At 35.2% G+C, this 117,291-nt stretch overlaps 3 protein-coding genes across 3 annotated transcripts; 2 read left to right on the forward strand and 1 right to left on the reverse strand.

The window, feature by feature from the left end:
• The first annotated feature begins 1,032 nt into the window (after positions 1 to 1,032).
• On the forward strand, positions 1,033 to 1,488 carry LOC121492452 (60S ribosomal protein L23a-like). Its single transcript, XM_041757717.1, has one exon. It carries the CDS (start codon positions 1,033 to 1,035, stop codon positions 1,486 to 1,488), a length of 456 nt encoding a protein of 151 aa, XP_041613651.1.
• A 5,099-nt stretch (positions 1,489 to 6,587) lies between these two features.
• C6H14orf39 (chromosome 6 C14orf39 homolog) lies at positions 6,588 to 67,548 on the forward strand. The gene is made up of 17 exons (XM_041757797.1): positions 6,588 to 6,636; positions 6,733 to 6,789; positions 10,052 to 10,178; positions 14,879 to 14,968; positions 33,570 to 33,757; positions 33,850 to 33,892; positions 36,206 to 36,326; positions 37,650 to 37,741; positions 39,561 to 39,694; positions 40,398 to 40,474; positions 46,843 to 46,928; positions 47,022 to 47,080; positions 51,966 to 52,040; positions 53,142 to 53,307; positions 55,275 to 55,419; positions 59,749 to 59,806; positions 67,349 to 67,548. Exons 1-17 carry the CDS (start codon positions 6,588 to 6,590, stop codon positions 67,546 to 67,548), a joined length of 1,767 nt encoding a protein of 588 aa, XP_041613731.1.
• Positions 67,549 to 107,517: 39,969 nt separating this feature from the next.
• LOC121493938 (oligosaccharyltransferase complex subunit OSTC-like) lies at positions 107,518 to 107,967 on the reverse strand. Its single transcript, XM_041760296.1, has one exon. The coding sequence runs from the start codon at positions 107,965 to 107,967 to the stop codon at positions 107,518 to 107,520; it is 450 nt and encodes a 149-aa protein (XP_041616230.1).
• Between the last annotated feature and the right edge of the window lie 9,324 nt (positions 107,968 to 117,291).

Consider the following 117,291-nt stretch of genomic DNA (forward strand, 5'->3'; position numbering starts at 1 on the left):
AGTTGTCAAATAACTACTCGTATTTTATTGATGTGGTAATTCAAGGAAGTGATGAAAGTACAAACCTAATGTGGCCAGGAGGGTGATCTAATCTTACCACAAGGGATCAGATGAAGAAACAAAGGAGAGAGGGTTGTTTTAATTAATATTAACATGTAAATTTAATATTAAAATGTAAATTTCATCATGCATATTTGAAAATCTGGGCATGCTTTAAGCTTTTTGTTTTATTTTTTTCATTGACCTGATTGCCATTTATATAAATAAATTTGTGTTAGCAAATTCAAATTGCTTTATTTCCTTCTCTATGATTGTTTTCCCTTATAAGGACTGTTCTTAGAATGGGGTGCCATTTAATACCTTATAATTGCATGTGAATTGAGTTGGGATTATTCTTTGTGGAGGTCAATGTGTTTGTGTATTGGGGGAGGGGCAACAGAGGGTATGGGGCCTGTTCTTATGAAATCTAAAAATATAATGGATGAGAGAGATATTTATATAATAATTACACACATAATGTAGAATTATAACCATGTTAAAGGCTATGAAGGATGAATACATGAACTCTGAGAGTTTATAATGAGCATTACCAAGGCTATGATACTTGAATAGAGATTTGAAGAGTTAGGATTTTATTAAATGAAGGATAGAGCATTCCAGGCTGAGCAGCCAGCAAGTGCAATGTCTGTAAAGGAACATGTTAAAAACTGAAAGAAGGTCTATAAAGCTGGATTCCAGGGGAAGAAAATAAGAGTTGGTATAATATGAAGAAGCAGAGGTAGATAGGGACAGGATCATAAAGGGCCTTACAAGCCATAATAACAATTTGGTCCTCAGAACAATAATAGAAAGTCATTGCCATTGAAGTGTTTTAAGGTGTGTGTGTATTAGAGACAGAGAGACAGAGACAGAGACAAAGAAAAAGAGAAAGAAAAAGAGAAAAAGAAAAAGAAAAAGAGAATAATAAACTTACATTTAAAATCAGTCCACTGAAAGATGAATGAAGAATGGACTAGCCCTTTCACGAAGAAGATGGCGCCGAAGGCGAAGAAGGAAGCCTCTGCCCCTCCCAAAGCTGAAGCCAAAGCCAAGAAAGCGGTGCTGAAAGGCGTGCACAGTCACAAAAAAAAGAAGATCCCCAGGTCACCTACATTCCGACGACCCAAGACCCTGCTTCTCCGAAGGCAGCCCAAATACCCTCGAAAGAGCGCCCCCAGGAGAAACAAGCTTGATCACTATGCCATCATCAAGTTCCCCTTAACTACTGAGTCAGCCATGAAGAAAATAGAAGACAACAACACACTTGTGTTCATTGTGGATGTCAAGGCCAATAAGCACCAGATCAAACAGGCTGTGAAGAAGCTCTTTGACATTGATGTGGCCAAGGTCAACACCTTGATCAGGCCTGATGGAGAGAAGAAAGCATATGTTCGACTGGCTCCTGACTATGATGCTTTGGATGTTGCCAACAAAATTGGAATCATCTAAACTGAGTCCAGCCAGCTATAAATCTAAATATAAATTTTTTCATCATAAAAAAAAAAAGAAGAAGAATGGACTAAAGGGCCAGAGTAGATATACAGCAAAACTAGTTTGGAAGCTATTCTAATAATCAAAGTGAGAGAATGATGGCAACCTGGACTAAAATGGTGGCAATTGAAATGGAGAGAAATGGATGGATTTGAAAGATATGTAAGAGGTAGATTAGATATGGCAGATGATATGAAAGGAAAACTGTCAATGATGATGCCTAGATTTATGGCATGTACAAATGGACACTGGTCATATTTATGGAAAGAGAGATAACAAAAAAGGCCCAGCATTAGTGGAGGGAAAAACATGAGTTATGTTTTGGCTAATTGTGTAGGCAATTAAGATATTTACATCTGCAACTCAGAGGATAGGTATCATAGAAAGTTTCTGTTATTTTTTTTACTTCTCAGCATTTAGATTCACTTATAATTAGAGAATATTTTTTACCTTCAGTCTTAGGGAAACAAGAGATGGAGCGCGTGGCCTAGGCTTCCCCAAATCAAATGTACCCATCCCAAATTTTGAATTGGGAGTGACACAAAGAAGTGTGCCCTGGGAAGAATTTCCTCTGTCAGTGGTGGCAGTTAAAATAAGATCAAGTTTGTAGGGCAGTTTTGGTAGTAGAGGTAACAGAAGCATCTTGTGCTGGTGGTAGTGGAAAAAACTATAGTCCTTAGTGCTTTGTGGTTGTGTTGTCTTGACCTCCAATTCTTTGATATGAATTTGGGCATTGCTCCTTGCTAGGTTGCCTCTGAGTCTGGTTCTGTAGCTATTCTGGGGATTTTGTGATAGGCAATATCATTTAAACAAATTCTGTTTTTGCTTAAATCAGCTACAATCACCTTCTGTTGTTTGTCACTAAGGATGTGGATTGATACTAGAGGTCTGGGCTAGGGATATACATTTGTGAGTCATCTGTATAGTAGTTGTAGAGCAAGCTGCGTGCAGGGATGAATTACTTTAATGTAGCGTACAGAATAAGGAAAGGGCTAGGAATGAGCCCAAGGAATTTATAACATTTCATGATTAAGTAGAAGATGAATCTGAAAGAAGAGATCAATTATTAGAAATAGAAAAAACAGGTAAATACTGTATCTCAGAAGTCAAGATGCTGGGTTTTTTGTTGTTGTTGTTTTGTTTTGTTTTTAAATAATCTCTAAACCTTACATGAAGCTCAAATTTACAATCCTGAGATCAAGTTGGTACAACAGGTAACTACCTGTTGTACCAACTGAGTCAGCCAGGTGCCCAAAGATGTTAGACTTACTCATTCTCATTTTATATTTGAGGAAACTAAGCTTGGGTTAGAAGCTTGCCCAATGCTTTAACTTAAGAAATTATAGAACCAGAAGTTGAATCCATATCTGTATGCCTACAAAAACGGTTTATGAAGTTGATTGGATATATATGAGGGATATATTAAAGAAAAAAATCAACAAGACTTTGTGAATAGTTACAAGAGATGAAGGGAGTAATGATTCATAAAAGATACCAACTTTCCATGTAATTGATTTTGGGGGAGGATAACTGTGCTACTGAGACAGATGTGTTAGAGGGAAAGGAAGAGATGACTTTGAATTTGGATCAGATTGAACCCAGATTGATGGAAAAGCATGTAAATGTAAATATTTATATAACTCTCAGATAATAAGATAGGACCAGAAATACAGATTTGGGAATTTTAAGCATAGAAATAACTAAAGTCATTAGAATGAATAATCCAAAGAAAAGAGTGTAGAGAAGGGCAGAGTTCAAGAAAAGGCTTTGATAAGAGTCCATAGTTGGGTAGTGATGGTAAACAGTAAAGAAGTAGAAAGCAGAATCAGAACTGCAGGTAGGAGAGGTAGAAAACTATGAGAGACTAGTGTCTTGGAAGTCAGGGTTGCAAAGACTTTTAATAGGACCAAAGATGGGGAAGTTTTTTTTAAAAAAGGTGGGGGGATAAGACTGAGAAAAGACCATTAGATTTGGGGTAAAATTATTTTATTGATTATCTGATAAAGCAGCTAAATGTGATGGGGATAGCAGATGAGTTTAAAAAGTCAATGGGGAAAGGAGTGGAAATCAATAGTAAACAGGAGATGTGTTTCTGTTGGATAGATTTAGAAGTGAAAGGAAGAAAAGGAATACAGTACAATTAGAATGGGGAGCAGAGGGATCCCTGGATGGCGCAGCGGTTTGGCACCTGCCTTTGGCCCGGGGCGCGATCCTGGAGACCCGGGATCGAATCCCACGCCGGGCTCCCGGTGCATGGAGCCTGCTTCTCCCTCTGCCTGTGTCTCTGCCTCTCTCTCTCTCTCTGTGACTATCATGAATAAATAAATAAAATCTTTAAAAAAAAAGAATGGGGAGCAGGTTTATTTATTTATTTATTTTTTTGGGGGGGGGGGAGCAGGTTTAAATAAAGAATTTCTTCAGTTTCTGATTTGCATGTCTGGAGCAAAGAGGAAGGTGCTAATAATAGGTAAGAAAGGATTTTTTATGGGAGTACTTTCCCAGAAAATGATTTGTTAGGATAAGTGTTTACCTGAGTCAGTGGTCTGTAAGTTTTCAAATGGTGCTGTATATTTATTGGGGTAATATAGAAGGAAGAATAAAATTTGTTATTTAAAACTCTCCAGTAGGGACACCTGGATGGCTCAGTCTGTTACGCGTCTACCTTTGGCTCAGGTCATGATCCCAGGGTCCTGGGATTGAGCCCCTCACCTGGGAGCCTGCTTCTCCCTCTGCCTACTGCTGCCCCTGCTTGTGCTCTCTGTCAAATAAATAAATAAATAAATAAATAAAATCCTTAAAAAAATAAAATCAAACTCTCTAGTAGTTCCAAAATCAACTTCTTCATTTTCATTGCTTTCCAGAAGGAATTTTTTTGGAATGGAATCCGTAGTAGTGGTTTTGGTAGAATGCAGTTGTATTTTTGTGAGAATAATCAGGATATGCATAATGTGAATTTAAATGCATTTATTTTCGGGTGTCAGCAAGGTGGGGTTTCTAGGTTTCCACAAATTTTTATAAGAAAATCTACTTTTAAGTTGAACTGAATCAACTCTTTTGACCTACCAAATTGTCTTGTCATAGCAATGTAGTACCAAACAAATCTAAATAAGTTTAACTTTCATATTTATGCTCTTATGCCTTCCTAAACAAATGTCATAAACAAGTATATGAATAAAGCTGTTAAATCTCTTACATCATCAAACTTCATTAGTTTTGACGGTTTACTATCATTAATACTAATGAGCAACTTTACATCACATAATAAAGTCAGTTATGCACACATAATCTGAGGTATTTAAGCAAGAAAAACCTCTGAAAATTTCTTTTTCATTTTCATAATCTGTGAGTTTGAGTTGCGAATTGAGGCAATTATTTAGATCATTTAGTATTAAAAATGTCTTTACCAGAAATATACCAATAATTAAAACAATTGGGGGCTAATTTGCTTAAATAACTTTTTTTCTCCACTCTTTTCTACTTTGGATATGCTGACAAATTCTAAGAGCACAAATTATCCAAAGGTAAGCAATTCGGAAAAAATATTAACGTGCATTTTAGTTGAAACTACACAAACGAGTCACTCAATGTTTGTTGAACGAAAATGTGTTTGAATTACCACGCTTGCTTTTATTTTTTTTTATTTTTTTTCCACGCTTGCTTTTAAAGAAGCTTTGAAAATGCTCAATGCAAAATTGAATTCCGATGATTGATTTCGAGTTTTTTTTTTTTTAACTTTCACGCTACAGTAATTACCAATTTTTATTGCCGTTCTCTCAAAACACTTTTTTAAACTGTTCTGTCACGAGAGGAATGAATAGTCTTAAAACAGCGTTTGTCTTCAAGGCCACAGGAGAATCCCTGACGGGTCCCCCGTTCCTCTCGTCAGGGCTCCCGACTCCCCACCCCTCCGGGGGTTCCAGGGAGCTCGGCTCGCGCTTCGCCCGGGGAGGCAGGCCGGTGGCCGCAGCGCAGGTCTCGCGGGGAGTTCGATCTCGCTCCGGAGCGCGATCTGCAATTCCCGCCGCGGGCTTCGCGGGCTCTCCCGGGGCTGCGTGAGGCCGAAGAGGACGGCCGCCCTCCTTTCGGTGTCGGGTTCTGCGTCCAGGACCCCGCGCCGGTACCCTGAGTAGAGCTGTGGGACCCGGAGAAGGGACGGTTTGAACGTTCGGGTCCCCGAGGGGCTGTTGAGGTGGGCGGGGAAGGGAGCTGTGTGCGGCAGTTCGTCCCTGGGCCGGCGAGCCTGAGGGGTCTGAGGGGCTGACGGGCCCCGTCCCCGGAGTTCGCGCAGCGGTCGCGTGGGGGGCTTGCGGGCGCGCGGCCTCCCCCCGACCCCCGGCCTCGGAGCCGCCCCAAGCAGTGGGCGCCTCCGCGCGGCCGGAGGGCGGGGAGGGAACCGGGTGAGGGGAAGCGCCTAGGCCGTGAGGGTGGGGGTCGTGAGCGAACTTCGCGCTTCAAAACGGCTCCTCGAATCTGCGCGTGACGGGTAATACGAGTCCCGCCTCGGGCGTATTTTGTAACGCGGCTTGGCAGTCCTGTGGAAACCTCCACTTTTTAGATTTTTTGGTGGGAAATTCGTTAAGTGTAAATTAGCCCTCTTCCTTGTTTTTTTTTTTTTACCATGGTGTCGGTTAAGGACTTTCCTTAGGGATCTTGCTAAGGCGTAGTAGTACAAACGCTGAGAAAGGACATCCTCAGAGATAATATTTATTTTAAAGGTCATATCCTTTAGAGAAGTCTTGGTGTCTGCACTCCAGAAATTCAACGAAGTGTTGCAATACCACGTCTGAAGGATTATGAGGCCCCTCCCCCCGCTCGCGCCCCCAGATGTTTCAGTCCTGCAGCGAGTTTCAGCAAGTTATTCCCTAAGTGCTTTACTAGGGCTGTGCCCAGTCCTGAGCTGAAGGGGTCTCGCGCCTCCTCGCTGCTTGCTCCCCCCACATTTTTCTGTAATAATGCCTGGTTAAAAAGGTTGTTACCGAACGAATATATGCTATTTTGTGTATGACTTCAGAAAATCCTTAACAATTCTTTTTCTTTTTTAAAATACAGTATTCAAGATGAATGACAGCCTCTTTGTCAGTTTGGACAGACTTTTGCTAGAATTTGGTAGGTATAAAATGAAAAAGAAATAGGTAATTATTTGTATTATCATTTAACATTTTAACAATGAAGTCACAAAATAATTACTTTTTTTTTTTTTAGTTTTCCAGTATGAGCAAGATATAAGTACCAAAGGAGATATGATTCAACGAATTAATAGTAAGTCTTTTTGCATGATAAAGTTATTCTGTTTTTTAAATTTTCTATGGTATATAAGACAATAAACATCTGCCTTGTTTAGGATAACTTATAGTTGGCATTTTAACTTTTGTGCCGGTTCTATATAGTGACTAATACTAAGCTGTTTGCCCTAATTACAGCTTTTCAGTACTAAATTTCTGTATTCATCCTTCAATGATTTTGCATTGAAGAATTTTGCTTTAAGCAGACATAATGACTTAATTAAGCACAGTTGAAAATACGTTATTTTTCTCAAACAGGTTATTTCAAACGAGTGAATTTTTTTATTTCTTTTTAAATTTTTTAAAAGATTTTATTTATTTATTCATGAGAGACACTGAGATACAGGCAGAGAGAGAAGCCTCTGCCTGTAGAAGACACTGGATGCGGGACTTGAAGGCAGATGCTCAATCGCTGAGCTACCTGGGCGTCCCTTGATTTTATTTCTAAATTTATTTTTTTGTAGTTTCAAGTTTTTATTTAAATTCCAGTTAGTCAACATGCAGTGTAATATTAGTTTAAGGTGTAGGATTTAGTGATTCATTACTTACATGCAACACTCTGTTCATCCCCAGCATCCTCCTTAATACAGATCACTGATTTAACCCATTTCCCCCACCTACCTTCCCTCTAGCAAGCCTTGGTTCTCTATTGTTAAGAGTCTGTTTTGTGGTTTGCTTCTCTCTTTTTTTCCTGTGTGTTCATTTGTTTTGTTTCTTAAATTCTACATGTGAATGAAATCATAAAGTATTTGTTTTTCTCTGACTGACTTATTTTACTTAGGATAATACTCTCTAGCTCCATCCGTGTCATTGCAAGTGGCAAGATTTCATTCTTTTAAATGGCTGAGTAATATTCCATTGCATATATACACCACATCTTATTTTTTTTTTTTGGAATTATTTATTTATTTGAGAGACAGCATGAGTGAGAGGGTCAGAGGGAGAGGAAGAGAGAATCTCAAGCAGACTCCACACTGAGCATGGAGCTGTTTGGGGGGCTCAATCACACGACATGGACATCAAGACCTGAGGTGAAACCAAGAGTCAGATGCCCAGCTGACTATATCCAGGTCACCGTATCTTTATCCATTCATCAATGGATGGGCATTTGGGCTCTTTCCATAATTTGGCTATTGTTGATAATGTTGCTATAAACATCAGGGTGCATGTGCCCCTTCGAATTTTTTTTTTTTTTTTAAGAAAGAGAATGTGCAGGGGCGAAGGGGTTGCAGAGTGAGAGAGAGAGATCCTAAGCAAGCTCCACACCCAGCACAGACCCTGACCCAGGACTCCATTTTACAACCATGAGATTATGACCTGAGCCAAAACCAAGAGTTCATTGCTTAACTGACAGCCACCCAGGCACCCCTCGAATCAGTATTTTTGTATCCTTTGGGTAAATAATTAGTAGTGCAATTGCTGGATCACAGAGTAGTTCTATTTTGAACTTTTTGACAAACCTCCTTACTGTTTTCCAGAGTGGCTATACCAGTTTACGTTCCCACAGCATTGTAAGAATGTTCCCCTTTCTCCATATCCTTGCCAACATCTGTTGTTAATTTTAGCAATTCTTACAGGTATGAGATGATCTCTCATTGTGGGTTTTTTTAAAATTTTTGTTTAAAGATTTATTTATTTATTCATAGAGACACACACACACACACACAGAGAGGCAGAGATACAGGCAGAGGGAGAAGCAGGCACCATGCAGAGAGCCTGACCTGGGACTCGATCCAGGGTCTCCAGGATCACACCCTAGGCTGCAGGTGGTGCTAAACCGCTGCGCCACCAGGGCTGCCCTCATTGTGGTTTTGATTTGTATTTCCCTGATGATGAGTGATGTAGAACATCTTTTCATGTGTCTATTAGCTATCTGTATGTCTTCTTTGGAAAAATGTCTGTTCATGTCTTCTGTTTATTTAAATAGATATTTTGTTTTTTGAGTGTTGAGTTTGATAAGTTCTTTATATATTTTTGGGTCATTTAAGTGAATTTAAAAAATCTTTTTAGACATAGTTGGCTATTGTGGACATTGCTGCTATAAACATTGGGGTGCAGCTACCCCTTTGGATCACTATATTTGTATCTTTGTGGTAAGTACCTAGTAGCTATGGAAAGAAGTCAGATGTCCATTGATAGATGAATGCATAAAAAAGATGTGAGATATATGCATATATATGCATAAATATATATGAATATATATGAATATTACTCAGCCACCAAAAAGGATGGAATTTACAATGATATGGATAGAACTGGAGGGTATTATGCTGAGTGAAATAAGGCAGTTGGACAAAGACAATTATATGGTTTCACTCATATGTGGAATTTAGGAAACAAAAGAGATGATCATAGGGGAAGAGAGGGAAAAATAAAATATGAAATTAGAGAGGGAGGAAAACTATAAGAGACTCTTAAGAATAGGAAACAAACTGAGGGTTGCTAGAGGAGAGGTGGCTGGGGAGTTGGATAACTGGATGATGGTCGTTTAGGAGGGTACAAACATGGATGAATAACAACTCTACTTCTGAAACTAATCATACAGTACATGTTAACTAATTGAATTTAAATAAGTGAATAAAAAAATAAATCTTTTAGATGTCATTATTAATTTCTTAATAGTTCTGAAAATGTAGAATTTGATTAACATTCTGCAACAAAAAAGAATGTAGAGTGTTAAGGCTTTATTTTAATCTTTAAGAAATTGCATTTTTGTATTTATTCCCTAGTAACAAAGAAATAAGTGAGTTGAAGGTGCATTTAATAATTAGTTGACATGGAATCAATGAAGACAAATTTTATATTTGTCAAAACCAAGATCAGCTAGTATCATATGAGACTAAATATTTACATGAACTCATACTCTCAGAAGATGCCACTGATCTTAGATGTCACTTAATCTAGCTCTCTTATGTTAAAGATAAGGAACAGGGACATTTCTTTCTTTCTTTCTTAAGTTTTTATTTAAATTCCAGTCAGTTAATTTCTAGTATACTATTAGTTTCAGATGTACTTCTCTTCTGTCCCAAACATAAATCCTTTGCTTCTGGATCTAGGAGCAAGCCTGGTTCTGGTTCTGTGCTTTTTAGTATTGGGTCTTCCCATCTCAGTCCTCATTTCCTCTCCTTTCTCTAATTCTCCTCCTTTTAGGTCAGTTGCTATACCCCTTTTTCCTCTGTATTTGTTAATTTTGAGTTTATGATTTCTACCTTAAGAAAATAAACATTTCTCCTTTCCAGAATGCTTTGAAGATATTAAAGAAAACAAGGCAACTATTTGTAAGATACATGAAACTATAAATACAACAGATGAGGAAATTGGTCATTACTGTAAACATAGTAAGGAGATCAAAGACAACTGTAGTAAGTGAGTATTTGAAAGAAAGTAACTTTCAGTAATTGTTAGTAGATTTTTAAAAAAGATTTTATTTATTTATTCATGAGAGACACACAGAGAGAGGCAGAGACACAGGCAGTGGGAGAAGCAGGCTCCATGCAGGAAGCCCGATGTGGGCCTTGATCCTAGGACTCTGGGATCATGCCCTGAGTCAAAGGCAGACGCTTAACCGCTGAGCCATTCAGGCGTCCCTGTCACTAGATTCTTTATTCAAGGTTTCTGTTATTTATAATTTATATCATTTATAATTGAAGACATTGTTGCTTTAAAGTAGTGTTTTGTACTATCAAATAATCAGGTCTTAAATTGCTTTGCTACATGCTTTGGTAAAAAGGGATCATAAGAAAATCAAAAGAAAAGTAGAAGTGCTGTAAGATCTCTCTAATTAATACAGCTCCAACTCCAGAATTCTACAGAATTTTGAACAATATAGGCTCAGTATATAAAGTTCCTATTAGGTCAGTACAGTTGAAATGATTTCCATCTTTGAGTTTTTAAGATCATTATCTAGGGGAATCTAGACTCAAATAAGTTCCTTTTCATTTTTTAAAAATTTCTTTTAATTTTTTATGATAGTCACACAGAGAGAGGGAGAGAGAGAGAGGCAGAGACATAGAGGGAGAAGCAGGCTCCATGCACCGGGAGCCCGACGTGGGATTTGATCCTGGGTCTCCAGGATCGCACCCTGGGCCAAAGGCAGGTGCTAAACTGCTGTGCCACCCAGGGATCCCCATAAGTTCCTTTTCAAAGTGAAAATATTCAGTATGTTAAGAATTCTTTCAACATGGTTTCAGGTTCTGGAACATAGTAGTTAAATTTATTATAAGACATAAACATTTTGAAACAAAGCATATTAAGAAAATAAAATGTATTAGTTTTCTGTGCTTTATGTAGACCGTTATCTTTGTATTAACTACTATACTTTAGAATCATATTTGTTTTAAAAATATTTATTCAAAATTTTAATGTCTTTTTTGATTTTCCATTTTATAAAGATAATACATACCAGGAATAGAAATTCAAAAACTATATAAATGTGTAGAGTAAAAAGTTATTTTCTGCCTGCAGTTCCCACCTCAATCCTGTCTTCTTCCCTATAGGTAATCATTTTTAATGGCTCTGGCTATCTTTTCAGACATTTTTCAATAAAAATACAATGTCATTATTAAATAAACTTATGTGTACATCTATCTATATATTTCTTTTTACAAAATGGGATCATACTGTACTTACTATTTAAAAAATCAACATGTTCTGTAAATGATACTATACATGTAATGATTATGTATAGATTTCAATCTTTAACAACTCCATAGGATATAGTCTTGGTTTATTTTAAATGTAATCATTCTCCTATTATAGACAGTTAGGTTTCCAGTTTTTCCCTCTTATGAACAACCTGTACAGGTATCCTTCCACATTTATAGACCTGTTGCTGTAGAATGAGTCTAGAAGTGTGGTTGTTAGATCAGAGAGTATGCATATTTAAACATTTGATAGATAATGCCAAACTTCTCTCCACAAAAGGATTATATTAATTCATACTTTGGCCAACAGTGTATGAGTGTTCCTGTTTCCTCATGCCCTTGCCAACACTGGAATTATGTTTATTTTTTAATTTTTTTATTTTTTAAATATTTTATTTATTTATTCATGAGAGACACACACAGAGAGAGAGGCAGAGATACAGGCAGAGGGAGAAGCAGGCTCCATGCAGGGAGCCTGACATGGGACTTGATCCCAGGACTCCAGGATCACACCCTGGGCTGAAGGCAGGTGCCAAACCGCTGAGCCACCTAGGGATCCCCTGGAATTATGTTTAAATTATTTGCCAATCTGATCAACAAAACATATTGTTGAACTTTCTCTTTTATTTTGATTTAAGCTTTATTGTAGGACATTTTACCAGTGGTTTCCTTCAACTAGCTGCAGTGGTCATGGGAAAAGTAGTTTCCTTTTAGAACCTGCTGTGTCCAAGATATAATATACTTCATACGTTTAATCTCTGCTGGGTTCTGAGGACAATTTTTTTTGAAAGATTTTATTTATTTATTCATAGAGACAGAGAGAGGCAGAGACACAGGCAGAGGGAGAAGCAGGCATCATACAGAGAGCCTGACGTGGGACTCAATCCAGGGTCTCCAGGATCACGCCCTGGGCTGCAGGCGGCGCTAAACTGCTGCGCCACTGGGGCTGCCCGGTTCTGAGGACAATTAGTAGGATTTTAATACCATGATATACCTCTAATTCATGATTTCAGCATACTGGTTAAGAGATTTAAATGTGGAATATGAATTCATAAAAGTACTAGAAGAAATATAAGTGACTGTATAATCTCAGAGAGTAGAAGGCCTTTGTAAGTGTAACATCAAAAGTAAAAAGTAGGGAGATCCCTGGGTGGCTCAGTGGTTTAGCGCCTGCCTTTGGCCCAGGGCGCGATCCTGAAGTCCCCGGATTGAGTCCCTGGATCGAGTTCCGCGTTGGGCTCCCTGCATGGAGCCTGCTTCTCCCTCTGCCTGTCTCTGCCCCTCTCTCTCTCTATGTCTATCGTGAATAAATAAAATCTTTTTTAAAAAAAAGTAGAAAATAAAAGGAAACAATGGATAAATATGATTACACACAAATTAAAAAGAGAAATGCCCTCAAATGATACAAAAGGCAAAAGGATAGGGTAGGAAAAGTATCAAGTAAGTGCTAATTTTTAAAAATATAAAGTACTTGTGGAAAATAAGTAAATACCAAAATGAAGAAACATATGTCTAATAAATCTGTGAACAAATGTGGAATCTTACTATTAATCAGACATCCAAATTAAAGCAACAATAAAATGCTATTTTTTTTGCCCTTAAGTTTTGTAGAAATTTAAAGAAACACAATATCCTGTGTTGACCAGGGAATAAGAAAATCACTTCTCTTGTACACTATAGTAATGTACACTGGTATAAACCTTTTAGATGACCCATCAGTGTATTTTTAAAAAGCTTTAAAAATAAGCCTGACTTTTGATTAAAAGTTTCTATTTCTGAGAATTTTTCATAAGGAAATAATTAGGCACAATACTGTACAATAAGGTGTTTATTTCAAACTTTTCTTTTTAAAGATTTTATTTATTTACTCATGAGAGAACAGAGAGAGGCAGAGACATAGGCAGAGGGAGAAGCAGCCTCCCCATGGGGAGCTTGATGCAGGACTTGATCCAAGGACTCTGGATCACGCCCTGAGCCAAAGGCAGATGCTCAATCACTGAGCCACACAGGCATTCCTATTTCAACCTTTTTTTTTTATGATGGGAAAACATTGGAAAGATCTAATGTTCAACATTAGGTGATGGGTTAAATGAATTTTGGTATATGCATATGAATTAACAGTAGGTAGCCAATAAAATTGTAAGTGTATATTTACTGATATGGAAAGATGTTAACTTTCTATTAATATGGAAAGATGTACATTATGAAGTAAGCAAAGCAATAAAACAGCATTCGTAGTATGAGCCCAATTAAGTAATTGTATATATATAGTAGAAATAATCTAGGAATATGTATGTCAAAATGCTTACAGGAAATACCTTTTTAAGGAACATGTATTTCTTATGGAATTTTTAAAATACTCAGAATATGTGTAATGTATAACCTTTGACCTTATCATCTCGAAGATGTTAAATATAGGGATGCCTGAGTGGCACAGTCAGTTAAGCCTCTGACTGTTGGTTTTGTCTCAGCTTGTGATAGGATGGTGATATCCAGCCCTGCATAGGACTCCTCACTCAGCGGAGAGTCTGCTTGAGACTCTCTCCGTTTGCCCCTTTCCCCACTATTCTCTCTCTCTCTCAAAGATATAAATAAGTCTTTAAAAAAAGATAATAAATATATACTTTATAATAAAATTTAGAAATAAACAATGATAGTAGTTATTATTCAGTGTTGAGAATAATGGATAATGGTTATTTTCTTACATATACTTTTCTGTGTTTCCAGAGTGGGTATGTGATTGTTTTGAATCTGAAAAGAATATTAAGACATTAGAAAAAAGAGAAAATAGTTGAACAACACTTAGAATGGAAGCTGACATGGTGTATGCAAATTTTAGATTTTTCCATATTGGTAACATTTTTTAAGTCTTGTAATAAGACAAAAAATATATAAGACAGCTATTCATTTTATTCTTAGCCTCTGCTTTTATAAATTATTTTGGTCTAGTTTCTTTCTTTCTAGTTCAGGAGGGTATAGCAACCTGACTTTCTAAGTTTCGAAAGAAAAAAAAAAAAGCCTCTCTTTAGCCCCTGTTCTTTGAATCCTTAACTCCAAAAGAATTTCTTAGCCAAGATCTTAGAAGTATGATGAGAAGAGAAGCCTGATGGTGGAGTGTTGCACAGTATCTTCTAGAAATGCAGGAGCAATACACAGTCCAGCCATGTAACATTTGCTCCTGCCTTAGTCATGGTTCCACAATGGGTTTTATGTAAAAATTAATGGATAGTTTTCCTTGAGTGTATTTATGATTGCCTGAATGATGGTAGTGGTGGTATGGGGGGTAGGAATATTTTTTTGATATAAGCTTATTTTCTCTAGGAAGAGAAAGATTCATTTATTTTTAAATGGTTAAATTCATTTTTATTATCTCTTACAACTTATCATTCTGAGATTCTAATTACATTATTTTTTTTTCCATAGCTGGAAGCCAACATGTGATGTTTTTCATAAGCATGAAGACTATATGCAGGACCAATTTACTGTTTATCAAGAAACTATTGAAAAAGACAAGTACAATACATATATTAAGTTATTAGTTCTATAATTTAGTACTGATAGGATATGCTTAGTAAAAATGTTGCTTAAAAAATGCAGAAACTTTGTATATTAGGAGAGGTTCTTTTTGTTTTTATTTTTAAGTAAACACAGTGCTTTGGACTCTTTGGGTGCCATTGGAGGCCTACTTATTTGTTATAAAGTTCTACCAAACTCTGAATATGTTTAGATATGTCCTTAGAAAAAAACAATTTATCAGTAGCAATTATTATAGCAGAGTGCTTTGATTAAAGGTTTTTATAATTGAATTGTTAGAGGTAAACATCTGGGGAATAGTTAGCTATAGAATTAGATTATGAAAAATTTGGAGTATTGACTTTTGAAGGGGATTCTATATGAAACTTCTTTTTTTTAGAGAGCTTATGTAGTGGGGTGTTATATTCTAATGTAGAGACCCATTGTATAGGTTTATTTTATTAATGTATAAAATAACCTCATTTTGAGGACTAAATATAATTAGTGAATATAATGAAACAAGGTGAGAGACTTTGAACACATTATATAGCATTATAATTTCACTTAATTTAAAAATTTAAGTGTTTTCATTTTTAATATAATTGGACAAGAGCATGATTATACACACACACACACACACACACACACATATATATATATATATATATATATGAGAGAGAGTGAGAGAGAGAGCACAAACAGGATGAGGGACAGAGGGATAAGCAGACTCCCTGCTGAGCAGGGAGCCCCATGTGGGATCCAGTCCTGGGATCATGACTTGAGCCAAAGGCAGATGCTTAACCAACTGAGCTACACAGGTGCCCTGATTTTTTAATATTTTTAATATTTTTGTTATCTTTTTATACTTTATTTTTATTTTTTACTACTTTTCCTCCCAGCTTTATTGAAATATAACTGACATAATGTTGTTTAAGTTTGAGAGGTACAAACATGATGGTTTGATACATGTATATAATTTAAACTATCTGGTTAGGATAAGGTTAGGAAGGTAGCACATCTGTCACCTTGTACTTATACGTACTATTTTTTTTGTAGTTAGAACATTTAAGATTTACCCTTAGTAATTTTTAAATATATAATACAGTATTGTTATGTTTACCATGTCGTATATTATATCCCCAGAACTTAATTCACCTTATAACTGGAAGTTTGCATCCTTTGAGCAACACCTCCCTATTTCCTCTACTCCTGGCCCCTGGCAGCCACCATTCTACTCTTTGTTTCTATGATTTGGCTTTTTTTTTTTTTTAATTAATTTTTATTGGTGTTCAATTTACCAACATACAGAAAAACACCCAGTGCTCATCCCGTCAAGTGTCCGCCTCAGTGCCCGTCACCCATTCCCCTCCAACACCTGCCCTCCTCCCCTTCCACCACCCCTAGTTCGTTTCCCAGAGGTAGGAGTCTTTATGTTCTGTCTTCCTTCCTGATATTTCCCAACATTTCTTTTCCCTTTCTTTATATTCCCTTTCACTATTATTTATATTCCCCAAATGAATGAGAACATACACTGTTTGTCCTTCTCCGATTGACTTATTTCACTCAGCATAATACCTTCCAGTTCCATCCACGTTGAAGCAAATGGTGGGTATTTGTCGTTTCTAATTGCTGAGTAATATTCCATTGTATACATAAACCACATATGATTTGGCTTTTTAAAAATTTTACATATGAATAGGATCATACCATATTTGTTTTTCTCTTATTTACTCAGCTTAGCACTCTCAAGGTCCATCCATGGTGTTGAAGATGGGAACAGTTCTGTTTTATGACTGGATAATATTCCATTGCATGCATAAGATTCATTTTATTATTATTATTTTTTAAAGGGTTGAAACTCAGTGCCTAATGTGAGGCTTGAACTCATGATTGTGAAATTTAGTCACATGTTCTCCTGACTGACCCAGCCCAGGTGTCCCTATATACACATTAAAAAAAAAAATTACTACTGAAGAATAATTGATGTACAATGTTATACTATTTTCTGGTATACAACTTAACGATTTGACAATATTTTTAAAAGATTTCTTTATTTAGCTTAGAGAGCACTCACAAGCAGGGAGAGGGGCAAAGTGAGAGGGAGAGAGAGAATTTCAAGCAGATTTCCTGCTAAGTGTGGAGGTCGATGTAGGGCTTGGGATCCCATAACCCCAGAGATCATGACCTGAGCCAAAACCAAGAGTTGGACACTCACCTCACTGAGCCACCCAGGTACCTTCTCATTTATTTTATGACTGGAAGTTTAAACCTCTTAATCTCTTTCATGTATTCCACCTCCCCTGCTGCCCCTATCCTGGCAATCACTAGTTTTTTTTCTGTATTTAAGAGTCTGGCTTTTTGTTTTGTTTGTTTTTAGATTTCACATGTAAGTGAAATAATGTATTTTCCTTTCTCTCTGTGACTTATTCCACTCACATTAGTACCCTTTAGGTTCATCTATGTTGTTGCAAATGACAAGACCTTATTCTTTTTGTGGCTGAGTAATATTCCATTTCATATATATATATGATGATATATATATATCATCTATAGTATATGTGTGTATATGTGTGTGTGTGTGTGTGTGTGTGTGTGTGTGTGTATATATATATATATATATATATATATATATATATCTCCTTTATCCATTCATCTATTGATGGACACTTGGGTTGCTTGCATATCATATCTTGGCTATTGTTAAACAATTCAACTGTAAACGTACGGGTGCATATATATTTTTGAATTAGTAGTTTTATTTTTTTGGATGAATACCCAGTAGTAGAATTACTGGATCATAGAGTATTTTGGGATCATTTCGATTTTTAATTTTTTGAGGAATCTCCATACTATTTTCTATAGGGTTGCACCAATGTACATTGCCACCAATAAGTGCACAAGGATTCTTTTTTTTCCACATCCTCACCAATAATTATTATGTCTTGTCTTTTTGTTACTAGTCATTCTGACAGGTGTAAGGTGACATCTCTTTGTGGTTTTGATTTGCATTTCTCTGATGGTTAGTGATGTTGATCATCTTTTCATGAACTTTTTGATCATTTGTATGTCTTTGGAAAAGTGTTCAGATCCTCTGCCCATTTTAAATATGAATTATTAGCCTTTTGCTATTAACTTATATGAGTTTATTATATACTGATCCATGAACACAGAATATCTTTCCATTTATTTGTGTCTTCTTCAATTTCTTCAGTCAATGTCTTACAGTTTTAGTGAACAGATCTTTCATCTCCTGGATTTAATTTACTAAGTATTTTATTATTTTTGATGCTATTAGAAATGGAACTGTTTTATTTTCTTTCAGATAGTTCATTGTTAGTGTATAGTGATTTTTGTATGTTGATTTTGTAGTGTGAAATTTTACTGAATTTGTTGATTAGTTCTAACAGTTTTTGAGTGGAGTTTTTTATGTGTAAGATCATGTCATTTTGCAAACAGAGACCATTTTACTTCTTCCTTTCCTACTTGAATGACTTTATTTCTTTTTCTTGACTAATTGCTGTAGTTAAGATTTCCAGTACTTCACTCCTATTTGATTAGGAGTGGTGGGAGTGGCACACTTGTCTTATTGGTATTTTTGGAGGAAAAGCGTTTAGTTCTTCAGAATTGACTGTGATGTTAGTTATGGAATTGTCATACATGGCCTTTATTATGTTGAGGTATGTTCCTTCTGTACCCAATTTGTTGAGAGTTTTTATCATGAAAGGGTGTTGAGTTTTGCCAGATGCTTTTTTTTTTTTTTTTTGCCAGATGCTTTTTCTGTATCTATTGAGTGGATCATATGAGTTTATCCTTTATTCTATTAATGTGGAATATCATGTTTATTGACTTGTGTATGTTGAACCATTCTTGCAACCAATGGATAAATCCCACTTTGTCATTGTGTATGATCCTTTTAATGTGCTGTTGAGTTTGGTTTGCTAGTATTTTGTTGAGAATTTTTTCATCTATATTCCTCGGGAATATTGGCCTGTATTTTTCTTTTCTTGTGGTGTTCTCATTTGGTTTTGGTATCAATGTAATGCTGGCTTCATAAAATGAATTGGAGGGTGTTGCCTCCTCTTCAACTTTTTGGAAGAGTTTGAGAAGTCTCTTATGATCCTATGTATTTCTGTGGTGTCGGTTATGTAATTCTTTGTATTTCTATGGTGTAATATTTCCTCTTTCATTTATAATTTTGCTTATTTGAGTCCCTCTCTTTTTTTTCTTGGTTAGTCTAGCTAAGGGTTTGCAAATGTGTTAATCTTTTCAAAAACCCAACTCTTTCTATCATTGATTTTTTTTCTGTTTTCTTCCTCTTCCCTATTTCATTTATTTCTGCTCTAATCTGTGTTACTTCTTTCCTTCTGCCATTTTCAGGCTTAGATTGTTCTTCCTTTTCTAATTCCTTGAGGTATAAAGTTAGTTTGTTTATTTGAGGTCTTTCTTTTTTCTTTTCTTTTCTTTTTTTTTTTTTTTAATTTTTTATTTATTTATTTATGATAGTCACACACAGAGAGAGAGGCAGAGACACAGGCAGAGGGAGAAGCAGGCTCCATGCACTGGGAGCCCGACGTGGGATTCGATCCCGGGTCTCCAGGATCGCGCCCTGGGCCAAAGGCAGGCGCCAAACCACTGCGCCACCCAGGGATCCCTCTTTTTTTTTTTTTTAAGATTTTATTCATTAATTCATGAGAGACACACAGAGAGGCAGAAACATAGGCAGAGGGAGAAGCAGGCTTTCTGCAGGGAGCTCGATCCCAGGACCTGGGATCATGCTCTGAGCCAAAGGCAGATGTTCAACCACTGAGCAACCCAGGCATCCCAGGTCTTTCTTTTTTCTTAATGAAAGCATTTATTGCTATAAATTTCCCTTTTAGACCAACTTTTGCTGCATCCCCTAGGTTCTGATGTATTGCATTTTCATTTTCGTTTGTCTCAAGATACTTTTGATTTCTTCTTTGACCCAGCACTGATTGGGAGTGTCTTGATTAATTTCCACATATTTGTGAATTTTTCATTTTCCTTCTTCTGTTGATTTCTAGTCCTATATCATTATGGTCAGAAAAGATACTTGATATTATTTCAGTCTCCTTAAGTTTATTAAGGTGGCTTTGTGACCCAAGATATGATCTCTCCTAGAGAATGTCCCATGTGTGCTTAAGAGGAATATATGTTCTGGTGTTGTTAGATGGAATGTTAGATTGAATGTTTTGTATGTGATTGTTAGGTCTATTTTGTCTATAGTGTTGTTATTCAGGTATACTGTTTCCTTACTCTGTCTGGATGATCTTCTCAGTATTGAAAATGGGGTATTGAAGTCCTTGACCATTATTGTTCTTATCTTCAGTTATGTTAATGTTATGTTATGTTAATATTTGTTTTAAATATTCAAGTGCTTTAGTGTTGGGTTGTGCATATATTTTCAATTATTATATCTTACTGGTGAATGATCTTTTTATCATTTTATAGAGATTTTCTTTGTCTTATGATTGATTTTGACTAATGTCTCTTTTATCTGGCATAAGTATAACCACTTTTTCTCTCCTTTGGTTGTCATTTGCATGAAATATCTTTTTCCATTCCTTCACTTTCAGCCTTTGTGTGTCCTTAAAGCTAAAGTGAATTTCTCATAGATGGCATATTGTTAGATCTTGTTTTTTATTTTATTTTTTAAAAAATTTTATTTATTTTTAATATTTTATTTTATTTACTTCTTTTATTTTTAAAATTTATTTGACACACACACACAGAGAACACAAGCAGGGGGAGCAGCAGGCAGAAGGAGAGGGAGAAGCAGGCTTCCTGCTGAGCAGAGAGCCCAATGTGGAGCTTGATCCCAGGATGCTAGGATCATGACCTGAGCCAAGGCAGAGGCTTAACCAACTCAGTCACCCAGGCACCTTCGATCTTGTTTTTTAAATCCATTAAGCTCTGTACCTTTTGAATTTAGTCTGTTTATGTTTAAAGTAATCATTTTTTAGAAGATGTATTTATTTGAGAGAGAGAGTGTGAGAGTGTGAGACTTTGGGGCAGAGGAGGGGCAAAGGGAGAGGGAGAGAATCTTAAGTAGACTCCATGCTGAGCATGGAGCCTGATGTGGGGCTTGATCCCACATAACCTGAGGTCATAACCTGAGCTGAAATCAAGAGTTGGGCACTCAACCAGCTGAGCCACCTAGGTACCCCTAAAGTAATTATTGATAAATAATTATTATTGCCATTTAGTTAATAGTTTTCTAAGTTTTTAAAATGGCTTCTGTCTTCCTCTCTTGTTATCTTCCTTTGTGTTTTGTTTTCCATAGTGGTATGCTTTAATTCCTTTCTCTTTATCTTTTGTGTATCTACTATAGGTTTGTTCTCTGTGGTTACTATGATGCTAACATAAAACATTTACAAATGTAACACTATTTTAAGCTGATACAACTTACCTTCAATGCATATAAAGACTCTACACTTTCACTTCCCCTCCCCAAATTTTATACTACTTACATCTTTATTTTTTTAAAGAATAGGGGTTATATAGGTGGTTAATTAATTAATTTAAAAGTTCCTTTTATTGTTTAATACATTTTTAAAGGTAATCTCTACTTCCAACATGGGGCTCAAACCCAGGATCCCAAGATCAAGAGTCAGACACTCCACTCACTGAACCAGCCAGGCACCCCACTTTATATCTTTTATACTGTGTATCCATTAACAAATTATTGTAACTATATCTATTTTTTAATATTATTGTTTTTTAGCTTATATACTAGAGATAAAAGTGATTTGCAAGTCATTAATACAGTAGTATAGTATTCTGAATTTGACTATATGTTCACTTTTACCAGTGAATTTTATACTTTTATGTGTTTTCATGTGGCCTTTGTCATTTCAACTTGAAAAATTCCTTTAAAAATTTCCTGTAAGGCAGCTCAAGTGGTAATGAATTCTCTGAGCTTTTGTCTGTCTGGAGAGGTCCTTATTTCTCTTTCTTGGAAAATGATTATTTGAGTTCTTTGGAAGGTAAATAGTAGATCTCTATTCCTTTGGGGTTAGTTACTAAAGCTTTATTACTTTCCTGAGTGGTTTCATATTTTCCTGGTATTTTGTGATCTGTGTAGCTTTGCATTAGTGTCTTTATACTTGAATGAACAAAAACCTCTTTCAGTCTTTACAGATTGGTTTTGGCAGGTAAAGACCTTTTCCTGTTGGTTTCTTAGACTGATGGGATTATCTCTAGACTTGCAGTCATGCTGAGTTAGAGTTGGTTTTGATACAGTCACTTTGTCTACATTGGGATCCATGGTTGGTGTGCTTATTATGAGGGACTCAGGCAGGTATGATCCTTCCTGGTCCCTGGGTGAGTGTAACTGCTTCCAGTAGTTCATTAAGTTGGATAGCACTTGGGACAAAGGTCTGCTTCAGGTTCCACAGTTGATCTCCAGTCAGCAGGACTTATATGGCTCCCACTAAGAACCTGGTAGAGCTCTTGCCTGATCACTGGATGGATCTGCGGGTGGTCAGAACTGGCTCTAGACTGTGGCCAGGAGGGGCTAGAACTGAGCCTTAGAGATGTTTCAGGTTCTACAACGAAGACTGAGGTCGGTAGTCGTGGTTCTGAAGGCGCAGATGGGCATGTCTGCCACCAGTTCCCCGGGTAGGCTGGAGTATTCCCTGACTGTATTTGGGGGACTGGAGCCAAGTATAGGTCCCTTTTAGGATCTCCAGGGGTACATATAGGAGTACCTATTTCTGGGTTCTAAGGCTGGCAGTTCTGCTGGTGGCTTTTAGCTATGAGGGACCTGGAGTATACCCATGTATATGGTTCTTTAGAATATATTAGGGTGCAGATAGGAGTGTCTCCCACTGGGAACTAGTTTCTCAGTACTGCTGGCAAACTGTGGCTCTGAGGGGGTTGGAACCAAGTATAAGGCGCTTTCAGGATCTTCAGTGGCACAGATAGGAGTGTCTCCTGCTGGGTCTCTGTGCCAGCAGGATTCTTTGGTGACTGTGGCTGGATTGGGCTGGAGCCCAGTTACAGGGCCATTTCTGAATCTATGGTCTGAATGAGTTTGGCAGACTAACCTCCAGGGGCTCCCAGATTGCAGCCACAGGGACTGGACCTGGTTCATGGGTCACTTCAGGATCTATAGCTGGACCAGAGTATGTATGCCTATTAACTGACACATGGATAGGCATGACTTCTTCTAGGTCCTTTGGTGAATGGTGCTAGTAACAGACCCAGAACCAAATGGGGCTGTAGCTAAGTTCTCAGGGGGTATTAAACTATTTCCAGGTCTGTAGCCAGGACCACAGTCAGTGAGTTAGCTACCAGGATGTGAGCCTGCTTTCTCAAAATGACTCTCCTTAGTCTTGGACTACACTAGGGCTTCAGTCTTCTATCTGGATCCAAAAGCTCCCCCCCCACTTTTGTCCATGGATGGATGTTAAATTATTATTTTTGATGTGCAGGATGTTTTATTTACATGAGGGATGTTTTATTCTGTCATTTTGCTGACATCACTCCAATTTTTTGTATTTTAATTAAAAACAAACATGCAGGAGGGGGAGGGGCAAGATGGCGGAAGAGTAGGGTCTCCAAATCACCTGTCCCCAACAAATTACCTAGAAAACCTTCAAATCATCCTGAAAATCTACAAATTCGGCCTGAGATTTAAAGAGAGACGAGTTGGAATGCTACAGTGAGAAGAGTTTGCGCTTCTATCAAGGTAGGAAGACGGGGGGAAAAGAAATAAAGAAACAAAAGGCCTCCAAGGGGGAGGGACCCCGCGAGGAGCTGGGCTGAGGCCGGGCGAGTGTCCCCAGGACAGGAGAGCCCCGTCCCGGAGGAGCAGGAGCTGCACCAACCTTCCTGGGCAGAAAGGCCTCCCGGGGAATTGGAGCAGGATCCCCAGAAAGGCGGGGATGCCCTCAGGCTCCCTGGGACAGTAACAGAGGAACTGCACCCCGGGGAGATGCGCCGAGCTCCCTAAGGGCTGCAGCGCACACGGCGGGACCCGGAGCAGCTCGGAGGGGCTCGGGCGGCGGCTCCGCGGAGGGGGCTGCGCGACTCCGGGAGCAGCTCGGCGGCGGCGGCTCGGGCAGAATAAGAAGCTCCGCGCGGAGGGGGCGGAGCGGAGGGGGCTGCGGGGCGGGAGCGCGAATCCAACAGCGCAGGCCCCGGAGCACAGGGCGCCGGGACACAGCCCAGGATCCGGCCTCCCCCCGGGACAGGCAGAGGCCGGGAGGGCCCAGGACAGCAAGGACGCTCCTGCCTGGAACTGAGCAGATCAGCGGCCCTGCCCGGGAGCCCCCAGGCCCTGCAGACGGAGAGCCCCGGAGTTACTGCGGGAGCTGACTCCAGGTTCCCAGATCTGCCGCCCCGCCACTGTGGCTGCCTCACGGGGTAAACACCCCCCACTGAGCCCTGCACCAGGCAGGGGCTGAGCAGCTCCCCCAAGTGCTAACACCTGAAAATCAGCACAGCAGGTCCCTCCCCCAGAAGACCAGCTAGATGGACCAGTTCCAGGGGAAGCCAAGGGACTTAAAGTATACAGAATCAGAAGATACTCCCCCGTGTTTTTTTTGTTTTTGTTTTTGTTTTTGTTTTTGTTTTTGTTTTTGTTTTTGTTTTGTTTTGTGCTTTTTTTCTTTCTTTCTTCTTGATTTCTGATTGCTTCCCCCACACCACCCCCTTTTTTTTCTCCTTTCTTTTTCTTTCTCTTTTTCTTCTCTTTTTCCCCTTTTTTTCTTCTTTCTCTTTTTTCTTTTTCTCTTTTCTTTCCTTCTCTCTCTTTTTCTCCTTTTCTCAATACAACTTATTTTTGGCCACTCTGCACTGAGCAAAATGACTAGAAGGAAAACCTCACCTCAAAAAAAAGAATCAGAAACAGCCCTCTCTCCCACAGAGTTACAAAATCTGGATTACAATTCAATGTCAGAAAGCCAATTCAGAAGCACTATTATACAGCTACTGGTGGCTCTAGAAAAAACCATAAAGGACTCAAGAGACTTCATGACTGCAGAATTTAGATCCAATCAGGCAGAAATTAAAAATCAATTAAATGAGATGCAATCCAAGCTAGAAGTCCTAACTACGAGGCTTAACGAGGTGGAAGAAGGAGTGAGTGACATAGAAGACAAGTTGATGGCAAAGAGGGAAACTGAGGAAAAAAGAGACAGGCAATTAAAAGACCATGAGGATAGATTAAGGGAAATAAATGACAGCCTGAGGAAGAAAAACCTATGTTTAATTGGGGTTCCCGAGGGCGCCGAAAGGGACAGAGGGCCAGAATATGTATTTGAACAAATCCTAGCTGAAAACTTTCCGAATCTGGGAAGGGAAACAGGCATTCAGATCCAGGAAATAGAGAGATTCCCCCCTAAAATCAACAAAAACCGTTCAACACCTCGACATTTAATAGTGAAGCTTGCAAATTCCAAAGATAAGGAGAAGATCCTTAAAGCAGCAAGAGAAAAAAAGTCCCTGACTTTTATGGGGAGGAATATTATGGTAACAGCAGACCTCTCCACAGAGACCTGGCAGGCCAGAAAGGGCTAGCAGGATATATTCAGGGTCCTAAATGTGAAGAACATGCAACCAAGAATACTTTAAGAGAGAGCAAGGCTCTCATTCAAATTGGAAGGAGAGATAAAGAGCTTTCAAGACAGGCAGGAACTGAAAGAATATGTAACCTCCAAACCAGCTCTGCAAGAAATTTTAAGGGGGACTCCTAAAATTCCCCTTTAAGAAGAAGTTCAGTGGAACAATCCAGAAAAACAAGGACTGAATAGATATGATGACACTAAACTCGTACCTGTCAATAGTAACTCTGAACGTGAATGGGCTTAATGACCCCATCAAAAGGCGCAGGGTTTCAGACTGGATAAAAAAGCAGGACCCATCTATTTGCTGTCTACAAGAGACTCATTTTAGACAGAAGGACACCTACAACCTGAAAATAAAAGGTTGGAGAACCATTTACCATTCAAATGGTCCTCAAAAGAAAGCAGGGGTAGCCATCCTTATATCAGATAAATTAAAATTTACCCCGAAGACTATAGTGAGAGATGAAGAGGGACACTATCTCATACTCAAAGGATCTATCCAACAAGAGGACTTAACAATCCTCAATATATATGCCCCGAATGTGGGAGCTGCCAAATATTTAAACCAATAATAACCAAACTGAAGAAATACTTTGATAATAATACACTTATACTTGGTGACTTCAATCTAGCTCTTTCTATACTAGATAGGTCTTCTTTTTTTGTTTTTTAGAGGCAATTTTAGATCATTTTATTTATCTGTCAATTTATCGCCAAGATCTAACATTTATGATTTTGCTACATTTGGATGAGCACATGAGAAAGAATGTAAATTAAATACTATGAAAGTTGCCTTTTAATGAATCATGATCTTAACAGGAATGGATATATAAATTTAGTGGTTTTATTGCATTATTAGAAAATTATATTATGAAAGATACAAAAAAAAAATCAATAGATGTTACTATTTCTGTTTATTTCACCATCAGTATGCCAACTTTTACCATTATGGCTTTAAATTTTCAAACTGCCCAATAGATTTCAAAGAATAGTTTATTACATGCCTAATAAAACACTTAAAATATTTACAGATTCAAAATAGGTGTTTCAAAACATATCCAAAGAAACGAGAGCTTTAAATGATACACTGGACCAGATGGATTTCACAGATATCTACAGAACTTTACATCCAAACTCAACTGAATACACATTCTTCTCAAGTGCACATGGAACTTTCTCCAGAATAGACCACATACTGGGTCACAAATCAGGTCTGAACCGATACCAAAAGATCGGGATAGTCCCCTGTATATTCTCAGACCATAATGCCTTGAAATTAGAACTTAATCACAACAAGAAGTTTGGAAGGACCACAAACACGTGGAGGTTAAGGACCATCCTGCTAAAAGATGAAAAGGTCAACCAGGAAATTAAGGAAGAATGAAAAAGATTCATGGAAACTAATGAGAATGAAGATACAACCATTCAAAATCTTTGGGATGCAGCAAAAGCAGTCCTGAGGGGGAAATACATCGCAATACAAGCATCCATTCAAAAACTGGAAAGAACTCAAATTCAAAAGCTCACCTTACACATAAAGGAACTAGAGAAAAACCAACAAATGGACCCAACGCCCAGCAGAAGAAAAGAGTTAATTAAAATTCGAGCAGAACTAAATGAAATCGAGACCAAAAGAACTGTGGAACAGATCAACAGAACCAGGAGTTGGTTCTTTGAAAGAATTAATAAGATAGATAAACCATTAGCCAACCTTATTAAAAAGAAGAGAGAGAAGACTCAAATTAATAAAATCATGAATGAGAAAGGAGAGATCACTACCAACACCAAGGAAATACAAACGATTTTAAAAACATATTATGAACAGCTGTACGCCAATAAGGAAATCTAGAAGAAATGGACGCATTCCTGGAAAGCCACAAACTACCAAAACTGGAGCAGGAAGAAATAGAAAACCTGAACAGGCCAATAACCAGGGAGGAAATTGAAGCAGTCATCAAAAACCTCCCAAGACACAAGAGTCCAGGGCCAGATGGCTTCCCAGGGGAATTCTATCAAACGTTTAAAAAAGAAATCATACCTATTCTACTAAAGCTGTTTGGAAAGATAGAAAGAGATGGAGTACTTCCAAATTCGTTCTATGAGGCCAGCATCACCTTAATTCCGAAACCAGACAAAGATCCCACCAAAAAGGAGAATTACAGACTAATATCCCTGATGAACATGGATGCAAAAATTCTCAACAAGATACTAGCCAATAGGATCCAACAACACATTAAGAAAATTATTCACCATGACCAAGTAGGATTTATCCCCGGGACACAAGGCTGGTTCAACACTCGTAAAACCATCAATGTGATTCATCATATCAGCAAGAGAAAAACCAAGAACCATATGATCCTCTCATTAGATGCAGAGAAAGCATTTGACAAAATACAGCATCCATTCCTGATCAAAACCCTTCAGAGTGTTGGGATAGAGGGAACTTTCCTCGACATCTTAAAAGCCATTTACGAAAAGCCCACAGCAAATATCATTCTCAATGGGGAAGCCCTGGGAGCCTTTCCCCTAAGATCAGGAACAAGACAGGGATGTCCACTCTCACCACTGCTGTTCAGCATAGTTCTGGAAGTCCTCGCCTCAGCAATCAGACAACAAAAAGACATTAAAGGCATTCAAATTGGCAAAGAAGAAGTCAAACTCTCCCTCTTCGCCGATGACATGATACTCTACATAGAAAACCCAAAAGCCTCCACCCCAAGATTGCTAGAACTCATACAGCAGTTTGGTAGCGTGGCAGGATACAAAATCAATGCCCAGACATCAATGGCATTTCTATACACTAACAATGAGACTGAAGAAAGAGAAATTAAGGAGTCAATCCCATTTACAATTGCACCCAAAAGCATAAGATACCTAGTAATAAACCTAACCAAAGAGGTAAAGGATCTATACCCTAAAAACTATAGAACACTTCTGAAAGAAATTGAGGAAGACACAAAGAGATGGAAAAATATTCCATGCTCATGGATTGGCAGAATTAATATTGTGAAAATGTCAATGTTACCCAGGGCAATTTACACGTTTAATGCAATCCCTATCAAATACCATGACTTTCTTCAGAGAGTTAGAACAAATTATTTTAAGATTTGTGTGGAATCAGAAAAGACCCCGAATAGCCAGGGGAATTTTAAAAAAGAAAACCATAGCTGGGGGCATCACAATGCCAGATTTCAGATTGTACTACAAAGCTGTGGTCATCAAGACAGTGTGGTACTGGCACAAAAACAGACATATAGATCAATGGAACAGAATAGAGAACCCAGAAGTGGACCCTGAAATGTATGGTCATCTAATATTCGATAAAGGAGGAAAGACTATCCATTGGAAGAAAGACAGTCTCTTCAATAAATGGTGTTGGGAAAATTGGACATGCACATGCAGAAGAATGAAACTGGACCACTCTCTTTCACCATACACAAAGATAAACTCAAAATGGATGAGAGATCTAAATGTGAGACAAGAGTTCATCAAAATCATAGAAGAGAACACAGGCAACACCCTTTTTGAACTCGGCCACAGTAACTTCTTGCAAGATACATCCACAAAGGCAAAAAAAAACAAAAGCAAAAATGAACTATTGGGACTTCATCAAGATAAGAAGCTTTTGCACACCAAAGGATACAGTCAACAAAACTAAAAGACAACCTACAGAATGGGAGAAGATATTTGCAAATGACATATCAGATAAAGGGCTAGTTTCCAAAATCTATAAAGAACTTATTAAACTCAACACCAAAGAAACAAACAATCCAATCATGAAATGGGCAAAAGACATGAAGAGAAATCTCACAGAGGAAGACATGGACATGGCCAACATGCACATGAGAAAATGCTCTGCATCACTTGCCATCAGGGAAATACAAATCAAAACCACAATGAGATACCACGTCACACCACTGAGAATGGGGAAAATTAACAAGGCAGGAAACAACAAATGTTGGAGAGCATGCGGAGAAAAGGGAACCCTCTTACACTGTTGGTGGGAATGTGAACTGGTGCAGCCACTCTGGAAAACTGTGTGGAGGTTCCTCAAAGAGTTAAAAATAGACCTGCCCTACGACCCAGCAATTGCACTGTTGGGGATTTACCCCAAAGATTCAGATGCAATGAAGCGTCGGGACACCTGCACCCCAATGTTTCTAGCAGCAATGTCCACAATAGCCAAACCGTGGAAGGAGCCTCAGTTTCCATCGAAAGATGAATGGATAAAGAAGATGTGGTTTATGTATACAATGGAATATTGCTCAGCCATTAGAAACGACAAATACCCACCATTTGCTTCAACGTGGATGGAACTGGAGGGTATTATGCTGAGTGAAATAAGTCAATCGGAGAAGGACAAACAGTGTATGTTCTCATTCATTTGGGGAATATAAATAATAGTGAAAGGGAATATAAAGGAAAGGAAAAGAAATGTTGGGAAATATCAGGAAGGGAGACAGAACATAAAGACTCCTAACTCGGGGAAACGAACTAGGGGTGGTGGAAGGGGAGGAGGGCGGGTGGTGGAGGGGAATGGGTGACGGGCACTGAGGTGGACACTTGACGGGATGAGCACTGGGTGTTTTTCTGTATGTTGGTAAATTGAACACCAATAAAAATTAATTAAAAAAAAAAAAGCCATGGAATGGATGGGTGGCTGGAAACAACAAAAGTCTAATATATAATTTCCCATCTTTCTCTAGAATTTGACTTCACCACAAAATCTGACAACTTTCAATAAAAGCACATATTGAGATTGATCTTTACATGAAAATGATTAACTTGATCCACAAAACATACAGTAAAAACAAGTGATAAAGAATGGAAGCTAATAAAGGAAATTGATTTATTTGAAAAAAAACAAACAAACATGCAAAATCTAGACTATAATGACCTTTATATTTAAAAATGAGTCTTAAGAGAAGGTAGGGACTAAAGTAATAGTAACAAATTTCATATAATTTTGATGTGTCATGAAATATTATGATGACTTTTTCAATAATTTGAAAGTCCCACTCAAGACTTGTGCTCAAATAGGTGACCACCTATCTCTACCTGAGTTGGACTGGAGGAGTGCCTCCAAACTGCTGTAATTTTCTTCTTGTTTTCCCTAATCTTCCATTCAAGACTTTCATGAAGACTAGTATTGTTGGCAACAGATGAGATAGTCACGGTTCTTCTTGAATCATGACTTGGCTCTGCTGGTGTCTGCTAAAGTCCCTGTATGGAGCGTATAAGAAGAGTGGGCATGAATATAGAAACTGGTGACTCAGACTCAGTTTTCTAATAGGTATTTCCTTCTTCCCTGGACCAATTCCCCAAGAAGTGAGGGATTAATTAGCAAATACACATTTAGAGGAATAGGAGTTTGTTTTGGGCTCAACTGCTTTATTTTGAAAAGGTGACAGAGTTATTAAGTTAAAAGTTTTTCATATATTAAGAAATCAAAACGTTCAGAAGATTCAGATCTGCTGACCAGTACAATGTTGTTATCCTTATTTTTTCCCTCAGTATACAAGCATTTATGAAAACTATTCTTGTTTTCTCATCTACTAAGATGAGATCATCATTTTAGTATCTTTAAATAAATTTCCACCATATAATATGTCTTGATTTAGAAAACTTATAGAATTATTAGGAACATAAGGACTATATATATTTTTAGAAAATTTTCAATGAATATTTCTTAAAACTAAGTATTTGACAAAAATTGAGCAAAAAGGATCTAATAATATATTTGCTATAATGAACCTGGATTGAACGTTCTCATTGTTGTAGATTAGGATTGGCAAACTTATTTTTAAAATAAAAGGCCAGATAGTAAATATTTTAGGCTACTTGTTATATAGTCTCTGTTGATACTTAACCCGCTGTTGTAATGCAAGGACAACTTTAGACAATATGTAAATGAATGTGTTCTAATAAAACTTTTATTTGTGGATATTATAGCTTGAATTTCATATAATTTTGATGTGTCATGAAATATTATGATGACTTTTTCAATAATTTTAAAATTCAAAGATTATTTTTAGCTCACGGGCCATACAAAAACAGGTGGCAGGTTAGATTTGGCCCGTAGGTTAGGATTAGCAAAAAAAATGAGATGGAAGAATTAATATCCTTTTGCAAGAATTAACTCTCCCACTCAAGACTTGTGCCCAAATAGGTGACCACCTATCTCTACGTGAGTTGGACTGGAGGAGTGCCTCCAAACTGCTGTAATTTTCTTCATAAAATAATTAATGGAGTGTATAATAATGATTATGAACCCAGAGTTCTAATACATAAAACATGATCTTCTGTTAAAATGCCAGCTTAGAGAATTGAAGACTTAAAAGGCATAGTTATAGAGATAGCTGAACTGAGGAGAGTAGAAACTGAAAACTCCAGGAGGATAGAGATCAGGAAGTCATTGGAAGAACCATGTTCTCATTGTAGTTCTAATTTGTGTTTCCCTGATGATGAGTAATGTTGAGCATCTTTTCATGTATCTGTTGGCTCTCTATATATCTTCTTTGGAAAAATGTCTATTCATGTGTTCTGCCCATTTTTAATTGAATTATTCATTTTTGGATGTTGACTTTTATAAGTTCTTTATATATTATGGGTACTAACCCCTTATCAGATACGTCATTTGCAAATATCCTCTCCCATTCCATAGGTTGCCTTTTAGTTTACTGTTTCCTTTGCTGTGCAAAAGCTTTTTATTTTGATGAAGTTCCAAGTATCAGTAACACAAGAAACAACCATGTGTTGGCAAGGGTGTGGAGAAAGGGAAACTCTCCTGCACTGTTGGTAAAAATGCTAGATTGTGCTGCTACTCTGGAAAACAGTATGGAGGTTCCTCAAAAAGTTAGAAATAGAACTCCTCTATGATCCAGCAATTGCACTACTAAGTATTTGCCCAAAGAATGAAAAAATAGTAATTCAAAGGGACACATGCACGCCAATGTTTATAGTAGTATCATCTACAATAACCAAATTATGGAAACAGCTCAAGTATCCATCAACTGAAGAATGGATAAAGAATATATAGTACCTATATACAATGGAATATTATTCAGACATAAAAAGAATGAAATCTTGCCACTTGCAATGACATGGATGGAGCTAGAGAATATTATGTTAAGCAAAACAAAAACAAAAACAAAAACAAAAAAACCCCAGAAAGACAAATACCATATAATTTCACATATATGTGGAATTTAAGAAACAAATAACAAAGGGGGGAAAAAGAGAGAGGGAGGCAAACTGAGAAACAGACTCTTAACTATAGAAAACAAACTGATGACTACCAGAAGAGAGGTAGGTGGAAGAATGGGTTAAATAGGTGACGGGAATTAAGGAGTCCACTTGTTGTGAGGCTGGGTGATGAATGGAATAATTATATTTTATATCTGAAACTAGTATTACACAGTATGTTAACTAACTGGAATCTAAATAAAAACTTAAAAAATGTAGGTTCTGCAATGTCAATTAAGATGAGAAATAAAAAGATCACTGAGTTAGACAATTAGATCATTGGTGATCTTGGGAAGGGTAGTTTCTTTGGAATGGTGAGAGTAAAAGTTAAATTGAAGAGGATTAAGGAATGAATCACTCAGGTAGTGAAAAGAAACACTAGACAGTTGAAAATGTGATAGAGTTTAGGAAAATTTGAAGGGCAGACAGTATTTTTTTTTAAAGATTTTATTTATTCATGAGAGACACAGAGAAAGAAAGAGAGAGAGAGAGAGGCAGAGACACAGGCAGAGGGAGAAGCAGGTTCCATGCAGGGAGTCTGACATGGGACTCGATTCGAGGTCTCCAGGATCAGGCCCTGGGCTGAAGCAGCGCTAAATCGCTGAGCCACCAGGGCTGCCCAAGGGCAGACAGTATTGAGGGAATAGGGATAAGTTGGTATTTGGCTTGCCTTTTATGCTTAACTTACTAGTCTTTAACAGGTGATACTTAGAAAGTTTTTAGATATATTCTTGTTATATTGACATTATTTCTTTTAATTTTAACAGAAAAATGTACCATGGTTATATATGTCAGTATAAAGATGTTTTGAAGCAATATCAATTAAAATATTCAGAAACACCCCTTTCACATGAATATTATAAGAAGAAAAGAGAACATGAAGAAATTCAAAATAGAGTGTTGGCTTGTACTGAACAACTAAAAATGAATGAAACTATCTTTATGGAATTTCTAGGTATTAACATTTTTGTTATATATTGTTTAAATAATGATATCTTCGTAATGAAAAAATAATGAATCAGACTGAAGTATGATTTTGTTTTTCAGTGCCTGCTCCTTTTCCATCGCTTACTAAATGGACATTACATATGTATCCACAAAGTATTTCTACCTATAATTTTGTTAGATAAATATTATTTCTGTATTTTAATTGTTATTGTATTTCCCTTGTAAGAATCAAATGGATTTGGAGTTTTTAAATTATATATATATATTTTATTGGAGTTCAATTTGCGAGATTTTTGTTTAAAAAAACTTACACGTTACTTTGAAGGTCATTTGAGGTTAGTTTTCATACATGTGCATGTGATCAGAAGCAAGCAATTCTAATGAGCATAAAGTGGTATATGTATCTAAGTGTTGTATCTTAGCAAAAAAAAAAAACAATGAAAAAGTCATCTTGGTCTGACTTACCAAAGAAAGAATTCCAGTTAAATCAGTTGAATTGTTATTTGTTAGGATGGAAGGTGATAAGGTGAGTCACAATTATCTACTCACCTATAGTAATTCATTGGATATTGTGCCAGGCAATGCTCAAAAAGATACAGAACTTTCTTGCAAAGGGCTCACATTTTAGTAGGGGAGACAGACATGTAAACAAATAATTCTAATACAGTGGCATTGTCTTAGATGATTAAGTAATTCTTAATTGGTCTAAGTCTCATCTGTTTGTCCAGGAGATTTTCCCTGATGATGAACTTAGAACTTTAATCCTCTTCCAACCTCTACAATCCTTCATATGCTTTCCTATCAGATTATAACTCCACTGTTTGTACTAAGACTTCTTTATCCCTGCATTCTACCTTGCTTTATCGTAAATTATCCTTTTAACTCCTTAGCTCTTTGTTCTCTTCACGTTTAGATTTTAGTTTACCCTGTTTTTAGTTGTTCATTTGCTGCCTATCTGTGTTGTAATTTCTCAATGGGAAGAGACAGAAATTGGTTGATACATGAAGTATAGCAGGAGGTTAGGAAGTTTGATGTAGGAAGGGATAAAATATAAGATTATGTGAGAAACAAGAAGAGGTGATGGAGGTAGGGAGAATTGAACATTAGGATTTAAATGTCTATGTAAAAAAAGTCTATGTAAAAATTTTATGTATACTTTTTATAATAATATAGCATTAAAATGATATTCATTACATTCTAGCATATATATTATGTATTTTAAGGCAGAGTAGGAAATATTCTGCCTTAAATAGACAGGTTTTCTCTGGAGTTCTTGTTCACTACCACTATTCTATTAATTTTTAATTTCTCCTTAATGGTTTGCAGAGTAACTTAGGAAATTGTAGTAGTTAATAACCATGCAAGATGTCTGTTAACAGGTGAGAAATTCTCTACTTAAAATTGGGTATAAATCCAGTCCATGCAGAAAGACCAGATGGAAGATCTAGCTGTCTTTTAAGCCCTGCAGGCTGCACTGATGAACCTTACAGAGCAAGAAAAGGGAAATTGGGTGGATATTTATTTATTTATTTATTTATTTATTTATTTTTTAAATTGGAGTTCAATTTGCCAACATATAGCATAACACCCAGTGCTCATCCTGCCAAGTGCCCTCCCTCAGTGCCCATCACCTAGTCACCCCAACCCCCCATCCACCTCCCTTTCTACTACCTCTTGTTCGTTTCCCAGAGTTAGGTGTCTCTCATGTTTTGTCACCCTCACTGATATTTTCACTCATTTTCTCTCCTTTCCCTTTATTCCCTTTCACTAATTTTTCACTGGATTTTTATTTTATCTATCTATCTAGCTATTTATTTATATTTTTAAAATATATATTTATTATTTTAGAGAGAGCATATGTGTGTGTGTGGACAGGAGGGGCAAAGGGAGAGAGAAAATTTCAAGCAGACTCCCTGCTGAACATGGAGCCCCACTGTGGGGCTCGGTCCCATGACCCGAAGACGAGGACCTGAACCAAAATCAAGAGTCAGACACCCAACTGACTGAGCCATGCAGGCACCCCAGGTGGATTAAAATAAATGTTGGCTTTGGAATAAAGAAATAATGGAAACACAAGAATTTAAATTTGGATCTGAATTGATTATGTATTATTAATCATGCCAAATGACATGATGAACTTGGGTAAAAAAACAAAAGCAAAAAAACCACATATAATTATTTAAGTGAAAGAAAAAATTCTAACAAATATTTTAGATGAAATGTTTGCTCAATATATAACATAATTTGCTCAATATATAACGTAGGTAAGCAATAAATTATCTTTGTCAGCAAAATGTTTATGTTAGCTTTATCTCTATTTTCAGGTACTGTTATTGTTGCTTATTGCTTACATGGAACATATATATAACGTTACATAATATTAACTATTTCTGATATGGTACATATATTATAAATGTAAAATTTACTCCCATAACAAAATTCCTTAACATGAAAGTGTTAATGTGAGATGTAAAACACAAGATATTCTTAAACATGCCAGCAATTTTTCCAAAAGTTCATCTGAATTGAAGAAAGAAGTAGATGAAGTGGAAATAGAAATTAATTATTTAAACCAGGTATATATTTTTAAATATGTCTAGTGTATGTATTAATGTATAAGTATAATGCTGTTAGTCAACAGTCTTAGAAGAGCTGTTTCTAAAGAGCCTAAGTATGGAGAAAGACTTATTTTTAAAAAAGATTTTATTTATTTATTTGAGAGAAAGAGAGAGGAAGCATGAGCACGGGGAGGAGCAGAGGGAGAAGTGGGCTCCCTGCTTAGTGGGGGCTCCATCCTAGGATCCTGGGATCATGACCTAAACTGAAGGTGGACACTTAACTGGCTGAGCCACCCAGGCACCCCATGGAGAAAGACTTATGATAATTTATTTACCTTAGATTGCCTTTGGAGCCAAAATATGTTTTAGGTACTGAGTATATTTAGTTATGAGTTTTAGGGAACAGTTTTCTTTGGCAGCTGAAAAAAGATCAATAAAGAACAAGATGCAGCTTAAGAACAGGAATTTAAAGGCACTAAAAGGGCTTACAACAATGTTGTTAAAAAAGAGAACAAGACAGTGGATTGTTCAGAGAATTTAATCTTGAAAATTTATGGCTATAATCTATAGAGCTTAGCTAGAACTAGTTTAGCCTTTAAGATTGATGGTGCATGTATTTTCTTGAATACATGTTTAGTGTCATCTATTGAAATGGTTTTAATTGACTGAGAACTCATCGAAGTCACTTCCAAATTCTGAGAAAAAAACTGAATAGCTTATTTTCTGAATTTTTTGAAAAGTCTATTAAAGAAGATATATTTACCATTCGTAGCTATAAGGTTCCAAATAACAATAAAATCATTTTAGTAATAAAAACAAAGTAGATGCTACTTCCTTTAAAATATATGGTAACTATATCTGTATATAGGAAATTGATACCTACTTTGCTTCTGACTGTCCTTTTTAAAAGAGAAAATGTAGGGGATTCCCAGTGGCTCAGCGGTTTGGCACCTGCCTTCGGCCCCGGGTGTGATCCTGGAGACCCGGGATTGAGTCCCACATCAGGCTCCCTGCATGGAGCCTGTTTCTCCCTTTGCCTGTGTCTTTGCCTCTCTTTCTCTCTCTGTGTCTCTCATGAATAAATAAATAAAATCTTAAAAAAAAAAAAGAAAATGGAAGTTCATTGAATCTAGGTTTGCTAATGGAGTTGTAAGGAAAAGTTAAAGGAGTATGATTTGTTGTTAATTTTTTCCCTGTTTTAGCAACTTTCACTAAAAGATACCTAATGCCACAAAAGCATAAATTCTGTGATTATATAGAAAAAATCATATTCATTAGTTGAAGCATATGTTTCTTAATGCTTTGCAGATAATTATTTTGTTTCGTCATTTTATTTTTTAGCAGATTGCAAGATTTCATGAAACTAGGAATCTTGCAGAAACTCTGGAAGAAAAAAATAAACACATGGAAAAGAGAAAGGAATTGAAAGAAAGGTATTGGTAAACTTTATTTTTTTAAGGTTTTATTTATTTAGGGAAAGAGCATATATGAGCAGGGGGAGAGGCAGAAGGCAAGGGAAGGAGAATCTCACGCAGTCTCTATACTGAGTGTGGAGCTGGATCCAGGGCTTGATCTCATGAGCCTGAGATCATGACCTGACCTGAGATCAAGAGTTGGATGCTCAACTGACTGAGCCACCCAGGCGCCCCTAGGTAAACTTTAAAATGGGTTTCGGGATCCCTGGGTGGCGCAGTGGTTTGGCGCTTGCCTTTGGCCCAGGGCGCGATTCTGGAGACCCGGGATCGAATCCCACATCAGGCTCCCGGTGCATGGAGCCTGTTTCTCCCTCTGCCTATGTCTCTGCCTCTCTCTCTCTCTCTCTCTCTGTGACTATCATAAAAAAAAAAAAAAAAAATTAAAATGGGTTTGGGTTTTATGAATGGTTATTCTGCATCTGAGCATTTGATTCTATATTCTATCCCAAACCACTAATATTCACATAGAATCTATATAAATTTTTGTGCAGGCTATTTTCTGCTTATTTCTTATGAAAAATACTGATTTTACCTTTAAATATTATAGACTAACATTCAAATACACTTGTTACTTAGCAAGGACAAGGATAATGTGTAGAGAAATAACGTAGTAGCAGCACATTTGCTGTTTTATAACCTGTCATTGTACATTTCATTGAGTTTTCCATGATGAGTCACCAGTAGGAATAAAACAGGAACAGTAGTGGGAACAGTCTTGTATTTACCTTTTTATCATCCTGTCACCAGCTTGATTAGTTCTTTTGCCACAGAGAGTAAAGATGAATCAAAATGCTATTGAATCTGTGGAATAATATGTTTCCTTGTCTTTCCTCCTAATGGTGAAAAAGTAGACATCAGTGGTGGGGGCATTAAAAAAAAAGATTGATTTTGTCTGTTATTGTGTGGCAGAAAAATAGGTGTATTGCTGTTGCTGTTTCTGATTCTGTCTCTTCTCTTTCTGCCTGTACCCTTTATAATTCTTAAAGTCGTCTCTTTAGGCTCCATTACTATTGTCCTGACTTTTCAACACTTTCCTCTCCCAAGTTAATTTCTCATATCTCACTTCTTTGGATCTATTATTTTCTTGATTCCCCCCTTCCACTTCTCGCAACCATAATAATGTGTCTTTAATTCTGTGAAGAAGTCGATTAGAAAAATAAGTACATGTACAGAATTCCACTTCATTGACAATGTTATAGTATTGTAAAACCCCTCTATATTGAGAGGAACTTAGTTATTTTTTACTCAATGTCTGTTTTGATAAATAACATCATTTTAAAGTTATTTAACAATCAATAGTTAAAATTATTTCTTTAATTTAGGAAAAATTCAATGAAATTATTCTTCCAGTAAAAATCTTTAAAGACATATTTATGATTATAATATTGTTTTAGTGATTTCTAGATTCATGCTAGCTGATTTGTTTCCGAATAATTATTTTTAAAGTTTAAAGTACTATGAAATTTATAGCATGCTTTTTGTGGATAAGTTTTGGTTAAAATGTTTTTGACAGGTTTAGAAATTCTTTAAAAATGATTGTGTTTTAAAAACAAGAGTTTGGTATGTCGAAAAGAGCACTGGACTTAATCAGGAAAAGTGTGCTTTAGTTGTGACACCAGTAAGTAATTTAATAATATTGGGCAGATTTGTTAAATTTTCTGGGGCTCAGTTTCACTGTCTGCAAAATGATTTTAAACTACCGTACATAAATATCTCTCCTAGCTTTAAAATATATTAATTTTCTACTTACTAAATATTTAATGTAATTCACTTTTAGAATTTTTGAAAAAGATGAACAACATATACTTATATTGAATAAAGCCCCTCAAAACAGTCAATTATTTCTTCCGTATGAATCTCAGAAATTAGTCAGACCAATGAAGATGCATTCTTCAGAACCAGAAGTTATAGGTACAGTATCTGTTCATTATTTAAAAGCTTAATTTTCTCTGCAAACACATAGAAGAAGAAATAGAAGCAATTTTTGTTATAATGTGGTGTAGGCAAGAACAAACAATACTAGAGACTGGTAGACTCAAGAAAGTACCAGTTTGATTCTTTCTGAGAGCAAACAAGTTATGCGGTCTATAGCAAAGTTTTTTCTCTAAAAAAAATCACTCAGAAGATAATAAAGTATTCTTGTCTGGTTGCACAGCTGTCAGAAGAGGATGAATAATAATAAATTTTTCATTTGAGAAGTTGTGTTATCAGTATGTATAATTAAAGTGGGTAGCAGACTTGTGTTAATGGTATTTGTGACTTAGTCACTAAGATATTTGAATCATATTTCATTCAGTGGATCCACAGATTAGATTAACTACATTGTAGTAGATTAACTGCATTAGCTGTTCTTTTTCTTCTAGTCGTTTTTGGTTCCTTATTATAAAGATGTAATTTTGTAAGCTGGCTTTCTTTTTACATTCATGCTTATTGTAATAACTGGTATATATATAGTGAGGAATTAAAAGTTATGTAGGATTTTCACATTTCTATATTTTAATTTAAATGTTCATGTAACTTGATTTTTTAAATTATAAGGGTAGGTTGAATGTTGGGCATAAATATTGATTCTGTCTCTGGAATTCATTTGAAGTTGTACAATTTAATAATCTAGATAAAAAAGAAGAAAGTTCTGTGAAGCATGCAAAGCTTGCCAATATTGATTTTAGACAGAAAGAAAACAAGATGCAGGTAGGCATTTTTTTTCATAGTATAAATTAAATATTTGCTTGCATTAAATGAGATAGGCAATGTACTGCATTTAGAACATGGGTTTGTGTGTGTGTGTGTGTGTGTGTGTGTGTGTGTTATAAATATATTAACTCAGCTGATACTACAACCTCAAGGTCTAAAAACCTTAAAAAGAATGTCAATATGGCAGTCTGAACATAGACTGTGACCTTCTCACTCTTAAAAATACAAAAGATATTTTATAATACCAAGCCCTGGGGAGCTGACTGACTAGAATTTGGCTCAGGTTATGATCTCAGGGTTATGAGGTTAAGCCCTGAATTCAGCACCATGCTGGGCATGGAGCCTTTCTCTCCTTCTGCCGTGGCCTCTCCCTTGCATGTTCTCTCTCACTCTTTCTCTCAGAAAAACAAAAAAACAAAAACCAACAACAAAAAAAGCCCCAACCAAACAAACCAAGCTGTGTTCCTGGTATACCAAAAACATATTTCTGAAGGAGGAAAACAGGATTGGATTGAAGAGGGAAATTGTGGCCCAGGATTTGCATACAATATTTTTGCAGAAGGTATAGCTGAGGGGACAATGAGTAGGTAATTGATTGGGTTACTTCAGTGGAAGCTAGTTAAAACCTGTTCATCTCATATCCCCTATGCCTTTGGGCAGTCATCAGCAAGGGGGGATGACTGTCTCCAGGTGGAAGCAGTAAGTATAGGAGCTTGGGTTAGAGCAATAGATGGTACGTTAGGGGATTCTTGATGCTTATGGAAAACAAGGAACATACCACACAGAAAGCTAGCTTCTGGTGTGGCACATCTGAAAATTCTCCCTGAAAATAATCCAGAGGGAAATTTTCTTTTTCTTTTCTTTTTTTTTTTTTCAGAGGGAAATTTTCAATGGAAAATATGATTGCCTTTCATTAATTCATAATTAATATATACAGATAGAGGTGTATTGATAACCAAAGTAATTAGTGAAACTTACTAATTCTCAATATGTATTAATGACAAAAAAAATAAAAATCTGGTACTTAAATTTCACACAAGATCAATATGGAAAGAAGGTGGGAAGATAAATGAAGGAAATAAAAGTTTACCCAAGTTTTTTTGTTTTTTTTGTTTGGGGATGGAGGTAGAAGAAATAAATACTGATTCACTTATATATTTTTGGAAAAATGTGAATTCATTCTTGTGTATTAAACATGTAAAGGTAACGAACATAAGAGAAGTACAGTGTGTAAGTTTTAAAATGTTAGAAGAAAAAAGATAAAACCTTAGTCTAACCAAAGACACGAATGGGAGAGTGGATAGAATAGCTAGAACAGGGCAGCCCAGGTGGCTCAGCGGTTTGGCACTGTCTTTGACCGGGGGTGTGATCCTGGGGCTCCGGGATCGAGTCCCATGTCGGGCTCCCTGCGTGGAGCCTGCTTGTCCCTCTGCCTGTGTCTCTGTGTCTCTGCCTCTCTCTCTCTCTGTGTGGGTCTCTCATGAGTGAATAAATAAAATCTTTAAAAAAAATAGAACACATTATAAATAGAAAATAAATAGGATGTCATAAATAGTTCCAAACAAATCAATAATCAGAAATACAACAGAGTGTGCTTCTGTGGGATATATACAAATACAGCCATATACTTTTTTTCTCTTCCAAGTTTTTAAATTCTAGTTACTAAACAGAGTGTAATATTAGTTTCAGGTATAGGATTTAGTGATTCATCACTTACATACAACATCTAGTGCTCATCACAGTAAGTGCCCTCCTTAATACCCATCACCCATTTATTTTTTTTTAATTTTTATTTTTAAATTTTTTTTTTAAATTTATTTATGATAGTCACACACACAGAGAGAGAGAAGCAGAGACACAGGCAGAGGGAGAAGCAGGCTCCATGCACCGGGAGCCCGATGTGGGATTCGATCCCGGGTCTCCAGGATCGCGCCCTGGGCCAAAGGCAGGCGCCAAACCGCTGCGCCACCCAGGGATCCCCCCATCACCCATTTAACCCATTCCCCCTTCCTACCTCCCCTCCAGCAACCCTTGGTTTGTTCTCTATAATTAAAAGTCTGTTTTATGTTTTGCCTGTTTTTTCCCCCACAGTGTTCATCTGTCTTGTTTCTTAAACTCTACATATGAGTGAAATCATATGGTATTTATCTTTTTCTGACTATTTCACTTAGCATAATGCTCTCTAGCTCCATTCATACCATTGCAAATTTTCATTATTTCATTATTTTTTATGGCTGAATAATATTCCAGTGTGTGTGTTTGAATATCTTCTTTATCCATTCATTAATCGATGAGCATTTGGGGCTCTATTTGGCTATTGTTGATAATGCTACTGTAAACAGAGGGGTGCATGTATTCCTTCTAATTAGCATTTTTGTATTCTTTGAGTAATACCTAGTAGTGCAATTGCTGGATCATAGGATAATTCCATTTTTAACTCTTTGAGGAAACTCCAAACTGTTTTCCAGAGTGGTACAGCCATATACTTTTAAAACAGAAGAGCTGAAACAATTTGACAAATGGTAAAAGTAGAAGGAAATGAGAAATTATACCAGGCAAATGCAAATAAAAAGCAGATGTAACAATGCCATATAAGATAGAGTTCAAGACAAAAAGCATTAATAGGGATAAATATATTTCATGTTTTTAAAGAGTAACTCAACAAGTCATAAAAACTACAGTGCACCAAATTATACAGTTTTAAAATACAAAAAGTAAAAATTGATAGATTTCCAAGGAAGTATTGAATCCACAGTTTAAAAAGGAGAGCTCTCTCAAAAAAAGGTACCATCTTCAGTTTAGGGGTTGGGTTTGGCTACATGTGTAATAATACAAAACCAAATGAATGAAATAATAGCATCTTAAACAAGATAAATACTTATTTTTCTCTTACCTGCCATGAAATTGAAAGTAAATGACTCAGGTTGACTTATCAGGGCTGATAGCAACATTTCTACAGCATCATTTTTCAGGCTCCATATAGGCTTTCTTTTCCTGATATTTGCAGTATTCACCAAAATTGACCATTTACTACAAGTAAAAGGATATTTCAACCAGTTCTAAAAAGTTGCTCTCTTCACTTACCCCTATATAAAAAGAGAGAAGTTAAACAAAAAGAAAACCTTCCTTTCAAAAAAGTACTTAGCAGAGGAAAAAGAAATATACACACTTTCAAATTATTTGAGGGTTATAGAAGAAATCAAAATAAAATTTAAAAACTATTTAAAAGAATACTGTAAATCCAAACCTGTGGAATATAGCCAAATTGGTCCTCCGAAATATATATTTGAAAATAGTATATTAGAAAATAAAGATTAAAATTAGCTGAATTTTAAGTATGAAAAGTTCAGTTCACAGTATGAAAAAAGCTCAACTCAAAAGAGGAAAATAACAATCCAGAGAAAGTAGGAATTAATAAAGAGAAAAGCAGAATTTTTTTTAAGGGAAAGGCAGAAATTAATGAAATTAAAAAGTTGGGTTAATCAGTATAGCTAGAAGTTAATAATTTCTAAATATCAACAAAATAAAATTTCAGCAAGTATAAAAGAAAAAGAGAAGTTCCCCCCCCCCAAAGAAAAGAATAATAAGGGAAAAAGTACATATCATTGTACATATGGAAGAAATTTTTCCAAAGTCCTAAGAGAATACTATGTAAGAATTTATATCAATAAATTTGAAAATTTAGGTGAGGGGTCAACTTTCTAGGTCAATATAAATTGTTAAATAGACTAAAAAAATATGAATACATCAATAAACTAGAAGAAATGGAAATATAAGTGAAACTGAAATGTAAGCAAATCTGTGTTTTCCTCTTTTCTCCCATACTTGCCTTATTCGTCTGTCACACACACACACACACACACATACACACCTTTCAGAACACACCAGAATTGGGACACCTGGGTGACTCAGTGGTTGAGCGTCTGCCTTTGGCTCAGGTCATGATCCCGGGGTCCTGGGATCAAGTCCTGCATCGAGTTCCCCACACAGAACCTGCTTCTCCCTGTGCCTGTGTCTCTGCCTCTCTCTATGTGTCTCTCACGAGTAAATAAATAAAATCTTTAAAAAAAAAAACCACACACATCAGAATCAGTTTTCAGGTGCATTCTACCAAACCTTTAAGGACTAAATCAGAGTTTCTAAACTGTTATACTATTGACATTTTAGGCCAGAAAATCCTTTGTTATAAGGTCATCCTGTGACCTCCTAGGGGCAGTAGCACCTCACTCCTAAAAAAAGACAATAGAAAATGTCTCCAGACATTGTCAGATGTTCTCTGAGAGGCAAAATTGCCAGTTGAGGTCAAATTTTTTATATAAGCAATTCTAGAGTATAGAAGAAGTTGGAAACTATCCAACAAATTATGCATGGCTAATTCATTAGATAGCAATGATAAAGGTAGTGAAAGAAAAAAAATTATACATCAGTCTCAAGAATGAACATACATGTAGAACTCCAAAAAATTAAAAAAAAAGAACTCCAAAAAATTATAAGCAAAACTAATTTGGCAATGTAACATTAAAAAATAGTATAACTAAAACTTGGTTTTCCCAAGAATTGCAATGATAGCATTAGAAAAGTCTGTCAGTCATTTTGACACTACATCAGCAGAATACATGATTTTAAATAAAGATTTAGAATAAAAGATCTTTTTAAACATTGTAAGGAAAACTCATATTCTTAGATATCAAAATGTTTATCATAAAATTCATTTTAAAATGTACATCTCAGTGGTTTTTAGTGTATTCATGAGGTAGTGTAAACATCACCACTGTCTTTTTTTTTTTACACCACTGTCTTAATTCCAGAACATTTTCATCATCTCAGTTTTTTTGCTTTTTTGTTTTTTTGTTTTGTTTTGTTTTGTTTTTTTTAAGGAAGGAGAGAGAACAAGCGAACCAGGGTGGGAGGGGAGGGGCAAAGAGAGAGGAAGAGAAAGAATCTTAAGCAGGCTTCACTCCCAGTGCAGAGTCCACTGTGGGGCTTAGTCACAAAAACCTGAGCCAAAATCAAGAATTGGTGGTTTCACTGACTGAGCCGCCAAGGGAGCCCCATCCCAGAACACTTGTAAACATTATCAAAATGCAGTGATTATAACAGTGTGGTATAAGTAAAGACAAATTGATCAATGTACTACATCAAAATAAAAAACTTCTACGTGACAAAAGAAACCAACAAAGTTAAAGACAATGACAGAATGGATAGGAGATTGGTATGCAGAATCTATAATATGTAAAGAAATACATACTGCTTACAAATTAATTTTTTAAATAGGCAAAAGATAAGATAGTTTACAGAAAAAGTGTCACGAAACATAAGAAGGTGCTTGATCTCAGGGGTGCAGAGAAATGCATATTAAAGCAATGACATTCTGGATCAGATTTGCATACACTACAACATTTGATAATATCTAGTAAAGTCAGCAATAGTGGGAATGTAATTTGGTGTAATTACTTTGGAGGACTGTTTCATAGGTACTTATTACAAATAAAAATGGAAATATTCAGCAGTTTTAGATATTGACATCTAATCTAAACGACGACTAAATTTGTACAAATACCTGTACTAGGAAACCCATACAAAATGTATGGTTTTTAAAACATACATCAAAACAGTAATAACACTTACTCTTTAAGGGACAAGGCAAAGTCTTTTCCTATGATCTAAAAGCACAACAAAATGACAGAATTAAGACCAGTCGTGGTTATAGCAAAAATAAATGAGGTAAACTTTCATATTAAAATAAAAATATTTTTATGTTGAGTCAAATAAGAAAAATCCAGAACTCTTCAAAATGAGTAACTGACAGAGAATGAATAATTTGAAACAGACAATACAAACATTAGAAAAACAGTGGCTTAGATATTAATATTAAATAAAATTTAAAATAAATAAATAAATAAATAAATAAAATTTAATTAAAATTAAAAATTAAATAATACCTTTTTCATACATATTTTTTAAAAATTCAGGTTTTAATCTTTTAACCTATTTTGCTTTTTTTGTGTTCAATTTAAGAGGTTATAGAGAATAGATACAGAAATCATTTGAGAAAACGTTAAGATTGACTTGATTAGTCATAAATACGGGATAAAAATTTTAAGTTTACCTTAAATGTAGAAATACTACCAAGCATAGTTGTTATATGTGTCCAAAACATCAAATTCCGTAGGAGTCTTAAACTTTGTTTCCCAGTTGACAATATTTTGTATGTAGTGGTTTCAGTTAATGTATATAGTTGCTGTTCATATTGATAATGATGAGGAGGAGAATGACAGTATTCTTGGAGGATCCTCAGTCACTATGGCAAACAAATGATTTGTTTTCTGTGTAGCTGGTCCTAATGTTTAATTTCTTTTGTTTAGGTACTTAATGACTCTACTCTGAATATCCATTCAAAATGCTCAAATTCTGTGGCTATTAAAAATTCACAAAATATGATGCATTTCAGGTAACTTTGAAAAGTAGGAAGATGCTTTGATTTCTGAAATAATTCATCATCAACTCAGCGAATAATATAAAAATTTTATTTATTATATTTTAGATTGTTAACTCCACAGAAACAATCAGCTTGCAGCCAATGGTTTGAAAAAGGAGATGCAGGTATTTGCTGTTTATGTTTTTCCTAAGTGGAAGTAACAAATTATATCCAGTTTTTATACTATTCAGATACACTGTGGATTATTTGCATATCTGGTTAAATGACCATGCATGCCTGGTTTAAAAACATTTTTCACTAAATATAAAACATACCATCTCATTGTAAAGACTTGGAAAACAGAGAAAAATACAAAATAAACAAAGATAACCATCATCCAGGTATAACTAACACCGTTCATATTGGTATACATCCTCATGCTTTTTTCCTATGTATATGTGTTTTTTTATTTCTTCCCCCAAATTTGAAACATACTATGTATATCATTTTGTAACCTTTTCTTTCTACTTGATATACTGTTGAGGGTATTTTTCTGTGCCATTAAATAGATTTTATTTTTAATGACTGTATCATATACCATTGTAAGGATGTGCTATAATTTATTTAGCCATTCTCTCAAAATACTGAATTATTTTTATATCAAATTATTATACTTAGCCATTCTCTTTTAAAATATTAAATATTTTATTGTTTTCAGGTTGGGTTTTTTTTTTGCTATGATGAATAATGCTACTATATTCTTTTCCATAAATCTTTTTATCTTGGATTATTTTCTTTGAATAAAATCATAGGCCACAGGATATGTATATATATATATATGGATATGGATATACAGATATATGTATGTATATATGACTTTATTATCCTAGAATCAACTAGGTGTTGGAAATTTTTAAGAGTATCACATCCTTGAAAAAACTCCTTCATGTCTTTATGTATATATATAATATAATGTGTAACATAAGACATCTCATATGTACATATACATATATACGTATATTGGTAATCCAGTAATGAATAACAGTTATTCCACTATGTATATATTAAGCTATATAAAAAGTTTTCACTTATTACTTCTTTTTTTTTTTTCACTTATTACTTCTGAAGCATGTGGATTACATACCTTTATTTTGAAGTTTTTATAATGGCTAATTCTGTTGAATTAGTAGTAAAAAAAAAATCTCCCAACAAGTAAAAGTCCAGGGCCAGATGGCTTCACAGGCAAATTTTACCAAACATTTAAAGGAGAGTTAATACGTATTTTCTCAAACTATTCCAAAAGATAGAAAAGGAAGGAAAACTTCAAAATTCATTTTATGAGGCCAGCATTACTCTGATACCAAAACCAGATAAAGACACCACTGAAAAAGAAAACTACAGGCCAATATCTCCGATGTACATGGATGCAAAAATTCTCAAAAAATACTAGCAAACCAAATCCAGCAGTACATTAAAAGAACCATTCACCACTATCAAGTGGGATTTATTTCTGAGTTGCAAGGGTGGTTGAATATTCACAAATTAATCAAAGTGATACATCACATTAATAAAAGAAAGGATAAGAACCATACGGTTTCAATAGATGCAGAAAAAGCAGTTGACAAAGTACAACATCCATTCATGATAAAAACCCTTAACAAAATGGATTTAGAGGGAACATACCTCAACATAACAAAGTCCATATACAAAAAACCCACAGCTAAAATCATCCTTAGAGGGGAAAAGCAGAGCTTTTTCTCTATGGTCAGAAACAAGACAGGGATGTCTACTCTCATCAGTTTTATTCAACATAATACTGCAAGTCCTAGCCACAGCAGTCAGACAACAAAAAGAAATTAAATGCAGCCAAATCAGCAGGGGAGAAGTAAAACTCTCATTATTTGCAGATGACATGATATTCTATATAGAAAACCTGAAAGACTCCACCAAAAAACTGCTAGAACTGATAACATGAATTCATTAGAGTCATAGAATGTAAAATCAACATACAGAAATCTGTTTCATTTCTATATGCTAATAATGAAGCAGCAGAAGGAGTAATTAAGGAATCAGTCCCATTTATAATTGTGCCCAAACTGTAAGATACCTAGGAATAAACCTAACTAAAGAGGTGAAAGACTTGTATTCTGAAAACTGTAAAACACTAATAAAGAAATTGAAGATGACACAAGGAAATGGAAAAACATTCCATGCTCATGGATTGGAAGAACCAATACTGTCAAAGTGTGTACATTACCCAAAGCAATCCATACATATGATGCGATCTCTATCAAAATACCACCAGCATTTTTCACAGAGCTAGAACAAATAATCCAAAATTTGTATGGAACCACAAAAATCCCTGAATAGCCAAAGCAACCTTGAAAAGCAAAGCTGGAGGCATCACAATTCCAGATTTCAACTTATATAAAAAGCTGTAGTGATCAAGATGGTAGGTACTAGCACAAAAACAGACATGTAGATCAGTGGAACAGAGTAGAAACCCCAGAAATGAACCCACAGTTAAATGGTCAATTAATCTTTGTCAGTGCAGGAAAGAATATCCAATGGAAAGAAGACAGTTTCTTCAACAAAAGGTGTTAGGAAAACTAGACAGCCGTATGCAAAAGAATGAACTGGACTATTTTCTTAAACCATACATAAAAATAAATTCAAGATGAATGAAAGAGCTAAATGTGAGATAGTAAACCATTAAAATCCTAGAGGATAACAGAACCTCTGACATTGGCCATAGCAACTTCTTACTAGATACATCTTCTGAGGCAAGGGAAACAAAAGCAAAAATGAAGTCTTGGGACCTCACCAAAATAAAAAGTTTTCGAAGGAAACAAAATCAACAAAACTGGTATCTGATGGTTACCAGAGAAGAGGGAGGTGGGGGGATGGGTTAAATAGGTGATGGGAATTAAGGCATGCACTTTTGATGAGCACCAGATGTTGTTTGTAAATGTTGAATCACTAAATTGCACACCTGAAACTAATATTACACTGTGTTAACTAACTGGAGTTCAAATAAAAACTTAAAAAATAAGGGGCACCTGGGTGGCTCAGTTGGTTAAGTGTCTGCTTGTGGCTCAGGTCATGATCCCAGGACCCTGGGATGGAGCCCACATCGGGTTCCCTGCTCCAAGGGAGAGCCTGCTTCTCCCTCTCCCTCTGCCTGCTGCTCCCCTTACTTGTGTTCTCTCTCTCTCTCTCTCTCTCTTAAATAAATAAATAAAATCTTAAAAATAAACTGGCTCATTTTGGCAGTAGAAAATTCTGTAAATGTATATTCAGAATGGTCTTAAACTATTTCTGTTTCTCTCACTCTCAATATAATATTCAACCAGTATAATGTGCTTGTTCCACGTAGATGGATTTTCTTCCTGCTGTCTTCTGGAATAATTATATCTTACCTGCCCAGGTGATTTGTTCCACCTGTTCATAATCCTCTGTATATACTAAGCTGATAAAATGTCAAAGGAGGAATGGCTGTTTTCTAGGAACAGTGCATCCCTAATACAGATATGTGGGGAAATGAATAGTCTAGCTACCATTCAACATATATGGTAAGGCTTCATACCCAAAAAGGCGAGTAATTATCTGAGGAGAAAAAAAAGGACTCTTCAACAATCTCCAAATTTGTTTTTTGAGGAAGTTAATATGTGGTGAAAATAATAGTTGTGACTTAAATGCAAAAGGCAAAACTACAAAGCTTTCAGATGATCAAATAGAAAAACATCTATTCTAGGTAGTAAAGAATTTGCTAAATAAGAATTAAAAAAAAACAATTAAAAAGCCCAATCATAAATGAAAGGTTGATAAATTTGGCTGTATAAAACTTAAGAATTTCTGTTCAAAGACATTATAAAAAGAATGGAAGATGAGGATATATTTTCAACACATAAACCTGTCAAAGAACTGGTTTCCAAAAAAGTATAAAGAACTACAAACCAAAAAGAAAAAGCCTAATTAGAAATGTGTGCAAAATATGCAAATAGGCACTTAATATGTAGAAACTCATGGCAAATAAACACAGGAAAAGATGCTCAGCAAATTAGGAAACTAAAAAGTAAAACCACAGTGAGTTATTACACATCCAACAGATTAACAATTTCAGAAAGTCTGACAATACTAAGTATTGATAGGGTTATAGTATGATAACTCTCATAGCTATTGGGAGGAACTCTCGTTTATAAATGACTATATGTTGAGACTGTATCTAAATTATAATTAGAGCTAATAGTTTGGTGAAATTGAATGAGTTCCTTAGGTAACTTGGGATGACTGGGTACCACAACAAAAATTGATAGTTTGGAAACTAAGCTTTGGAGAATATTTTAAAATTTGGCAAAATGTAAGATAGACACACTTTATGCCTTGTAATTCTACTCCTAAGTATATACCTGGAGAAATGCAACTACATACATACCAGTATATATAAAGTATATATAAAGGAATGTTCATATCATTACTGTTTGCCATAGTCTCAAAGTAGAAACACCCTGAATGTCCATTTGCTGGTAGAATAGATAAATGTGTTGTGTTTGTACAATGGAATACTTTACATCAATACAAGTAAGCAAACTATGTCTATATCAAGCAATACAGATGAATTTCACAAGCCTATTCTGAACAAAAAAAAGCAAGACAAAGAATACCTGTGTTACTGTTTCATCATGTAACATTTTAAAACAGGAAAAAAAAACTGTATTACTTAGATGATAAAACTATATAAAGTAAATCAAGGAAATAATCTTCACAGAAGTCAGGATAGTGATGACTGCTGAGGGGGATGATATAAGGAATATGGGCCTTTTGAAGTATGTGTGATGTTCTATTTCTTTACCTGGATGGTGGTTACATGGGTATTCTCTATAATTTTCTTTATTAAAATGTTCATATGGGTTTTATTCTTTTATCTGTATGTATTGGGTTAAGCTGCATGAAATTGCTATTTTTGTAGGTCAAAAACAGTTAAACATTGGAAATTTCTTATTGTTCATGTGTTTTATTTACAATAAAATTGCCAAAAGCAAAAATAGTTTGTTCTCATATAACAAACAGATGCTGAGTGTGAAGTTAAAGGGACAGTAAGACAATTGAGAGAATCAAAATGTACACACGTAAGTCAAATGTTTGGTTTCTAATTCCTAAGCAAAATATTCCAATTTAAAATATTGTTTCCACTTTAATTTCAGATTAACTTTAAGGAAGATTATATATGTGAGATATACATGTTATTAGGGTAGTAATCAAGCTCCTGTGGTGTCAAAGCTTCTATCCTTTAGATAAGTTTTAGATTAAAAAATGAAGCCACCAAAAGTTACCATGAAAATATACAAAAAGAGTTGTCACTAATATTTGACTGTATATATTGACACCACAACTAAATCACAGCTGAAGAAAACAATTTTGTTAAAATTGAATGATTTTCTAAGGCAGTTCAAGACCAGTAGTTGCCACAGAAATATCTTCAAGATATTTTTCAGTAATGGAAACCTTCAATGGTAGATGTAGAAACAATGTATATTGACTTACTAAGTAGCTACCAAGGGTTAAATCAAGACTAATGACATAGTAGAATTCTGCTCAAGAAATACAGGTAAAAAGAACATTATAAATTTTTTTGGTAGACCCAAATTTTTTCTGAAATAGGATTTAGTATAGCAAACATATTTGAGAAATCATATTCCTACCCTACAAAATGATATAAAGGAAAATTAGTATTCAAGTGCTCAACGTTTGCAGAGAGAGTAAATATAATGAATCTGTAAGGACAAAAAAGTACAAAACACAGCCAATGAGAATAAGATTGCTCAGAAGTAAATTACTTTTTCCATTTAAGGAGGTATCATTCACAATTCCTGAGCCAGAGCATGATGTGGAAATTAAAAAAAAAAATCATTCCCAACCATTTTTCTTCATCAATTTGAGTATGTTCTGATTATCATTTACTTTTTTCAGGTAGAGGTAAGGGAGGTGGAGCTGGGAAGAAAAGAAAAATTAAAAAATTAAAAAATAATTATTTTTCCATATTTTGTACAATTATATTTTGGTATCACTTTTATCAGTTATTCTTATTTTTCTTACTTTGTCTATGAAATGATAACATCATAGATTAATATGGTGTTTTCTACCTCATTTTTACATATGTGAATTTGTTAATGTAATAACATTCTTTTTAAAAAATAACAGTTTTATAGTTTTCTGTTATTTTAAATTTGCAGGTTATATGTGCAGAACATTTTGGGAAGCCAATAGAAAATAATAGTGATGAAGTAGAAGAAAGGGCTGAGAATCTTCCACAAACTCCAGAAATTCCTTTATTTTTAAGAACTCCTGAAGCTGTGAAAACACCTGAATCTTTGGAGAAATTATTGTTCCCTAAAACTCCCTCTTTTGAAATGTAGGATTTTAATTAATACTTATAATTAAAGAATCTATATATATATTGAGCCAATATTATATAAATAATTGATAGGAGTAGTAAAATGTCTAGTTCCTGTAACTTTAAAAACTTTTATTACAGAATATTTCAAATACACAAAGGAGAGAGAGGCTAGCATAATGAACATCCATGTACCTACTATCCTGTTTAAACAACATTTTGCCATTCTTGTTTCATAGAACCTCTTCCCCATTTTTTCTGCATGTAGCTGAAGGTGGTATAAATTCTGAGTACTTATCTAGTGGGCAATACTGATTACATTTAAGATTTTCCAAAGGATAAAAAAATACAGAAAAATTAAATGTCAAGCTAAAAAGCTAAATCCTGTATGGTAAATTGTGGACATTAATTATTGAATAATGTTCCAGCTGTCATTTTTCCTTATGTTGTAGTGTGTAAAGCAAGAATTGCCATCTGTTAAGTTACCTTGGTAGGCAGAGGTATCTCTAACCCGATTATTTAACTTTGGAAACCACAGATTTGTGGTTTACAGCCAAACGAATAGGCTGCATTTAACCTTTTTGTTAGTTTAATCCTTTTAAAACTATAAACTTTAAGATTTTTAAAAAAGATTTTATTTATTTATTCATGAGAGCACACACAGAGAGAGAGGCAGAGACACAGGCAGAGGGAGAAGCAGGCTCCATGCAGGGAGCCTGATGTGGGACTTGATCCCAGGTCTCCAGGATCACACCCTGGGCCGAAGGCAGGCACTAAATCGCTGAGCCACCCAGGGATCCCAAAGATTCTTTTAAAACACATGTCAAACAGATTCCTCTTCAGAAATCTCTTACCCATGTTCTACTTCTGCATTTTAATGCAGTAAGAGTTTTATATATACGAAAGTCATGCTGTGGTCTCACATACAATATATTCAAAGTGGAACCCATCAAATATAAGAACTGTAAAAGGATATGGCAGCCACATGCTAAAATCTCTATTTATGGATGAGAGAACTGATCTGCATCTAAATATTTTATAAATATTGCTTGGGCAGCCCGGGTGGCTCAGTGGTTTAGCACCGCCTTTGGCCCAGGGTCTGGTCCTGGAGACCCAGGATCGAGTCCCACATCAGGCTCCCTGCATGGAGTCTGCTTTCCCTCTGTCTGTGTTTCTGCCTCTACCCCCCCCTCCTTTCTGTCTCTGTCTCTGTCTCTCATGAATAAATGAATAAAATCTTTAAAATATATTTTATAAATATTGCTCATTTAATACTCACAACTTTATGAGATGAAAATACATTATGCTTATTTTATAGAGAGGAAACAATCCCAGGTGATACAACTTGTCAGTAATTGAGTTGAAATTCAAACTCAGGCAGCTCTATCTCCAGAATTCATGTATTTAACCACTCTATTCTCTAATTATTTTTCCCAAATAATTTTATAGTTTAACTTCCTTATGCAATAATATATAATAGCTGACTCCTCATCAAGACTATAACCTTGTAATTGACACTCAAGATCTTGGAGACAGTATAGCCTCAAAGTTAAGAGCTTGGACTTTGAATCTGGATTGTTGAATTCAAATCCCAATTCTGGCACTTACATTTCTTGAGAGAAAGTCATTTAACCTTCCTAGATTTCAGAATTTTCTTTTGTAAAATGGAGATGGTAATAATAGTACCAATTTCATAGAATTACTGTGAGGAATAAGTACATTAATGCCAGTGGAGATATCTAGAATAGAGCCTGACAGTATATTCTCAGTTGGAATTGATTTTTATTTCGTAATTGATTGTTCTACTTTAACATTATTCTCCACCTCAAGCCATCTTTTTCTCAAGAGGTTTGTCACTTCAATAACTATTCCCTTCCTTTCACTGCTGTGCTAATTCTTACTTCTGTGCTATTGCTTATGGTGCTTACCAGTCTGCAATATTTAGTAATATATTTTTAACATTTTAATTATTTTTTATTTTTCTGTAACAGAAATAGAAATATAATTCCTGAGGGTCAAACACAAAAGGAATCCCCTGGATTTTCTTTTCTTATGAATTATACTTCTAGATCTCCTGGATTGAATTTATTTGATTCTACCATATTTGATTCAGAAATCTCATCAGATCAGGTAATATGAGAAGTTAAAATTTTATTTCTAACAAACTACACTGGAACCTCAAGTAATATTTGTTTAAGAGGGAGAGAGCACACACATACGCACACACAAACAGGGGTAGGGAGGGGCAGAGGGAGAAAGAAGGAATTTTTCTTTTTTAAGATTTATTTATGAGAGAGAAGGGACAGAGGGGGAGGGAGATAATCTTAAGCAGACTCTCCACTGAGTGTGGAGCTCTGTTTGAGACTCCATATCACGACCCTGAGATCATGACCTGAGTGGAAACCAATAGTTGGAGGCTTCACTGACTGAGCTATCCAGATGCCCCTCAAGTAATTTCTTTAGTATCAAACTGTTTGGGACAGAGTACAAAGCAGAGGCAATTTTTAAAAAGATTTTATTTATTTATTCGCGACAGACACACAGAGAGAGAAGCAGAGACACAGGCAGAGGGAAAAGCAGGCTCCAGGCAGGGAACCTGACGTGGGACTCGATCCCGGGTCTCCAGGATCAAGCCCTGGGTTGAAGGCAGCCTTAAACCACTGAGCCACCCAGGCTGCCCAGCAGAAGCAACTTTTTAAAAAAGATTCTGAGTATGGATAGTGTGGCAGAATTCCCCCATTATGTTGTTTTGAACTTCAGGTGCCTTCAGTTGATATCTGTTGATAAAAAAAGCAATTTCAGGATAGGGATGACTTAAATTGCAGTTAAAGGGCAGTTTAAAATTAATTTGGCTTTATAGTTCATGTGCCTAACTTCTAAATGAACTTTGCACATTCTTATTGTGAAAAGTTCTCCAGGTTATATGTGTATGTACATAGCAACATTATTAGTTAATAAAAGACCTAATTTTCTTCTAATAGTGATTTCTGTTATACAGTGATAAAACAGTCAAGTGCTTATTTCTATATTTGGCAATTGAAACTGAAAATTAAGATGTGCTTTATTTGATCAGTAGAGACAGCATGGTATAGTGGCTAAGACTAGACTCTTATGCCACACTAGTTGAGTGTGTACAGGATGTAGGATTTTGAGTACATAGCTCTCCGTTTCTCGTCTGTAACATGGAAATAAGAACTTTTATCTGTTGGTTTTATGGATATTGAATGAGTTTATATGCATAAAGCCTTAGAAAAATTCTACCCACTTAATAATGTTAATGTATGTAGCAGTGTAATATAATAAGTATTGTATTTTTGTTGCTCATTTAAATTAGTCACATTTAGCTAGTTTTAGTGAATTAAAATATTTTATTCCTACACCCCCCACATTATATTAAATTGTTGAAATTATAAGTTTATTGATGGTTAATATAGTACTATACATTTCATAGCATTTCATGTCTTCAGTTTTTTCCCAATTTTTATTTCAATGCTTATTTTAAAACCAGGTAATTCCCAGAAGGTATGTGCCGGGTATAAAAAAAGTAGAATATAGTTAGACAATTACCATTTACAATATTAGCTTTAATATAAAATACATATATGTAACTTTAACAGGAAACATGTACATATGGATAAAGCAAACCACAAAAATTACTAAAAACTTATTGAGTTCATGGAGAGACATACCAAGTAGATAGATGGGAATAAAATACTGTAAACATATATTTCTTCCCAAAATAATTTATAAATGTAATCCAGTTCTAATCTAATTGGGATCCTGGCTAGATGGTTCAACTTTAACTTTTTGTTTTGTTTTGCTCTGTAGTGTTGGGGTGGGGAATGAGATTGGCAGATAATTGCTAAGTTTCCTGGTCAAGAATAATCAAGGAAATGTTCAAATTAAGATTGGCAATAATTAAAATGGAATTCTAAAAAAAAAACCCCATTAACCCAAAATAAAGCAGAGAATTAATAAAGTAACAAGACACAGATAAAGCAAACAGAATACAAACAGTAAAATGTTAGACCAAAATATGAGGTTTTAATAATCACATTAACTATAAATGGGCTAAACACTCCATTAAAGGTGGAGATTTTAAGAGTGGATCAAAAAGCATGACCTAACTATAAGCTATCAATAAGAAACACACTTTATTTTTTATTTTTTCAAGTTTTTATTTAAATTCCAGTTAGTTAACATGCAGTGTAATATTAATTTCGGGGTAGAATTTAGTGATTCATCACTTTTACATACAACACCCAGTGCTTATCACAGGAAGTGCTCTCCTTCACACCCATAAAACTTTCACTATATGATACACACACACACACACACTGGAATATTAATCAGTCACTAAAAAGAATGAAATCTTGCCATGTGCAATGATGTGGATGGAGCCAGAGGGTATTATGCTAAGTGAAATAAGTCAATCAGAGAAAGAAAAGTAGGATTTCATTCAAATGTAAAATTTAAGAAACAAAACAGATGAACATGGGGTAGAGAAGGAAAAATAAAGATAACAGAGAGGGAAGAAAACTACAAGAAACTCTTAAGAATCAGGAACAAACAGTGTTGCTAGAGAGGAGATGGGTGGGGGGATGGAGTAAATGGGTGATGGGCATTAAAAAGGGCACTTGTAATGAGCACTGGGTGTTATATGTAAGTGATGAAGCAGTAAGTTCTACACCTGAAACTCATACTATACTGTAGTTAACTAACTGCAATATAAGTAAAATCTTGAAAGTAAAAAAAGTAAATGGAAAGAAAAAGATATATAAAAAAACTATAAGAAGGTAAAATGGCTATACTTATATGATTTTAGGTAATCTTCAAGGCAAAGAATATTGCTAGATATAAAGAAGGACATTTCTTAAGGATAAAGGGGCCAGTTCTTAAGGAAGATATAATAATGACAAATGTGTATATGCCTAATAATAGCTTCAAAATACAGAAATAAATGAAAAGCAGACAATAAGTAATACAGTCAATGATATGTAATAGCAATGTAATGGGACAGATTGTAGCTATCAATGTGATGAACATAGCATAATGTATAAACATAGCATAATATATAAACTTGTCAATTCACGAAGTTGTATACCAAAAACTAATGTAACATTGTGTGTCAACTATACTAGAAAAAAATACAGAAACAAAAATTGACCAAATTAAAGGGAGAAATAGAAAAAAAACACAAACTTGTGTGGAGATTTCTAGTACTCTTCTCTCAAAAATTGATTGAATTAGACAACATAATCAATAAAGATCTATAAAATCTGAACACCACCACCAATTCCCTTGACTTAACTGACATGTAGAGAACACCAACCACATCCAGCAATAGCAGCTTATATGGGCATGTCTTATTTTATTATACTTTGAAGATACGGCTTTTTTTTTTTAAATAAATTGAAAGTTTGTGGCAAACCTCTGCCAAGCAAGTCTACTGGCATCATTTTTCCAACAGCATTTTCTCACCTTGTATCTACGTGTCACATTTTGGTAATTGTCACAATATTTCAAACTCTTTCATTATTACATTTGTTATGGAGGTCTGTGGTCAGTGATTAAAACTCAATGAAAGCTCAGATGAAGGTTAGCATTTTTTTTTAGCAAAATGTATTTTAAAATATTAAGTATGTGCATTTAAGACATGATGCTGTTGCACACCTAATAGTATAGTGTAAACGTAACTTTTATATGCATTGGGAGACCAAAAAATTCATTTTATCTCCTTTATTGTGTATTCACATTTTTGTGGTGATCTGGAACCAAATTTGTAATATTTCTGAGGTGTGCCTGTATATTCTTTTCAAGTGCTGATGGTACATTCACCAAGACCATATTCTGGGCCATAAAATAAGTCATAATAAATTTCAAAGGATTGAAATCACAAAGAATATGTTCTCTGCCCACAATATAACTAAATTAGAAATCAATAATAACAGAGAAGGAAAATTGTAAATAAGTAGGCCATGGATCAAAGAAGAAATCATGAGAAAAATTAGAAAAGATTTTGAAATGAATGATTATGAAAATTCAGTGTGTCAAAATTGAAGAATGTTGCCAAAACCAGAACAAAACCATAGCTTTAAATAATTTAATTATTATTTTAAGTAATTCAATTAATAGAAAAGTCTTAAATAAGTAATTAGGTTTTCACCTTGAAAATCTAGAAAAATAAGAACAAAGTAAACCCAATGTAAATATAATGAAAAAATAAGATAAAAGAAATTAATGAAATAGAAAATGAGCCTTATTTTACTATAAGCAAATGATAGGTTTTAAAGATAGGTCTCTTTTTTTAAAGTACAGTAGTATGCTATAGGCTCTTACCATTTTGTCTATATTTATTATGCTAATTAGAAGAACCAGGCTTTATGGTCAAATATAAATGCCATATATATACTGTTCTACTGACTTCATGAGTAATAATGAATGAAAATTATTTTTCAGTTTAGTGAACATAATTCCGCAGGAAATTTAAACCTTCTCTCATCACAACAAGAAATTGGTAAGTGATTTGAAGTTTGCTGCATATAAAAAACATGTTAATTTCTCCACTTTTTATTTAGTTTGCCTCTGATTTTCTCAGGCCCTCAGTTTATTCTTTTAAAATTGTTACTTCTGCAACACTCACTAATTATTTTTGGTAGCAATTTAACTTCTTTTCTCACTACTCCACCAAATTCTCCAGTATTACTAGTGACTTAACAATTATTAAACATTATGGGAATCTTGTGTTTTATCATATTCACTATCTTTGCAGCATTTAATGTAGTTGACTATTCTCATCTTTCTGAAGTTTATAGATTTCCTCTGCTCTCTTTGGTGCTTACTTTTTATTGGATCTTCTTTCTTCTTTTGTCCCATGATTAATTCAACATATAAATATATATATGTGTGTGTGTGTGTATACATATAGTATATTTTATATCCAGCATAAAAATATTTATGTTTTTACATTTTAAATGTATGTGTATATACATATAGTATATTTTATATTTGGCTCTGGTCATAGAATAGTGGACAAGAATGAAAATTTCTTTTCTTTTTTTTTTAAGAATGAAAATTTCTAATGGGGCTTTTGTTCTGGTGGGAGAAACTGAAAGTAGAAAAATGATTATATGTCAGGTAGTGCATGAAACAGCAGTTGATAAGGGTTTGAAGAGGCAGTTGGATCCATACATTACAACTTTTAATCTAATATTAGATTTACTTAGGTTTATAGAAAGATACAGAATAGGTAATAACAGCATTTATGGTATCTTAATCTCACCAGCCCACCAGCTCCCCAAATTATAAGGTTTCATTTGTCACCTCACTCACACGGGACATGTTAGGCTACTATGGACAAAAGGTATGGTGCATGTAGGTCACCTTGAACTCATCTCATCTACTTCAAGTGCAGTCCCTCACAGTACACTAGGAAGATACAACATTATACATTTATTTTAATTCTGTATTTTCTAAGAAAATAGTGCTGTGAGAAATAAGACTTCAAGATCAGGGATCCCTGGGTGGTGCAGCGGTTCGGCGCCTGCCTTTGGCCCAGGGCGCGATCCTGGAGACCCGGGATCGAATCCCACATCGGGCTCCTAGTGCATGGAGCCTGCTTCTCCCTCTGCCTGTGTCTCTGCCTCTCTCTCTCTCTCTCTCTCTGTGACTATCATAAATAAATAATAATAAAAAAATTTAAAAAAAAAAGACTTCAAGATCATTCTTCCAGGTGGTCTTGAATGAGTGCAGGCTTGATGTTACCTCTTTACTTACTGGTGGTGATAAATATTATTAAGAAAAGTGAAACAGAGTAAAGGAAATAGGGAGAACTTGGATTGGGAAGGTGATTGTGATACAAGATAGTAAGGGAAGGCATCACTGAAAGGCATTGAGCAAAGACCAGAAGGAAGTGCCAGGTACAACCTACTAGGATAAGTGTTCTAGGCAGTAGATGCAAAGGTCTTGAGATGGGAGCATGCTCAGTATGTTCATTGAATTGAGGATAAATTAGTATAAGTGGAATCAAGTAAGAAAGGACAAACTTGTAAGAAATTAAATCAGAAAGGTTGGAGGGAGAGCAAACCATATGGGGCCCTAAGACAATTAAGAACTTTGGGTTTTTCTCCTAAGTGAGATGGGAAGCTTATTGGAGAGTTTTGAGCGAAGGACCGAAGTGATTTAATAGGTTTTAAGAGAATTATTTAGCTGCTATATGGAGAATAGACTGTATGGAAGCAAGGGTGTAATCAGGGAGATTGATTAGGTAACTAAAATAATATGTGTGAGAATTAATGATGGCAAGGATAGTGGTAGTGGAAGTGGTGAGAAGTGGTCAGATCTGGTCATTAAGGGTTCTGAAGATAGAGTTGTATGGATTTGCTTATGGACCAGATGTTAGGTATAAAGGAAAGAAATAAAGATAATCTGAAGATTTTGACATGAGTAACTATAAAATGGAAATGTCATTTATTGGAATATGGAAGGCCATACATTAGAGATTGACAGGAGCTGGAAGTTTAGTTTTGGAACTGTTAACAACTGAAAAGCCTATAATATTAGATAGCTAAGTAAAAGTAAAGTAGGAAATTGTATATATGAATCTGGAATTCAGCGGTGTGGAAACATACATTTTGGAATTATCATAAATGGCATGTAATGCTTTGAGACCAGAATGCATCTACCAATTGTAGACATTCTTTAAATGCCTACTATCTAAAATAATAAATTTATTTAATATTCTTTCCTTTGACAACCTTAGTCATTTGACACTCATTCACTTCAAATATTATAATATAGGTCCTGATCAAATTTATATGTTCCTTCCCTGACTTCTAAACTTTAGGACCTTATTTTTTTAGTCTTTTTTCCAGTTTTATTAATATAATTGACATACATGACTGGATAAATTTAAGATGTACAGTGTAAAGGCTCGACTTACATATATTTTTAAATGATTATTGCAGTAAGTTTAAAGAATATCCAACATCTCATATAGATTCAGTAAAAAGAAAAAGAAAAAATGAAAATAATTTTCTTTGTGATAAGAACTCTTAGGATTTACTCTCTAGATATCTTTCCTATATATCATATAGCAGTGTTAACTATAGTCATCATGTTGTACCTGACTTCCCTATTACCATTTATCGTATAACTGGAAGTTTGTATCTTTTGACTACTTTCCTCTAAATTCCCCTCCTCCGCCCCCAACCTCTGGTAACTACAAATCTGATCTCTTTTTCTATGAGTTTGGTTTTCTTTTTTCTTTTCATTTCTTTTTTCTTTTTTTCTTTCTTTCCATTCTTTGTCAGCTCCACATATAAGTGAGATCATACATCATTTGTCTTTCGCTTACTTCACTCACATAATGCCATTAGTGTTACTGTAAATGGCAGGATTTCCTTGTTTTTTTTTATGCCTCAATAATATTCCATTGTGTACACACACACATATATATAACATATATACACATCCATATATATACACATCCATGTGTATATATGTATATATATATATATATATATATATATCACAACTGTTTATCCATTCATCTACTGATGAATACTTAAGTTGTTTCCATGTCTTGCCTGTTACAAATATTGCTGCTATAACATGGAGGTGCACATATCATTTTGAGTTAGTGTTTTCATCTTCTTTGGATATATTCCCAGAGGTAGAGTTGCTAGATCATATGGTTTCTCTATTTTTAACTTTTTGAGAATCCTCCATACTGTTTTCCATAGTAGCTATACCAGTTTACAATCCTACGAGTGGTGGTCAAGTGTTCCCTTTTCTGTACATCCTTGCCAGCTTTTATTATCTCTTGTCTTTTTGATAAGGAGCATTCTAACAGATGTGAGATGATATTTCATTGTGGGTTTGATGATGGCAATCATCAATGCTACTGATTTTTTGCATTTCACTAATGACTAGTGATGTTGAGCATCCTTTCATATACCTGTTGGCCACCATAGTACCTGTTGGCCTTGTAGTATCTTCTTTGGAAAAATGTCTACTTAGGTCATTTGCCTGTTTTTAATGGAATTATTAATTTTTTTTGCTATTGAGTTGTGTGAGGTCTTTATGTATTTTGGATATTAGTCTTTTATCAGATACATGATTTGTAAATATTTTTCCTGTTCTCTAGGTTGCCTTCTCACTTTTCACTTTATTTTTTCTTTTGCTGTGCAGAGGCTTTTTAATTTGATGTAGTTCCATTTGTTAATTTTTAAAATTTTGTTGCTTATACTATAGGTGTCATACCCAAAAAATCATTGTCGCCTTCCTTTTCCCTCTGCTCCTTTCTTGGCTCATGTTCTCTCTCTCTCTCAAATAAATAAAATCTTTAAAAAATTATTGTCAAGACCTATGTCATGGAGTCCTTAGGACTTCCATGGTTTTCAGTCTTAAATTTAAATCTTTAATCCATTTCAAGTTAATTTTTGTGAGTGGTGTAAGATAGGAGTCTAATGTCATTCTGTTTACATGTAAGTATCCAATTTTACCAGCACTATTTATTGAAGAGACTGTCTTTTCTCCGTTGAGTATTCTTGCCTCCCTTGTCAAATGTTAGTTGACTATATATATGCGTGGGTTTATTTCTGGGCTCTCAGCTCTGTTCTGTTGATCCTTTTGTCTGTTTTTTTATGCCAGTGTCATACTGTTTTGATTAATATAGCTTGATAATTTAACTTGAAACCAGGAAGTGTGATGCCTCCCATTTTGTTCTTTCTCAGGATTGTTTTGGCTTTTGGGAGTCATTTCTGGTTTCATATAAATTTGGGGAGCATTTTTTCTACTTTTATAAAAAAAATGCCATTGGAATCTTTGTAGGAATTGCATTGAATCTATAGATGGATTTCAGTAGTAGTGATATTTTAACAATCTTAATTCTTCCAATACATGAACACAAGATAACTTTCCATATATCTGTGTCTTCATTAACTTCTTTTACCAATGTCTTGTAGTTTTCAGAGTAGAGGTCTTTTAGCATTCTTGGTTAAGTTTATTCCTAAATATTTTATTCAGTACAATATTTATAATATTATCCTATTGTAAAGAGGATCATTTTTAAAAATTCCTTTTTTAGATAATTTTTGTTGGTGTTTAGAAATGCTACTGATTTTTTGTATATTAATTTTATATCCTGCAACTTTACTGAATTAATTGATTAGATATAGCAGTTTTTTGGTAGAGTCTTTAGGATTTTCTATATATAAAATCATGTAGTCTGTACATAGAGTCAGATTTACTTCTTCCTTTCTAATTTGAATGCCTTTTATTTCTTTTTCCTTGCCTGATTGCTCTATCTAGTACTTCTAGTACTACTTTGAATAGGAGTGGTAACAGCAGGCACCTTTATTTTGTTCCTGATCTTAAAGGAAAAGCTCTCCTCTTTTCACCATTAAGTATAGTGTTATCTGTGGGCTTGTCATATATGGCCTTTATTATATTGAGATGTATTCTTTCTATGCCTAAATTGTTAATTTTTTATCACGAATGGATTTTGAGTATTGCCAAATGCTTTTTCTGCATCTATTGAGATGATCATATGATTATTTTCTTTTATTCTGTTAATGTGTTGTATCTAACCTTGTTCTAACATATATTTTAAGCTTTTTTTCTTATAAGAATAATGTATACTTTTGGCCAGACTGAAGAACTCACTACGTCCCAAATATGCCCACCTTTCTTTCCCATATTTTTCTTCCTGAAATCCTCAGCTTCCATTTCTTTTTTTAAAAGATTTTATTTATTTATTTGAGAGAAAGACAGAGAGACAGAGATAGCAACAGAGAGCACAGGCGGGGAGGAGAGAGAGAAGCAGGCTCCCTGCTGACCAGGGAGCCTGATGTGGGGCTCAGTCCCAGGACCCCAGGATCATGACCGGAACCGAAGGCAGACACTTAACCAGCTGAGCTACCCAAGCACCCCAACTTCCATTTCTTTCTAACCATCTTGCAAGACCAGGTTCCATAAATCCTTTTTTTCCCTTCAACTTTTCATTCCAAAAGATCTCTCCTTCACTTTTCTGCATGTTTCTTTTTTGATATACTTTTAAATATTCTATTTTTTGTTACTATTTATCAATATATATAAAATCTCTTCTAATCACAGGTCTTTGAGGACAGGGGTTCTGTTTTATTCACCTTTGAATTGTCCAGCACCTTGCACAGTCATCTATTATATTATTTATAATGATATATATATAATTTATATATAAATTATAATTTATAATTATATTATTTATAATTTATAATAAAGACTTCATAAGAACATTTTTTTCTGAAATTAAATTTAAAAATCATATTCATTCATTCAAAGGCAGATTCGAGATTTTAGTTTTTTCTGAGCCTATAGCTATATTACAGCTATTTTCCCTTGTTTAAGTCTTATGGATGTGTACTGAAGTCAATGGAAAAATAAAGGGATAAAGGAAGAACTCAAGTATCTGGTAATTAGTCCATCTGTCTTTCTAACCATCCCTCCATGCACCCATCCTAATTCTGGTTGGCTCAGCTTTACTTAGGGTGACATAATTGAGGTTTTTAAAGATACATGAATCTTCAAAGTACCACAAAGTAAATTGTTCTGCTTAATGTACTAATTGAATTGGTTCTCCATGGAAAAAAATACAGGTGCTTTAACAGACTTGCTTCAAGTAAGATTTTAGATTACTGTGCATTTTGAGTTGTTTAATAATAACTAAAAATTATAATAAGTATACTAAAAATATTTTTATATTTACAGTCTTACATAATATAATGAATATTAAATAATGTTTTCCCTAAGGGGCAGTTCTTGGAATCATTATCCAAATAATCAGTTAAGCAAAGTTGATTTCAGAAATTCCCACCTGAGTGGCTCAGTTGGTTAAGCATCTGACTCTTGGTTTTAGCTCAGGTCATGATCTCAGGATCATGAGATAGATAGAGCCCTGCATAAGGCTCCATGCTCAGCATGGAGTCTGCTTGAGATTTTCTTCCTCTCCCCTTTGTCCACCCTGCCCCACATACACACACACTTGTACTCTCTCTCTCAAATAAATTTTTTAAAAATCTTAAAATATTCCTTTTAGAACTCTAGAACCTTTTCACTATTCTGTTTCCTTGAACAATGAATGCCACAAGCAATACATTGTAGTAACTTATAAACAATAGTTGAGTAAGTTTGACTTCTGCAGTATCTCTCAGATCCAGCATTTCTTATTTCTTTCCCTATTCCCTTTGCTATGACTATAAGACCAAACTTTCATCATCTCTTTCCTGTTATCCCTACCCACTTCTAGATACTCTACTATTTCAGCCTCTTAATGCATTCTTTCCTTAGTAATTCTCAGAAAGTAGTTCAAATCCTGTCATATCTCCACTTGAAACTTAAAAAAAATTTTTTTTAAATTATTTTGTTGGGAGGGAGGGAGAAGAAGAGTGAGAATCTTAAGCAGTCTCTACAGCCATTGTGGAGTGGGAGATGGGACTTGATCTCACAATCTCGAGATCATGACCTGAACAGAAGTCCAATGCTTACCCGACTGAGCCACTCAGGTGCCCCTCCACTTGAAAACTTTTATTTTATTTTATTTTTTTTTTACTTGAAAACTTTTAATGGCTTCCTCTTACATATCAAAGTCTGGATTCTGGATTGAATGTCCATTCAGCAGTCTTTCCAAGCTCATCTTATTTAATACCTTTTAATAACTTATTATTTCTCAGTGCTCCTGACAGGCTGAACTGATTTCTCTTATACTTCTATGCATGCCTGTTTCTGTGCCTCTGTGCTTTTCTCTCCATTTGAGTTGTTTTATCCCCCACCTATTTTTTTAACCATATATGCTACCCCTATTTACACTTGAGTTCAGATTATTTGAAAGTAAGTTTGAATCTACTTGATTTTTCATAGTACAAAGGACAGTTGTTTGCACATAGAAATACAGTTAAATATCAACTTTATAAGTCATTCAGTGTTACCCTATTTATTGTTTACAGTATGTTGTAATTCAGTAGATTATGCAAATAATGTAACATGAATAGTATGATATTGTGATGTTTATCTTCCTCAGGAAACTTATTTGGGAAATCAGAAAGAGAAGATGCTTTTACATTTTCTTTTTCATCAGACTCTTCAACTCATACATTTGGAACTGGAAAAGATGATTTTAGTTTTCCATTTTCATTTGAACAGGATCAAAACTCAACATCTTCTTCTGTAAAAGGTTTTTCATCTTCCTCACAAAATACAACACAGTTTACTTTTTTTTGAACTAATTACTAATTTCTCAAATTATTTAACTGCTCTGTGATCATTTAGGGCATAAATTTACATTATTACTTTAAAAATGAAGACTACTATCTTTTGTTGATTAAAGCAATAATAGATTATTATAGTTATATTATTTGATCATATTTAAATATTGAGGGAAATTAACCCTGTGTCATCAAATTTTGTTTTATTTGCAGTATTTGCTATTGTTATTTATTTTGGTGTGGATTTTGCAAGCCATTTTTAGGCAGAATTAATCTTAATAGAATTTGATGCCTTTTCATTAGTCTGTACTATAAATTTTAAGTCTGCTTCTCCCCAGAAACTAAGTTTCATTCTGGTAGTATTTTAGGTTCTTTGATAAGAACCAGAACTTTAGACCCTCAGAAGATCTTTTAGCAGTAACTAATGCACAATTAATGCTGAGGTATACTTTGTACATTAGCTACTAAAAAATGCTTTTAAAACTACTGTGTTTCATGTATGCTTCACTTTCATTGTAGTATAAAGAGTGGTACTTTAATAATAATCTCACAGAATTCATGTTATTGATAGTGAATGAAATGTTATTTTCTTCTAATATAACAAATAATAAAATTCTACTTTTATTAGTTATTCTAATATCTTTAATGGAAAGAAATTAAATACAAAGGGCTCAAATCATTTCTGAAAATTAGATTGTTGTATTAATGATGATACTGTTATATTTTCTTGCTTAAACTTTTTTGAAGAACATTTAAAATTTTGTTTTCTATCTCTAACAAAAAAATTCACCTTCATGTTTTATATGCAGCATTTGCTTGTTAATAATATAGGTTAAATGAAGATATTTAAAATTTGATGAAATTTTATGAACATATTACTCAACATTTTTGTATTTTGTGTAATTAGTTACATTGAGTTATTGAGTAATAAAGAGTTTGACTCCAAATTTTGGTGTGTGACTGCTGACAGATTTTAAGCTTCACTGCATTTTCTTTCCCTTCTGCTCCATATCTGATCAAGCTGATAAGAAAGCCCAGATGTTCCTACCTTTAGCACCAGTGGGAAGTTCAAGCCATACATAGGAACTCTTGTTCTGGTTCCACTCCCAAACAGCATGAAAACTCACAGCTAGTCTCCTTTCTCTGATTGCTCAAGTCTTTTTCAGACAAACTAGGTCCGGCCTGCTCTTGCCAGAAAATGTCATTATATGAGTAATAAATCTTTTCATAACCTACTGGGGTGTGTGTAGGGCCATTAGTCTGAATACCCAAACCAAATTTTGGTTGAGAATATCTCTTGGTTCTTCAGGGTGTCCACAACATATCACAATTGAATTATATTAAACCTTCCCAAAGGCTTGTTAGAAGAGAATGATACAAATAATGAGAGAATTTAAGGAAACTTTTAACTCTGTTTAAAAAATAAAAGCTTCAACTGGTTGAAAGCTGAAAATTTCAGTTAAAAACCTGATGTTTTCTTTTTTATATCAAATATTTTATTTACCCTATGATTGAATTAATTAATAGTTTTAATATAATAAAAACATTAGCCAATGTCTATATATGAGAAAGGAGAAAATGTTGTAATTGGTTTATTTGTTATTTAAGAGGTTCAAAACTGGTTTTAGTCTTGAGAGACCCAGTGATTCCTTGGTTTATTTTTACTTTAAATAGAGCAATGCCTAGCACACCAGTATTATGTATCAATAAAAGAGGTAAAGTGAAATAAGTATTTTTAAAGTATCTACAGTGTGCGTGGCACTTTGAGAGCACATAGAAGAGCTTAAAGACAGAGGCTTATGCTTAAAGAATTTATAATTTAGTTGAGACATAACTTATGAAGCAACAAAAGCACATTACAATAAAATAACTTATAATCAAATTCTATAGTTTACAGCTTGCTCTGTGGTAGAGAAGAGATTGAGTGCTTTAAGAATTATAAAAGGGAAGGATATCAGGCACCTGGGTGGCTCAGTAGTTGAGTGTCTGCCTCAGCTCAGGGCATGATCCTGGGGTCCTGGGATCGAGTCTCGCATCAGTATACCTGCAGAGAGCCTGCTTCTCCCTCTGCCTATGTCTCTGCCTCTCTCTCTGTGTCGCTCATGGATAAATAAATAAAAATATTTTAAAATAAAAATAAAAAGTAAGTTTATCATGGACTGGAAAGCCTGGGAAGGATTCACTAAAGAGGTAGGATTTAAATTAGGACATTAAAGTTATATAGATTGTAAAATTATTGAGTGTTAATGTTGTTGCCTTTTTTAAGCTTTGCATTTTTGTTGCCTAACTCTAGTGACTAGTAAGATTTCATTAATTTTTTGTTGAATTAATAGAATTGAACTGAATTGGTAAAAGAGGCAAGGAAGGCTTTCTGTAAAGGGAATATGAGCAAGAGAAAAATGCAATCACAAATTTAGTACAAATGGAGGAAATTCAAAATAGGCCTAAACAGAAGGAGAGTAATAGTTGGAAATTGAAATTAATAGATATGGTAAGACTGATTTATAGAGAATCTTCAGGTGTTTTGACTTGGTTTCTGAAGCTGATAAGGAACTTCTTTCTTAAATGCCAGAGTTGCAAGATAAAAGGAATGACTAAGAAACATTAATTAGGTAATACAGTTAGAGTTGGGAGAAATTAGAACTAAATCAAGTAGGAGGCAGTTGCGCTGGTCCAGGTATGTGGTGATAGGTTCCAGGTCATAACAACTAATTGTGTGGTAGTTTGATGTGGCTGACACCTAAAATTATAAAAGTATATGTTGCTTAAAAGAGATGTATTTGATTGAATGCCATCTGTATATAAGGTAAAAAGAGAAAGGAACCTGGAGTTATTTGATTGTGTTTGAATATCATAAATCTCAACTAGTGAAAATATGTACAGTGTTTCTAATATAGACCAAGAAATAACTGTAAAATCAAATAGCCTTCTAAAGATAATTTTTTAAAGAGCAATGTTCCCCTAATGATGGATGAAATCTTCAAAATAGTTGTCATCTTCAAAATAGGAATTTGTCTCCACTTCTATTCAATAAGGCTTTAGAAATGTGGAGTCCAGTCCCAGAGCACCCTGTTACATTTAGTAGAAAGACTAAAACTGCATATCTGATTATGTTTAAGAAATAAAGCTATTTTAATATGATTAGATTAAGTTTTTTCTCTATGATTAGGAAAGGTATTCTTTTTTTAAAATTTTATTTATTTATTCATGAGAGACACAAAGAAAGAGGCAGAGACACAGGCAGAGGAAGAAGCAGGCTCCATGTAGGAAGCCCGATGTGGGACTTGATCCTGGGTCCCAGAATCACACCCTGAGCCAAAGGCAGATGTTCAACCACCAAGCCACCCAGGCATCCCTAGGAAAGGTATTCTATATTTACAAGAGGAATATTCCAAAATCAGTTAAGACTGATTTATCCTCAAAGGAGGTCTAATCCACTCTAGTTACTGTGGTATCACTAATTCTCAGTGGATAGAGCTAGGAAATATATGTTTGTATATTAACCCATGTACACATCTGTCTATCAGTCATCTATCTACATACTTAAAACATGACTTTGTACTGATAACTCCATCAACATGAGGGTCATTCATTCTACTCGTTTTATTTGAAACCTCTTTCTCTGACAGTGAGAAACTTGGTTTTCATTAATTATAATTTATTTACTCTTTTGTTCAACCCTAGTATACATGTAATTTCAGAATTGTGAACCCATATCCTGTGAGAAACATTTATACATTAGGGTATGTTAGTTTCCTATGGGTGCTGGGACAAATTTGGTGGATAGGAATAGGAAATTATTCTCTCACAGGTCTGGAGGCCAGAAATCCAAAATCAGTTTTACTGGGCCAAAATCAAGGTGTGAACAAGACCATACTTTGTACAGAGGCCTCTTCGAGTTTCTGGTGGCAGCTGGGATTCTTTGGCCTGTGTCCTCCATATCACTCCAGTTTTCAAGGCTATTATGTTAGAGTTCAGAGAAACAGAACCAATAGCATCCATCTCTGTCTTTTGTTTATATATCCATCCATCATCTAGATTTATTTTAAGGAATTTGTTCTCATGATTGTGGAAATTGCAAATCCTAAATCTATAGGGCAAGTTGGCAGGCCGGAAATTCAGCTAAGAGTTGATGTTGCAGTCTTGACTCTGAAATACACAAGGTAGACCAGGCAGGCTGGAAACTCAGGCAGAGTTTCTATGTTACAACCTTAAAGCCAAATTCCTTCTTTGGGAAACCTCAGTCTTTGCTCCTAAGGTCTTCAAATGATCAGATAAAGTCTGTTCACACTATGAATAATAATTTGCTTTATTCAACATCTACTGATTTAAATGATAATCACATTTAAAAACACATTCATAAAAAAATAAAAAAAATAAAAAAAAAAAATAAATAAAAACACATTCATGGCAAAATGTAGAATGGTGTTTGACCAAACAATGATACATGATAGCTTAGCCAGATTGACATATAAAATTAACTATCACTGCCAGGATCTTCAAATCTTTCTCTGTCTGCTTTCACGTGACCTTCTCTATATATATGAAATTTCCCTTTGCTTTTCCTTTATAAGAACATGTAGTTGCATTAAGGGTCTACTTGGATGGTTAATTCAGATAATCTCTCTATCTTAAGATTCTTAACTAAATCACATCTGCAAAGATCCTCCCTCACACTTTTCTTGTCATATAAGGTCACATCAACAGGTTCCAGGGAGTCGGATATGGATATTTTTTGGGGGGGCCATTTTCTGGCCAATGACAAAGGGTATATATAGTGTTTGTGTACTTTCTTTTAGTCTGTGGTGTTAGATTATCTAGCCAAAACACTTTCAAGGTTACTTGGGATAGCTCCTTGTCTTCCTTACCCCCTAATTATGATTATGTCACTCATAATCCAGTTACATTCATTGTGCAACCCATCTTAAGTTTATCTGAATTCCTCATTGGAAAAAAAAAAAGTGAAGACTTTTTGCTTTTGAAAAATTTTTTCAAAAAAATTTTGAAAAATTTTTTACTTGAGAGAGTGAGAGAACGAGCACGTGCAAGCAAGGAGAGGGGCAGAGGGAGAGGTAGAGAGAATCTCAAGCAGACTCCCCACTGAGTGTGGAGCCCGAAGTAGGGCTCAATCTCATGACCCCAGGATCATGACCTGAGCCGAAATCAAGAGTAGAATGCTTAACCAACTGAGCCACCCAGGCACCCCTAAAATTTTTTATGTAGTAAAACTCCCTCTTTGTGATGTACAGTTCTATTCATTTTGACAAATAGAGTTATGTATCCACCACCCCACTACCATATAGTACAGGCCCATAACCCCCCAAATTCCCTAGTAACCCTTTGTATTCAAGCCCTCCCTCTACTTTCAAAGCTGGAAACCATGGGTCTGTTTTCTGTCCCTTTAGTTTTGTCTTTTTCCAGAATGTCATATAAATGGAAACATACTATATTTTAGCCTTTGGGGTCTGGCTTCTTTCACTTAACATAGTATTTAAGCTTCATCCCTGTTGTATGAATCAATTAAGTGTTCCACTGTATGGATATGGTACAGTTTGTTTGCATGTTGATAGGCAGGGAAGTGGATTTTGGAGATTATGAGTAAAGCTGCAAAAACATTCATGTATGGAATTCTATGTGAATGTAAATTTTTATTTCATTTGAGTAAATACCTAGAAGTGGGATTCTTGAGTTGCACAATAAGTATATGCTTAACTTTACAAGAAATTGCCAAACTATTTAACAAGGTGACTGTACCATTTTGTGTCCCTGCCACCAATGTATGAAGACTCACATCTTTGCCAAAACTCGGTATTCCAGTTTTTATGATTTCAGCCATTCTCATAGATATAAAGTGGTGTATCATTGTAGTTTCATTTTGCATTTCCCTACTTGACGTTGAGAATTTTTTCATATGCTTATTTGCTATCTTAATACCTGTGTTTGTTAAAAAACATTGGAGGGTATTTTTTATTGTTGAGTTATGCAAGTACTTTATGTATTTTGTATACAAGACCTTTATTAGATAATGTGATTTGCAGTTATTTTCTCCCCATCTGTGACTTATCTATTTATTCTCTTAACAGGGTCTTTCACAGAGAAAAATGTTTTAAAATTTTTAAACATTAAAGTCCAGTCTGTCATTGAATTATACTTTTGGTTATTTTTTAGATATGCTCTTTGCCAAACCCTAAATCATAAATTTTTCTGCTATCTTTTCTTTTAAAAATTTTAGTTTTTGGGTGCTTAGCTGGCTTTGTTGTAGGCATTGGCTCTTGATCTCAGGGTTGTGAGCTTAAGCCCCACATTGGATTAAAAATTAAATAAATAAACTTTAAGAATTTCAGAATTGGGGCACCTGGGTGGCTCAGTTGGTTAAGCATCTGCCTTCAGTTCAGGTCATGATCCTAGAGTCCTGGAATTGAGCCACTTGGGCTCTGCTCAGTGAGAGTCTGCCTCTCCTTCTCCTCCTGTGCTTATGCTTCCTTTTCTCTCTCAAATATGTAAATAAAATCTTTAAAAATAATTAGAGTTTTGTATTTACATTTAGGTCTGTAATACATTTAAGTTAATTTTTATATAAGGTGTGAGGTATGTATCAAGATAAACTTTTGAGTGGCACCATTTGTTGAAGATTGTCTTTTTTCCATTGAATGACTTTTGTATCTTTGGCAGTAATCAATCGGTATGTTTATATAGGTCTATTTTTTTTTTTTTTTTAAGTAGGCTCCACTCCCAGCGTGGAGCCCAACCTGGGGCTTGAACTCACAATCCTGAGATCAAGACCTAAGCTGAGATCAAGAATCATCTAGATGCTCAACCAACTGAGCCACCCAGGCACCCCTATATATATCTATTTGGGGGTTCTGTATTTTTTTCCATTGATTTAGATGTCTATTTTTTCACCTACAATACATTGTCTTCATTATTGTGGATTTATAATGAATCCTGAAATTGAGTGGTGCAAGTCCTCCAACTTTATTCTTTGTAAAAATTATTTTAGTTCTTCTAGTTGTTTTGCCTCTCCATATATATTTTAGAATCAGCTTGTTCATTTTTAAAAATATCTTTGGAATCTTAATTGTGATTGCATTAGACCTATAGATTCAGCATTTTTTTTTTTTTAGGGGAAGGGGTGAAGGAAAGAAAGAATCCAAAGCAGACTCCATGCCCAGCACAGAGCTTGACCTGGGGCTCAATCCCACAACCCTGAGATCATGACTTGAGCTGAAATCAAGAGTCAGATGCTTAACTAACTGAGCCACTGAAGTGCCGCTGCCCTATAGATTCAGCATTTTTAACAATTTTGAATCTTCTAATGATCAGCATGGTATATTTCTCTATTTACTTACATCTCTTTGATTTTTTTGATTAGTATTTTGTTATTTTCATAGTGCAGGTTCTGCACATATTTTCTTATATTTATTTTTCTTCTTTTTCTCCTTTTGGTACTATTGTAAATGCTTTATTTTTTCTACTTTTTAAATTTCGGATGCCAATTATTTATTGCTAGTATAGAGAAATAAAGTTGATTTTTGTATATTAACCTTACATCCTGTGACTTGTTAAACTCACTTATAGGTCTTGTAGCTTTTTTATAGATTCTTTGGGATTTTTCTGTGTAAGTAATCATGTTGTCTGCAAATAGAAGCAGATTCGTTTCTTTTTTTTTCCCTCAATATACATGCCTTTTATTTCTTTTGCTTACATTATTTCACTGGATAGGACTTCTTTTTTTTTTATAATCTATTTTATTTTATTTTATTTTATTTTTTTTAATTAATTTTTATTGGTGTTCAATTTATCAACATACAGAAAAACACCCAGTGTTCATCCCATCAAGTGTCCACCTCAGTGCCCGTCACCCATTCCCCTCCAACACCCGCCCTCCTCCCCTTCCACCACCCCTAGTTCATTTCCCGGAGTTAGGAGTCTTTATGTTCTGTCTCCCTTCCTGATATTTCCCAACATTTCTTTTCCCTTCCTTTATATTCCCTTTCACTATTATTCATATTCCCCAAATGAATGAGAACATACACTGTTTGTCCTTCTCCGATTGACTTATTTCACTCAGCATAATACCCTCCAGTTCCATCCACGTTGAAGCAAATGGTGGGTATTTGTCGTTTCTAATTGCTGAGTAATATTCCATTGTATACATAAACCACATCTTCTTTATACTGGATAGGACTTCTAGTAGGATGTTGAATAGGACATAGGGAGTGAAGACATCCTCGCTTTTTACCTAATCTTAGGGGGAAAGCGTTCAGTCTTTCACCATTCAGTATGATAGCTGTAGATTATTATATAGTTGCCTGTTTCAGGTTAAGAACATTCCAATCTAAATCTAAAATTTCTGCTGTGAATTTTTTTTTTTTTTTTTTATTTATTTATGATAGTCACAGAGAGAGAGAGAGAGAGAGGCGCAGAGACACAGGCAGAGGGAGAAGCAGGCTCCATGCACCGGGAGCCTGATGTGGGATTCGATCCCGGGTCTCCAGGATCGCGCCCTGGGCCAAAGGCAGGCGCCAAACCGCTGCGCCACCCAGGGATCCCTCTGCTGTGAATTTTTAATAGGAATGGCTGTTGAATTTTGTCAAATTCTTTTTCTGTATCAATTGATAGTATTATGATTGTATTTTTTTCAGTCTCTTAACATGGTGAATTACACTGATTGCTTTTTTTTTTTTTGATTGCTTTTTAAATGTTGAACCAGCTATAAATTTCTGGGAGACATTCTGATGTATTGTCCTTTTTACTATATTCTGATTTCAATTTGATAATATTCTTTTGAGGACTTTTGCAATTTATGTACATGAGAAACTGTAATCTGTAGTTTTCTTCTATTGTCTATTGATAGTAGGGCAGTGATGGCCCATTAAATGAATTAAGAAGTGAATTAGGAACCTTTATTATTTTCTGTAAGAGTTTTGTAGAATTTTTTTTCTTAAATGTTTGGGAAAACTTGCCAGTGAAACCATCTCAATTAAGTTCAGTTTCTTAAATAGAGGAATATATTATATTTTCTTCATAAATGAGCTTTGGTTGTTTGTATCTCAAAGAATTAGTCCATTTTATCCAGGTTTTCAAATGAATAGTCAAAGGGTTGTTTATAATATATTTTTTAAGATTTTATTTATTTATTCATAGAGAAAGAGAGAGAGGCAGAGAGGGTTGTTTATAATATATGTATATTTCCTCATTAATCTTTTATTGTCTATGTGGTCTTTCATTCTTTTTTGGGGGGGCTAAAATTTTACATTTTATTTATTTATTTATTTATTTATTTATTTATGTATTTATTTATTTTTAAAATTTCTTTTTCTTTTTCTTTTTTTTTAATTAATTTTTATTGGTGTTCAATTTACCAACATACAGAAAAACACCCAGTGCTCATCCCATCAAGTGTCCACCTCAGTGCCCGTCACCCATTCTCCTCCAACACCCGCCCTCCTCCCCTTCCACCACCCCTAGTTCGTTTCCCCGAGTTAGGAGTCTTTATGTTCTGTCTCCCTTCCTGATATTTCCCAACATTTCTTTTCCCTTCCTTTATATTCCCTTTCACTATTATTCATATTCCCCAAATGAATGAGAACATACACTGTTTGTCCTTCTCCGATTGACTTATTTCACTCAGCATAATACCCTCCAGTTCCATCCACGTTGAAGCAAATGGTAGGTATTTGTCGTTTCTAATGGCTGAGTAATATTCCATTGTATACATAAACCACATCTTCTTTATCCATTCATCTTTCAATGGACACCGAGGCTCCTTCCACAGTTTGGCTATTGTGGCCATTGCTGATAGAAACATCGGGGTGCAGGTGTCCCGACGTTTCATTGCATCTGAATCTTTGGGGTAAATCCCCAACAGTGCAATTGCTGGGTCATAGGGCAGGTCCGTTTTTAACTCTTTGAGGAACCTCCACACAGTTTTCCAGAGTGGCTGCACCAGTTCACATTCCCACCAACAGTGTAAGAGGGTTCCCTTTTCTCCGCATGCTCTCCAACATTTGTTGTTTCCTGCCTTGTTAATTTTCCCCATTCTCACTGGTGTGAGGTGGTATCTCATTGTGGTTTTGATTTGTATTTCCCTGATGGCAAGTGATGCAGAGCATTTTTTCATGTGCATGTTGGCCATGTCCATGTCTTCCTCTGTGAGATTTCTCTTCATGTCTTTTGCCCATTTCATGATTGGATTGTTTGTTTCTTTGCTGTTGAGTTTAATAAGTTCTTTATAGATTTTGGAAACTAGCCCTTTATCTGATATGTCATTTGCAAATATCTTCTCCCATTCTGTAGGTTGTCTTTTAGTTTTGTTGACTGTATCCTTTGCTGTGCAAAAGCTTCTTATCTTGATGAAGTCCCAATAGTTCATTTTTGCTTTTGTTTCTTTTGCCAAGAAGTTACTGTGGCCGAGTTCATTATTATTATTATTTTTTAATTTTTTTTTTAATTTTTATTTATTTATGATAGTCACAGAGAGAGAGAGAGAGAGAGAGGCAGAGACATAGGCAGAGGGAGAAGCAGGCTGCATGCACCGGGAGCCTGATGTGGGATTCGATCCCGGGTCTCCAGGATCGCGCCCTGGGCCAAAGGCAAGCGCCAAACCACTGCGCCACCCAGGGATCCCCGACTGTGGCCGAGTTCAAAGAGGGTGTTGCCTGTGTTCTCTTCTATGATTTTGATGGACTCTTGTCTCACATTTAGATCTCTCATCCATTTTGAGTTTATCTTTGTGTATGGTGAAAGAGAGTGGTCCAGTTTCATTCTTCTGCATGTGGATGTCCAATTTTCCCAGCACCATTTATTGAAGAGACTGTCTTTCTTCCAATGGATAGTCTTTCCTCCTTTATCGAATATTAGATGACCATACATTTCAGGGTCCACTTCTGGGTTCTCTATTCTGTTCCATTGATCTATGTGTCTGTTTTTGTGCCGGTACCACACTGTCTTGATGACCACAGCTTTGTAGTACAACCTGAAATCTGGCATTGTGATGCCCCCAGCTATGGTTTTCTTTTTTAAAATTCCCCTGGCTATTCGGGGTCTTTTCTGATTCCACACAAATCTTAAAATAATTTGTTCTAACTCTCTGAAGAAAGTCCATGGTATTTTGATAGGGATTGCATTAAATGTATAAATTGCCCTGGGTAACATTGACATTTTCACAATATTAATTCTGCCAATCCATGAGCATGGAATATTTTTCCATCTCTTTGTGTCTTCCTCAATTTCTTTCAGAAGTGTTCTATAGTTTTTAGGATATAGATCTTTTACCTCTTTGGTTAGGTTTATTCCTAGGTATCTTATGCTTTTGGGTGCAATTGTAAATGGGATTGACTCCTTAATTTCTCTTTCTTCAGTCTCATTGTTAGTGTATAGAAATGCCATTGATTTCTGGGCATTGATTTTGTATCCTGCCACGCTACCAAATTGCTGTATGAGTTCTAGCAATCTTGGGGTGGAGGCTTTTGGGTTTTCTATGTAGAGTATCATGTCATCGGCGAAGAGGGAGAGTTTGACTTCTTCTTTGCCAATTTGAATGCCTTTAATGTCTTTTTGTTGTCTGATTGCTGAGGCGAGGACTTCCAGAACTATGTTGAACAGCAGTGGTGAGAGTGGACATCCCTGTCTTGTTCCTGATCTTAGGGGAAAGGCTCCCAGTGCTTCCCCATTGAGAATGATATTTGCTGTGGGCTTTTCGTAAATGGCCTTTAAGATGTCGAGGAAAGTTCCCTCTATCCCAACACTCTGAAGGGTTTTGATCAGGAATGGATGCTGTATTTTGTCAAATGCTTTCTCTGCATCTAATGAGAGGATCATATGGTTCTTGGTTTTTCTCTTGCTGATATGATGAATCACATTGATGGTTTTACGAGTGTTGAACCAGCCTTGTGTCCCAGGGATAAATCCTACTTGGTCATGGTGAATAATTTTCTTAATGTGTTGTTGGATCCTATTGGCTAGTATCTTGTTGAGAATTTTTGCATCCATGTTCATCAGGGATATTGGTCTGTAATTCTCCTTTTTGGTGGGGTCTTTGTCTGGTTTCGGAATTAAGGTGATGCTGGCCTCATAGAACGAATTTGGAAGTACTCCATCTCTTTCTATCTTTCCAAACAGCTTTAGTAGAATAGGTATGATTTCTTCTTTAAACGTTTGATAGAATTCCCCTGGGAAGCCATCTGGCCCTGGACTCTTGTGTCTTGGGAGGTTTTTGATGACTGCTTCAATTTCCTCCCTGGTTATTGGCCTGTTCAGGTTTTCTATTTCTTCCTGCTCCAGTTTTGGTAGTTTGTGGCTTTCCAGGAATGCGTCCATTTCTTCTAGATTGCCTAATTTTTTGGCGTATAGCTGCTCATAATAAGTTTTTAAAATCGTTTGTATTTCCTTGGTATTGGTGATGATTTCTCCTTTCTCATTCATGATTTTATTAATTTGAGTCTTTTCTTCTTTTTAATAAGGCTGGCTATTGGCTTATCTATCTTAATAATTCTTTCAAAGAACCAACTCCTGGTTTTGTTGATCTGTTCCACAGTTCTTCCGGTCTGGATATCATTGAGTTCTGCTCGAATTTTAATTAACTGTCTTCTTCTGCTGGGTGAAAGTTTTATTTGCTATTCCTTCTCCAGCTCCTTTAGGTGCAAGGTTAGCTTTGTATTTGAGTTCTTTCCAGTTTTTTTTTTTTTTATGATAGTCACAGAGAGAGAGAGAGAGAGGCAGAGACACAGGCAGAGGGAGGAGAAGCAGGCTCCATGCGCCGGGAGCCCGATGTGGGACTCGATCCCGGGTCTCCAGGATCGCGCCCTGGGCCAAAGGCAGGCGCCAAACTGCTGTGCCACCCAGGGATCCCTCTTTCCAGTTTTTGAATGGATGCTTGTATTGTGATGTATTTTCCTCTTAGGACTGCTTTTGCTGTATCCCAAAAATTTTGAACGATTGTATCTTCATTCGGTCTTTCATTCTTGATACTGATAATTTATAGTCTGTTTGTCAGTCTCTGTCAGTTTGGCTGACAGAGGTTTATCAGTGTTACTGGTTTTTCTTTCCCTCTAGAACTACCTTTTGGTTTCATTGATTTTTCTCTATTTTTCTGTTTTCAATTTTATTAGTTTATAAAACTTTTTTTATTATTTCCTTCCTTCCATTTGCTCTGGCTTTAATTTTCTTTTATTCTTTTAGTTTTTTAAAGTGGCAGCTTATATTACCGATTTGAAGCTACTCTTCTTTTCTCAAAAGGAGTTAATGCTATAACATTTCTTCTAAGCTCTGCTTTAGCTATCTCCATCAAATTGTGATATTTTATTTTTATTTTCACTTAGGTAAAATTATGTTTATATTTCCTATTGGACTTTCTTTTTGACCCATGGATATTTAAAAGTTTAATTTCCATACATTTAGAAAATTTTAATTATCTGTATGTTGTTGATTTCTAGTTTAACTTCATTATGGCCCAAGAAAAACTTTGTATGATTTCTTTCTTTCCTTTCTTTCTTCCTTTCTGGTGCAAAAAGTGCTTTTACGGCATGGGGACAGGATCTGTGGGTAGAAAGAGCTGTGATTGTAAGGTGTGACTGATTCTATATTTTTAGGTTGGAGATGGTTAAAGATAAGGGAATTCTCTAAAGGGATTTTGTACTTTAGAGAAGACTTACAGGATCCTGGAAGTCTGGCTATTATCAAGCTAAGGTTGCTTTTAGTGTCTTGAAAAGCATTAACTTTAAGGCAGCTGTGAGTCCCTTGAGAAATGTCACACTCTACATACCTCAGGTATTTATCAAAGGGCTGCAACTTATAAGGAAATGTAATTTTATCTTCATTTCTCTTGCCTTTGTTCTCCTCATTTTCACCCCTGAACAATTTTGACCCTTAAATCTTTAAGGTTGCTGAAGGTGGGAGGTCTTATCTTCTGTAACTTCTTCCTGCTGAAAAGGGCATAGAGATGTCCCTACCTATGGGTCAATATTGATCATTTGGGGAATTTATATATAGAAGCTATGAAAGACAGAGGCAGCCAAATCCAAGGTAGACAATACATATCAATCTCCTTGAGTAGAAAGGATCATGTGTCGGCTTGAAGTCATGGCAGTGAAGGAGTCTCAGCTCCAGGTGGAGAGACACTGGAAAAGATAATAAAATAAAGGTTAATATTATTATGAGAAAGGTATGTCTGAGTGACTCAGTTGGTTAAGCACCCCACTCTTGATTTTGACTCAGGTCATGATATCAGGGTTGTGAGGTAGAGCCCCATGTGGGGCCCCATGCTGATGAGAAGCCTGCTTAAAATTCTCCCATTCCCTGTCCCTATGCCCCTCCTTTTCTCCCTGCACACACTTTCTCTCTCTCTCTCAAAAAGTAAATATATATGTGTATGTGGTGTGTGTGTGTGTGTGTGTGTGTGTGTGTGTGTAAAATTAGGAGATAAGCCCAATAAGAAGACCTTTGATGGTTATCCAAAATCTTCCTCCAGTCCTGGAATTTAACCAATAATTAAAGGAGAGGGAAGGATCATGTAAAGCACCAGTTTGAGTGTTTATATCTTTTATCAATCTTGTTACATGATTTATTTCTTTTCTTTTAAATTTGTTACAGTTTTTTTATGACCAAGAATATATCTTGGTAAATGTTCTGTGCATAGTTGGGAAGAAAGTACATTCTGCTATTTCAGGGTGGAATTATTCTAAAAATATCAGGCCAGATTGGCTGATAGTGTTGTTTATGTAATCTGTATTTTTTTTCCATCTGTATTTTTTTTTTAAGATTCATTTATTTGAGAGAAAGTGTGTGTGTGAATGACAGAGAGGGGCAGAGGGAGAGAGTGTGTCTTAAGCAGACTACAGGCATTGTGTTTTTGAAGTGCTGTTGTTAAATATTCCCATATTTAGGATTATATCTCCTTAGAGAATTGACTCACCTATCATTACACAATGCCCCTCTGAAGTTAACTTTGATGTTAATATAACTTTCTTTTGATTAATGTTTATATGGGATGTCTTTCACCATCTTATGACTTCAAGTTATTTATGTCTTCATGTTGCATTTCTTTGTAGACAACATATAGTTGGGTTATACTTATTTATTTAATCTGATAATCTCTTTTTATTGGTATGTTTATATTTAATGTCATTATTGATTGTTGTATTAAATCCTACAATCTGGATGTTTATTTGTTCCATGTGTTCTTATTTGTTTCTCATTTCCTATGCCTTTTCTTGAGATAACTGAACATTTTTTACAATTTCCTTGTATTTCTTCTGTTGGACTATTTTGCATGCCTCCTTATAATTTTTTTTTTTTTTGCGGTTTCCCTGGGATTTGCAATGTATATCTTAATCAGAGTATACCTTTAAATACTATTATACCACTTAATGTGTAGTGTAATTAGGTTTTGATGGTCTATTTGTAATTCCACCTTTTCATCCTTAGGCTATTGTGTTCAGATGTTTTACTTTTATATATGCTATAACACACAATAATATATCCCTACTATTTTTACATTAGCCAGTTAGCTTTTGCATCAAATGATGGAAAATAATTTAATTTTACCACCTGTTTTTCAATTTACAGTGCTCTTCTTTCTTTGTGTAAGTCCAGCTTTCTGTCTTGTATCATATTCCTTCTGCCTGAAGAATTTCCTTAATCATTTCTTAGAGAATACGTCTGCTGACAAACAACTTTTGCTTTTCTTTAGAAGTCTTTGTTGCTTACTTATTTTTGAAAGATATCCTCACTGGGTATCAAATTCTGGATTGCTAGGAGTCATCCCCTCCCACACCGCCACCCCCTCCTTGGCACTTCAAAGATGTCACTCAATGATTTTCTGATTTGCATGGTTTCTGAATAGAAATCTACTGTAGGGCAGCCCGGGTGGCTCAGCGGTTTGACACTGCCTTCAGCCCAGGGTGTGATCTGGAGATCCCAGATCGAGTCCTGTGTCGGGCTTCCTGTATGGAGCCTGTTTCTCCCTCTGCCCGTGTCTCTGCCTCTCTCTCTCTCTCTCTCTGTATGTCTCTCATGAATAAATAAATAAAATTAAAAAAAAAAAAGAAATCTGTTGTAATTCTTATCTTTGTTCTCTGGATGTAATGTCTTTTTCCTCTGGGTGCCTCTAGGATTTTCTCTTTGTTTTTTTGTTTTCAGAAGTTGGAATATGATATACTTAGGAATTTTTTGTTTGTTGAGCATTTATCCTTCTTGGAATTCTCTAAGATTAATTATCTCTTGAGTTTGTTGTTGGACATTACTTTTGGAAAATTTTTAGGCATTGTTTCTTCAAACATTTCTTTTGCTCTGTTCTCCCTCTCCTTTTCTTCTGGGATTTCATTTATGTGTGTGTTAAACCTTTTTATATTGTCCACAGCTTGCAGATACTCTCTTTTTTCTTTGTTTTATTAGTGTATTTTCTGTAGACCTATCCTCAAATTCACTGATTTCTTCTTCTGTTGTGTCAAACCTACTGATGAACCCATCAAAGGCATTTTTTATCTTTGCTACTTTATTTTTCTTCTCTAACATTTCCATTTGATTCTTATAGTTTCCATTTCTTTGCTATAATTACCCATCTAATCTTGCACGTTGTTTATGTTTTAGAGTCTTTAACATACGATTCACTGTTAAATTCCCTAACATATTGTTCAATATCTGTGTCCTATCTGAGTCTGAATCTGATGATTGCTTTGTTTCTTTATTTTTTCCTTTTCGTATACTTCCTTTTTTTTGCTCAAAGCTGAGCACCTTGTTTAAGATAGGAGTGGCTAAGGGAAATAAGTTTTTATGCATCAAAGTGGAACACTTTTCTTTTTGCTATACCTTTAGTGTGGTGGTTTTAGTTAAACTAATTAGGAGTTTGGCTTGGTTTAAGATTTGTTGTTGATATTGTTACCTTCAGTTCACCTCAGGTGTCAATTCATCTAGTGAAATCCTGTGTTTAGGCTATTAATTTATTTTATAGAGAGTGTTTTCCTTCAACACCTGCTCCACCCTCAGCTTTAGATCTTTTCTTTGTGTGGTTCTCCAGAAGAATCTCATTACCCTATATTATTAACTTGGTTGTAGTGAGTAAAGGAAGGGAGAGCATTCTCCATCATTATGATTAAGCATCATCATAGTCAGGCCCTATGTCCCTGAGTCTCAGAAGTGTGGTCTTCTTCCTGTCTCTGGCATAATTTTGAGCCCGGCACATATTTCTGGCCCTTCCCTAATTGTAGAGATTTTCCCCTTTCTTTTCCCCCTCCTAGGCTGCAGTGGATTTTGCCACTTATAAAGTGACAGTATTTGTTTCACATCCACCCACAGATGAAGGTGTATAGGGGAGATAAAGGTAAAGTAACTAGCAGTTTTGCGCCTGTCTTGCAGTAGCTAATGTTCTTCCCCAGTTCCATATTACAAGGGAGATTTCTCAGGACTCTCTGAGACTTTGCCATGAGGACCTGGTCAGTTGTGGAGTAAAAGCCTGCAAGACAGTGTGAACTCCCATGTGGCTTAATTCTTGCCTGTAAATACCCAGTTGATGAGTATTTGCCAATGTCCATCAATTTGCCAATTTGTCTGAATTCCTTATACAAGCGTCTAGCTGCATCTTGCCCAGTTAAGCTAGTGCTTATATCTGGTGTCTCCATGCAGGTCCCTGTCTGTATTTAGATTTTGATCAGTTGGTTGCTCTCAGAACTTTGATAAGTTCAAGAAAAGTTGTAAATTTGGTGTTTGTCCAGCTTTTTTGGTTGTTGTTATAAAGTTAGGAGTAATGCTCCTTCCCAGGTCCCTTTATCCCTGAGTGGAAATTGGGAGAAACAATAAGTTGTATTTTTCAAAGTTTGTTAGTTTCATCTAAATTGTTGAATTTGTTAGTATAAAGTTCTTTTTTTAAGATTTTATTTTTAGGTAATCTCTACGCCTAGCGTGGGACTTGAACTTACAGCCTAGAAATCAAGGATCACATGCTCCACCAACTGAGCCAGTCAGGTACCCCATATAAAGTTCTTTATAACATTTTCTTACTATCCTTTCAGTGTCTGTAGTGATAATCCATGTTTCATTCCTCATATGGGCAATTTCTATTCTTTCTCTTTTTTATCAGTTCAACTTTAGGCTTATCAATTTTGCTGATGTTTTGAAGAAACAACTTTTTTTTAAAGATTTTATTTTTAAGTAATCTCTACACTTAAAATGGAGCTTGAATATATAATCCTAAAATCAAGAAATTCATGCTGTATTATTGACTGAGCCATTCAGGTGCCCCTCAAAGAGCCAACTTTTGACTTTGTTCATTTCTCTATTGTTTTCTATGTTGTTGTATTCTGCTTTTTCTTATTGTATTACTTCTACTTAATTTGAGTTTACTTTGTTTTTCTTTTTCTAGCTTTTTTTTTAAAAAAAGATTTTATTTATTTGAGGAAGAAAGAGTGAGAGAGCACAGGCAGGGAGGAGGGGCAGAGAGAAAGGGAGAAACAGACTCCCTACTGAGCAAGGAGCCCAATGTGGGGCTCAATTCCAGGACCCTGGGATCATGACCTGAGCCAAAGGCAAATACTTAACCAACTGAGCCACCCAGCTGCCCCTTTTTCTAACTTTTAAAGACACAACCATGAATCATTGATTTTATTTCTTTCTTCTTTATAATGTAATAAGCATTTAAAGCTAGAAATTTATTTCTAAGCACTCCTTCTAGCTACATCCCAGAAAATCTTATGTGGTATATTTTCATTTTTATTTAGTTCAAAATAGTTCCTAAATGTCTCTTGTAATTTCTACATTGACCTATGAATTGTTTAAAAGTACTGTATTTAACTTCCAAGTATTTGGGAGTTTTGAAATATTTTTTTGTTAGTATCTAATTTAATTCTATTGGGATCATTCAGAATATGATTTCTATTCGTTTAAATTTGACACTTATGTGAACTCACATATAGTCCACCTTTGTAAACAAAATATGTGTACTTAAAAAGAATGTGTGTTTGACAGTTGTTGTGTGAAGTATGGTTGTCTATAAAATACCAGGTAGGCCAAGGTAGTGGATCATTTTTATCAATTGCTGAGAAAGGGCTATTAAAAACTGTGACTGTGGGGCACCTGGGTGGCTCAGTTGGTTAAGTGTGTGCCTTCAGCTCAGGTCATGATCCCAGAGTCCTGGGATTGTCCCACATTGAGCTCCTTGCTCAGCGGGGAGCCTGCTTCTCCCTCTCCTCCCCACTTGTGCCCTCTTTTGCTATCTCTCTCTCTCACACAAATAAATAAATAAAAACTTTTTTAAAAAACCATAATTGTATTTTTGTTTTTCCCTTTAATTTTGTCTCTTTTTGTTTCACATATTTTGAAACATTGTCATTAAGTTTATATGCATTGTGATTGTTATATCTTCCAGATGAATTGAAACTATTATTATGAAATCTCTCCCTTTATCTCTACTAATATTCTTTCTTAACTTCTATTTTATATTATACTAACATAGCTCCTCTAGCCTTCTTATTATTCCATAATATATTTTTTCTATCCATTTATTTTCAGCTCATTTGTGTCTTTATATTTAAAGCATATCTCTCGCAGATAGCAGATGGTTGGCTTTTTCTTTTTTTTTTTAATTTTTTTTCTTTATTTATTTATGATAGTCACACACAGAGAGAGAGAGGCAGAGACACAGGCAGAGGGAGAAGCAGGCTCCATGCACCGGGAGCCCGACGTGGGATTCGATCCCGGCTCTCCAGGATCGTGCCCTGGGCCAAAGGCAGGCGCCAAACCACTGCGCCACCCAGGGATCCCCGGCTTTTTCTTTTAAATTCATTGTAATAATCTCTGTACATACCCCCTTTCAAAGTTCCACATTAAAAAAATAAAAAATTGAAAAAATTGAAAAGTTCCAAATTACATTTTGGCTTTTGTCTCAGAATGACTCCTACCTTAATTGCAAGGGAAGCTGAGAAATGTGGATTTTAGGGGAGAATGTTACTCAGGGTTTTATTACTAAGGAAAGAGAGGTGACTGGATATTGAGAAGCAATTAAATATATATTATAGTATCTTCCTGGATATATTCCTTCTATGGTCAAGTACTTTCTCAAGAGTAATTTCCAGGATTGTCCTTGAGCAATAAACTTTCTGAGGCTTTTTAGGTCTGGTAACATCTTTATTTTCCTCTTTCATTTATTTTTAAAAATTAAATTTATTTTTCTAAAGATAACATATTACCATGAGCACACACACACAGATACACACACATGCACACACACACAAAGGTAAACAGTGAAGATTCTCCTTATCCCTGTCTCCTCTATGTTTCCTACAGTCTTCATTTGTAAACATTGTTATTTGTTTTTTTTTCTATTCTTCTAAGGTTTTTATGCATAAAAAGAGAATAAGGCCATTCTTATTTTCCCTTGTTTCACACTTAAGACACATTATAAGATACATTATATTGTACCTTTCTTTTCCCACTTAATTTATATCAAAGATCTTTGATTTTGCATTTATATAAAAGTTGGACTAGATATAACCATTTTTAAAAAGATTTTATTTATTTATTCATGAGAGACATAGAGAAGCAGAGACATATGCAGAGGGAGAGGCAGGCTCCTTGCAGGGAGCCTGATGTGGGACTTGATCCTGGGACTTCAGGATCATGACCTGAGCCAAAGGCAGATGCTCAACCACTGAGCCACCCAGGCACCCCATAGATACAATCATTTTTAGGAATAATTTTTTAAAACTATTTGTATAAGGGAGTTGAGGTGAAGGAAATATTTAGGGGCCAGCTAACCTGCCTGTACTTCTCAACTGCTCAACAGACCCAAATGTTTCCCTTCCTTTTCCCATCAACATGTTGCCACCACCATGAGGGTGAGATAAAGGGACATACCTAAAAACTTGCCAACAACATTAGCTCCCAAAAATGCATCATGTGATGGCTCATTTTATGTGCTTACATAATAGGGCCACAGAGTGCCCAATTTTCTGGGTGTTTTTATGAGGGTGTTTCTGGGTGATATGAACATTGGAATAAGTAGACTAAGAAAAACATATTGCCATCGGCAGTATGGGTAGGACTCATCTAATCCATTGAGATCCTGAATAGAACAGAAAGGCTGTAAGAGACTTGACTGTCTTTAGGCTGGGACAAAAGTCTTTTGCCTTTGGACTCAGACTCAGACTGGAACTTATACCATTGCCTTTCCTGCTTCTCAGATCTTCACACACGTATTAGAACTATACTGTTGTTTCTTCTGAGCCTCCAGCTTTCCTACTTCAGATCTTAGGACTTCTCAGACTCCATAATCTAGAGCTGATTCTTTATAATCAATCAGTCTTTGAAATATATAACATTTTCATATTTCTCTGGAGAACTCTGGCTGATACAAGTGTTCAGCCTAATGGTCCTTATATAAGTTTTGACAGATATCTCACCTTTTCTCCAGTTTTGTAATGTCTTTAGTTTTAGGTTTGAGGAGAGACCCAATGTTCGCTTGCCATTTTTGTTTTATACTCTTGTTTGGCTTTTATTGCATTTTTAAAGATAGCCCGTTTTTGCTTTTAGTTTTGTTTATCCATTGTTTTTTTTTTAGATTCCACATATGAGTGGCATCATATGGTATTTGTGTTTCTCAATCTGACTTATTTCACTTAGCATAATACCCTTTAGGCCCATCCATGTTGTGTCAAATGGCACAATCTCATCCTTTTTAATGACTACATAATATTCCTGTGTGTGTGTGTGTGTGTGTGTGTGTGTGTATGTTCAATTCAGTGTAAATAATAAGGAAACCCACCATTTAACTGACCTTGCTCTTTTTGAGTGTTCTGTTAGAATTTTAAGAGTGTAATTTAGACCAAATTTAAAGCTCAGAGAAATGAAACAATATTCTACTTGTATATTGTAGCATTAATATACTTTAGCATAGTCAGGGAATAAGATATAAATATTACTGACTAGAACATATTGAAATGTGTAAACTTATAGTATAAAAAGCATAAAAGATAGTAAACTCAAAGAAGAACTAATAAATAGAGAGATACTCCATGTTCATGGATAGAAAGACTCAATATTATCAAGATGTTAGTTCTTTCCAACTTGATTTATTTTTTTTTCCAACTTGATTTAAAGATTCAATTCAATTGCAGTCAACCTCAACAAATTATTCTGTAGATATCAAAAAGATGATTCTAAAGTTTATATGGAGAGGCAGAAGACCCAGTGTAGCCAACACAATATAGAAGAAAAAGTTGGATGACTGCAGACTACAAGAATTAGTATACAGCTCCAGTAATCAAGACAGTGTGTTGTTGATGAAAGAACAAATAGATCAATGGAATGGAATAGAGAACTCAGAGACCTACACAAGTTCATTCAATTGATCTTTGATAAAGGAACAAAGGCAATACAATGGAGTAAAGATAGTCTTTTCAAAAATGATGCTGGAACAACTGAACATCCACGTACCAAAAAGTGAATCTAGATACAGACCTTCTATTCTTCACAAAAATAAAATGGGTCACATAAATGTAAATATAAAATACAAATCTATGAAGTTCTTAGAAAATTACATAGAAGATAATCTAGATGATGTAGGCTTTGGTGATGACTTTTATTTCTTTTTTTTTTTAAGATTTATTTATTATTAGTGTGTGAGGTGGGGAAGGGGCGGAGTGAGAGAGAGACAAACAGAGTTGGGAGCCCAATGCAGGGCTTGATCCTAGGACTCCAAGATCATGACCTGAACTGAAATCAAGAGCTGGACGCTTAACCCACCAGCCACCCAGGCAACCCAATGACTTTTTTCTAGTCATTAGTATAATACTAAGGCACAGTCTATGAAAGAAATAACTGATAAGCTGAACTTCATTAAAATTAAAATTTTATGCTTTGCAAAAGACACAGTCAAGAGAATAATAAGAAGACACGGATCGGAGGAAAATATTTGCAAAAGACACATAAGAGATTGTTATCTATAACATACAAAAATTCTTAAAACTCAACAATAAGAAAAAAAACCCTCAACAGTAAGAAAACAAACCACTCAATTTAAAAATGGGCCATAGACCTAAGCAAACACCTGATCAAAAAAGATATACAGATGACAAATAAGCATATAAAAAGTTGCTCCACAACATACACCATCAGAAAAATGCAAGTTAAAACAAAGAGATACCACTGCACATCTATCAGAGTGGCCAAACCCAGAACATTGACAACACCAAATGCTACCAATAATGTAGAGCAATAAGAATTCTCACTCATGGCTGATGGGAATGCAAAATGTTAGAGCTATTTTGGAAGACAGTTTGGCATTTTCTTAAGAAACTAAGCATGCTCTTATCACATGTTCTAGCTAGCTATGGTGCTTCTTATATTTACCCAAAGGAGATGAAAACATATCCACACAGAAACCTGCATACAGATGTCTATAGGAGCTTTATTCATAATTGCCAAAACTTGGAAGCAACCAATACATTCTTCAGTAGGTGAGTGGGTAAATAAACTATGGTACACCCAGACAATAGAACATTATTCAGGGTTAAAAAGAAATATATTATCAAGCTACGAAAGGACACGGAGGAAACTTTTTTTCTTAAAGATTTTATTTATTTATTCGTGAGAGACACAGAGAGAGGCAGAGACACAGGCAGAGGGAGAAGCAGGCTCCTCACAGGGAGCCTGATGTGGGACTTGATTCCCGGACCCAGGATTACCCCTGAGCCAAAGGCAGACACTCAACCGCTGAGCCACCCAGGTGTCCCGGACATGGAGGAAACTTAAATGCATATTTAAGTGAAAGAAGCCAATCTGCAAAGACTAAATACTATATGATTATAACTACCTAACATTCTGGAAAGGGTAAAACTACAGAGACAGGAAAAAGGTCAGTGGTTATGAGGTGTTAAGAGGAAGGGAGGAGTGAATAGGCAGAGTAGATGATTTTTAGGACAGTGAAAATACTCTGTATCATGCTGTAATAATGGATACGTGTTATTACAAGTTTGTCCACCATAGGATGTACAACACAAAAAGTGAACCCTAAATAACTTCTAGACTTCGAGTGATAAATGATGTGTCAATGTAGGTTCATTGATTGTACAAATGTACCACTCTGGTGGTAGATATTGATAATGAGAGAGCTATGCATGTGTGGGGGTAAGGAGCTTATGGGAAATATCTACCTTTTGCTCAGTTTTGCTGTAAACCTGAAACTGCTCTAAAAAGTAAAATCTATTAAAAATCAATATAGGGAAAATTTGTACAACACACACACAGCTTTAAACCTTTCTACTGCTTTGCTGATGGCAGAGTTGTAAATCCTTTTTGAGTAATGGAAAATGTAAATATTAATTTTTTATTTATTGTGACAGAATTTCAGGGGCCTACACAGGTGACTGGAGCTTTGATCACTGCTAGCTGATGGCCAGAGAGTGTTAGTAATTTTGAAGTGAAGAAAATTACAATTTTTAAAATAAAGATTTCTCATCTTTTGAAGAAATGAATGAACAAGCAATGTATAAACGTGGCTGGCATGTTGATGCTTTCTCTTTGAATTTCAATTTGCTCCGTATAACTTGCCTTAGAGGCTGAATGGCTCATTTAGAAACATTCCCATTGCCTTGCTTTTATAGTTTGCTCTTGATTTCTCCAAAGCTGACACAAGTCACATGCAATCAAATTTATATCCCTGGTGGACAGGCCTGTCCTAATATTCTCTGACTCACACCCAGGTTGTTTGCAGCACAGCAGTTCTGCTTCTAAATACATCATTTTGTATTCTGATGTTAACATCTTGCTGAGAATTTGTCCCTTAACATTATTTCTTTAATAGTGTAACTTTTTTAAAAGATTTTATTTATTCATGAAAGACACAGAGAGAGAGGCAGAGACACAGTCAGAGGAGAAGCAGGCTCCATGCAGGGAACCCAACGTGGGACTTGATCCCAGGTCTCCGGGATCACACCCTGGACTGAAGGCGGCACTAAACCACTGAGCCACCAGGGCTGCCCTAGTGTAACTTTTTTGATTTGAGATGAATAGGATACTCTTCTTAGAACATTCCCCTACTTTTTAGAGGGTAATTTTTCCAAAGTATCAGCTAACCTTTTAATAAGTTTTTGGTGCATTTTAGGAAGTATTCTTTTCAGGAAGGAAGGTTTTTTTTTTAAGATTTTTTATTTTTAAGTAATCTCTACACCCATTGTGAGGGCTTGAACTCACAGCTCTGAGATCAAGTGTCATGTGCTCCACTGACTGAGCCAGCTAGGCATCTCTTCATTTTGGATTTGTAGTTCCAGATTGATTAATCACTAAAGAGTATAGCAGAAGGATGATGGATAGAGTATTGAATAGTAGTGGCCCTGGTGTTACTATTCAGGTTTAAACACTAGAAGATTCATGCTGAAGTGTGATCTGGGCCAATTATTTATCCTCTTTGCTTTAATTTCCTCATTTTAAAAATGGGGTTGATTGTCCTACCTATCAAGGAAGATTGTTGGGAGTATTGAAGTGTTTGATCTGGTGCTTAGCTTACAGTCAAGTGCTAGGTGATCTAATTTGTTTTAGAGATGGATGATGGAGATTTCCATGCCAAATATAGGAAAATTTAATGTTCATATTTTCAAAAATTTATTAGGAAATGCTAAATACATCAAATGATAAAGATATATTTTAAAATAACTTTCAGTTATTTCAGCCCAATGATAAAAAAAAGTATTCAGTAAGAAGGCATTTTATATTAATTCAGTTACATCATGGTCCAAATAAGTCTAAAAAATAACTATTTGCAAAAGTTATGTTTTTTCTAGCCAAGGAAGAAATAATTTTGTCTTCCAACACATCATGAAGGGATAACATTAAAATATTTACTCCTTAATATCAATTTTTATATTTTGCCCAGCTTTATGATTAATTGATGCCTTCTGATGATATAAAAATATTTGAATTATGCATTGAAGTTTTTGATAGCTAGTAATATCTGCATCTGTTGAATTAGTCTATCATTTTCTTACTCTCTGTACTTAGTGTCTAGAAAAATAAAAGGATCTCAAAAGTAAAAATGTGGCTAACCTAATAATAATTAATGTAAGAAATACTTGTTAAGATCTACCAAGTAGGAATGATAGGCAGTACACAAAACTTGCATCAATTCTTAAAATGTTCTCAGTAATGACCATAAAATGGGAATTGGTCCTGAGGCAAGAACTGGGTATTTCTAGAATGTGGAAGTCAGTATGGCCAGGGCATAGTGAGTGAGAAGGAGAAAAGAAAGGGAATATAGTAGTGTTATTTTATCTGAGCTAAACAAAAATTAACCCTCCATAACAATAGTAACATCCCTATAAGAACCTGAGTTTATTCATATATAAAACCAACCTGGTCTCCAAAACACAGTTGAGAATATAATACAAAAATTTTTATTCCTATATTCCCACATAACACATTGAGAATAAATTATTATGAGTGTATTTCTGACAGATAGCTTAAATTAAACATGCTTAAAAAATAAAATCAGTACAACAGTATATTTTTTTTCTTTGTGAGTAGAGAATTACAAGGGGAGAAGTTTCTTACCTGCTTCCATTGCTTGAAATACCACCTCTATGCTATTTACTTTTACTTAGCCTCTACAACTCAGCTCAAAGACACCTCTGTGAAGCCTTCTCTGACTTCACTAAGCAGATCTCAGCACTTTTTTAAAGGTTTTTTTTTCTTTCTTTTTTTTCTTTTTGGTAATCTCTGCACCCATGGTGGGGCTTGAACCCATGATCCTGAGATCAAGAGTCACATGATCTTCCACCTGAGCCAGGAGCCAGGCACTGCAGATCTCAACACTTCTTATATGCTCCAAAAATACTTTGGTTATACCTGTTAGCATAGCTTTTACAATACTCATTTATTAATTACCTATTTGTAAAATTAGACTTTGTATTTTACACCGACAAGGATTATGCTCTAAAAATCTTAGTATCCCCAACTACAATGATGCATTAATCATTTTTATAATTATTGAATAATTCTCATCTTCCCCACCTGACTAAATCTAATTTGTTTGATACTACTGCCTCAGATAGAATCTAGCACAGTACCTAGCCCATGTAGATGCTCAATAAATATTTGCTGGAAGAAAAGTGAATGGCATGAGCTAATTATGCCAATAGGCTAGTCAATCCTATGAATCAAAGACTACATGTTAATCATTTTTATGTCATCACTTTCTATCACTACTGTTTTATAGAATATAACTTTTCTTGAGAACTTTTCTCATAACTCTAGATATGAGCTCCTTGAGAGAAGGGACTTGGCCTTTAATCTTTAATATATCCCCATTCCCTGGTTCTTAATAGGTGATCAACAAATGTTTACTAAATTACTATGTAGCATGTAGTATACACTTGGTAAATATATGTGCAGATGATAATTTGAAAAGCATTCCTAGATATTCTTTAAAGTTATTTAAAAATACTTGAATTGAAATATTTTGTCTTAATAGCTTGACCTAAAGTATATTGTTTTTTAAACAAAAAAATGTATGAAGTTCTGACATTAATCAGCATTGAATTATTACATTTTCTTTAGAGAATGAACTTCCAAAAAAATTACCTCAGAAAAATTATTTGCAATCTGAAATTAACTTCAAATAGCAACCTAAAATCTAATAATTGACTTTTCTTTAAATATATCTTTTCTTTTTAAGATTTTATTTATTTGTTCATGAGAGACAGAAAGAGAGAGAGAGAGAGAGAGAGAGAGGCAGAGGGAGAAGCAGGCTCCACGCAGGGAGTCCAACGTGGAACTCGATCCAGGGTCTCCAGGATCACGCCCTGGATCGAAGGCGGCGCTAAATGGCTGAGCCACCCGGGCTGCCTTCTTCAAATATCTTGAACAAAGTTATTTTATATCTTGACATTAAATGGCATGTTAGTTAGACTCCTCAGATGTAAGTAAAAGATATCCAACACATAAAAGCATAAACACAAAGAAACCATAGATTTGGCTTCAGATCTGATTAGAACGATAGGCTTTGTTAACACCGATATACTCACTGATTTATGTCACTTTCTCAAAGAAGCCTTCCCTTTCTCCCATAGACTATTAGGCTATCTCATAACATTCTGCATACCTCTTTAATGTAACTTTACAACTTTAATTACATAAGGAATTATGTATGTACTTTAATGTGTATCTGCCACTAGGCTATAGGTTCCAAAAAGTGAGAGATCAAGTTTGTCATTTTCACTGCTGTCTCTGAAATACCTAGTACAGGATTTTTTATAATAATACTACATAAATTTTTGTTGAATAGATAATTAAAATTTTTTTTTGAAAAACTACTGGAATTTATAGACAGTAAAACCTAGAGAAATATGCCTCAGAAATGGTCATTAAATTTTTTATCAGATAATGAAGCAGTCTCTTCTACCCCATATAAAAAAAATTGTAATTATGCTGCAAGTCTTCTTCTATATTAGGAAAAAAACTAGTCCTTTCTGGAAGGTACACGTGGCCTAAAGCAGAACAAGGATTACAAAAAATACACTGATGGATTAACTCTCTTGAGATTATACCACTGCCATTTTACTTTTAAGGATTTTCACCTATCCATACCCACAGCTACATATTCTCTGGTTTAGATAACAAGGTATAACACGAAAAATGCTGTATGAGAGGAATAATTATTTTATTTACAATTTAAGATGTTTTATGATCTGTTTCTCCCTGTTTGCAAAATCAAGACTAATCTAAAATAACTATTTGAATTTCATGGGACCTTATGTGTATTTTCCTTTAGTTCTTAAAGGAAATGAACTTCAGAATTAAGATCATCAGAGACTAAGCATGGTGGTTGGATCAATTGTTAGTAGTGACATAATGTAAAACTATCTCTATTCCTGGTTTTTGTCATTTATTGCTCCTTGTTAGTTATGATGATTACTTTGACAAGGGAATGCTGAAGGCTTAGCAGTTTTTTCCAGGACTTCAAATATAGTTACCTTTTCTCTGGGCTATCAATATATGAGAGATGACATTTGATGGTCAGTGCTTACTGCATCTTTGTGATTTAAGAAATAAAATTGGATGCAAATACATGTATTTTATTATAATGTTAATAAGTATGGAAACGGACTCTAAGTTAAGCCAAATAAAAGGTGGAGTGATGAGTGAGGATTTATTTGAAGGATGAGAATAGTCTGTGAAATAGGAGCAAAAGCTGAACAATTGGTTTCTATGACACAAGAAGTACAATAAGGATCTATTTGGTAAACTAAGGAAAGAAGACACGTAATGAACACTCACTTCTCTACATCGTGGCAGCTCTCCTTCAGCTTCACCTTGACTTGAGTTCCAGGACAGCTGTTGCTGATAACTCATAAGACATAAGCTTTAGCCATGCCTTGCTTGTCCCAAAGTAGCAAACTGGAGGTCTGAGGGTCTTGTTAATCTTGCGCAGTGTTATAAGTAATTGCTAACATTAAAAGACTAGGACAAAGGAGAAATGACTAAATGCATTGTGGGATCTAGAATAGATCCTGTTTCAGAAAAAAAAAAAAAGGATATTAGGGGAACAATTGGTGAAATTTGAAGGACTGCACATGAGTTAATAATGTGGTATCAATGTAAATTTTCTGGTTTTAATAACAGTACTATGGTTATATAAGGTATTAACATGACTATAAGTCTAAAATTATTTTTAATAAAAAGAGTATTAATAAAACCTAATTTCTACCTTCTCTGGAAAAATGGGAAGATCCGACAAGATTATTTTGATGGAATGAATTATTTTCTAAAAAAATAATTATCAAAATTGACTCAAAAAGAAAAATAATCATGTAACAAATTGAAAGGTTTATTAAAATTAGCCACTATAAAATTTACCAGCCCTTAAGGGTTTTAATGGTTGTTACTATCAATCTATCAAAAACAGATAACTCATGTGCTTTTAAAAATATTTCTGATCACAGAAAAAATATGGGACATTTGATATCATAACTGATATAAAAATCTGCCAAAAATTACACACAAAAGAAAACTATACACAATTTATGAATTAAGTTGGAATAACCTCTGAATAAAATACTAACAAATAATGCCCAGAAATCTATTAAGTAAATAATTCCCATAAAAACTTTATTTTGTAAAATGCAGTGATGGTTTAGCATTAAGAAAACTATTCAGCTGATTTATTATATTAATAAGTCAAAGGAATAAGATGTGTCATATTGATAGATGTCAAAAAGGCACTCATTAAAGCTCAGCATTTTTTCCTGATAAGATGCACACATACACACACATCTCCAAAAAAACACAAAAAAAAGATCTCAAACTTGTAACCAACATTGTACTTAATGTAAACCCTAGAGATATTAAAGAAACAAAATAAGGATGACTGAGAAAACTGATTCTTTAATATTACTTTGGAAGCTGAAGTTTCAAACTAATCAAAGACAAAAATAAAGGAAATGACAAGCATACAAACTACAAAGCAGGATGCATCCAAAACTTTATTTTCAACTTATATGATTGTTTACCCAAGAAAATCAATGGAAAACCTATTAGAATTAATAAGAAATTTTAGAATGGGAGTCATACATGAATAAAAATACGAAAATCTATGCCTCTTAAATACCATCAGTAGTAACTGTTAGAAAACATAATGAGAAAAAGTACCAGACATACCATTTTACAAAAATGCATAATTTTTATTATATACATTTTATTTTTAATTTTTTTTATTATATACATTTTAATGCAGTCTTTTTTCTTTTCCTCTTTTTCTTTGCTCTACTTTTTTCCCCTGTTCTACCATACCGATGTTCCCAAAACCTTTTTCTCCCCAGGTAACCCCATCAACAACCTGATCTGTACCTTTCTGTATTTTTTTCTATGCTCATGTTATCATACAAAAGTATATAAACTCATGTAAATACATACATATATTCACAAACACATAGTAGTTTTTGTCACTTTTTTCCTTTATTAAAAGGGGACTTTGTTTCCTTACTCAACTTTGCAAGAATTCTTTCAAATCAACTGGTATATTTCTAATTCATTTTTAATAGATGCATAATATTATATATCATAATTATTATATCACTACCAAATTCATGGGTAGTCACCTGTTTCTGGGTTTTGCCACTAAGAACAAATTCAGTAAGTGCTTATATGTTTTTATACCCTGATGGATTTATTTCCATGGAAGAAATTCTCAGGCCTGAAATTAATGAGACTAATTAATCCCTTTATGAGAGATATTGGTCCATAGTTTTTTGTTTGTGTTCTGTCCTTGTCTGATTTTGGTAATAGCAGACTTATAAAATGAGCTAGGAGGTGTTTCCTCCTCTTCCATTTTCTAGAACAGATTGTGTATAATGGGTGTTAGTCCTTTAAATGGTTTATAGAATTCTCCAGTGAGTCTACCTGGGACTAATCATTTCTTTTGGGGGAACTTTTTAATTACAAACTAAATTTCCTTAATTGTTGTAGGATTTATTGAGATTTTCCATTTCATCTTGATTGAATGCTGATAGTTTGTGATTTTTGAGGAATTGGTTCATTTCTTTTGTTTTTAAACTTATGAGCATAAAGTTGTTCATAGATGTGATGGTTAATCTTATGTGTCAATTTGGCTGGGCCGCACTGCCTAGATATTTGGCCAGACATTATTCTGGATGTTTCCATGAGGGTGTTTTTGGATGAGACTAACATTTAAATTGGTGGACTTTGGGTAAACAGATTGCCCTCCATAATGTAAGTGAGCGTCATCCAATCAGTTAAAGGCCTCAATAGCATAAAGACCTCACCTGACCAAGGAGAAATACTGTACCAGATGGCTTTTGGACTTGGACTACCACATTAGCTTTTCCTGGGCCCCTAGCCTGATTGCCTTCACTCTTGAGCTGCAACATTGGCTCTTTTCTGGGTTTTCAAGCTTGATAGCTTTAGAATTGAGCTGTAGCATTGGCTTTTCTCTGGGTTGCCAGCCTACTGGCTCACCATGCTGATTTTGGACTGCCAGTGTCCATAATCACATGAGTCAATTCCTTAAAATAAATCTCTTTCTATACATGCACATGTTATCAGTTCTGTTTCTCTGGAGAACCTAATAATTATTTCCTCCTAATGGCTGCAGGATCTGTAGTAATATTCTCTGTTTAATTGCTAGTATTGGTGGTGTGGGTCTTCACTCTTTTCATCTTTGTTGGTATCATTAGGGATTTATCAATTTATTGATTTTTTTTTAAAAACCTAGCTTTTTGTTTTATTGATTTTTCTCTATTGTTTTCAATTACATTAATTTCTGCTCTTCAATGTTTTATTCCTTCATCTTCTTTAGATTTATTTTTGTCTTCTTTTTCTAGTTTCTTGAGGTAGAAACTTAAGTTATTGATTTAAAATCTTTTTTTCTAATGTAAGTATTTAATACTCAGCACTGCTTTAGCTGCATCCCACATATTTTCATTGTTGTATTTTCACTTTCACTCATTTCTATCTATTTTTAAATTTTTCTTTGAGACTTCCTCTTTGATTTAGGCATTATTTAGAAGTGTATTGTTTTACTTCCAAGTGTTTGAAGAGTTTCCTAATTGTTTTTCTGTTATTTATTTCTACTTTGGCTCCATTATGGTTATAGAATATACTCTCTGTTATTTCGGTTCTTTTAAGTGTGTTGATATATTTTCTGTGACTCAAGATATGGTACATCTTGGTGAATGTTTTTCACGGGCACTAGAAAAAAATGTGTATTTTTCTAGGTATACTATTCTGTATATTTCAGTTAGATCTTGGTTGATTGTGTTGTTCAAATCTTACATATCCTTGCTGATTTGACATCTAGTAGTTGTTTAGTAGTAATTGCTGAGAGTGGGATATTTAAGCCCCCGGTGTATAATTGTGGATTTGTTTATTTCTCCTTTTACCCTATCAGCTTTTGTTTCATGGTTTTGAGGCTCTATCATTTGGTGTATACATATTTAAGATTAAGTCTTCCTAATGGATTGGTCCTTTCATCATATGTAATGTGCCTCTTTGTGTCTTGTAATTTTTATTGTTTTGAAGTCTATCTTATCTGATGTTAATATAGCCATTCCTGCTTCTTAAAAAAATAATGTTTGTATGGTATGTCTCTCTATTCTTTTACTTTATTTTTTTACAAATTAGTTTTTTATTAAAAAACATTCAAATCATTAGTTTTCTTAGTGAAGAATATTGTGCATGTTCCATTTACTTGACTTATATATTAAAATACAAATAAAATTCAGAGTAAAAAGGAGGGGCACAAAATGATAGGTGCTTTGCAGAACACATAATTAGATACAATTCCTGTAAAAGTTCTTTTAATCCAAAATATTAATCACAAGTAAGGATCATTAATAATTTTCTTTATTTTTCAGGCTTATATAGAATCCTTCCTTGTAAAATTTCAACAAATGTAACCTCAAAGGCACTATATTTCAATGCTAAATAACAAGAAAAACCCTAAAAAATAAAGCTTAAAAAAATAAAAATAAAACTTTCAAAATTGCTATAAGCTTGTCATAGAGAGACTTTATTGGGCTGAGATAAATTCCTTCTATACCTAATATGTTGAAAGTTTTTATCATGAAAGTGTGTTGAATTTTGCCAGATGCTTTTCCTGCATCTATTGAGATGATCATGTGATTTTTATTCTTCATCTTATTAATGTATATCACATTAATTGATTTACAGAACTGAAAGCCTGGGGGTATTGGAAGCTCACCTCACTCTCTCTTCTTTCCTCCCACTGCAGGGGAGGAGTCACAATCTCTCTCCCTGAGCTGTGCCAGGTTCAGGGGACTGATGCAGAAAAAGTGAAATTGCTCTTTTTTCCTGTTTTAGTACAGCTGATCTCAGGTTTTTTACTTATCTAGGGTTCTGCAACTTCTTAACTGAATTCTGGAGTTTTCATAAAGGTATTTCATAAATTATGTTGTTAAATCTGCATTGGTGGAGAGGTGGAAATGAGGGCTGGGACTTCCTATTCTGTCATTTTTATGTTACGTGATCTTTATTTTACTTTAAATTTACTTGTGTCATTGTATTTGAAGTGAATTTATTATATACAGCATATTTTTGGGTGTTTTCTCAGCCACTCTGTCAATTTCTGTCTTTTAATTAGTGTATTTAAGCTACTTACATTTAAGGTAATAATTGATAAGTTAAGGCTGAAGTCAGTCATTTTATTATTTTCCCTTTGTTTCTTCTGTTTGTATTTTCTTATCTTCTTGTGGGACCTTTGAACATTTTTAAGAGTGGGTTTTTTTCCATTGATGTTTGGCTGGAGCAGGACAGGTATTGCCCAGAGCTTTTCTGTAGTAAGGCCATTCAATCCTTTGGCTAGGGGAAAGATTTTTCTTGGAAGTGTTTTTGTTTTTTGCCTTTGCCTGTTCATGGTTTCAGTTTGGAATCTTCTGCAGTGCCTTATCCAGGATATATGGAAAGCAACAAGGGAACTCAGGAACTCATCGCTATGTTGTTCCTCAAGTCTTGAGGTCCCCAAGCAGTTTACTATCTTCCAGAGTCTTCCTATCTTTGTTTGTTGTGTATGCCTAGGGTTTTTTAGTTGCAAGGAGGAGGTCCTAGGAAAAATAAAAGTTCTCCATCTTGGCAGAATTGGAATGTATATTTTTTCATAGCTCTTTCTAGATTGCTTTAGTGTGCACTCAATAGGATGTAATTGCCTCTGGCTTTGATTGATGGCGAATTCCAGTGTTAGAAAAACTTCAGAGGATATATTTATTTTCAGTACTGACAAATGAGATTATTAGGGTAATAATTATAATATGTTAGGATAACTAATATATGAACATTCCTTTTTTACAAGGATTGTTTTATTAATCTTCACTGTGGAGCACATTCAGATAACATGCACTAAATCTTTTGTCAGTATTGTGTTTGTTGGTTTACTCTGTGTGTATAACATTCAAGAAAATAAATACTCTGCTCATATTAACTCATTAGAATAGAAATATTCTAATTTTCTTTAAGATAAGAAAAATACAAGTAACAATAAAAAGAATGAAATAAATATAGTTGTTTTACTGGATATTTGTACATATTCTCTATGAATATAAACTCTGCTTTAGTTATGCAATCGAAGTACCCAGTCAGAAGTATGATACCTGAAATCAAGCCATGTAATGACGGAAAATGTTTCTGCATTCAATGTTTACTTTAAAATAAAACAAATTACACACACATATCTATATATCTTTGTTTCTATATCTACATATTCTAACCAAATCCACAAAATTATCTGGAAAGTGCTTATTTTGCTTGAGATTCTCTTTGATACAGTGAATTCTATAGGTTAAAAAGGAAAGGAAGAAAGACTCTATTCCTAATGATTATAAAATCCATTAGATGTTTTATAGCAGATGCAGTAAAAATGTGTAGAGTCACATGAAAAAACCATAAAACTTAAAAGATACATAGAAACCTGGAATAAATGGAGAGAAATTGCTTATTCGTGGATGAAAAATATATAAAGATCTTAATTCTCCTGAAATAAATCTATAAAGTAAATGGAATTATAAAATTCCAATAAGTTTTTTTCTTTTTTTTTTCCAATAAGTTTTTTTCAAATAATTTAGCAACATGTTTTAAAGTTAATTTGGAAAAATAAATGGATGAGAAAACCCAAGAAACTTTTGAAACAGATGAAAACTTATAAAAGAATATAGTTAAAACAGTTAATACCAGTTAAAAGTTGATACTGGTATAGAAATAAATCTCAGGGAACAGAGTAGAATTATCATAAAGAACACATCTAAATTCCTGGGTAAAGAATTTAATAAATGTGGAAGGCTATGTGTTAAGGAATTCAGAGGTGAGTGATCACTAAAAATGACTATTTGAGTAGGGAAGATGTGGGATAAAGGTGATCCTAAAAGATTAATCAAACAATGGTGTAAAGGTTGAAATGGCAGTGATAAAAAAACAGAAACCGGAAATTAGTTCAAAAATAATTGTAATAATTGAGCTGTTTTTATGCAAAATCCAAAGAGCAACTGGAAATGGAAAAGAAAGGGCAGATGAAAACTATGAAAAAGAAAGAATTGAAGCTTTCTCACTAATTGGCTCTGACAGTAAAGGCCTCAGTGATGATGCCTAGAGGAAGAAGAGCTGAAAATAATAAGGAAGAGAGAAGAAGTTCAGATTTTGTTATATCCTGCTTAAGATGGTGATGATAATTCATGAGTTTAGAAGGCAGTTGGAGATAAATGACTGAAGTTTATCCCTTTAGTGAAAGGGATAGGGCTGAAAAATATTTATTTCTCACTCATTCCACAAAAGACTGATGGATGGGGATATATATGAATTTGGAAATCATTCACTTGGAAGATGATTAGAATTTATACTTAGATTTTGAGTCACTGGTTCTATGAGGTAGAAACAATAAGCAGAAGAGAAGATAAATAGTTGAGTACTGATTCTTAGGGACCACTCATTAGAGAATAAATAAGCAGAAGAGTCAAAATGGGTAGTCAACAAAGTTAAAGGAGAGTGAGGATAACGCAGTAGAATGGAAGCCAAGTGCATGGAGAGTTTCAAAGAGGAGGCTGTAGGTCGCTTTAACAGCTACAGAAAGGTAAGGGAAAATAAGGACTTAGAAGTAATAAGGAGGGGCTCCTGGATGGCACAGTTGGTTAGGTGTCTGGCTCTTGGTTTTGGCTGGGTTCATGATCTCAGGGTCATGATATTGAGTCTGGCTTCAGCCTCCATGCTCAGTGTGGAGTCTGCTAAAGTTTCTCTCTCTCTCTCTCTCTCTCTCTCTCTCCCTCTGCCCCTCCCCATGCTCACTCTCTCTCAAGTAAATAAATAAATCTTTAAAAAAAAAAATAAGTAATAAGGAAACCACTGATGGCTATGGAAAATATGGTTTCAACAGTGTAATGGAGGTGGAATTACAGGATGATTGCTGGGTCCTGAGGAATGCCCAAAGGCTTAGGACCACAAATTAGTAGTAAATGAAAGAAGAGATTTTATTTTTACTTTTATTTTTTAAAGGATTTTACTTATTCATGAGGGACTGAGAGAGAGGCAGAGACGTAGGCAGAGGGAGAAGCAGGCTCCCTGCAGGGAGCCTGATGCAAGACTCAATCCCAGGACCCCAGGACCTGAGCCAAAGGCAGACTCTCAACCACTGAGCCACCTAGGTGCCCCAAAATAAGAGATTTTAATTTAAGCATTAATTTAGTACTAACTACAAGTCCTATACACTAAAAAATGAGAAATATTTCACAGGGAAATTTTAAAAAACCAAAATAACATAAGTATGTACCATGTTTATAGATTTAAAAGCTCAATTCTATCAAAGTTTATAGATTCAATTCAATCCCAATCAAAATATTAATGGGATTTTTTTTTTTTTAGAATTTGACAAGTTGATTCTAAAATTTATATGGAAAAACAAAACCCAATCTTGGAAAAAAATTAGAGCTGGTGGATATATATATATATATATATATATATATATTTTTTTTTAACTATAAAGTTACAATAATCAAAACATTGTGGTGGTGTTATAAGGACAGACAGTGGACCAGAACACCTACACGTATGTAGTCACTTGATTTTTGCAAAGGTGCCAAGAAAATTGGCTAATAAACTGGTGCAACAGAGAAAAGATAGCCTTCTCAACAAATGGCACTACAGCAAAATCGTAAATATTTATAAAAAATGAACATCAATCCTACTGCACACATATCACAAAAATTAATTTGAGATGTATTATTGACCTAAATATAAAAGCTAAAAGTATAAACTTTTTTAAAAAAAGATTTTATGTATTATTTAAATACAGGGGAGCAGGGGAGGGGCAGAGGGAGAAGAGAAAGAGCATTTCCAGCCGACTCTACACTGAGTGCAGAGCCCAAAGCAGGGCCAGATTCCATGACCCTGAGATTACAATCTGAGCAGAAATCAAGAATCTGATGCTCAACTGACTGAGCCACCCAAGTGTCCCTAAAACTATAAACATTTGGAAGAAACATAAAAGGATATAAACGGAACCTGAGTTAAACAAAGACTTATTAGAGGACACAAAAGCATTAACCATAAAAGAAAAACATTGATAAAGTAGACCTAATCAAAAATTAAAACTTTTGCTCACCAAAAGACAACAGTTAAGAAAATGAAAAGACAAACCACAGTGTCCCTGCTATCAATTTATGGCCTATAAGTTCTAAATTCACCCTTCTCTGGAACATTTATATATTTTTCCATTGCCACCTTTGTCAGTAAAGGACTTTGTTATGCTCATTCAGACTCCTACTTAAGCTTCAGGCTCCTGCAGTATTTGCAACTTCTCTAGCACCAAGGTGCTATGCTGTAGTGCATGGTGGCCAGCAGCACCCAGTGGCAAGCAACTTCACTTGGCACTTCCCTCAGGCAGTTTTGTGCCAGACTGCTCTAGTGAGACATTTCCCTATGAACAGGCTTCATCAGCACATTAGAGGCATACTTCTAGCAAGTTCCACTGATATGGCATCACAGTGACATCTCTGTCAGCTATTTGGTAAGTATAGCCAGTACCTTCAAGATCTACATCTCAGCTCTGGTGAGGCTTCTTCCTTGGGCACTTTATCTCAGTCCTAGGGATAGTAAATGTTCTTTATACCTACTATTTCTATATTCCTTAAAGCTCTTTTTTTTCTCACTGGCCAGTCTTTTGGTCTTCAATCCCCAGTTATTTTTAAGAATTCATAAGCCTATTAAACTCTTCCTGTTCAAACTACATGGCTTCTCTATCCTGACTAATACAGACAAGAAGAAAATATTTATAATATATACGTCTGAACAAAGGAATTCTATCCAGAATATATAAAGAATTCCTAAATCAGTAACAAAAGACAAACAATTCAGTAAAATATGGGCAAAAGACTGAACAGACCACTCTCAGAAGATGTGCAAATGATCAATACATGAAAAGGTGTACATCTTCATTGGTCATCAGGAAGATACAAAATAAAATCACAATGAGATGTTATTTTTACCCATTAGAATGGCTAAAATTAAAAAGATAGATAATACCAAATGTTGGTGAGAATGTGGAGAAATAAGAGTTCCAATCCATTGCTGGTAGGAGAGCAAAATAGTGAATCACTTTGGAAAGTTGTTTGACAGTTTCCCATAATGTTAATTAATCATATACCTGCCCCCTAACCCAGCAATTCCACTCATATCTATTTCTCCAAGAGGAATGAAAACATCTCCACACAAAGATTTGAACAATAGTGTTCACAGCATCTTTATTCATAATAGCCAAAAACTGAAAATAACTCAATTATGAATTGATAAACATTGTAATGAATCCCTATAGTGGGCTATTACTTAGGAATACACTGAACTATGGATGTATTCAACAACATGGACAAATCTCAAAAACATTGTGATGAGTGAAAGGAGTCCTATCCTCAAGAACAGGAGACAGAGCTGACTTTTTTTTATTTAGAAAAATTATTTATTTCTGCTCTTTTCATACATCTTATTGTGCAAGAAACAATCTCACATACATATCTGAATAATGTACTGTCGCACTGTTTACAGGCAAAGCACCATAGGTAAAGCTGATCATTTGGCCAGAGTTCTCAGCTTATGGGATCTCACTTCCTGATTTTACATTAATTTTTGAAAGTCAGAAATGTCATCTCCACAAAATGTTAAGGGTGCTGTAAAAAACAATCACTTTATTCAATATTATAGTTGTGGAAATGGAGTATATTTTCTTTAAGAAATGAAAAACTAAGAAGAAAATGCCACTAAACATCGTTGGTGTGTCTGTACAGGCCAGCAGGAGAAATACTATGAGAAGCTTGTCTCTTTGATACCAAGAAGACATTCTAGTTCAAGCTTTAATATGATTCCTATTTCTCACTAGATGCTTCTTTTCTACTGCTTCACTCTTTTTCCGTATTTCACATCAGAGGATTGGTACAGCCTTTAAAACTTCATTAACAGAAGCAAATCCAATATCCACTGATTTCTTGTCAAAAGGCACTTTTTAACCCATCAGGTAGCCCAGCAGTTTCATTCTCATGGATACTCTAGCCATGACAAAACTCAATAGGACACAGATGAATCCAATGAATAGAAGAAGAAATCTATTGAGTTTTGGAATGTTTGGTGCATTCGATAGGTCCAGGATTATAAAACCTAAACGTCCCATTGTAAACAAGAAGCTGGATGCAAGTCCTTCCATTATATATTGTCCATTTACTCTGTAGGCTAAGAAAGCTATTGGTCTCTGATGTCCATGTTCATCAGTTATAGAACCAACACTTGGAGGTTCAACAATAACATCATAAATTATTCCTCCAGTGATGAGGAAGTAAGACACCACCACCAGAGCGTACACCATCATGGCCAACAGCATGTGCACCCAGGGTGGCTTCTTCAGCTTCAGGTTGGGGCATTCAAGCACTAAGAATGGGATGTGGTACAAAGTCTCCATGTTGGTGGTATGAGGGGTTTCTCTCCCAGAGCTGACTTTCTTAACACAGAAATAGGAAGAGACAAAATGAGAAGACAGAGAAATTGATCCTAAATGAAAGAACAGGACAAGATCACAGCCAGAGATTGAAGCTAAACAGATATAAGTAGAATGCCTGATAGAGAATTTAAAGTAATGATCATAAGGATGCTCACTGGTCTTTAATAAAGAATGGAAGACATGAGTGAGACCTGTAACACAGACATAAGGAGATTAACATAGCAGAGATTAAGGACGCAATAAACAAAATGAGAAACATGCTTGTTGAAATGAACAGCAGGATGGAAGAAACAGGAATAAATTAATGACCTAGAACACAGAGTAATGGAAAGTAATCAAGCTGAAAAGAGAGAAAAAAGATTTATGCAACACGAGAATAGACTTAAGGAATTCAGGGACTCCATCAAATGTAGTAACATTCATATTATGGGAATCCTAGAAGAAGAAGAGAGGAAAGGGGGCAGAAAATTTATTTGAAGAAATAATATGCAAAAACTTCCCTAATCTGGGGAAGGAAACAGATATGCAGGTTCAAAAGGCATAGAGAACTCCATAAAAATCAACAAAAGCAGATCCACCTCAAGACATATTGTAATTAAGTTGGCAAGATATAGTGATAAAGAAAAAAAATTAAAGGCAGCCAGACAAAAACTTACAAGGGAAAATCCATAAGGCTAGCAGGACCTTTTTCAATAGAAATTTTGCAAGCCGGAAGAGAGTGACATAATATTTACAAAGTGCCAAATGGGGAAAATCTGCAGCCAAGAATACTCTAACAGCAAAGCTATCCTTCAGAAAAGAGAGATAAAGAGTTTCCCAGACAAACAAAAGCTAAAGGAGATCATCGCCACTAAATCAGCCTTGCAAGAAATATTAAAGGGGACTCTTTGAATGGAAAGGAGAGACCAAAAGTGACAGTATAAAGGTAGGTAACAACAAAAAGGTAGGTAACATAAAAGCAGTAAAAATGAATATTTCTGTAAAAAATCAGTCAAGGAACTCACAAAATAAAAGAATACCTAAAACATGGGGAGGAGAAGAGCAAAGAATGGGTTCAAATTTAAATAACCATCAACTTAATACAGACTGCTATATGCAGAAGGTTTTTATTTTTTCCAAAGATTTTTACTTATTTATTCATGAGAGACACAGAAGAGAGAGACAGAGACATAGGCAGAAGGAGAAGCAGGCTCCATGCAGAGAGCCTGATGTGGGACTCAACCCTGGGACTCCAGGATCAGGCCCTGAGCCAAAGGCAGATGCTCAACCGCTGAGCCACCCAGGCATCCCTGCAGAAGTTATAAAGAAGAATCTAATCTTTCCATTTGCAAGGACATGGATGGAGCTAGAGAGTATAATGCAAAGTGAAATAAGTGAGAGAAACACAAATACCATTTGATTTTACTGATATGTGGAATTTAAGAAACAAAACAAGTGAGCAAAGGGGGGGAGAGAGAAAGAGACAAATTAAGAAACAGACTCAATTATGGAAAACAAACTAATGGTTATCACAGGGGAAGGAGATGGGGGAATAGGGTTAAATAGGTGATGGAGATTAGGAGGGCACTTGTGATGAGCACTGGGTGATGTGTGGAATTGTTGAATCACTATATGGTACACCTGAAACTAATATAATCCTGTATGTTAACTAGCAAACTTTAAAAAAAGTCATAGTGATTTTTAGGGGCTTAAAAGCAGCAACGGAAACTGTTCTTCAAAGTAATTTCTAAATTCTATCTCCTTTATGTCATTTTTCTGTATCAACTTAGTAATGATGTCTTCCATTCAGAGGCAGATTTATGGAGACACTACTAAAGCTTAAGCAATTCTTTGACTCCTTCCAATATGCACATACTTATGCTTTTGTAAAATTTGAAAGACCAAGGTATTTCAACTGTAATCAGTTAAGACCACTTGTGTGAGGTGGTGTTGAAGTAGCCAGCGGCACTTTGGGATTCAGATGAGGAACAAATGAGTTGGAGGTATATCTTCTTTGAATTTTTTTAAAAAAGATTTTATTTATTCATGAGAGACACACACAGAGAGGGGCAGAGACATGAGCAGGCTCCATGCAGGGAGCTGGACGTGGGACTCGATCCCGAGTCTCCAGGATCACCCCCTGGGCTGAAGGCAGCGCTAAACCGCTGGGGCCCCCCCGGGCCGCCCTATCTTCTTTGAATTTAACGGGGTATACGGGGTATATTGAGGTGGCTTGTAGTTACTTGCATGTCTATTTAAGGCATTATTAGATGTCAGAATAGTGTTGGAATGGCTTTCAATATGCTCCCATGGCCCACTGAGCCTGCTTAGCCAGCAGTGTGACAGGAAGGTATTAGGCTAGAGTCCACAGTACTGTATGAAGTTGTCCTATGGTGCTGTGACAGACAACTCCTAGAATGATGCTTTCTGACATTCACACCCTGTGTAATTACTTTCCCTTGAGTGTGGGTGGGGCCCAGGGATTCCTTCCAACTGAGTAGTGAAGAGATGTCACTTCTGTGATTAGGTTACAAGAAGACTGGCTTCTTGCTAGCTTGTTTTCTCTTGCTGCCAAGCTCTCTCTTGCCCTCTTGCCTGCATGTACTTCCTCTTGCATCAAGTCAGCTGCCATGCTGTGAGATACTCAGTGTAGAGGCATGCATGGAAAGGAACATTTTTTAAAAAATGGTATTCATGTTAAATAAAATTTAGCACATTCCATAGGCTTGTAACCACAACCCTGTAAGAAACATACAAACAGCAAATACATCGTTTTTTAAAGCTGGTATTGAAAACAAATTTGACAGGAATTTTCAAAATTGTTTTCTATAAAAATACTGGGGAAAATGTATTCTAGAAGCTTTTCAGGCAATTAATTTAAAAATTGTTTTCTCGGGCAGCCCCCATGGCTCAGCGGTGTAGGGCCACCTTCGACTCAGGGTGTGATCCTGGAGTCCTGGGGTAGAGTCCCGCATCGGGGTCCCTGCATGGAGCCTGCTTCTCCCTTGGCCTGTGTCTCTGCCTCTCTCTCTCTGTGTCTCTCATGAATAGATAAATAAAACCTTTTAAAAATAAAAATTCTTTTCTTGATTTCATGATGTTTTCAGTAGATTTTTGTACTTTATTGTTATTTGTTTCCTCATCCTAAATAAATATTCATTTTCTCACTTTAAAACTTGATGTTTTGTCAAGGAATTTCATTATTGCATGCATTGTGTTTAAAAATGGAATTATCTTTTTTAAGTGTTTTGAATGTTTTGGAAGAAATGTTATGAAATAGTACATTTATTTTTAAAAGATGCTCAGGAAAAAAATAGGAAGTGGCTCCTTTTATATATAGAGAGAAACCTCAGAATTTAAGACACCTAGCACAAATAAATATTTGTGAGGGAGGAAGGTACAGAATGAATGAATTGTACTTCTACACAGGACCACAATATGTTTTATATCACAATAGATGCCTCATTATTACCACACTTTGTCTAACATACTTAGCACAGCACTTTAAGGAGTAAACAAAGAAGAAAATTAAATTTTAAAGGTACTTTATTTATTCGAATCTACTGATTGACATACAAGGTTTCCTAAAATTAGAATTTTTGAGAAGTTAGTAAAGTCTTTTAGCTATGAAATATCATCACACAAACAGAAGGAAAACAAACAGAATTATACCTTTTAAATATAGCTTTCCAAAAGAAACATATTTAGCAAGGGCAATTGAATTTTTTATTTGATTAGATGCCAGCATTACATACCAAAGACTATAGAACAAGTTGGTATATCACTCTATTTGTAATAAAGCTACATGAAGTCCCTTAATGCTATAGATATTCTTTAGAGTTGATATACCACTTGCTTAATCTAATTGGTTTGGTGATTTCCAAGTACTTTAAAAATTATATTGATTTTCACCAAATCCTAGTGACTGAAGTTCATACTACAAAATTGATCTAATTATAGGATATATCCCTTTTTTAAATGAAGACCATTATAAAACATCTTTCTTGTTGATTGCAGTTTTTGTATTTAAATAATCCTTGCCTATTAGACATGGAATTATATGAATGAGTTAATGCAAAACAGACACAAAGTATGAGGAAAATAGCAAAATGAAAAGCTTGTTCCAAACAAATATCCATAAATTTCTGAAAAACTGCAAAGGATTATTGGAGAAAAATGATTAATAATTAGTGTTAGGTTTTTAACAGATGCAAAAGGGATATTAACGTAAACCTATTAGTACATAGCTTTCATGATGCATCCTTATGTTTTTTAGCACAACTTATTAACTAAAAGTGAGTTTTTAGCACTTAATGAAAAACAGACTCTGCTGCAACATCAGAGATAATCAGCCACCAAATATCAAAGTTTATTAATGAATTTTACTTGAGATAATTTTCTCTAATTATATTAGAATGACAAACTAATTTAATAATGGCTCCTGGTACATAAATAAATATGAGTATTTATTACATTTCTTAAAAAATTCATTAGGCTGAAAAGGAAAAGATACATAATTTCCATACTTTCAGGCTCAAATTTTAAATTTGAGATTTTTATCCATTTTAATTAAAAAAAAGATTTTATTTATTTATTCATGAGAGACAGAGAGACAGGAAGAGGCAGAGACACAGGCAGAGGGAGAAGTAGGCTCCACGCAGGGAGCCTGATGTGGGACTGGATCCCCGACTCCAGGATCACACCCTGGCCAAGGAAGGGCAGGAGCTAAACTGCTGAGCCACCCAGGCGTCCCTTTTATTATATTGAAATTTTAATCACTTCTCAGGAAAAGGCAAAAGATTAAAAGGCTATAAAATTACCTTTTTAATTTTTTCCCATTTTTTATGGATATAGAGAAATGAAAATGATATATCATTACTAACTCACTTAATTCCATGATTTTAAACCAATGACCAAGTCTCTGCACAGTCCACTGAAAAACCAAGAATTTGTTAAAAGGAGGAGAACAAGGGTGCCAGGGTGGCTCAGTCAGTTGAACGTTGGACTCTTGATTTTGGTTCAGGTCATGATCTCAGGGTTGTGAGATTGAGCCTTGTGTCAGACTCCATACTGGGTGTAGAGCCTGCTTAAGAATCTGTGTCTCTCTCTGCTCCTGCTCACCGCCCCCCCAAATAAATAAATGGAGAACATGAATCAAAATGATAAAATTAAGTCAAAATTAAGTCAAAATTAAAATTAACTTAAAATTAAGTCAAATTTAAAGTAATCCTTCAAAAAAAAGTGATCTTTGAAATTCATTTTAAAGTGTTAAATTTTAATCACTTTAAGAAAACTACTGGAGGGCCCCCTGGGTGGCTCAGTGGTTAAGGATCTACCTTTGGCTCAGGGCATGACCTTGGGGTCCTGGGATTGAGTCCCACATGAGGGACCCCACAGAGAGCATGAATAAATAAATAAAATCTTTAAAAAAGAAAAGAAAACTACTGGAGGGGTGTCTGGATGGCTTAGTTGGTTAGGTAACTGCCTTTGGCTTAGGTCATGATCTCAGGGTTCTAGGATGGAGCCCAAGTCGGGCTCTCTGCTCAGTGAGGGTCTGCTTGTCCTTCTCCCCCTGCCACTGATGCTTTCTCTCAGTCTCTCTCTCAAATAATAGATAAAATCTTAAAAAAAATTTACAGGAAAAAATGAATTCTAGGGAATTAATGGTAGACACCAGCTTCTCTTTTTAAGTATATTAATTTAGTTCATTTGTTCAGCAGCTTACTGTTCAACAGATACGATGTGAACACCTACCATGTAGTAAGCACTATGCTAAATGCCGGGGATATAGTGGTGAACCCAGAAGACATGGTCTCTGCCCTCACGGAACTTCAGCTTCCAAGATGCTTTATCTGACCAACTTAGAAACCTGCTATGGAGCCTCACAAAATGATTGCAGTTTTAAACAGTGTTTTATTTGTTTTTGGAGGGAAAATCTTATTAAAGTGTTAAAATGTGAAATAATCCTGTAAGTTCAATTGACGTAATCACCTAGTCTTTCTGAAAAACAAGAAGAGGAACAACTTATTGTTCTATCTACACCAAACTCAAATCAGCAAAAACTAGCAGAAAAGCAGAATGGAGTATGGCCTAAAGGAAAATGTGTCTATGCTTCATTGCATTCCTGCTATCGACTCACTGAATTATATTGGGCAACTAAGTTAACAACAGGGCTTACATTTTCTCATTTATAAAATGGAATTATCTATGAAGACTTTTAAGATAAAGGAGATCATATATGAGTGTTCAGAAGAGCCACTACTTCAAGCTGTTATTTATTGTACATTATTTTTAACATTGATTGTCAAAAGGAAAGATAAGGAAGCAATATACTGAAATAAAGTCAAGTTCATTGTGTTGCATAGGTTTGGGCACCCTTCATAAGAGACTGGGGCTTTTAGCTCACTCTCAGAATATCAGAAATAAAAGTTCTCTAGCTGAAGTGAAGTAAATCAATCAGAGAAAGACAATTATTGTATGATTTCATTAATATATGAAATTTAAGAAACAAAACAGAGGATCATAGGGGAAGGGAGCAAAAAAATAAAACAAGACAAAATCAGAGAGGGGAACAAACCAAAAGAGACTCTTTTTTTTTTTTTAAAGATTTTATTTATTTATTCATGAGAGACACAGAGAGAGGTGGAGACACAGGCAGAGAAAGAAACAGGCTCCATGCAGGGACCCCAATGTGAGACTCTATCCCAGGACTCCAGGATCACGCCTTGGGCCGAAGGCAGACGCCCAACCGCTGAGCCACCCAGGCGTTCCAAGAGACTCTTAATCATAGGAAACAAACTTAAGGTTGCTGGAGGGGAGAGGGGTAGAGTATGGGGTAACTGCGTGATGGACATTGAGGAGGGTATGTGATGTAATGAGCACAGGGTATTATATAAGACTGATGAATCACCGCTACCTCTGAAACCAATAATACATTATATGTTAATTTAATTTAAATAAATTTTTTTTAAAAAGTTTTCTAGCTGTCCCATTGTGTTTGGTGATGATCAAGAGTGCCAGATTGGACCTGCTTTCCCCAACAATATGACCTCATCTCCATCATCACACATGCATAGAACTTTCAGGCAGCCACATTTCATAGACATGTATTATAGAGAGTCAAAGGCAGAGAATTAACACCTGCATAAAGGATGCAAACTAGGCCATCACATTAAAGAGTATAAATTGATTAAATGAAAATGTAGTAAATGACATCCTAATGGTCCTTATTCTGGCTTCCTAATTCTCTCTGCATAAGATGCTTTTATGCACCACTGAAGTAGAGCCATCACAACCTCCAACTAGCCCCAGTTAGTCTAATTACAGCCTAATGCTCTCCAAATATGTCTGGCATAAAAGCCTGCATAACCTGTCTTGTCTTAATTTAGAAAGGTCAGATCGAACACTTTTAAAAATCTGAACTATAGTATGACCCTACAGCACACACAAAATATACATTCTTTTTTTTTTTTTTTTTTTTAAATACTGGCGGGGAGCCGGAGTGCCTCAGTCGTTAAGCACCCAGTTGTTTTTTTTTTTTTTTTTAATTTTATTTGTATTTATTTATGATAGGCACACAGTGAGAGAGAGAGAGAAGCAGAGACACAGGCAGAGGGAGAAGCAGGCTCCATGCACCGGGAGCCCGACGTGGGATTCGATCCTGAGTCTCCAGGATCGCGCCCTGGGCCAAAGGCAGGCGCCAAACCGCTGCGCCACCCAGGGATCCCCAAAATATACATTCTTAAGGAAAATGTGCATTTAAACTATTTTTGGTATGGTAACCTGTCTCTGTACACAGATCAAGAATTTGTGAAACTGAGGAGTTTGGGGATTAAGATGAAGTGATTAAACTGCTATGAAAACCCTAAAAGACATTATTTAATCTCCATATCTTAATATTTTTATTCACTGTGGGCATGAAGTTTTGTCTTAATATATGTAAGGGGCACCTGGGTGTCTTAGTCCATTGAGCATCTGCCTTTGGCTCAGGTCATGATCCTAGGGTCCTGGGATATAGCTGGGCATCAGGATTTCTGCTCAGTGGGGAGTCTGCTTCTCTCTCTGCCACTCCCCTACTTGTGTCCCCCATCAAATAAATAAATAAATAAATAAATAAATAAATAAATAAATAAATAAAATCTTTAAAAAAAAGGCATGTAAAATTAGATAATTGTTTTATAACATAACCAATATAATAATAATTACTAATAATAAGCACTAATTGCCTTACAAGAGTTTGCTCATTTAATCCTATAACAGCCCTAATCAGAAGCTACTCTTATTACTATTTTAGAGATGAAAAAAAATGAAACATAGGTTAAATTATCTCGGGCCACACAACATGTAAATGAAAGACCTGGGATTTGAACCCAGGCAATCTGTCTCTAGGTCAGCTCTTTTAACTATGATGTGGGAATGCTATAGGGGTGTAGAAAGTCAAGGCCTATCATGCAGGCTATCTTAGATCACAGAATGTCTAGGAGGGTCAGAGAGCCAGATGTGGGGCCATTAGTCTGGAACAGTGTTGAAAATCATGCCATAGACCTGGTTCCTTAAAACCACTTTAGTTCTCCCCTCTGCATACAACACCACTGATACTAGCCAAGGTGAATTCTGGATGCTGCTGCCAGAATCTACTACAGCCTCCCCCAGTCAGTGGACATAGCCATCACTTCACCAGAATTGATTTTGCCAAGTCCCCACTTCTTTGCATTCCTAGGTCCTTTATCCAAGTCCAGCCTCTAAGGCTGATAATGACCACAGAGAATATGTTCTATAAAGACATTGGAGGCAACACATTGTTTCAGGTGAAACGATTACGTAAACATCTGAGAAAGAAAGCAATTTTTAATTGTTGATATGTGTCACCACTGAGAGGAATTTAAAGTCACCAAGAACATTTCCATTAATTAGGCACAGTCAATCTGTGGAGATAATGGAAAACATGAGTGTTTTCTCAAGGATGTATTTTCCATTTAGATTAGCAAACAGTATCTCTGAAAATCCTCAGAGGAAGTGAGTCATCACAGGCAATATCTACTGAGTCTACATCTTTTTTGCCTGTAGAATGTTTCACCTCATATGACGCTAATGAAGAAAAAGTAGTTTGTTGTTTGAGTGTAAAGACTAAATAATGATAAATTGGTTGCCTGAAGTGCAGTAAAAAAAGAAACAAATAGATGTGTGGCATTAACAGAGTTAATTATAGATGCAGATTAAAAGGCAAGATTAAGTAGTGGAAGAAAAGCAGAGAGTCACCTTCGGCCCAGACCCGCCAAGCAGCAGTGGTCAGTCACCTAGCAACAA

Source organism: Vulpes lagopus, chromosome 6 (genome assembly GCF_018345385.1).
Source record: "Vulpes lagopus strain Blue_001 chromosome 6, ASM1834538v1, whole genome shotgun sequence".
Taxonomy (NCBI): Eukaryota; Metazoa; Chordata; class Mammalia; order Carnivora; family Canidae; genus Vulpes; species Vulpes lagopus.

Excerpts from the sequence above, each read along its gene's own strand:
- LOC121492452 (XM_041757717.1), top strand. The coding sequence starts at position 1,033 with ATGGCGCCGAAGGCGAAGAAGGAAGCCTCTGCCCCTCCCAAAGCTGAA.
- C6H14orf39 (XM_041757797.1), top strand. The coding sequence starts at position 6,588 with ATGAATGACAGCCTCTTTGTCAGTTTGGACAGACTTTTGCTAGAATTT. Across the intron at positions 39,695-40,397 it reads TTCAGAACCAGAAGTTATAG|ATAAAAAAGAAGAAAGTTCT; the intron begins GTACAGTATCTG and ends TTAATAATCTAG. Across the intron at positions 52,041-53,141 it reads ACACGTAAGTCAAATGTTTG|AACATTTTGGGAAGCCAATA; the intron begins GTTTCTAATTCC and ends TTATATGTGCAG.
- LOC121493938 (XM_041760296.1), bottom strand. The coding sequence starts at position 107,967 with ATGGAGACTTTGTACCACATCCCATTCTTAGTGCTTGAATGCCCCAAC.